The sequence below is a fragment of the Mauremys reevesii genome, linkage group 6 (assembly GCF_016161935.1).
Source record: "Mauremys reevesii isolate NIE-2019 linkage group 6, ASM1616193v1, whole genome shotgun sequence".
Lineage (NCBI taxonomy): Eukaryota > Metazoa > Chordata > Testudines > Geoemydidae > Mauremys > Mauremys reevesii.
The window spans coordinates 114,512,257-114,622,100 of NC_052628.1; the positions used below are offsets into that span (position 1 = coordinate 114,512,257).

At 46.9% G+C, this 109,844-nt stretch overlaps 1 long non-coding RNA gene across 1 annotated transcript; it reads left to right on the forward strand.

The window, feature by feature from the left end:
- Positions 1 to 45,325: 45,325 nt before the first annotated feature.
- LOC120407924 lies at positions 45,326 to 85,283 on the forward strand. The gene is made up of 3 exons (XR_005600332.1): positions 45,326 to 45,401; positions 46,889 to 47,150; positions 85,045 to 85,283. It is a non-coding gene; the product is annotated as an uncharacterized LOC120407924 (long non-coding RNA).
- The last annotated feature ends 24,561 nt before the right edge of the window (positions 85,284 to 109,844 follow it).

Genomic DNA, 109,844 nt, shown 5'->3' on the forward strand with positions numbered 1-109,844 from the left:
TGAGCTCCCTTCCAACCCTGGTATTCTATAATTCTTTGGGTGGTGAGCTGGATAAATCAATAGTCTGGGAAGAATACTTTATATTCTTCCTAAAAATACATAGCACACAGTCAAGTCTTCTGAAATGGTTATTGTAAACATTTCTAAGGTGCGTACTGATCACAGCTGTTATCCCTCTGAATGGAGCTTTGACAGAACAGCAAGCATGTATCCGTGTCTGTATGTACTGCAATCCTGTCATCACTCAAAGTTCAGCAGTAATAGGCCTGCTCAGTAATTGGGATAGAAAGGTGGGTGACTTCTGGAACATTCCTCTGTCAGTAGCTCATTGCTTCTGGGGGGGGGGACGAGACATTTTCTGCCCAGGCTGCTACTACAGAGATGCCCATTGCCTTTCTGCAAGAGTGTGTGCTGGAACGGACTCTACCTCTGGCATTAACATTTCATGGAAGAGCTTGGCTTAGGGAGCCAGCTCAATGGCAGTATAATCCTTCCTATGAAGTTCCTACCTCCAACACTGCCAAAGTAGCACACCGTGTTCACTCAAAACATTCCTATGGGGAACAGCCATTAAGCAAGAGGGAAAGTGTCTTCTAAAGCTCCTGGGCTAGTTTGGCATTTGCTCATCTCTTCTGTCAGAGATAAAACACGTGGCGTCAGAAATGGTGTGGCACTCTGGATCTAAAGCTTCCTAAAAGGCACATGCATAGGCATGAAAGGCAGCAACCTGGAGTGTGGTTCACCTCCATCACCCGTCCCTTCCCATTCTCTGCCCTGCTCTTTTCACAAAGTGGAGCACAAAATACCTGACTGGGAGGGATAGCCTAGCCCTACTGAGAGGCATCGGCATTGACTTTGCAGCTCTCTGGACCAGTGGAGATCCAGCACAGTGCATCCTTTAAAGGTGAACGGACCAGTTTTCAGACTCCAACATCAGTACGTGTCAGTAAGAGCTCAAATCAGTGCCCACGTACCCATTGCAGGTACCAAACTGCTGGTTTAGGGACCCTGAGTTAGGCTCTCCAAGTTTAAAAAAATTGGTCTGTAAGCACGGGATCGCTGGAGGGTGCTAACCCCATTGCTCTTTAGAACCCCTTAATGGGCAAGTCAGAGAAATCCATTTCTTCCTTGTGGCTGGAGAGCAAGTTTTGTGATGACACTCCACAGGGCATGGGGCCAATGATCCTGAAGTATGAAGCCTTCTCTATACCAGTGTTCTGATCATTGTTACCAGTGGTGGAGCTGAACAGTAGGAAATATGAGGGAAAAACCTGGCACAGAAAAAGCCAAAGAGAAGCAATTGGGATGAGGATTTTTAATCTCCTCCCTTACTGGTTTGCTTTGCATGCATGAGTTGCTATCCTTTATGACTTGTTCATAACCCTAGGCAGACAGGGTGCCCCGGACTGTACCTGCAGCTGCCTAGCCCCTGTCACATCTCCTGGCACTGGCCATGCAAGCAAACTCCTCTGGGAGGCAGTCAGAAACATTTCCCATGGATGAAAGCTGCATAAATATGCTGATGACCCATCTGTGATGTCTACACCATACCCTGGGACACAGGTCCATACTCTATCTTCATGGCAATGGATCACAGCAAATAAAGAATAGAAGCAGCATTATCCTTCTGCATGGGACTTTTCATTTCTCTGACTAGAATGCAGCTGTATTTTAATGTGCTTGTACTGGATTTACTTGTGAGGAGGGCTGTGCCCCAAGTATCCCAGTGTCAGAACTGTAATGATGTATTTACGTGCAATACGAGATTCAGTGACCAGATGTCTCTTTGTCATGCACAGAGATCCATGTGTGGTGTGTCTGGTAAATAACAGAGACAAAGCTGGAACTCAAGCTGAGTGGAAGCCTATTTGTTTGTGGCAGTTTTCTTTAATAAACGTCTATCTTTTAAGATGGCACTGATTCCACATATAATCAGAACCACTATCAAGGGAAGCATATGGCTTCAGGGGAAAGGTAAAGAGGCTCTTTGCCTACTCAGGCTTTATTCACTTCATTAGGGAATCTTTGGGCTAGTGCCACATATGTCATTATCATGTTCTCTGCACCAGGATAATTAACAACGAAGTCAGGCTGCTACTAAGTAAACTGACCACCACAGAGACACCCACTACTTGTGAAAGTTTCCAGGTCTCCCTTATCTTGACTCCTTGCCTCATGTGTTATAATGTTACTACCAGTGCCCAAACATGGCACAACCAGGAACTGTATCACGATACCATCTAATCTGCTATTATTGTTTTAAACTTGCTCAACGTTTCTCCTCTTGGCACCACTTTTAAGTGGAATTTGTACTGTCTGGAGCTTTGTGTTAACCACTGTTAACCAATAACAAAATATTCAGCCTGCCCGATGGGACCTTGAGTATCAGAGGTATCCAAATATCCAGTGTAACACAGCAGTGCAGTGATAGACAAAGCTTTATTTTCTTGCCATAGTTGACTGACCTGAGTCAGTGTTACAGAGATTAATGCCCCATCACATGGCAGAGGTCAGTAACCACTCACCCCAGTAATTAGTGTTATTTCTAGAACTTCTCCTCTTCCTTGGTCATGACGGAGAATATCAACTCTGGATGAGTTACTAAAGCAGACACTGTCTGTATCCCATTTGCAGTCTCCCAATATAGACTCACTCCCCACTTGTCTGAATTCTTCTGTGATTGGCTGGAATATTGACAGATTGGTGGCTGCTTTAGCACTCCTGACAAATTTTGGGGGGTGGAATTAACTTATCTCAGCACTTCATCAATGAAACACCTTGCCACAGCAGCCGCTGAAGCGGGAGATTGCAGCAGCCTAATAAGCCTCTACTGATTATGGTGTATGCTTGAGCGACTCATGAATTCCATATGTAGGCACGGACAAGGCAGACAAAGCAGGTTTACTAATCTCTGCATGTTAGAACCTGATCTCCAATTCTACTGCCACTCTATCCTTTTAAGATGCTAAACCATGATGACTACAGTCAGTGCTGAAACTGTGCAGACCTGATGAAAGCCAGTTGCTCCAGTATATTTAGGCAATTAAGAGCCCAGTTTCAACACACGGGAGAGCTGATGTAATTAGCCTTAACTGGTTCTACCCTCAGAAAGGCCTATGCAGATCCCACCAAAATCAATGGCAGCCGTGCATGAATTCTTGAGTGAAGAACCTCTGAAAGTGAAGGCTTGTGGGTCACATATTGTGCATAAACTCTTAATGACAACACAGTTTTATTTGATGATGCTCACAGTGTGTTAGGCACCACACGCACGATGCACAGAGGATAGGGCCCTCCCTCAAGGAGTTTACAGTCACAGGGCCTGTCATGGGCTGGGTGGCCCTTTGAGGCAAGCTGGACTCAGCCTTGCCTCTGACTAAGCAGCTAGCCCTCAGCCTCAGTGATCAGCTGGCAACATGTAGGCTAATTAGTGACCTCCACTGGGTGTAACAGGGCTTAATTAGAAACTGTCTCCAGCTGTGGTGGTGAAGCAGGGAGCACTGAAATAGAGCTGGGGAACTTAACAGAGAAAGACAGACCCTGGAAGGAGTAGGAAGGGGAGTGCTTTCTGCCACAGGCCCTAGGCAGGCAGAGACTCTCCGGGAGCAGCAATTTCTGGGGGGATGGGAGGCAGCAAGGGAAGCCTTCTGGAGAAGAAGCAAGATGCAACAAGCTCTGCAGGGGCCAGGGGAATGGGCCAAGGAATAGGAGGGCTTTGGTGGAGCCTGAGAAGAGCAGAAGGATTATTAGTTTGGGTATTTGATTTTGGACTTTTGGACAGTTACCCCAGAGGGGGGTTGAACTGCGTGTGACTTGTCTGGAGAGCTAAGCTGCAGAAGATTTGGAATCAGGGGTAGATGGCCAGCAGGAGGCCATGGATCTGAGGATACTAGCCACATCATGTACGGTGTTCCAAGGGTGAGTGGGCCCCATCACAGGGCTGATCCAACTCCCATTGAATCCTTCCATTGGCTTAATGGGAATTGGATCAGGCCCTAAGTATGAACTGGAGATGAAGTATGGACATATAACTAACCTCAGGAGTGGAGGGGCAATGGAGGACATGAGGTTACTAATGGAATTATTCCTTGTCGATAATATTTAACAGGGCTTGGTGGAGGATCAATTAGGTACTGTTTGTACCGTGCATTTAAAGGTGAAAGGGGCTAGGCATTGCTAAGGAGCAGTGCTCGCTGCCCTGACCCAGAATTATAAGTTTCTGGATTACTCTAACTTTAGAGCATCAAAAACTCTCTCTACTCGAACTGTACTGGGGCTGGGGAAAGGTTTGGAAACTCAAATCCCGACCGCTTCTGCAAAAAGGGATTCAATTCTACTTAAAAAATAGCTTCTCTCCCTTTCATTCTTATGCACCAAATTCAGTTCACTGAAATGTTTCCATCCTGCCCAGCTTTATGCTATTGTAATGGGCATTTTCCTTTTTACAGGTAAGTGAGTACATTGGCCTTTTAATTAACTACAGTGTGTCTTGGTAGTGATGGGCATGATTAGATTCTTCCCTGCTGCTGCATACAGTTCTATACAAACCTCGCTCTGTGTAAAGTGAAGTCCATGTGTTGTGTGTGGAGAACCCAAATAGCAACACAACAAACCCATGTTATCTGACTCTCCATTAATAAACATATTAGCCCTGCCTCAGAATCAGTCGTGTTTCTCCTATCACGGACCAAAGGTCAGCACCATTACCATGGTGTCTCAGAGAAACACAAGTGGTTCATCCTTTCCCACATGATTCAGCAACAAGGCGATCACCTGTATAAAAGGTGTCAAAGTCCATCATGACATTTGACAATATATGATCTCGGAAGTTTTAATCCTAGCCAGCATCCTGCAAGATGTCTCTGCTTCTATTATACAAGTCCCCCTCCAGTTCATCCCAGGCCAGTTCACATAAATACTCCCACATTGACACGAATTGTAAGCTCTAAATTCTGTGTTTATGCCAATGTAAATCCTCATGTTTATTAGAGTGCAGAGTCCGATGTCTGCAGTTATGGTTCATAGTAAAGGCCCGGAAGGGGGTATGGAGGTCAGTTTGTGGTTTATCAGTTGTGGGTTTGCAGTGGATGAGAAGGGGGATACGTTGCAGAGAGAATTTAATCTCTTACACACAGTAAGTCAATCCTGAAGTCTGGGCTTTGTTTTTAGTTAGGCAATCCTCTCCCCTCTTTGATTTTGGGCCTATGGTTATTATAAGGTGTTTTAATGACTTTTCTCTTTGTAGGTTTCAGGCCAGACCATTGGCCCTTCTCTGTCCTCTTTGCACAGCTCTGGAGGAAAAAATGGGTAGGGGTCTAATTAAATTATGGAGAAATCACACAATCTTTGTGGATGTTACACATCAGTGAAATTTGCTATTTATGCTGTGACCAACCCATGAAAAATGTGTGATTTCTCCAGCTAGGGGCTCAGACCCAAAAAGGGATTGCAAGCCTATTGGGGGGCGGGGGTCACGGGATAGCCACCCTTACTTCTGTGCTGCCTGAAGCTGAGTGGTGGAAGAGCAGCTCTGAAGGCAGCACTGCTGCAGCACAGAAATAAGGCTGGTAATACCATGTCATCATCTGCTCCTGGTCTTCTGAGCATAGTATGCATTCCAGGGCAGGCTGTGTCTATGGCTGAAGAGCACTGAACTCCAGCAATCTTGGGCCAGTGGAATGGCCCTATGGGGGTTGCCACTGTTAGCACAAGATAGAGCAACCATGAGGCTGCTCTGACTTGTTAGCATCCCAATGGTGCCTGAGATAGAGGACCAGAAAGGTGGTGGAAAGCCACCTACGTGCCTCACTCTCCCCAGCCAGGTGGGCTGAGCACAGCTGAACCTGCTCAGAGACATCATACTAGAGCCAGTTACAGATCTGTAGCCACTGTGCAGACATAAGGCCTCTGACCAGGCCTTGCCATGATGCATCTTGTCAAACAAGGAGATGATAGCATCTGGCAAAGTATGTAAAGAACACTGACACTTTCTGCTAAACCAAGGAATTACAGGAGCGACTCTCACCATGACTGTCTCTCAAGCCCATTCTGTCCGTCTCTTTTGCTCTGGCTGAAGTTTCTCCTCTTCACTGGGGCTGTCTGTACCCCTCTCTCACAATGCCTGCCTCCACTCTGGTGATCTTTGTCTCTGTCTCTGGAAAATCTGCCTGGAACAGCTTCTTGTGTGTCATCGTCATGTATTCCCCAGCAGACAAAAGAGCTGGACACGTCAGCAGCTGCAGGATGGGCATGACCTGAAGACCATACGTGCCATGAGAGCCTGGAACTCCCTTGGCGGTGCTTCTTTGAGACAACAGGTGCCCAGGACAATGCTGGGCCACAGGAAAGACTAGTATTGTTGAGCGATCTCAAGTTATGAAACAAGCACGTAGACAGGCCCAGAGCATCGTTTCAGAGGTGTGTAATAAATATACAAGCTGGAGCAGGTTCAAGTAAACCGTGATGTTGCATCACTGTGTATAAACATTTATCTTTAAGGAGCAAACACTCCGTGCTCGTTCCCTTAGTAATGTATGAATTTAATTACAGATGGGTGAACTCAGTGTGTGTGTTGGGGAGGGGGGGTAGCTGTCTTTGCTGGAACTTGGGGGTTGCAGTCTCCAAACTGGCAGGGGGGCTAATGTACATTTGCTTCTCATTTTGTCTAACCCCCAAACTTCAGGGGGTTCATGCACTCCAAGGCTTAAAGAGACCACTCTGATCATCTAATCTGACTGCCTCGTTAGCACAGGCCATAGAACTTCCCCAAAAGAATAGTGAGCAGATTTTTTTTTCTTAAAAAAAATCCAGTGGTGATTTAAAACCTGGCAGTGATGGAAAATCTACCACAACCCTTGGTTCTGCTTTGGGCAGTTAGCAAAGCTGATCAAAGGTGGGTTTGTTTGGCAAAGGCAAACCTTAGATAGCTCAGTTCTGGGTCTTCATTTCAGTTGAATCCTCCAGTTTCCTCCTTGCCCTTGGTTAATTTCCAGGAGAGAGGACTGGAATGCTGTAGGCTTCTTGCATGGGGCACAAGTGGGTTGGCCTCGTTGCATCTGTGATATAGGGGACAGTACACACTATGGCTACATGCAGCTTCCCTCCGCCTCTTATCTCTGTGTTGTCTTCCATGCCGTTGCCAAGGCCTGCAATACAATACTGTCCCCTCCCTGATGTGCCTGACGTCTGCCCTTCTCTTCATTCAAATGCCTCTTGAAAGCTGCTTTATCTGTGAGGTCCACAAGCGCTAGCTGGCCATGCCAGTAAAACGTGGCCACATGTAACAAAGAGTTAGCTCTCAGACCCTGACACTGCAATCGGCTGTGTGTGCAGAGACCCTTATTCCCACACAGAGTCCACTGAAATCCATGGGTCTCCACATGAGCACAGGGATTCACTAGTAGGTTTGGAGCCTACATTAGAATCATCCATTTAGTCTCCCAGTGTGTTCTTGCGTCGTTCATTTATTTAAAATGTAGGCTGTTCAGGGCAGAGACCATGGGTGCAATCCTATCTCCACTGAAGTCGATGCGAGTTTTGACATTTACTTAAAAGGGTGCAGGATTTCACCCCAAACTTTATGTATTAGATGGGGCCAAGCACAGTCACAGAACTTAATAAATAAATCGTAGGTATCATCATGATTTATAATAACACATAACAGACTCCAGAATTCTCTTTTGAGAACACTAGTGACTTTCTTTCATCTACCCTTGACTATGACACAGCAACCTGAAACACAAAAGAGAGACAATGGAGACCTTGTAAAAGTCCCACATAGCTTGACTTTATTGAAAAGGCAGCAAAAAATAAACAAGCGGGCTGCTGTGCACATAGGAGAGGCTTGTAGGATAGAGGAACTGAGCTCCGTGTACGAATCCTAAAGCTTCTGAACTGCCCATTTGTTTCAGTGTGCCATTTTTAATCTGATCCTTCTGTTAGTCACTTAGGGAATTTCCTACACATGGCAAAAATGTGTGTGTGTGTTTGTTCCTATGTGAGCAGCCTTTTAGATTCTGAACTCTTTCACCCCTCTGGCCTTTCCAAAGCGAGCAGAATTGACTTGTTTCCTCTGTTTGGTCACAGTCAGTTGTTTCTAAAACCAGCACAAATGCAGAGCTTGGTCTGAGACCCAGCCGCAGTGTTAGATCTAGATGGGGTTTAGATTGAGGAAAGCTGGCTGAATGATTCACTTCCCAAATCTCCACAAATATTACTTGTGTTTATATTTTCAAATAGTTTTGTCATTATTAAATCAGATCTTCTTTAAAAATAGACTTATACCAGATGAAATAAAATGTTAGATATCAAAATAATTACAGTGAAATATATCCAGGAGAACCATTAGGTCATTGTCCTATGGTTTGGTGCCTGCTCTGGGTTAGGTATCAGATACCCTTGAGTGATATTTCAAAAGCCAACGTTTGGCTGCTTTATCCAGCACGTGGATATTAGGGTGATGGTTGCTCTGGAAAGATGGATGGACAAATGTAAGGGCATTTTAAACTTACTTTTTAAAGTAACCTATTAAAATGACTTGTTAGTTGTTCTGAAAAGTTCAGTGCTCAGTTTCCATATCGCTTATTTTGTTCTCATGGATCGCCAGTTCCTTTCTGGTTACTTTTGTTTTGTGCATCTCTACCAGGTACTATAGCTACTGGGATACTGCACTTAGGAGAGCAGTGTTAGGTCATCAGTGAATCCAAAGAAGTGGACGATACCTCTTCTGATAATGGGAGCTGGCTGATGTAGCTCATCACATGATGTGGCAAATTCCAGTTTTCTCTCCCAGTACTGGGAGGCTGTGTTGATGGTGAGAGTGACCATCTCATCCCCTTATGATCTTTAGTCCTGTGTGGGGAGTGCCCCACAGGGTATCTGGTACCTGACCTAATCTGTGTGCTGTGTCTTGTGCCCATTCACTATGTGCCACCCTGTGAATGAGTGAGACACTGTGTGTAAGTGAGAGCATGAGAATCAAGGACAGAGAGTGTCTGTGCATGCAGAATGGAAACATGGAGAATCCCGGGGGCAGCACATGTTGCAACATTTCATAGGCAATGGTTTTTGTAATTGAAAAATGGCCTTTTGGGTGGCAGGGAGGGGGAAAGAATGGAAAATTCAATAACCATTTCACTAATGTTTTCAACAAAATGTATTTAAAAATAGAAAAAGATTGTGAATTCTTAAAAAAAATATTAAAAGTGGGTCCTTGTGAAATACTTAAAAAAAACCCTTCCACATTTAAAAAAAATTCGAAAATTGTTTTACATTTTTCGAATAATTCTCCTCTCGTGTAAATAACTTAAAGACAGCAAGTGTGTGTGTGTGGGGGGGGCGACTTCTCGGTGGGTGCAAATCAGTGTAACTCTATTGATTTCAGTGGAGCTGCACTGATTGACACCAGCTGAGGATCTGACCCAGAAACCTGAACGTGCGTGCACGTGAGGACATGCAGGCAGGAGGACGTGGGGGAAATCATGCCAGAAGTAATGACAGTGCTGCTTTTCTACTGGATCAGTGACTTGTGGCTTTTGATCATGCGGAGGCTGTGGAGTTATGTTACGATGAGGGAATCAAATGTGGGAAATGACGCTCCATGTGGATGGACAGATCATCTTTCATGAGGTGGTGTAATTTTATGCTTCTGAGTTATGAAGAAGGGGGAAGAGCAGTGTACCATAATGGGCTTTCTGCCACTGCCAGGATTTACAATCAGCTCCTTGTTTCATGGCAGGATTCCTGCAGCCTTCCCTGACTTAGCATACTCAGCTACACTTTAAATGACTTAGGAAAGGACCAGATGGCTGACAACGACCCATCACTTTCTCCTCTTGCAAAGAGAGCGGATCTCAGCAGAGTTTTTCTGTGCTATTCTCTATCTGAGCTGGGCTGAGACAAAGGGCACAATTATGGAACAGCAGAGAGCATTCTGGGAAAGGTCTGTCACAGAAGGTGTTCTTCTCTGATTCCTCAGCACTGCAGAGGGGCCACAGGGATGGGGCATCTTTGGGATGGAGTGTTCCAAAAGAACAGGACCATTTCTAGGGGGAGACACTCCACCCCTGCATCCCACTGAGATAAACCACCCTCTTCCCCACCCCCAAACAAATCAGCACAGTTTATCATAAAAGAGATGTGAAAATGGAGCTGCCCTCAAGAGCACTCAGAAATGAGCAGCCACATAGACAACCAGAACTGCACACAGCATCCGTGCGTACCCTCCATGAACAACCCTTTTATGTGAAAACCAGCCAGCCCCTGTCAGTACTAGTGCCTAAGCCCTTGACATGAGTTTCACACTGTGGTGATGGAGCTCTGGCCCTCTAAATCCCTAGTTGTAGTGGCTGGCACAGGGTGTTAACAACCTCTTTGCTCACTGGTATCACAGGAGCTTCTGCTGGGGCATCTGTTCTGTGAAGTCCTAATCTTTCAATTCATTGGTAAAAATCTTTCTTATGCCACCCAACGCTGTAGTTTACTCTTTCTCGGGGCACCAGATTGGCTGCTCCTTTGTTGAGAAGCGTCAGAGGAGCATGGAGATTTGGAATCCAAGTTATATTTATACAAAATGACAAATATTATGAAATGAAAATATTTGCCATTAAAACACACATGGGGGATTATTTAAGTCACTCTGGCGTGGTATGTAAATAATGCCCACAGAAGCTCAAGTAAATTAACTTGGTTCCCATGCATGGGGAACTCAAGAGAAAGCTGGGCTTTTGCCCAGAGCCAGATGTCTCCAGAGTGGCACTACAAAATAATAATAGTCTCACACACTTTATGTCCATAGCCTGGGCCCGTCATATTTTTGACATTACGTGGGGCTGCCTCAAACTGGAACTCATGTGGCCCAAGTAATGACTGATGGGCAATTCTTAGGGGAGGAGACTGGGTCATGTTACTACATGTATTTGTAATACGCTCACACAATGAGGCCCCAGTCCTGACAGGGGCCCTTTCTCGCTTCCACCTAACAAATAAACCAATATGTGATTATTATTCATTGATGATGACAGAGGTGTGGTGGTGAGTTGAGTCTCATTTACATATCAGTTAATTAATTGCACCTCTCACACAAATCAGAATGGATACTGACACACAAGCAGTGCCTGCTGCATGCAATACCCCGTGCACGTTTCTGGCCATTATCAGCCAAAATGCTTTCGGTCAGCCCAGCAACAACATTGCAGCAGAGGAGGTTGCAATTCAGGGCATGTCTACACAGCAAAGCTGTGCATTGGCTAGCGCAGGAAACAATAGCAGTGAAGACAGTACAGCATGGAGACAGGCTTCAGCGTGGGCTAGCGAGCAGAGTACACACCAGGGTCCATGCTGCGCTGTCTCAGTTCAAACTGGCTTGGGTGGGCTAACCCAGGCACAGCTTTTGCTATGTGGATATCTGCTCTGCTTCTTGATCTTAATGTACTGTTCCCTTTCTCCCCAAGCCTGCTGGGGCCAGGAGTGCCATGGAGGCAGTTTTCTCGGGCTCTGTGGGCAGAAAGGCGCACCCAAGGTGAGAGATTATGGCCGGCTGTCTCTTTCGGAAGGAGGAGTGTGCCAGCACATACGTTTTTTATTTTGTACTGCCCATCGTCCTGATAATGACGAAGGTTTCAGTTGTCAGCATTAGCACACCTGGCAGCCTTTGAGGTACGCTTTTCAGGGACTGTCTTTTAATCTGTGCTGGTACAGTTCCTAGAACATCTGGGCCCCAGTCTAGGTTGGGAACATCTTGGTACTACTGTAATATGAATACTTAATCTTTCAGACATGTTCCGAGACCTCTGCATGTCAAAATTCCCATAGACAAATTTTGGGAAACATCCATGTAACCAAGGAGAACTAAAGAAGTGATCAGTAACAGACTACATGAGCGGCACCCCAGCTTTCTTCCATTTCCTTGTGTGGTTAGTTGTACATACACTAATGGGCCTGATCCTGCTCTGTCAAGTCGTTCCATTGCTTGCTGTGGGAACATGAGCTGGCCATAATACTTTGCTCTGATATAACGCTTTTCATCTGAATATTTCACAGTACCTCTGTGACGCGCAAATTTTATTACCCACTTTTTAGAAAAGGGGAAACTGAAACAGAGAGGCAGCGTTAATCAATGAGAGCAGAGCAAACGGGCAGCAGACCTGAGAAAAGAATCCCAAACTCTTGACTTCAAGTCTAGTGCTCTAACCACTAATACAGCGTTCTTTCTGTATTTCACGTTATTGTAATAACTCCTCACACTGCTCCAGCACCTGTCACCCAAGTCATCAGGGAAAGGGACCGACGGTTATTCAGAGCTAATGCTTGCACAGTCTGCTCTGAATTCATCCGCAGAGGAATTTCTTATGTAATTGTAGAATGGCTGTCATGCCTCTGTGTAGAGCTAGTATTTGTCTTTCAAGATCAGTGTTAGTTTATCCTTGGTAGAACGTACCATTCTCTTTGTCTCATTTGGCTAGGTACTAAACTTGCAAGTGCTCATAATGTTGTGTTTCACTGCTCAGATTAATAACTAGGGAGCTGTGGAAACAGGCCCAAAAGAAAGCTAAATGTTGATAGAGGGAGGGAAAGACCAACAATCTTTGTAATGCTGTCAGGGGTCATTTTCCTTGCAATTCTTTCAGCAGTGAGTCAGCTGATTTGAATGTTTCTTACTCTATTCAGCCAATCATGTATCACGGGATAGAGATTCATCATGAGGACAAATCTGATCTGCATCACTCTGGCCAGGCCAATGACGCTAAATATTTAGACATATGTCTCCACATTCACACTAGATTAGAAAACAAATCCTGTTGCCATTAGTACACAGACTTACGATTTTCTTCCTGACAGAGATTTCTTAGTACTTTATGGGCCTCTTTTCCAGTCATGGGCATGATGGTACTTTCCTGTTAATAAAGTGGACTGGGCTGAAAAAACTCAGAGGCTTATTAATAGCAAAGAGGCTGAGGAGTTTATTAGCTCATGAAATGCTTAATACCAAGTTACCAGGAAGGACTTAACTTGATTTTACTAATCTATTTTAGTTTTTATTCCAAGGCTCTTGTTCCTGAGCTAAGGCCCTTCAGCTATTATTATGCTGAGATTTACAAATCATAAGTAAAAGGGGAAAAAACAGAAGAGGGAGGGTGAAAAGGAAAATGTTTTAAAACCCCTTTCGTCCCTTTTCCCCCACATCATCTTACTTTCTCTGCCTTCTCGTTTTCCTTCTACCTTCCCTATTTGCTTCTTTTCCTACCTTTTGCCATCCCGCCCACGTACACTCATCTTCTCTCCCAGAATAACTACAAGATATTTGTCATGATGTTGTGTTTCAAAATGGAATCAGGAGGGAGGGGACTTGCATTTTCCCAGGACAGTTACCCTAGGCTGGCCTCCAGGGAGTGATGAGAGGAAGCAGGGACATAAATCATTAGGGTTTTTTTAATTCTTTTTAGTGATTTCACAACCCCATTTTCTTTGCTTTTTGATCTTCTGGGTTTTTTTCCTTCCCTTTCATGTTCATTTGGGAGATTTTCTGCTTCCCCTGAAGAGCGTGAGAAGTGGAGGTTTTCAGAGGGCTGGAAAGCCCGAGGTATAGGAGTCAATCAGAGCAATGTGAGATGATGGTAGCTAGCCAGAATAGAGAGATCTGCACTGTTTAAAACTGGCAAAGAATCCTGTGGCACCTTATAGACTAACAGAAGTTTTGCAGCATGAGCTTTCGTGGGTGAATACCCACTTCTTCGGATGCAAGCAGTCACTGTTTAAAACGTGGTTATTGGGAAATAACTGTACAGTGATTGTGCCTTTCCCTGTTATCTGATTGGCTAACAAAGCTGTCAGTCATTTAGAGTACAGGGATCTGTAAACTATACAGTTACTTAGTAATAGCTGGAGTGCAACTAAGTAAATCAGTCCCCAAGAGAGGCTATATAAGGGGGGGAACCCAGTGACTGGGCAGTGTCCCTGCTCTCTGAGTGCCTAGAACAGAACACACATTTGCTGACAATCAAAGCATGCTTCAAGGCTTTAGGAGGTTATTTGAGAGGCTTTGAAGGTCTCTCTTTTCTGGGTGGGTTGAGTCCATCCTTGTTTGACACTCCGGTCATAGAATCATAGATTAGAGTTGGAAGAGACCTCAGGAGGTCATCTAGTCCCACCCCCTGCTCAAAGCAGGACTAACCCCAACTAAATCATCCCAGCCAGGGCTTTGTCAAGCCTGACCTTAAAAACCTCTAAGGAAGGAGATTCCACCACCTCCTTAGGGAACCCATTCCAGTGCTTCACCACCCTCCTAGTGAAATAGTGTTTCCTAATATCCAACCTAGACCTCCCGCATTGCAACTTGAGACCATTGTTCCTTGTTCTGTCATCGGCCACCACTGAGAATGGTCGAGCCCTATTCTCTTTGGAACCCCCCCCCCTTCAAGTAGTTGAAAGCTGCTATCAAATCCTCCCTCACTCTTCTCTTCTGAAGACTAAACAAGCCCAGTTCCCTCAGACTCTCCTCGTAAGTCATGAGCTCCAGCCCCCTAATCAATTTCATTGCCCTCTGCTGGACTCCCTCCAGTTTGTCCACATCCTTTCTGTAGTGGGGGGCCAAAAACTGGACGCATTACTCCAGGTGTGGCCTCACCAGTGCCGAATAGAGGGGAATAATCACTTCCCTTGATCTGATGGCAATGCTCCTACTAATGCAGCACAATATGCCATTAGCCTTCTTGGCAACAAGGGCACACTGCTAACTCATATCCAGCTTCTCATCCACTGTAACCCCTAGGTCCTTTTCTGCTGAACTGCTGCTTAGCCAGTCCTTCCCCAGCCTGTAGCAGTACATGGGATTCTTCCGACCTAAGTGCAGGACTCTGCACTTGTCCTTGTTGAACCTCATCATATTTCTTTTGGCCCAATCCTCCAATTAGTCTCAGTCACTCTGGACCCTATCCCTACCCTCCAGAATAACTACCTCTACCCCCAGCTTAGTGTCATCTGTGAACTTGCTGAGGGTGCAATCCATCCCATCATCCAGATCATTAATAAAGATGTTGAACAAAACCAGCTTCAGGACTGACCCTGGGGCACTCGCTGCCAACTAGATATCAAGCCATTGATCACTACCCATTGAGCCCAACGATCTAGCCAGATTTCTATCCACCGTATAGTCCTTTCTTTAACTTGCTGGCAAGAATACTGTGGGAGACCATATCAAAAGCTTTGCTAAAGTCAAGGTATATCATGTCGATTGCTTTCCCCATATCCGCAGAGCTAGTTATTTCATCATAAAAGGCAATCAGGTTGGTCAGGCATGACTTGCCCTTTGTGAATCCATGTTGACTGTTCCTGATCACCTTCCTCTCCTCCAAGTGCTTCAAAATGGTTTCCTTGAGGACCTGCTCCATGATTTTTCCAGGGACTGAGGTGAGGCTGACCGGTCTGTAGTTTCCCAGATTCTCCTTCTTCCCTTTTTTAAAGATGGGCACTATATTTGCCTTTTTCCAATTGTCTGGGACCTCCCCTAATTGCCACGAGTTTTCAAAGATAATGGCCAATGGCTCTGCAATCATATCAGCCAACTCTCTCAACACCCTCGGATGCATTAGATCCGGATGCATGGACTTGTGCATGTCCAGCTTTTCTAAATAGTCCTTAACCTGTTCTTTCACCACTGAGGGCTGCTCACCTCCTCCTGGTACTGTGCTCCCCGGTGCAGCAGTCTCGGAGCTGACCTTGTCTGTGAAGCATTGAGTACTTCAGCTTTTTCCACATCATTTGTCACTTGTTGCCTCCCCAATTCAGTAAGGGTCCCACACTTTCCCTTACCACCTTCTTGTTGCTAACATACCTGTAGAAACCCTTCTTGTTACCCTTCACATTCCTTGCTAGCTGCAACTCCAGTTGTGCTTTGGCTTTCCTGATTATACCCCTGCATGCCCGAGCAATATTTTTATACTTCTCCCTAGTCATCTGTCCAAGTTTCCACTTCTCGTAAACTTCATTTTTGTGTTTAAGCTCATTGTTAAGTCAAGCTGGTCGCCTGCCATACTTTCTGCACATCAGGATGGTTTGTTCCTGCACCCTCAATAAGGCTTCTTTAAAATACAGCCAGCTCTCCTGGACTCCTCTCCCCCACCCCACCCCATTAGCCTCCCAGGGGATCCTGCCCATCAGCTACCTGAGGGAGTCAAAATCTGCTTTTCTGAAGTCCAGAGTCCGTATTCTTCTGCTCTCGTTTCTTCCTTTTGTCAGTATCCTAAACTCGACCATCTCATCGTCACTGCTGCCCAGGCAGGGGCGGCCCTAGACATTTTGCCGCCCCAAGCACGGTGGCATGCTGCGGGGGGCGCTCTGCCGGTCGCCAGTCCCGTGGCTCCGGTGGACCTCCCGCAGGCGTGCCTGCGGAGGGTCCGCTGGTCCAGCGGATTCGGTGGACCTCCCACCGAAGCCGCGGGACCAGTGGACCCTCCGCAGGCACGCCTGTGGGAGGTCCACCGGAGCTGTGGGACCAGTGGACCCTCCGCAGGCATGCCACCGAAGGCAGCCTGCCTGCCACCCTCCCAGCGACCGGCAGAGTGCCCCCCCGCGGCATGCCGCCCCAAGCACGCGCTTGGCGTGCTAGGGCCTGGAGCCGCCCCTGTGCCCAGGTTGACACCCACTTCTACTTCCCCTACCAATTCTTCCCTGTTTGTGAGCAGCAGATCAAGAGGACCACAGCCCCTGGTTGGTTCCTCCAGCACTTGCACCAGGAAGTTTTCCCCAACACTCTCCAAAAACTTCCTGGATTGTCTGTGCACCACTGTATTGCTCTCCCAGCAGATGTCAGGGCGACTGGAGCTCCCATGAGAATCAGGGCCTGTGATCTGGAAACTTCTGTTAGTTGTCTGAAGAAAGCCTTGTCCACCTCATCCTCCTGGTCTGGTGGTCTATAGAAGATGGCCACCATGACATCACCCTTGTTGCTCTCTCCTCTAAACTTTGGTCCATGCTTGAGTTGCTTAGTGTATATTTTACCATTCTGCATGCACCGAGGAAGGTTTTCTGATGGGCCCGGGGAACATGACAGGCCAGGTGGCAGAAGATGGGTTTCAAAGAGACCAACCCTTATTTTGCTGCAGGTGGAAGGCCTGGCTCAGGGAAGCAGCTGCCAGAGCTGCACGCAGCAGGGAAGTCTCCTGCCTGACCAGCCCAGTTACCTCCATGGAGCTCATCACCTTCGTTAACACCCAGCACCCTGCACCAATTCAGTCAACCAGTGTTGATGAGGGTACTCTCATGTCTGGTTGCAATGCTATTGTGTGACAGGAAAACTCCTTAAGGGTTGAAGTGGCTACCTTCTTTGAGACCTGCTCCTGCTCCCACCAAAGCCATAAAGAGACTTGCCATTGATTTCTGTCGGAGCAGAGGAGCATTTTATTTCTGCGAGCATAGGTGCCAACTCCGTGGGTGCTCTGGAGCTGGAGCACCCATGTGGAAAAATTGGTGGGTGCTCTGCACCGACTGGCAGCCAATCTCTTTTCCCCACCCCCCCCCGCCCCAGTTTGCCTTCACCTCCTCCGCTCAGCATGCCGCTTCCCCACTTCTCCTCCCAGCACTTGCCACCACAAAACAGCTGTTTTGCGGCATAACAAGCTCTGGGAGGGAGTGGGAGGAGTGGGAACGCAGCACGCTCAGGGGAGGAGGCGAGGCCAGGGCAGGCATTTGGGGAAGGGGTCCAATAGGGGCAGGGAGGGGGCGGGGACTTTGGGGAAGGGGTTGGAATGGGGGCCGGGCAGGGGCAAAGTCGGGGCTGGGGGGTTGAGCACCCACCGGCACCAGGAGAAGTTGGCGCCTATGACTGCGAGGTGCTCATCTAAAGGTGTAAGGAAGCCTGTGCGTGGTGAGGCCCATGCCATGACGGGCCACAGCCTCAGCTAGTGATAAAACAACTCCAGCTGAGGATATGGCCCATAGCTTTTAATTTTCAGGGGGGACATTATTTCATTTGGAGGTGACACCTGCACATTCGCTGTTGAAAACCCGGGTAAGGAAATGACGCAGCTGGGGAGGGGACCAAAGGCCAGAAGGAATGAAGAGAAGAGAGGATCTGACTGGGAAGGATGAGTGGCAGTGGAAAAGGACTAAAATGGAGACTGGTTGGAAGGGGAATAAGGGGTGATGAAGTAGAAATCGAGGGGAGAGAGAAAGAGAGGGAGGCGAAAGAGGAGGGAGATAGGCAATGGAGACATTAGGACACAAAGCAAAAGAGGGGAGAAAGAAAACAGTGACTGCATGTTGTGGTTTCACATTCCAAAGCCTTCAGCCATCCCTGTGCACACACGGCCTGTCCTGCTCAGAACAAGCGCGATTGCCAGCAGCCACTGCTCTTCCAAACAGCACATCTCGAAGGGGCATTCATCCCAAAAGAATGGGCTGATTGATTAACAAATGCAATCAGGAGTCACTTAACAGGACTGTTTGGGGAATGCAAATGATAGCGCAATTAGCAGCGCGCTGAATATGTGAGGAGCTGGGTTGAGTAATGTGAGGAGCTGGGTTGAGTAAACATGATGCGGACACTTCCATGGTTACCCAGCTGGCTGGAGCTGCTTTCAGCAGAGATGGGGCTGTAGGTTGTGACAACAGAAGCTAATACAATAAAGACTCCCTCTCTCTGATGCTCTCTTGATTGTATACTGTTGTAGCTAAGGCCGTCAGCATGCAGGCACAGGGCAAACAGGGAAATAGTGCCACCCAGGGGCGGCTCTAGGCACCAGCGCGCCAAGCAGGCGCTTGGGGCGGCCGTTTCCCGGGGGGGCGGCATTTGGCTCTGGTGGAGCTCCTGCCGGCATGCCTGCGGCAGGTCCACCGGAGCCCGGGACGAGCGGACCTGCCGCAGTCATGCCTGCGGCAGGTCCACCGGAGCCCGGGACGAGCGGACCTGCCGCAGGCATGACTGCGGCGGGTCCCGTCTTCCCGCGGCTCCGGTTGAGCTCCCGCAGGCATGACTGCGGCAGGTCCGCTCGTCCCGGGCTCCGGTGGACCTGCCGCAGGCATGCCGGCAGGAGCTCCACCGGAGCCGCGGGAAGAGGGGACCCGCCGCGGGACCCGGGAAGGGCGGCGCAGCGCTCCGCGCTGCTTGGGGCAGCCCGATTTCTAGAGCCGCCCCTGGTGCCACCGGATTGTTTTCCAAATGGGGTGAGATCCTCTGCAATCCACCCTCACCCTCCAGTGACTCAACACTCCAGCCATTCTACAGCCCTGTCCTGCGGTTGAGTGCTGCCGATGTGGCAAAGTTAATGGCAATTATAAGGAAAATGTCATGTCCTAGGGAGTACTCGCAGGGGCCTTTAACCAGCTACAGTCCTACACACCGTGGCATTATCCAGAGGTGAGGGCTTCAAACGGGACTCCAGGCCTCAGTTTCCTTATGAGGATAATACTCTTCTTTGTGAAGCACTTTGAGATCTATGGGGAATGTGCTATAGCATCGTTATCTCTTTAAGGTTAAATTTTTGACTTGAAATCCAACTGAGTAAGAACCACAGGCAGGGGAGGTCGGTGATATCTGAAAATGAGTAAGCGGCGCTGACATATCAAGTTATGTGCAAAGCCGGCTTACAGCAGTGCATAGAGGTCAATATGGTAGTGGTTTCAAATCAATGTAGGCAAGGGAACTCTGCCTACTCATCCCCAATGACTGCAGGCTCAGAGCCTATGAGTATAGATCTACCCTGCATCTGGGAACGAGCCTTCCACAGACTTGTGCTTGCGGGGCTTGCTCTAGCATGCTGCCAACAGTATTTTAATTCAGAGCCCAAGCTCCCGCCGGAGCTGCAACATCTACACAGCTATTTGTAGCACGCTAGCACAAGCCCCACCAGCACAGGCCAGTGGACTCAGGCTAGGAAGCTTGCTCCCAGAGGAAAGTCTCTTGCAAGTGAAACATGGATTAAAGCCACAGCAATAACCAATCAGAAACAATACCCCTAAAAGCACTTCACTTTATCTTTACTCTATTTGCTCAGCTGAGGCAGTGAGTCAGATCCTCCGGCTAGTGCTCTGTGATAAGTGTTCCCTCTTTATGGAAGGTCTCAGGAGAGATTAGTGATGTCCTCAGTTTGTTTACATTGTAAACAAAACTCAGTAGGGATCTCAGTGAAAAAGTAGCTACTGCGACATCCTTAAAGGAACATATGAGTCTAATAAGAAAGGTAATGTGGACCCAAGCAATGTACATAAAGGGCCAGATTCTTAGTCAGTGTAAACAGACTTAGCTCCAGTGGAGTCAATGGGCTTGTGACACTGCACCCCATCTTTGTAATAGTAATCTTATTATAATAATTATGATGCATTTTGTACAAGATAAGTCATGTGAGGCGTCATTGGAAAAGTTATGATTTGCTGAATATGATTACCCTATTTGTATGCTGGAAAACACCCACAGCCAACCGTTCACGTACAACAATGAAGAAGCCAGATGGCGCTGATGGCCCATCAGCAAAGACAACAGACTGCGTAATAGCTTAAGCTTCCTGTGGGCATTTTGGCCAGCATGTAAGCAATGGCTGCTCTAACACTGCAAGGGCATGTGACCAGACCACGTCTCTGGACTCCATCTTGGGATGTCAGTATTTTTCTACAAAACACTCTGGGAACCGAGTTTTGAAACAAATGGGTCCCACCATATGCTAAAGCTATATAAGGGTGGGGGGAGTGACATCATCTGGTGTTCTTCACTTCCCACACAAGAAGACTCATGGAAACACCTGAGGAACAAAGACTGAATTGGGGGAAGTGGTGGACCCAGGCTAAAGGGATTTCTAGGCTGTGTATGAAAGACCTGGGGGTTCCAAGCTGAAAAGCAAGTGCAGCTTGTCCCTTAAGAATCTGCAGCCTGCTTGTATCATCAGCCAGGGTGAGAATGTGCTAATTCGTATCCTATCTATCTAGTATCTTAGACTTAGTTGGTGTTTTGGTTTATTTACTAGGTAATCTGCTTTCATCTGTTTGCTATCACTTATAATCACTTAAAAACTATCTTTTGTAGTTGTTAAACTCATTTTTGCTTTATCTAAACCAATGAGTTGGAGTGAAGTGTGTGGGAAATCGTAGCTCCAGGGGCAAAGGCTGTTGCATATTCCTCTCCACATTGTGTGTGTGTGTGTTGGGGAGGGGGGAAACTCTATGAGCTTACGCTGTACAGGTCCCTGTGCAGCACAAGACAGTATAATTTTGGGTTTATTCTCCAGAGGGGGGTGCATGCCTGAGGAGCTGAGAGTTACCTTGGCGTTAACCATTCCACTCTTGGTTCGTGCAATGTCTAGTCAGAGAGCCTGCATGTAACTGCAGCTGGGTGTGTCCCTGCCTGTGTGAATGCTGGCAGAACTGTAGCACCAGGAGCAGGTCTGCAGCTTGTCACAGCAGCACAGTGCGAAAGGGAGCCCAGGCTGGTACCCCAGTTCCAGTTGGCACCGGGGAGGAACCCGTCACAGGACTTACACTGATTTACACCAACTGATGAGCTGGGGTGAAATACTGGGTCCATTGAAGTTAATTGAAAACACTCATTGACTTCACTGGGGCTATGATTTCACCGCTTTAAAATATTTCATAAGCATATATATTACATGTTAAATTATTTTATTACAGACAAATATGATTGGTAGCATTCCCTCTGAATGATTGAGCTACTGGTGTCTGATATTGACAGTGAACAGTGGTTAATGGTTATATTTATTTATTGTTAATTCTGTTTATTTGTTTAACCCGTTTTAATCACTGGGAGTTTAGCTCCTGAATTCAGTGAAAGCTGGGCTCATGTATCCAGTACGGACAGAAGTGGGCCAAATTCTGCTTTCAGTTACACTTGTGTAAATCCAGAATGACTCCATTTGGCCCTGATTCACACCTCATGTAATCAGGTTGCATGTGTGGGAAATATTTTGTATCAGATACATTTAGGTGAAGATACCTTTAAAGTTTGTTGATTCTCTGTAGCTGTTGAGGATAATTTATTTTCACTGAAGCTTTAACTCTTTACAGCTGCTGGCTGTAATGGATGGCCCTGGAGAAGGCAATCCTCAGTTTAGACTCAAAACTAGTGCATCGTGGGTAGCAACAGCCCAAGCTTCTCCAAAGCACCCACACCAATCTGAGAGAGAAAGTGGGTGAGATAATATCTTTTATTGGACTGGTGCAAAAGAGAAGCGTTCAAGCTACACAGAGCTGCTTCTTGAGGTCAGTGAAGACCAGGCACTTCAGCTTTACCATGAGATAAACTTGTCAATGTCAGTCCCATTTGGGAGGCACAGAGCTGTTTACCTTGTCTTCACTGTGTATTTACCTCAGGGTTGCTCATGCACATTAGTTATGCTGAAGAAAATATGTCACTATTTTTAGCAGTGAAGACAAGACTGATGAGGAACAAACTGTAGAGGAGAGAAGGTAGTTTTGGTCACCTTTCAGCAAGGTATTTAAGTATGTGCTCAACTTTAAGCCTGTGAGTTGCCCCACTGAAGTCAACAGGACTACTCAAGGGCTTAAAGTCACCATATCCTTAAGTACCTCACCTCAGTCCCTGGAAAAATCATGGAGCAGGTCCTCAAGGAATCAATTCTGAAGCACTTAGAGGAGAGGAAAGTGATCAGGAACAGTCAGCATGGATTCACCAAGGGCAAGTCACGCCTGACTAACCTAATTGCCTTCTATGAGGAGATAACTGGGTCTGTGGATGAGGGGAAAGCAGTGGATGTGTTATTCCTTGACGTTAGCAAAGCTTTTGATACAGTCTCCCACAGTATTCTTGCCAACAAGTTAAAGAAGTATGGGCTGGATGAAATAAGGTGGATAGAAAGCTGGCTAGATCATCAGGCTCAATGGGTAGTGATCAATGGCTCCATGTCTAGTTGGCAGCCGGTATCAAGCGGAGTGCCCCAAGAGTTGGTCCTGGGGCCGGTTTTGTTCAATATGTTCATTAATGATCTGGAGGATGGTGTGGACTGCACTCTCAGCAAGTTTGTAGATGACACTAAACTGGGAGGAGTGGTAGATACACTGGAGGGTAGGGATAGGATACAGAGTGACCTAGACAAATTAGAGGATTGGGCCAAAAGAAACCTGATGAGGTTCAGCAAGGACAAGTGCAGAGTCCTGCACTTAGGACGGAAGAATCCCATTCACTGTTACAGACTAGGGACCGAATGGCTAGGCAGCAGTTCTGCAGAAAAGGACCTAGGGTTTACAGTGGACGAGAAGCTGGATATGAGTCAACAGTGTGCCCTTGTTGCCAAGAAGGCTAATGACATTTTGGGCTGTATAAGTAGGGGCATTGCCAGCAGATCGAGGGACGTGATCATTCCCCTCTATTCGACATTGGTGAGGCCTCATCTGGAGTACTGTGTCCAGTTTTGGGCCCCACACTACAAGAAGGATGTGGAAAAATTGGAAAGGGTCCAGCGGAGAGCAACAAAAATGATTAGGGGCTGGAGCACATGACTTATGAGATGAGGCTGAGGGAACTGGGCTTGTTTAGTCTGCAGAAGAGAAGAATGAGGGGGGATTTGATAGCTGCTTTCAACTACCTGAAAGGGGGTTCCAAAGAGGATGGATCTAGACTGTTCTCAGTGGTACCTGATGACAGAACAAGGAGTAATGGTCTCAAGTTGCAGTGAGGGAGGTTTAAGTTGGATATTAGGAAAAACTTTTTCACTCAGAGTGGTGAAGCACTGGAATGGGTTACCTAGGGAGGTGGTGGAATCTCCTTCCTTAGAGGTTTTTAAGGTCAGGCTTGACAAAGCCCTGGCTGGGATGATTTAGTTGGGAACTGGTCCTGCTTTGAGCAGGGGGTTGGACTAGATGACCTGCTGAGGTCTCTTCCAACCCTGATATTCTATGATTTTATGATTCTACCTTGATGAATTGGGGCCTTAGTTTCCATGGTGCATTCAACCCTTGGCTTCTTTGCTGGGACTGAGGCAACCAATAGGAATGTACATATTGGTAACATCCTAAACACTAACAGGCCCATGCTACAGTTTCTGAGCACCGCCCTGCCCCTTTGCCCTCTCCCCTCCTGTGCCCCAATTACTTGCTCGCTTGGCTGTTTTTTGCACGCGCTATGTTACTTATTTCACAGACAGATTTGAAGGCTCACACTTTCAGCATTGCTGGCACAACGGGGAAGTCCGTGCTGAACGCTCTGTTTTCTGCCACCCCAATCCAGTTCCCTTGCAGGGGATCTCAGGGGAGGAGTTCTCGCCTAGTGGGCAAAGTTTACACTTGTATCTGTGCTTGAATCTAATTACCGTTCTGGGTGGTGATGGTGGGTGTAAGATATACAAAGGAGCTACCTCCAACTGAGACAAAGTACAGCTGCTGTTTGCTCAGTTGCTAAGGTTGCCACCTAGATTCAGCTGAAAAGCTTCTGCTTGTGCACCTCCAGGGTTTTGGGTTGACTCTCATGAATGGTAACCTGGAGGGGACACACAATGAGCCAAATTCACCACAAATATAACTAGGTGCAGCTCCACTGGCTTCAGTAGAGCTGTACTTAATTATGACAGTGGTGAATTGAATACAATGAGTGTTATATGCCAGCGCTGGGCACCCCACTAATAGATTGTCAGTTTTACCAGCTGGGAGACTCCATAGTCTGAACAGTTAGAAGATATGATTGCAATCAGATGTTATAGTTACAGTTAAGTTTTGTTGGCTTATAATGCTGCAAGGGTTTTTAAAAAATGTCTGTATATTTCAACATTTTTAATTGGAATTCCATCAATGCACCATTAACTTAGTGACCCCACTGAAATTTCAGCCCTTGAACTGGTGAAAAATAGATCTAAAATATCTACAAATGGCCTGGAAAAATCTCTGCCTTTTTTTGAGTGGGACTGCAGATGGTTTATGCTGGAAAATAGCAGCTAAGTAAGGAGAATGCGGACTGTTTCTGTAAATCCCACAGGACAGTGCTGCAAAAAAAGGAAGTTGCTGTCTTGCCATTAGATGACTCTAGAGGAAAAAGAATGGCTCAGAGGATTGGTAATGGGCTATTGAGTCTTTCTTCTCTGGATCAGTGCTTCAAATCCAGCCTAGATCAGTTGTCAGTGAAGATTGCTTCTCTCATGGCCTTTCAGGTGCCTCTGTGAAATTAGTTTGACAGTGTAAGTGTGGTTCCTAGAGTCTGGGTCACAGGAGTCTATACCCTCCGGGTCGGTGATTTCAGCAGCGAGGCCAGGGACAGGGATACTGGAATACAGTTGGCCTGCTAAGATAGGACGCTCAAGCACTGTACTGTGCCACCTGCCTGCATGTATACAGCTTATGGATCAGCCCTCATAGAAAACCATCCTGGAGAGCCAAAGGAAACTTCCAAGGGCCAGTGTCTCACCCACAGAAGCAACTCCAAACATAAATGTACAGATCTAATTGGACATATACACAGCAAGGGCATTTTGTCATCAGCTGCCCACCAGTGCACCTCTGGCCCTGGCAGAATACCGTATCTCAGGGGTCGGCAACCTTTCAGAAGTGCTGTGCCGAGTCTTCATTTATTCACTCTATTTTAAGGTTTCGTGCGCCAGTAATACATTTTAACCTTTTTAGAAGGTCTCTTTCTAGAAGTCTATAATATATAACTAAACTATTGTTGTATGGAAAGTTAATAGGGTTTCAAAATGTTTAAGAAGCTTCATTTAAAATTAAATTAAAATGCAGAGCCCCCCGGACCGGTGGCCAGGACCTGGGCAGTGTGAGTGCCACTGAAAATCAGCTTGTGTGCTGCCTTCGGCACCTGTGCCGTAGGTTGCCTACCCCTGCTGTATCTGGTCAATAGAGAAGGTGAACACATGCAAAAATCTGACATTTAATACACTAGGCGATGAGGAATCAGCGAGCTTTGGGAAGTCTGCACTTTCTTCCAGAGATGCCAGCCATTCACTGTGTTCAAGATTCATATTTCATACTCAACTTCCAGTACGACTTGCGACAGCCTGAAGGACTTGGAGTGCAGACAGCTCTGGCAATCAGCCCAGAGTATCCATCTGCTCCTATAACTTACAGTGTGGAGTGAGAGAAAGGGTGGCAGACTACAGCATTCGAAGTTGCTCTAATAGCTGTCGATGATTGCTGCCTGTAAAGCATTCCACAGTCCATCCCATGACTGCCAAGTGCAGGCCAGGACTCCTGGAGACCGTGTGCTATGACACTAGTTACCAAAGGCTGTGTTAACCCGTCTGGAAGTCAGAGAGCCTGCAAGAATTCCTGGAACCGTCTGAGCCCAGCCAGCTAAATAAAGATCACTGCATGGATTTGCTACAGACCCCTGTCTCATCTTTGCCTTACAAGAGCGCTACTCCACCTACCCAAAGAAATCTAGATGCTGGCACACTGTAAAGTCCAAAAAGCACCAAAGATATGTGAGCTGATCCATCCAGAGCATGAACCAGATGGTTGACATCAGAGGGGCTGAAAGGCAATCAGGCACATTTGAAAGGACCATGACACACAGAGATCATTATTGTGTCTGTCTTTTCCTGCCATTCTCTAGGCTTTTCTCCCCAGGGTAATTAAGCCTTGTCAAAAAGGAGTACTTGTGGCACCTTAGAGACTAACACATTTATTAGAGCATAAGCTTTTGTGGGCTACAGCCCACTTCATCCGATGCATGTAGTGGAAAATACAGTAGGAAGAGCTATTAAGGTGAGCTATTATCAACAGGAGAGAAAAAGAACTGTTTGTCAATTGCTGGAAATGAGTCATTTTCATTACCACTACAAACAGTTCTTTTTCTCTCCTGCTGATAATAGCTCACCTTAACTGATCACTCTCCTTATAGTGTGTATGGCAACACCCACTGTTTCATGTTCTCTGTGTGTGTAATCTTCCTGCTGTATTTTCCATAGCATGCATCCGATGAAGTGGGCTGTAGCCCACGAAAGCTTATGCTCAAATAAATTTGTTAGTCTCTAAGGTGCCACAAGTACTCCTGTTCTTTTTGCGGAAACAGACTAACACAGCTTCTACTCTGAAACCTAAGTCTTGTCAGTATAAAATGAACAGGACTTGTGGTTGCTGGGTAGGGCTGTTCATTTGGGTTCTGAGGGAATCCAAATGAAGCTGAATCTCTCGGCATTTAGTTAACCCAAACATCCCAATATTTATCACTGTGTTTTTGCATGGAAAAACTTTTCTTTTTGTCAACATCAGGACTTCTATAAAAAGTGAGTTTCTAGCCTTCATGGCTGTGTAGAAAAACTTGAAAATATGATTCGAGTCTATCCTAAAGGCTCAAAAACCAGCAGGCAAATAAAAACCAAAGTATTATGATTATATAAAATCTCATGATTTTGGGGACGGGGGATTTTTGAATGTTTGAAGTTGGCAGTACTGGGTGCCTGTATACCTGGTAAGTTTATTGTTTTTTAAGTATATTTGGGCCTTTCTCAGCACAGAGCCTTTCTCAGTACGAAAGTGGGAAGCAGATCAGAGGGTGAGCCCAGGACTGTCCGCTGAGGGAGAACCAGCCATTGGGAGGCTGAGATCATCAGGCCTAAGCTGCAGGTTGGGGGGCAGCCTCTGACAGGATCCTGTCACTAGTAGAACAACCAGTCAGCAAGAAGTCACAGCCATCCAGCCCTAAGTGTGAGGAGAGATCCATCTACAAAGGGAACTTGGACACTAGAGCCGCTAGCCCAGTGGGAGACGAGGACCTGGCAGCCAGGAAAACCCCATCAGCAGGAGATGTAGCAGGAAGGGAACCACATGCCAGGGCATTTGGGGTCAAGCCAGCAAAGGGAGATCAAAGACACAATTCGTAGTGGGGATCCATAGCTTGGCCACACCGGAACAAATTGACCGGACTGGTCTAACCAGGAACCAAATTGGGAATGGGCAGCCCGGTGGAAACCAGGTCAGTGGGGCATATTCAGGACCAGACATGGACAGGTTAGGATTTTGCCTCCATGATGGGAAACATCCATATGCCTCCTCTGTAAGAAAATAAAGTATTTTATATTTGCACCATTAATATATCGGTAAGCTGCAGAGAGGTGGCATGGTTTGGGGCAGCGGTGTCTGTCAGCCTGGTGAGTATGCTGAGTCTTTGGGCTAAACGGAGTGGACAAGTTTTTCAAATTGTTTCTATATCATGTATTATACCTAATGTTCAAATGATGTTTATATTAATATGCTGATACCATACAGTATATTTGACATTTCATACTGTAGATCACTTTTTTATACATTTAACAGCATTATAAATGCTGGAGGCAAAGCATGATTTGAAGGTGGATGCTGATAGCTCACAACTCCACATGTAATAACCTCATGCCCCCCCTGAGGAGTTCTGACCCGCAGTTTAAGAACCCCTGCCCTAGGGCAATTTTTAGTCTGGCTGTTTTTCTTCCAGTGTTTTGCGAGGTTGCTTTGGTTCTTATGCATATTAGGTGTTAATGCTTCCTTTACTTGTTATGCAGTTGAGCGCATACACATATAAGATGGCAAAAGAATATGGGAATTAAAGGATAATGAGCCTACATAAAAAGACACATTCTGAGAAACAGTCTCCCTTAAACATCAGGCAAGTTTTGAGTAACTCTTTCTACATGATAGCATGTATGGACTGTAAATGGTAAATACGGGCCTGCTTCTGCATTCCTTACTCAAGTGGTCCTGTACCTGTAATCAGATCTACACTGGCAGACTCTTGCACCAGAACAGAGCCGATTTGGCTTCAGTGGAACTAAATGCAAGCACAAGGGTCCACCTGTGCAGATCTGACTAAAAGGCTGGGGCCTGAGTAATCTCAGGAACATAAGAATTGCCATTCTGGATGAGTGGTCAGTGGTGAGCTGGAGCCGGTTCCCACAGGTTCTCAAGAACCGGTTGCTAAAATTAGACCTCCGTGGAGAACCGGTTGTTAAAGGGCCAGGAGGTGGGCAAAGAACTCTGGTCCGCGGGCCGGACTATCCTGTTGCTCCCAGGATTCCCAGCTAGGGAGGCTGAGGCTCCCCTGGCCCTTCCCCTGTTTCCCCCCAGCTGCAGCATGGCCAGCCGCCGGCATCAGCTGGCAGCTCAGCTGAGCTCTGGAGTCGTCCTGCTGCCGCTTTTTGAGAGGCCCGGCAAGGTGTGTGTGTGGGGTCCTGCTGCAAGCTCCAGGGCTGGCCAGAGGGGAGGGGAGGGGGCAAGTGGGGCAATTGGCCCGGGCCCTGCAGGGGCCCCTGGCCCAACGAGGATGTCTCCCCCGGGCCCTCCCCCGCTACCCGCACCCCGAAGAGCCGCAGCATGGCCAGCAGCTGGGCAGCTCAGCTGAGCTCTGGGCTGCCAGCAAGGTAACGGGGCTGCAAGCTCCAGGGCCTCGGGGGGGGGGGCAAGTGGGGCAATTTGCCCCAGGCCCCTGGCCCCACGAGGATGTCTCCCCCCAGCCCCCCCCTGCAGAGCAGCAGCATGGCCAGCAGCTGGGCAGCTCAGCTGAGCTCTTGAGTCGTCCTGCTGCTTTGAGCTGCTGGCAAGGTAAGGGGGGAGGGGGCTGCAAGCTCTAGGGCTGCTGGGGGGGGGCAAGTGGGGCAATTTGCCCTAGGCCTTGCAGGGGCCCCCTGCCCCACGGGTATGTCTCCCTCAACCCCGGCCTCTCCCCCGCTTCCCCCCCCTTAAATCAGAACTTTTTATAGGGAAGCGGTTGTTAAGATTTTGGCAGCTCATCACTGTGAGTGGTCTAGCTAGTCCAGTACTTACACACATCAGCTGGAGCTTGGCTTATGTCATGAAAATTGATCTCTTCCAAAATTCTAGGGTTTTTTGTTTGTTTTTATTGTTATTTTAATCCTGATTACTACTGTACCTCTGGATGTTCTCTCTATGCATAGATATGTCCAATTGTCTTCCTTTTTTTGCCTTTTTTTTTAACTCCTGCTAAGCTCCTGGTCTCAGTAGTATATTGTGGCAATGAGTTCCACAATCTAATTGTGTATTGTGTAAAAAACTGTTGAACTAACTGCTACGGAAAGATTGCTAGTTTGATATGTGTTAGAAGTAATTTCACAGGTGAAGCCCCAATGTAACTTTCTGAAGGATGTTTCTTAAAATGTATCTTTTTATGTAGGTTGACTATGATTTGTGTAATCCCCATACTCTTTTTCTGTCTCATATTTATTGGCTCTCAACTGCAAAACAAGTACAGGAAACATCAACACCTAATATGCATAAGAACCGAAGCAATCAAGCCAGATGAAACATTGCCCAAGGGTAAGGAGCTAACACTTCAAAAAAGAACTAAATATAAATATATTTTATATTCAAATCAATGTACATGTATCCAGATGAGTTTATATATGCCAAGCTAATATTTTGCTCAATGCACTTTTGTAGTTAAACTCCTTAAGTTATACTGATGCTGCATCTGAGGGCATGTTGACGGTACCCTGGAATACGCACTACAGGGGTGTGAATACAGCACAGTACTTTGGTGTATGCTGCTAATGTGTTGACCCTGCAGGTCTTAGTTTGCAATAACACTCACCCCTGTTGTCCGGAGCAGTTTAGACATGCCCTGAGAAGTTTTATCTTTATATATATATATATATATATATATATACACACACACACGCACAAAAAATCAGCAAACATTCTATAGGGATGGAGGATGGATAGCTTTATTTCCTAGGTGTTTGCTTTGATTAGGGCTAACTAATGTGATTAGCTTTGTTGGTAAGGTCCTGGACTAGAATCTAGAAGACTTGAATTCAGGTCCACCAAGACTTCAACTGTGGCCTTGAGTAAGTAATTTAATGCCTGTGTCTCACTTCCTGTTCTGTACAGTGGGGGTGATAATTATGTTTGTTGTCTATTTAGATGGTTAGTTCTTTGGGACAGGATTTATGTTACTATGTTTTTCCTACAGGGCCTAGCATAATGGACCTTGATTTCAACTAGAGCTTCTATGTGCTGCTACATTGCTGCCAAGAGTAACAACAGTGGTACAAACATCTGAGCCCAGTCTACTCTCCGACCTCCACCTTTGTAGCCATCAGTGGAGTGGCACCGATAAAGCATTACAACTCGGATTGCACATCAGTTTTAGGTATCTATATCTATAGATAGATAGATATGCAGGCTATATTTAAATTCCTTTTGTTTTATTGTTGCTTCATCAGTGAAGTTCCTTTTGTCCTTCTAACACACACATTGAAAACAGTAAGCATCGGGGAAAAATCACACTCACATCAGGAATTAAAGAAAGTCAATTTCTGGAATCATCAAAATGATTCTTTAATACAATTAGAAAACTGGTTCCTGTGGGGAAAAAAAGCCCAGTACAATGCACAGTTAAATTGCATTGAACTGCAGATGCTGTAAGAGTGACAATTCACACAGCAGAGTATGCTTAATGTGCTAATGCATAAATACTCATCTTTGTGATAGTGAAAGCACAGCACTCACTAAGCTGGTGGATGTATGCAAATATGCACATAGATGTGCTTACAAGCTTTGTCGCACTTTTCTTCATAATGTTTTGCAATGGATATTATTTATTGTTGGTACTAAGGTAGCACCTAGAAGTCCCAGTTGTGCACCAGGACCCCTTCGTGCTAGGTGCTGTACAGATGTAAGTAGAGTAGGAATGAGCTCTCCCCTGACATCTAATGATTAGCTGTGCAAGAGGACTTCAGGAGCTGATCTCATTTGCATGGACACACCCACCCTACCTAGGTGCTCAGCATGATGGGATTGCTTGCCCACATGATCACTTTTGGCTGGTGTTGGATCCCCAGTCTCCTTGTAATTGGGGCAGGAGTAACAAAGGGTTGTAACAAGGGCTGTCAAGTGACTTAAAAAATTACTCATGATTAGTTGCGCAATTAAAAAAATTAATTGCAAATAATTGCACAATTAATCGCACAATAGAATACCATTCATTTAAATATTTTTGGATGTTTTTCTACATTTTCAAATATATCTATTTCAATTACAACACCAAATATGAAGTGTACAGTGCTCACTTTATATTTATTTTTATTACAAATATTTGCACTATAATAAACAAAAGAAATAGTATTTTTCAATTCACCTAATACAAGTACTGTAGTGCAATTTCTTTATCATAAAAGTTGAACTTACAAATGTAGAATTATGTACAAAAAAAAGCCTGCATTCAAAAATAAAACAATGTAAAACTTTAGAGCTTACAAATCCACTCAGTCCTACTTCTTGTTCAGCCAATTGCTCAGAAAAACAAGTTTGTTTACATTTGCAGGAGATAATGCTGCCCACTTCTTGTTTACAAGGTCACCTGAAAGTGAGAACAGGCATTTGCATGGCAGTGTGGTAGATGGTGTTGCAAGATATTTGCATGCCAGATGCGCTAAAGATTCATATGTCCCTTGATGCTTCAACCATCATTCCAGAAGACATGCGTCCATGCTGATGACGAGTTCTGCTCAATAATGATCCAAAGCAGTGTGGACCAACGCATGTTCATTTTCATCATCTGAGTCAGATGCCATAAACAGAAGGTTGATTTCCTTTTTTGGTGGTTCGGGTTCTGTAGTTTCCACATCAGTGTTGCTCTTTAAGCCTCCTGAAAGCATGCTCCACACCTCGTCCCTCTCAGATTTTGGAAGGCACTTCAGATTCTTAAATCTTGGGTTGAATGCTATAGCTATCTTTAGAAATTTCACATTGGTATCTTCTTTGCATTTTGTCAAATTTGCATTGAAAGTGTTCTTAAAATGAACATGTGCTGGGTCATCATCCGAGACTGCTATAACATGAAATATATGGCAGAATGCAGGTAAAACAGAGCAGGAGACATACAATTCTCCCCCAAGGAGTTCAGTCACAAACTTAATTAACATATTATTTTTTAATGAGTGTCATAAGCATGGAAGCATGTCCTCTGGAACGATGGCCGAAGATGAAGAGGCATATGAATCTTTAGTGCATTTGGCATGTAAATATCTTGCAACGCCAGCTACAACAGTTCCATGTGAATGCCTGTTCTCACTTTCAGGTGACATTGTAATGAAAAAGTGGGCAGCATTATCTCTTGTAAATGTAAACAAACTTGTTTCTCTTAATGATTGTCTAAATAAAAAGTAGGACTGAGTGGACTTGTAGGCTTTAAAGTTTTACATTGTTTTGTATTTGAGTGCAGTTATGTAACAAAAAACCTACATGTGTAAGTTGCACTTTCATGATAAAGAGATTGCACTACAGTACTTGTATGAGGTGAATTGAAAAATACTATTTTTTATCATTTTTACAGTGCAAATATTTGTAATAAAAATAATATAAAATGAGCACTGTACTCTTTGTATTCTGTGTTGTAGTTGAAATCAATATATTTGAAAATGCAGAAAAAAATCCAAATATATTTAATAAACTTCAATTGGTATTGTAGTGTTTAACAGTGTAATTAATCACAATTAATTTTTTTAATCACAATTAATTTTTGAGTTAATCACGTGAGTTAACTGCAATTAATCGACAGCCCTAGTTGTTACCCTGGTTGTGTGAATTGAGGGCAGCAGAACTGTACCTGGCATACCCTGATGGAGGGACTCACCCTCAATTAAACAGCACTCGCTAGGCAGGGTACATGGTTTCCAAAGCCAAGTGAGTTGAGAGAGGATGGGGACAAGTATTTGTGCCTGGTGGTGTGGGCCCTGCGTAAGGGTCCTAGACATCATTTGGTCCTTCCTCTCTCTACTGTGTAATAAAAAGACCTAATTGAGATTCAACTGAGAGTCTTGTTACATGCTGCAGAGCTGAAATCACTGCTTCATAGGTCTAAGTATTAGACCTGCTTTGGGACAGTGTCTCTGATGCAAGAAACTGCCCAGTGTGCACCAGCAGTGAGGCTCCCCCACTAACAGCTGAAATCACTGAGCTGTGTTAAATGTTGGGCCCTGAAGATCTCTTGGCGAACGGCAAGCAGGGCAGCTTGTGGAGAGCCGTGGTGAGCGGCCAGCAGGGTGGCTGGCAGAGAGGCGCAGCCAGCAGGGCAGCTGGTGGAGAGGTGAGGTGAGCGGCCAGCAGGGTGGCTGGCAGAGAGGCGCAGCCAGCAGGGCAGCTTGTGGAGAGGAGAGGTGAGCGGCCAGCAGGGTGGCTGGCAGAGAGGCGCAGCCAGCAGGGCAGCTTGTGGAGAGGCGATGTGAGCGGCCAGCAGGGTGGCTGGCAGAGAGGCGCAGCCAGCAGGGCAGCTTGTGGAGAGGCGAGGTGAGCGGCCAGCAGGGTGGCTGGCAGAGAGGTGCAGCCAGCAGGGCGACTGGTGGAGAGGGCCAGAGTAGAGCCCCGCAGAGAGGTGTGACGATTGGCCAGCAGGGCGGCTGGCAGTGAGGGGTGGCGAGTGAGTACCCGAGCAGCAGAGCATGCAAGGTGCCTCCTTACCGATCCACCCTGACCCAGGGTGGGAGGTGAACTCTGTAGATGAACCTCTGAACTCTGGGGCTGCACTGACCAAGGACAGCAACTGTGAGTGGGGTGCAGAGAAGGGACAGGCACGTTAAAGGGACTCTTTTGGGTTGCTGGATTTAAGAACCTTAGGAGAACAGGACACTGCCCAATTTACTTGGGAGTGGGTCTTTTGCTCATGGTTTCTGTTTATTAACCCTAGTTGTGGTGGTTTCCCAAATTAATGCCGCATTATTTCCCTCCTTTTATTAAATTTTTTTTTGCTACACTGAGACTCTGTCCTTGCGAGAGGGGAAGTATTGCCTCTTAAAGGTGCCCAGGGGGTGGTGTGTAATTGTCCCAGGTCACCGGGTGGGGGCTCGCGCCAGTTTTGTGTTGTATCGTTGAAAAGGAACCCCTAGATATTGTCGAAGAAAAACTCAGTTCTCGCTTTTTGTTTGGGTGCAGCAAAATCAAATACTTTATTATTTCTCCAGTAATTACAATGGAGGGAGAGAGTGCCATAGGACACAGGGTCGCCCCAGTCCTGAACAGGTCTCTCAACTGGTAAACAATTACATCAAGCCTTTATACCTTTGTTACAGACAATTTCTAGCAATCATGGAGACAGTAAAAAGCAACAAATACATTTTGTTTATACATAGCAGAAAGGCTTATCTTATTGTCTCACTCCTAAGAAAAGCAAGCCTGCATTTTGGTTAGTGATTGAAAGGTCGTAATAACTTTGTACACAGTTCCTGTCCTGTCACCTCGCACTATCTTTGGTCCTACAAGTCTCACGTCATTAGGGTTACAGTATGGCCTGACTCTTGCTAACTGACTGACACGCATTAAAATCCGCTTCAAATCCTTATTGAAGCTTTCCCTGCTTCCACAATATTGAACACAGCCCTTGTTGCTGCCATCTCTGATTGGCAGATGGATTACACAAACATAGAACAAAAAACAGTCCCTGCCCTAAAAAACTTACAATCTAGACATTGCTCACTCTAATGGCATTTTTATACCAATAACTGTGTTCCTTAATTTGCTCTTGGCAATGTCAACCATACCTGTGTCCACATGGACAAGTAAAAAATACATGCAACGTATGTTGCTATGTAACTGCTATGCTTTTTTCTGTGTGTGCTGCATCTTTACATTTCCAAGAACCTGCTGTTTGTAGAAGACAGCTGCCATTTTGGGAGTCAGAGTGTATGCATCATGTTAAAGAGGAGAGGTACACTGTGCTCCCTCATGAAGATTTTATTGTTTCTTTTTTGGTTGTTTTTCCTTAATCTAAAATAAAAGTCAAGCAGACTGACAAGGTATGGTTGCTTGTTATACCTGGAATAACATAACAATAAGTTACATGGTTCTTCTCCAATGTTTTATCTTTTATTTGGTACTCTTTAATTGTTTTTTCATTAGATTGTTTAATTTCCATTAGTTATTAGTTAGTTATGGTGAACACTGTAAAGTTGCTGGAAATAAGTTCTATCAGGCCACTTACAGGTGGAAAAAAGTCAGCTCTTGAGCTGAACTGCAACAAAATTTCCAAGCATGGTTAAAAATCCACAGTGTGTTTTTCAAAGAATCATTGCTCTCTTTGGTCTGACCTTTCTGCCTTTGTAATACAGCTAGAAAGGTTGATCAGTCTATATTTCCATTACAGTGGTGTGAATTAGAAATGGTGGTGGTTATGCTCCTGATTCAGAGGGGCGGCTGAGTCTCACATTATCTGACCATCTGTGGTTTTGATCTGCAGTCAGCCAGGCTCACAGATGCTAAAACGAGGCGTGCTGCGGGTGCTGCCGCATCCCCTGACTTGAAGTGGTTTCCATTATATACAGGGTTTACGGTTTGGTTCAATGGCTCTCAGCAACCCACTATAAAAATTGTTTCAGCACCTGTGGTCAGGCTGGCCTTGTGTGTCACGGCTTAACTCCGAGTGACCTGTGCTAGTCCTCGTTTGCAGCTGTTCAGACAATGTGTTGTACAGGTTGTTATTTATTCTTCAGGTCATGAGAGGGTAGGTGAGACAAGAAAACCTGACTGATCTGAGCGTGAGCTCTGCAGTAGGAAATTCTGAGGCCATTTTGGAAAATGTTCATGCTACATAGAAATCCTTACACTTTACTGCTTGTCTGTTGTATTTCTGATCATATGAGAGATTCAGAAACAAATTGTAAGGTGTATAAAAGGCTAACTGAGGTCAGTTGGGACATGCTCTGCTCTGTGTCACTGGAAAAGATTCTCGCTGTCCTTGAATCTTGTAATTCCTTCTGCCCTATGGAACCGGTGTGTCTTTTTTACCAGGAGCTCATAGTTATTCATTGGAATTCACCTGCAGGGCAGAGAATTCCTTGCAGCACAGGTGGAATTTTAAAGGTCCAGGACTGGAATATATATTCCTAAAAGTGAGAAGGTAAGAGTAATTTGCATATGTAACACTCATCTTCAGGCTGGGGGTAAGAGACACAACACAGCAGTGCCACCCAAAAGCATGATCCCAGTGTGATCAAATCCTGCTGGTACAAGGCCAGTAGCAGTGGTTAATATGCGACAGGTCGCACTGTACTGCAGCTCCAAAAAGGAGAAGTGAGCTCACATTGCACCACATATAATGGGGAGCTGAAGGCCTAACAAGCCTCCCCTGATGTATGGTATGAGAGCAGGGACCATGCCCCTAGCACTCTCAAGTTCTAGGTGGGAGTCCTGCTCTGCTGATAGGTGGTTCCCTAAGGGAGGGAAGTGGATTTCTGTTTCCTCTTCTCTCCAGCATGCCTGCACAACAGAGGGCATTTGGATGTCAGGAAGTCCTGCTGAAAGATATGAGGATTGAGAATTAGATTTGAAGGTGACATTTCTGAGTGATTCGGAAATCTGGCCGACCACTAACAGGGCAAGTGTAAGCCATGGCATGGGCATGGGAAGGAGGTTGGGTAAGAGAGTTTGTTTGTGCATCGTGCCTACAGGTATTGCAAGGTCCCTGGCACCAGTTGTGATTCGCTGTGCAGAACTGCTGAAGGAATATTACAAAACTCCATTTGAGCAGAGGTGGCAGGGGCCATTCCAGGAGCTCCCGTGCACTAGACAAGCTCTCTCCTGCTATCTGTCAAACAGCTTGCAGCTCCCATTTCAAGGCAGAAGAACCAATTATAAACTTTGAGAAAACACAGTTAATCTGTGCGTGAGGATGGGAAAAGACACCATTCATGCCAAATCTTGTTAAGGTGACGCTCTTGGGTTCTCAAATTCTCTTTTCAGTTAAAATCTGGAATATCTCCATTGATTTCAGTATTGTTCAGACACTTCAGGAATATTAACATCCCAACAACAACAACAACAAAACCCTTGTATACTGAAGTGAATTTTTAAAAAAAATAGTCAAAATAGTTCAGTTAATATTAAAAACTTTTTTTAAAAGCCAACCCTAAATATGGCCCTGTTTAAGTTAAAAATAACTAGATGACAGTGTCCCTTGAATTTAAACAACTATTCTGTAGTCTCCTTTTCTAATCAATTTTAAAAAGATGTAATAATGAGGACAGTGAGACCACTGTATTAGTTATAAGATTAGAGTAGTCGTCAGCTTTATAGAATCATAGAAATTTAGGACTGGAAGGGTGTGACGGGTTGGATCACAGAACCCCCCTTTGGGACTGTCACCTGATGTGCTGAGACTACCTCTGAGCCTGTTATCCCTGCCAGCTTGGGACTTCAGTGCCTTTCCTGGTTATGCCAGACACGCTTGCCTGCTACAAACACAGACCCAGGTCTGAACCACATCCCCCAAAAGCTGCAGGCTTAACTGAAAACAGCTTAAGAAATGCTCCTGTCTCCAACACCCAGATGCCCAGTTCCTAATGGGGTCCAAACCCCAAATAAATCCGCTTTACCCTCTATAAAGCTTATACGGGGTAAACTCATAAATTGTTTGCCCTCTATAACACTAATAGAGCGATATGCACAGCTGTTTGCCCTCTCCCCCCACACCCCAGGTATTAATACACACTCTGGGTTAATTAATAAGTAAAAAGTGATTTTATTAATACAAAGTAATAACAGAATTACCAAGCAAAATAAAATAAAACACACAAGTCTAAGCCTAATACAGTAAGAAAACTGAATACAGATAAAATCTCACCCTCCGAGATGTTTCAATAAGCTTCTTTCACAGACTGGACGCCTTCCTAGTCTGGGCAGCATCCTTTCCCCTGGTACAGCCCTTGTTCCAGCTCAGGTGCTAGCTAGGGGATTTCTCATGACTGCAGCCCCCTTTGTTCTGTTCCACCCCATGATATATCTTTTGTACAAGATGGGAATATTTTGTCCCTCTCTGGGTTCCTACCCCTCCTTCTAAATGGAAAAGCACCAGGTTAAAGATGGATTCCAGTTCAGGTGACATGATCACATGTCACTGTAAGACTTCATTACCCACTTGCCAGCACACATGTATACAGGAAGACTTACAAGTAAACAGAGCCATCTACAGTCAATTGTCCTGGATAATGGAAGCCATCAAGATTCCTAACCACCATTAATGGCCCAGACGTTGCATAATTACAATAGGCCCTCAGAATTATATTTCATATTTCTAGTTTCAGATACAAGAATGATACATACATACATATAGGATGACCACACTCAGTAGATTATAAACTTTGTAATGGTATCTTACAAGAGACCTTTTACATGAAGCTCTTCCAGTTACATTATATTCACACTCATTAGCATATTTTCATAAAATCATATAGAGTGCAATGTCACAAACTATTCCATAGTCTCCTTTTCTAATAAATTTTAAAAAGGTCGTAATAATGAGGACAGTGAGACCACTGTATTAGTTATAAGATTAGAGTAGTTGTCAGCTTTATAGAATTATAGAAATTTAGGACCGGAAGGGATCTTAAGAGAGCATCTAGATCAGTGCTCTGTTCAGGGCAAGTGCGTGCCTGGGGCGGCAAGCAGGGGGTGGCCTGCCAGTCACTGTGAGGGTGGCAGGCAGGCAGCTTTCGGCGGCGTGCCTGTGGAAGGTCCGTCGGTCCTGCAGCTTCGGCGGCAATTCAGCAGTGGGGACACTGGCATGGCATGGCATCGGCAGACCTCCCGCAGGAACAGCACCAAATCCTCATGACCAGCGGACCACCTGCAGGCACGCCGCCAAATCCACGTGACCTGCAGACCGCTAGCAGGTGGGCCGCCGAAAGTCGCCTGCCTGCCATGCTTGGGGTGGCAAAAAACATAGAGCCGCCCCTGGCTCTGTTGCGGCATTCTGGTCCACTCTATCATTCTCTGGCTCCACTCCAGTCTGCTCCACATAGCCTCTGACTCCAGGCTCTCAGCCCTTTCTTATCTGTCTTGGCACCTCCTTCCCCATCAGTCAGACAGTCACATTGTTTGCCTCTCACTGTGCTTGCCTGGAATCTCTAAATTAGGGGAGATATTCAGAGAGATGGAAGGCTCAAAAAGGGTAAATCGAGTCTTGCTCAGAGTAATGTATTCCATAACTGCATTACCCCTTCAAAATACACACTGTCATGTGAGTCTGAAAATACATCACCGATGTCTGCAACAGGGGATCATCAGAGAAAGTGCACTGTTTGATCTAGCAGAAAGATACACTGGGGCAAGTGTGAGAGTACATTTGACTGCAAGCGGTGCCAGGGGACTTGATTCTGATGTCACTTACTTCAGTTTTACACACCTGTCACTCCCGTGGCTTCAATGGAGGCAGTCTTGATTTACAGTACTACAACAGAGATCAGAAGCAGGCTTTCGCACCACAGCTGATTGAAGTCTGGTTTTAGAATGGAAAATTCTGGCCATGTGGGCTAAAAACAATGCCCTGCAGTATTCTTGTTGTTCTCAGCACTCCTAGCCAAGGGACATGTTCTTTTTCAAACTTGGGGGTGAGGAGAAGCAATAGTTTTTCACTATAGGTCAACAACTGTTTGTTTAATCATCCCTTAAAAAAAATCCTCATGGAGTGTAATGATTGGAGGGACGCCTCTGTCTGATATCACCAAGGAGGCCAATACATTTCTGCAGCTCTGCTCCGAGCCTCCCAGGGTAACAGGCCTTAGAATGAAGCAATTTGTTCAACTGGCTATAGGACCCCTTATTTTAGTATGGTGCCCTTGGGGATTAACAATGTGAGAATATGCCCCCTCCGCTGTCTTCCCTGGTAATGTTATTGGCACTGTAACACAGTAGCCCAAAGATTCTTCACAGTTGGGCCTCTGAGGCTAGGCTCACACCTCCTTCCTCATAAATCTCCATCCTTCTTGTCACATTGACGTATTATAAGGAGGGCTTCAGAAATTCATTCCCAGAATGCTCCGGGGGCTCACTGATAAGAAAAGAAAATTGTTTATTTGCTCTTGCAGTGGCAGGCAGCCAGAGTCTAAGAGCACCAAGAGGAGACAGGGAAATCCTGCTACCACAAACTAGGAGGACTGGTGCCAAGCAGAACAGTGTTTCAACTGTGCAGGGCCCGTGAGAGACCCTCAGATGAGTTAGTGAGAAAGCCTATTATGTGATTTTAGGTCAAAGTCAGGGAAAGCCCAGCCAGCCTCTTTCAGCAATGAGAAACATTCCCCTTAAGTTGATGGATGGAGTGAGCCATGTGTCTCTCAGCTTCCTGTGCATTATGCAGTTGTGCTAGTAATATGAGCTTATGAGTAACTTGAGGCCTGGGAGTGTCCTAGGATGGAGTTTCTCAGGCTCCAATGGGAGAGTCAGCTTGCGTGGCTCTAACAGCTTGACTATGCAGGTGCGATATATTCCATAGAAGCTTACTGATGCTGTAGATATCATGGGTGTGATAGGAAAGCATAGACAGCAAGACCAGAGGGTTAAAACAGGAGGAGAAAAATACAGCACACAATTACCCTGCAAAAAGAAATAGACAGAGAAATGAGAGGAGGAAGGGCTGTAAGATTTTCTTTCAGGTTAGTAGAGCAGGCTGAGAATTTTCTGACCACAAATGGTTTATCAGAAAATGGAGTTTTTGCAAAATCAAAAGTTTTCTGTGTGAAAATTTCAGTTTTGCAAATAAATAAATAAATAAATCCATTTTCTTTGGGAAAATCTAATTGAAATATTTGGTTTCAGGTGGGGCCCACCTGAACAGAAACACATTTGTTTGTAGAACCACATCCAAATATTTCATTTCAGCTCAGTTCAGAGTTAATCTGTGCCTTCCTGAGCTGCCCTGGTGCTTAATGGGAGTTGCTTTTAGGTGCCTCATGTCTCCATTCTTCCTTCTGGGATGGGCTTCATGACAGGACTACTTCTCCCAGGATACATAAGGGCCTCCCTTCTGGTTGTGCCACTGTGGTGCATCATGGGAGTCCCATGACCAGGATGTATCGTGGCCCGCTGGATAGCCTGGCCCAGAGAGACAAATGGGGGCATGAGAAATTGGAACTACAACTTGTATGAGGCACTGTGAGAGGTCAGATGGACACCGTTCAATGTTGAACTAACTCAAAACTAAACAGTTTGATTTGGTTCAACAAACCCAAATAAACCATCTCAGTTAGAAATTTCTGAAATGTTCCATTTTGATAGAAAATGTCAAGACACATACGTTTCAATGCTTCTGAATCAAAAAGTTCTGGGAACATTGCATTCTGTGAGTTATTTTGATATTTTGACATTTTGTCCCGAATAAGGATAAAAATGGACATTGAAATACCAGAATTTTCTGCAAAACAGAAACTCTAGTTACTAGATTCTGGAACCAGCTCTCCTGATTCATGACCCTGGGACAGACCCTGTGAGGTTCTGAGAATCCCCATTCCCAATGAGCACAGGCCATTTTAGGTGGGAGGAGGGTCCTTTCACAGTCCCCACCCTATGCACTGAAATATAAACCTGTCACAATATGGTCTTAATAGTATAGTTAACCCACAGGCCAATTAAGCAACGGCAGCAGCAGTGCAAGCCTCCACCACCCCTCCAGTGTGCCTCACCAGGACATAGAGGGCCCACCCCTGATGCCTGCTTGGCATCGCCACTGTTTGCAAAGGTGCCAGCTGGGGTGGTGGCATTTAGTAGTGAGTGGTATGAGCATACCGAACAAATGCAAATCTGCTTGGTCTAAAGGACTAACAGACAAAACCAAACCCCACAGTGCTGGAACCACACGGGTGAGATTATTGAGGGAAAGATTATTGAGGGTAGTGCATTTTAAGGAGTGATTTGAAGGAGGGCACTTAATGGACAAGGAGTAGGCGGCTCTGCTAGCCATAAGCAGCAAGTGCAAACCTGAGCATGGGAAAAGAGAAAACAGCAGCTTGTCCATCAGGACCTGAACTGAGGCCATCAAATGTTAACAGATTTTAGTCCTGATTTCCTTGGGTGGGCTTCAGATTGATGAGTCCTTCCCGTCAGTCAACCTGTCCCCTAAGAGATTTAGGAATAGTATTACAGTAGCAGCTAGAGATCTCAGTCAGAGATCCCCTGTACAAACATGTTGTTCTCTAGCTTGGTTAACACACCAGGGATTGAACCAGGGCTTCTAGAGCTACAAGCACAACCTGCTACAGACTGGGCCAAGCTTTTGCAGGTGAGGGCCCTAACTACTCATATCGGCCCTGGCTGGGACACAGCATGCACTCTGTAAGGCACTAGCCAATGGGTTAAACAAGCCCATCAAGTGAGAAGAACAACCCCTGCCTCAGAGTCTCAGTAACGACAGCAGATTTTGTGTCAGAAATACAGCTCAGTGATTTCAGCGTCCAGTAGACTGAAAAAGGGGAAACCACCCAAAGAAAAAATTAGCCAATACTTGCAACATTCATTCAGAAAAACCTGAGCTGTGTGCTGTTCCTATCATCACTGTGGGTCCAGCATCAGATGCTGCTGCCCAGCATGTGTTAAGTGTGCTTCACAAATAAAGTAATGGCTCTTGATCTATTTCTGGATTAGTGGGAATTTTTCATTCCTTGCCTGAGAGAAGCTGAAAGATGACTTTATTCACCTTTCTATATTGTAGAATACAATCAAAGAGGCCTGCCAGTCAACCTCCATTAAAGCACAGCAGCCAATGTGGGGCAGCTTTCGGAGGTGGCTGCAGTTTTTGTGGCTTTTTGGGAAAACCAGACGTACTGATTAAAAATAAAGGCTGACATATAGGGACATGCAATCCCCCAAATGTCCTATCTTATGATCAGCTGCTCCTCCCTTTTAGTGCAAGGAGGAGAATTGTACAGGTCTAAGATTATGGACTGAATTAGAAAGAGATCTTCCCTGCCCTTGTCTTCATATTGACCCTGATTCTGCAAGATGCTCTACACAGACAGACCCCTACACTTTTCCTGGGCCCCATTTAAGTCAATAAACCTTGTTTCTGGGACACAGAGGTGTGCCTGCATGGAGCAACTTTAAGTATCAGGGCTACAAATGTTTGTCATTACATTTGTGGCAAACCTTAATTTTTTTAGTGGGCAAATCTTATAACTAATATTAGAGAAACCAATCTCTGCCATGGAAATGTGTGATTCATGGAGCAATTTTACTTTGTTTTGAGCATCATAGCACCTAGCACATGAGATAGAAATGCCAAGCTCTGTCCTCTTGGCCTTAGTGCCACCAGCATGATGCTGCTTCTGCCATCCTCCCACATGCCAAAATGAATCAGTGCTTCATGAAGCTAATGTTCCTACATCAATCACTGGGAGGAGGCACTGCTGCTGCTGCCTCAGGACCTGAAAGGCCAGCAGCAAGCATGCAAGCATGCAAATCAAAACTGGGTCAAGGAGAAGCAAGTAGGAACAAGAAATGGGAACAGAAGAAGGAGAATGGGGAGGAAGTGAGATTGGGGAAGACAAAGGATGAAGCAATAATTTTCAAATCCCTAGCATGTGTAAACACCAGTAGACAATATCCAAGCTGTTGTTATATAGCTTCAGTCTTGAGTTCCATCCCCGGATCTTCATAGCAGTCAAAAACTCCCATTGCATCAGACAGTAGGGCAGAGAGACTGAGCCTCTCCTCGTCCTGCGGAGGTTTTGACCACATAATAGCACTTGTGATTATGGGGGAGGGGAGGGAAGAGGTTAAGAAAAAAGGCTAAAAATCACATTTTTTGAAAAAATAAATGTTCTTGGGTTACAACCTCCCGTTGTGTTGCTGAAATGGACAAAAGTTTGAAAATTGACAGTGTTTTTCACCACTGGAAAAGGGTTGCCAGGGTAAGACTTGTTCTTTGGCCAAGGTTTTCAAAACTGGGGGCCTAAAGTGAGGCAGCGATGTCCATAGTTTAGCACCTAATTAAAAGTGCCCAGATTTTCAAAAGTGTTGAGCACCCGGCAGCTCCCACTGACTTCAATGGGAACTGTGAATGTTCAGTAATTTTTATTAAAATCAGGCCACTTTTAGTTGTTGTTATTTATTTGTACTGTAGTGCCACCTCGGAGCCCCAGTCATGGGCCAGGACCCTGTTGTACTAGGCGTTGTACAAACACACCCCAAAAAGACATTCCCTGTGCTAACTGTAGGCATAGGGTGACCATAAGTCCCGTTTTGGCCAGGACAGACCCTTTTTTAAGCCCTGTCCCTGCCGTCCTGACTTTTTTGGAAAAAACTGGCATTGGTCCCGTTTGCTTTTGCCGACTTGATCATTTAAAAAAAGTGGGGTTCAGAGAGAAATGTGCAGGGGGCATAGGGGCGTCGAGAGAGCCCCACACAGTGTTCTATTTTCTGTTTGGCAAACATGGTCACCTTATATAGGTACCCAGTTTTGAAAATCCTGGCCAGCTCACTGCAGTCATTCCTTTGCAGGAAAAGAGTTAAATTCAAACAAGCAAACACAATTGTGTAGGGGGGTGGCAGGACTTGCCTTGTGGGCTAGGGAGTCTGGGCTGAGCCAGCCTGATTGCGGAATGAGCTTCATCTGAGGGGACTCAGGCACGTTCCCCATAAAGAGCAGAAGGTGGCTACAGAAAAGGGAATAAGCAGCTGGCTTAAATGGTGATTAAGCCCAGCTGGGGAAAGGACCGGAGCGTGTGGAAAGCTCTCCAGGCAGGGAGGAGGCCTGAGTAAGCAGGGAAGAGACAGGGTGGTCCAGAGAAGTACTTAAGAGGCTGGGTGGGATGTGGCACAGGGAAAACTACAGCCCAGGTAAAGAAGCAGACCCGGCTGTTCAGTTCAGGGCCCTGGGCTAGCACCTAGCGTTGAGGGTGGGAGTGGTTTCCCACACCACCCCCAAGGAAGGAGGCCTATAAGCTGGTTGCTAGGGTTACTGAGCCCAGGAGGGGGGCTGCAGGCTAAGCCCTGAAGATAGGCTGAGGAAGAGCCCCAGAGAGGGTTGCCAACTTTCTACTCGCACAAACTGAACACCCTTGCCCTGCCCCTGCCCTGCCCCTTCTCCCAGGCTCCACACCTGCTCACTCCATCCCTCTGTCACTCGGTCTCCCCACCCTCGCTCGCTCATTTTCACCAGACTGGGGCAGGGGGTGCGGGGTGGAAAGGGAGTGAGGGCTCTGGGGTGGGGCCAGAAATGAGGAGTTCAGGGTGAGGGAGGGGGCTCAGGGCTGAGTTGGTGGGTTGGGATGTGAGAGGGGGTGATGGCTCTGGATGCGGGTGCAGGCTCTGGGGTGGGTCAGGGATGAATGGTTTGAGGTGCAGGAGGCGGCTCTGGACTGGGACTGAGGTGTTTAGAGTGCAGGAGGGGGCTCTGGGGTGGGGGTGAGGGCTCTGGCTGGGGGTGTGGGCTCTGGGGTGGGGATGAGGGGTTTGGGGTGTAGGAGGTGCTCTGGGCTGGGACCAAGGGGTTCAGAGGGCAGGAGGGGTGTGTGTGGGGGAGTGAGGGCTCTGGCTGGGGGTGCAGGCTCTAGAGTGGGGCTGGGGATGAGGAGTTTGGGGTGCAGGAAGGTGCTCCAGGCTGGGGATGAGGGGTTTGGAGGGCAGCAGGCGGGTGAGGAGGGGGTCAGGGTGCAGCTTCTGGGCAGCACTTACCTTAGGTGGCTCCTGGAAGCAGCGGCATGTCCCCCCTCCGGCTCCTACATGGAGGCACGGCCAAGCGGCTCTGCCCTGTCTGCAGGCACCACCCCCACAGCTCCCATTGGCCACATTGGGGTGGCACTTGGGGGGGGGGCAGTGTGCTGGCTGCCCCTACATGTCCCGGAGGGGGGACATGCTGCTGCTTACAGAAGCTGCACAGCATGGAGGCTAGAAGGGAGCCAGTCAGCCCCTCTGTGTGGCACTGCCACCCACTGAACAGTCAATGGCTTAGTCAGCGGTGCTGCCCGGAGCTGCCAGGATCCCTTTTCGACCTGGTGTTCCGGTCCAAAACCGGTCCAAAACCGGACACCTGGTCACCCTACCCCCAGAGAGAGCAGAAGGATATTGTTTGTGTTAAAGACACTTTTCTGAGGTTTCTAGTTTGGACAGTTGTGACCCCAGAAGGAGAGGCCTTGCCAGAAGGCTGAGTCACTGGAAGAGAAACCACCATGGTGCTGTGTTAGCATGACCAGGTGTCTGCTTTTGGATACTGACCAGGCTGTTGAATGTCTCGTTCATGCAGCGCCACAGCGGGCCTGGCAGGCTCCCTGCTAGCCACTGCACTGCAGACCATGTGGTTCCCGGGTCGGAAAAAGGAGCAGGAGCAGCTCCAGTGACTAGCACTGCTCGAGCTCTCAGCAGGTGGTTGTTGATGGGTTGCTGGTGCACGCTTCTCCCACTGTTGCCTGGCCCTTTTCTCCTCGTGTGGCTGGGCTCAAGATGCGGCATGTGCCCTTCAGCGATCCACAGTCTGTTGCCCCATCACTGGCACCCAGGAGTTGGAGGTATGTGTATCCCCGTCGCTGAGTGCTGGGAAATGGGTCTGCGCCCCCATCCATCCATCCATCCCTCCCCATCCTACCCCCTTGTACCCATTCCCCTCACTGAATCCCTCCCCATCCCACCCCCACTCCTCACTGCATCACTTCCCATCCCATCCTGCCCCCCACACCTACCCATCTGAGCCCTGTACCCCTTACAGCGCTCTCCCACCTGCCCTCCCCACCTCCCAGAGCCTCCACCCCCATGTCCCCACACCCCTGCACCCTATTCCCCTCCATACACTGCTGCACTCTCATTATGTCCCTATACACCCTCTACATCCTCATGCACCTGTAGCCTCCTGCATCCCCATCATCTCACGCCGCCCTCCTTAACCCCTCCTCTCTCCTTCACTGCCTCCTCTCACCCCTACCCTGCTCTCATCTTTGGCCTCTTTCCCTCCCCATCCTCTCTCCGCCACCCCACCCCACCCCTAGCCCCCATCTTTTCCTCTCCAGCCCACCCTCCTCCCTTCCTATCTGTGTGATTTAGGCAGCCCCTGGAAAAGTGTATGAAAAGGTGTCTCTGTGTAGGCAAGTGTGTGCATGCATTGTATGTGTGTAAGAGACTGTCTCTTTGTGTAGGAAGGTGTTTGTATTGCCGCATGTGTGTGTACCTGTGTTAACAAAATTTGCAGCCTAACTCTTTGACTTTCATTCCTTTTGCTGGCTTGTGCACACAAAAAATGACTAGTAATTGCAGAAGAGCCAATGTATGATACATTTTGTCCCACCTTTGTCTAGCTACATTATAAACTCTTTGTTGCAGACTCTCTCTTTTTATGTGTATTATCCAGCACCTATCACCCTGGAGCCCTGATTGGCTTGATCTTAGTTGGGGTCTCTATTTAATATTACAATTGTTGTTTAGTGCCTAATGTGGAAGTACATGTGTTAGTGCATGCTAGAGGTGTACACATGAATACACGTGTGTATCTGCAGGTAGGTGTGGGAGTCAGTTTCTACAGATTTAATTATATAGGTATCTGGACAAGTGTGGTTGTGCTCTGTGGATTTGTATTTGGGCTTCAGGAATGGGCCTTTAATGTGTGATAATGCAGCTGTGATAATGTGTGGTCCTAATTCCACACACAAAATTACACGAACTTTAGTGGAAAAAAAGCATGGAGTTGGTTACAAAAAATGAGAAGAGGGGAAGGAAAGAATCATGAAAACCACTGTGAAATTTCATTTTTTTTAATTACCCTCTTTGACTATTTTGTTGCCAGCTCTAGTGTCCTGTAACAAATAAAACCTGAACTTAACATAATACATCTGTCAAAACAATAAATATGCCTGTTTGGGCCTTGCAGTGAAAATGAGCATGTGAGTGAGGGTGGGGGAGAGCAAGCGACGGAGGGAGTGAGCGGGGGCAGGGCCTTGGGAAGGAGTGGGGCAGATGCGGGGCCTCAGGGAATGGGTGGGGCAGTGGGCGGGGTGTTCGGTTTTCTGGAATTAGAAAGTTCGTAAGCTGCGTCGACCTTCAGCAGGGAGGCACTAGAGAAGTGAGAGAGCTGCTACACCATGTCTGGCCGTGAGGGGGCTGCTTAGCAGGGGAGAGGACTAGTTCATACATTGCAATGAAAGGAAATGTTAAAACCAAAACAGAAGCAAAAAATGTTCAAAGAAACATGTTTAATTGTGGCTTTTGTAACATTCTCTTGGGCCTCATCTATGTGCCCGTATCCCTTTGCGTGCAATTGGTAACTTACCTTTCTGAGTCTGGTGAAGGAAAAAACAACCCAAGAGACAGTTTTCAGAGGGGTATCCGTGTTAGTCTGTAACAGTAAAAACAATGAGGAGTCCTTGTGGCGCCCTGAAGACTAACGAATTTATTCGGACATAAGCTTTCATGGGATGTAACCCACTTCATCAGATGCACGGAGTGGAAAATACAATAAGCAGGTATAATATACAGCTCATGAAAAGATGGGAGTTGCCTTACCAAGTGGGGGGTGGGGTCAGTGCTAACAAGGCCAATTCAGTTAGGGTGGATGTGGCCCATTCCAACAGTTGACAATATGGTGTGAGTATCAACAAAGGGAAAATTATTTTTTGTAGTGATCCAGCCAGTCTTTATTCAGGCCTAATTTGATGGTGTCAAGTTTGCAAATTAATTCCAGTTCTGCAGTCTCTCATTGAAGTCTGTTTTTGAAGTGTTTTTTTTTGTTGAAGATTGGCCACTTTTAAGTCTGTTATCGATAGGGTGACTAGACAGCAAATGTGAAAAACCAGGACGGGGGTGTGGGGTAATAGGAGCCTATATAAGAAAAAGACCCAAAAATAGGGACTGTCCCTACAAAATCAGGACATCTGATCAACCTAGTTATTGAGTGTCCAGGGAAATTGAAGTGCTGGTTCCTACTGGTTTTTGAATGTTACAATTCTTGATGTGTGATTTTTGTCCATTTATTCTTTTGTGTAGAGACAGTCTGATCTGATCAATATACATGGCAGAGGGGCATTACTGGCACATGATGGCATATATCACATTGGCAGATGTGCAGGTGAACGAGCCCCTGATGGTGTGGCTGAGCCCAAGAGACAGGTTGCTATCTTAGCCACACTGGGCTCTGTTCCTAGCTCTTCCACTGATCTGTTGTGTGGTCATAGGCAAACCACTTTATCTGCATGTGCACCTGTTTCCCTCTCACACTTCAGATAGCAAGCTTTCTAAGGACGGCATCATCTTTCTCTGTGCTTGCACAGTGTGTAATGTATTGGGCCATCTGGGTGTTACTGTGATGCAAATAACACTGAACAATCAGTATGTCAGACACATTTGCATTTAACAGCATTAATAGCTTCTGTGAGATCTCTGGGTGACAACAGCCTTCTTCTGGAAAGGTAAATGATTGCCCTTTGCCATACAACATGCATCAGCCAGGAGACTGGCAATGTGATCTCAGTCTAACGTATAGTATGGATATTAACTACAAACCCTCCGATGTTGTAGGCTGCGCCACATGTTGATAGATACGCTAGTAAGAGCCCATGCAACAGAGTCTAAAAACAGCACCAAAAAGTCAGGACCCTTTATCTAATCAATATCTTGGCATGTGGAGCAGTTGACTGCTGGAGCTTGAACCTGGATCTATACACTCCTAGTGAGTTGCTGATAAACTTCCTGCTCAATTCCCTACTCCTTGTTTGCTAGCAGGAGCCGTCAGAAAGCCACAGGTGATCCTAAAACAGGAACTACCTTGTCCTATGGTTACTCTAAAAAACAAAATACAACCACTGTGCCAGCTTCCAAATAAGCTGCCAACACTTGTGGAAATAGCTGCTGGCAACTTCAGATAGACCCTGGCACAGGTCTTGTTAGTCCTTCGCCAATGTGTTGTGTAAGTGAAGGTCTAGTCAGTCCAGAGACAGATTATACTGTACCTTGTGAAACAAAATCCACTGGTAAGCCATTCTGAACTTGTTAAATATGCTCTTAGCTGGGTGGTAGAATCAGGAATAGTGGTTAGGTCATTTAGCACTGAGATAAAAGGCAAATACCTGCAGAAGCTGCTTACTTTATACATATAATTTTGTGGGGGAAGGGGAACAGTATTGAGAGAGGAAGAAGAATCCCTTGTTAAAATGTCACCATTATATTAAAGAGAAGTTGGGATGGCTTTCCTGTCTCTGAAAGGATGATGCATTCCTTTCCCTGGTTACAGCTAACTCATCCCAGAAGTAACATCTCTGGTGGGGACTTGCAAAATCTCTGAAAAGCAAATCTTTTGCCTTTGGAATGCATTGGACTCCCTTATGGAACAGTTTTGGGGCCTGATTCCCATTAGGATTAAAAATATTTTTTTCAGAAATGCCCAAGTGATTTAGGAGACTAAGTCCAGATGGGGGAAAAATTACCTTAAGGTCTTTTTCCATCACTATTGCAGTGCAAAGGGACCTTTTGAGAACCGGGCCTCTGGTATTTATCGCAAGCTAACAGGGAGAAATTTTTGTGGGAACTTCTCTGAAGGTTCAAAAGGCTGGTTAGTACAGCAGTAAGTCAGTGGTTTTACTTTGAAGATGCATTTTCCTTTTATTAATAGCCATTTAATAAAGCAATGAGGAAGGCACAGGGAATTTTGTGGATGAATTTTTGACAAGCAGAGGAGGTCAATGACACAAGGCTAAGCTGAAGGCCATTAACTTCAATCAGTAGTTCCCCAGGCATGGGCTGACCTCTGTCCACTGTTGAGATGGTGATTGCTTTCATTGCTCTATTTTTCATTAACAGACTTCGGTGGGAGTTGAGGAAGCTCAATGTCTCCCAGGAGCTGGCATGTAGTATCTTGCAGGGATAGACCAGGGAACAGAAGATCTTTAAGATTAGTTCCTTTGATGGAAGCTTTGAAAATGCCAGAGGTTTTTAGATGGTGGCCTTGTCAGATATAGGGAAGTGAACAACTGCTTTGTATGCATCAGCAAAATGTGTTTCTGTCCCCTTGACTCACTATTTTAAGGAATTTTATTTCTTTACCTGGGTGCTTCCTTTTTACTTTCTGCAGTGGAGACTTAAAACCCAAAGTCCATCCTAGTCTGACTTTGGATGTATCTCAAAATATAGGGAAATCTTGCAGTGGGGGGCTGTGAGGGGAAGAGCTGATTAGTATCTGAAAGCTTGGATTCAACATGAACTCTGTGACTGAATGCACTGATATTACAAAGGATTAATTACAGCCAATATGTGAGAATTAGTGCATGGTACTAAAACACTCTTCAGGTAACATTGCTGATGCCAGGTGAGCCTCATACGTGGATAGTTACTAAAATGGAGGAACCAACCTAACAAGGACAGAACACCTTGCTTAGCATCTTGCATGCAAATGTATTAAATCCCCTCTGTTAGCATACTCACCCATGGAAATTCTTCCATTCATTTGCAAGCAAAAGTAGAAAGCTACACATATTAGACATGACTCTTCAATGCCCCAGCCTGTGTGAGGCTGGTTATACAGCATGTATATGAATAGGAACACATTTATACACGTGTAAAGTGTCACCACAGCAGAATAGGAGTGTGTTACACCCACTTTTCCTGGGGAGGGGGGCAGAGCAGAAACAGGACTATTATCTTAAAAGCTTATTTATCTCTGTGTCTGGTAGTCAGGAGACCCAGGTTCTATTCCTGACTTGGTCAATGGCCTGCTGGCTGACCTTGGGCACAGCACTTCACCGCCCTGTACCTGTAAAATGGGGTTATTACTGATCTGATTTGTAAAGCACTTTGAGATCTAGGGATGATGATGATAGATTTGGTACAATTAAAATATGAAAAGCTCCTACTCCATTGATCTCTACAACTAAAGCAATGCCTCGTGTGGCAGCTTAGGGTTTTTAGGGAGAGAAGCTATGGTGAGAGACACACACACTCACTGCTAACTTTAAGCACCAAAAGAAAAGTCTAGGTGTTTGCATGAAATCTACTTTATTCATTCTTTGATTCCACCAGGCTTTTCACAACAATAAGAGCTGCACAGCACCCTGTTCAGACTGTCTGGGAAGCTCAGCCCTTGAAGACCCAAGCCATCTGCTGCCAATACCACAATCCATGACACTAAGAATGGGTCCTTTAACTCTGATAAAGCCAAAGGGACAACAGTCCAATATCAGTCTGTGCACTGATACTTGCAATTTGCAAAGTTCAAACACAAGAAGAATGGCAACCTGATACCTTTGTTAGGAATCCTGCCTGGCTACCAGCTTATAAATCAAGCAGAGCTGGGCAAACAGTGCATGTACTTATGAGGGGGGAAAAGACAGGTATGAAGACACAGACTCATAATAAATATATAGCCATTTTTTCTACCTCTTACTCAGAAAATGCATCTTTTGCCTGGAAGCCATCAATAAGTTTTTTTACAGAATTAGCAACATAGTTGCCGATTAACTGCTATGTTTGCGGGGCAGAAGGACACAGCCTAAAGCAGTGATTCTTAACCAGGCGTACACAGACCCCTGGGGATACGCAGAGGTCTTCCACCGGGTACATCAACTCATCTAGATATTTGCCTAGTTTTACAACAGGCTACGTAAAAAAGCACTAGCGAGTCAGTACAAACCAAAATTTCATACAGACAATGACTTTTCTGCTCTATATACTATACACTGAAATGTAAGTACAATATTTATGCTTTTATTTTATAATGGAGGAATTTTTCAGTAACGTGCTGTGACACTTTTGTATTTTTATGTCTGATTTTTGTAAGCGAGTAGTTTTAAGTGAGGTGAGGCTTGGGATCTGCAAGACAAGTCAGACTCCTGGAAGGGGTACAATAGCCTGGAAAGGTTGAGAGCCACTGGCCTGAAGGATAGGAAACCCTGTAAAGTTTCCATAATGGAGTTTCCTCTACTGCAGTCCCAAGGGAGAGGCTATTATGCACTGTGGGCCTCATCTCACAAGTTGCTGAGAGCTGCTGAGCATCCCCATCTCTCACTGAATTCAGTGAGAGTAGAGGGCATCCAGCAGCTTCTCAGCTGTGCCTCCATCACATAGCAAATGGATTCTGTGCCCTGGTAACTCCTCAGAGAAGAGCAGATAACTATCAAACCATGATAGGGGCTCTCTGGTACCTTGCATAATGCAAATGGGGATAGATGAGGATACATGCCAAAACAAAAAGGGAAGGGTCAGGAAAAGTGTGGGGGAACATTGTTTTAGATTCAGCTTTGAGGATGACTACAGAAAAAAGGATGCTCCAGAAGCTAAGATGCTAGTTTGGGACTTAGAAGAACCATGTTAAATTCTGTGCTCTACCATGTGTTTTCCGGTGTGAATTTAGGCAAGTCATTTAATCTGTGCTTCAGTTTCCCTATCTGTAAAATGGGGATAGAAGTACTTCTCTACCGCACTGAGGTGTTGAAGATAAATGTATTAAAGATCATGAGGTACTCAAATACTATGGGAATGAATAAGTACCATAGACAATATGGAGGCAGAAGCCTGAAAACCAAGAGTCTTCTCCCCTCCCCCCCCCGCAGCCTATTTGCATCTCAGTTCTAAAGCCTGGTGAGCAACTAAGAAATGTAGGCTTCATTGCGACCTTCAGTTTTAGCATCATGCTTAATGAATTCTTGATGGCCCAATCACTTTCTCTTAGTGACCAGATTTACACCCCCCGCCCCCACCCAAGGTCTGCAAGTCCTGATTTTTTTTTTCATACTTGGTAATAGGTGCCTATATAAGAAAAATCCCCAAATATGGGCACATCTGGTCACCCTACTCTGTCTGCATCTCATTATTTTTCCTTGTCCTGCAGAGAAACCTGCTTGGGGGCTCATTCACCATAAGCTGCATTGTGAGTGATGTGACCAGGGTCCCAGTGGGAAGCCAGTTGGGGTCACTCAGTTAGGGTGAACTGCAAAGAATGAGGCAGACAATCCCCATGAAGCTGGTGGATATTCCAATACTTAGATTCACCAAGCCAGCATAAAACAGCTTCTCTATTACCTTACTAGTTACTCAGATGTCCAAACAACACAGTTCGCTTAAAGTGATCCAGCCTCAGGCCTGCATCCAGGTACCCACATTAAATATGATGAAAATTTCTGTAACTCTTATTTCATCATATAAAAGAACAGGTTCTGCCAATCTCAAAGGATCGGACACATTACCTCCCAGGTTAATGACTGTTTCAGATCTTACCGAAATACAAGCTACAGTCAATTCTTATTAACTAAACTAAAATTTATTAAAAAACAAAAGAGAGAGAGAGTATGGTTAAAAGATCAGTATACATACAGACATGACTTCAATCCATTGAGGTTCAGATTCACAGCAGAGATGGTGAGCTTTGTAGTTGCAAAGAGTGCCTTTAGAATTCAGTTAATAGGTCATAGTCCAATGTCCAGATCTCATATTCAAGGCAAACCCTCATAACTGGGACCTCAGTCTTGCAACTCAAACTTCCCTTGATGAAGGGTATGTCTACACTACAAAATTAGGGTGATTTTATAAAAGTTGATTTTTAAAAATTGATTTTATACAGTCGATTGCATATGTCCACACTAAACGCATTAAGTCGGCGGAGTGTGTCCTCACTTCCATGGCTAGCATTGACTTACAGAGTGGTGCACTGTGGATAGCTATCCCACAGTTCCTGCAGTCCCCGCCGCCCATTGGAATTCTGGGTTAAGCTCCCAATTCCTGATGAGACAAAAATATTCATGGGTGGTTTTGGGTCCATGTTGTCAGTCGCCCCTCCCTCCGTGAAAGCAACGGCAGACAATCGTTTTGTGCCTTTTTTCTGGGTTACCCGTGCAGGTGCCATACCATGGCAAGCATGTAGTTTAACTATAGGCTGAGCAAGTGCAGAATGTAACCAATAAACATTTCCTCTTCGATGGTGGTGGTAATACATTGCACTTTACCATATACAGCACCTTTCATCTAATGATCTCCTTGCACTTCATACTGGGGTAGGTATTTAAAACTCTATTTTACAGGTGGGTAAACTGACTCACAAGGACGCTGAACAGTGTGCTCAAGGTCAATAAAATCTTCACAAGATTTTTACGCTGTTAGAACAATCTTCTGGGAGGGGGAAGGGAAAGGGAGCTGATGAAATTGGCGGCTGGGGCACAATGGGCTGCTGGCCAGTATGTGATGCAGTGATCTGCATTAACTCGAGAAGCCAAGGTCTATATTCCCTGACTTGCTGTCCAAACAAAGATAAAGGATTTTTAAAACTTTAAATTATGGCCAACAGCTAGAGCAGGGGGTGGGGATGAGGTGGGGGAAGCGTGTAGAAAAAGAGGAGGATGAAGGAGGACAACATGGTAAACATTTTAACTGACTCCAGGGTAACTTATAACTACTTTTATTTGATTTCTGTTTGGTATCTAAGGGGCACATGTTTAATAACTCAGCTGCTCCTAGAGCAGCTTGTGCATGGACAATTGTGAGCTGAGCTCCAGCAGATGGAAATCCAGCATGATTTCTCAGTGCATGATTTCTCTTGAGGTTTGCTGTTGCTAGGGAACTCCCTTTAAACTAGTCTGTTCACTTGCAGACCTGTTATAATGGGCACAGGATGTCTCTGGGTTGTGGAGAGTGATGGACTAGTTTATTTACTTATGCATAAACTTGTTGTGATCTAAAAGGCCCCCAAAGCTATTATCACATAGGAAAACGTAGGCGAACAGCTGCTGTTTTTGACAAGTACTACAATGTAGTGGTGTTGAATACTCCCCTTCGTGTGTAGCTTGTTCAGTGAAATAGGAAATACAAAGGTCTCTTTCCTCTCTGAGCCCTCAAAATGTCAGTCTGGTATTTAAATCAAAGATCAATTGACTCTTCTGCCAGCTAAGTTAAAGCAGGAGGCCCATGAGGCAGGATGGCAGGTTTTAGTCCTGCCTCTGCAATGCAATTAATTCACTGTGAGCATTAGTATGGTCCTCTGTAAAATGGATACAATAACCCTTATATACCTAGAAAGGATACTGGTGAGAATTAGGGTACGTCTACACTACGGGACTATTCCGAATTTGCATAAACCAGTTTTGTAAAACAGATTTTATAAAATCGAGTGCGCGCGGCCACACTAAGCACATTAATTCGGTGGTGTGCGTCCGCGGTCCGAGGCTAGCGTCGATTTCTGGAGCATTGCACTGTGGGTAGCTATTCCCTAGCTATCCCATAGTTCCCGCAGCCTCCCCCGCCCCTTGCAATTTCCGGGTTGAGATCCCAGTGCCTGATGGGGCAAAAATCATTGTCGCGGGTGGTTCTGGGTAAATGTCGTCAGTCACTCCTTCCTCCGGGAAAGCAACGGCAGACAAGCATTTTGCGGCTTTTTTCCCTGGATTGCCCTGGCAGATGCCATAGCATGGCAATCATGGAGCCTGTTTTGCCTTTTGTGACTGTCACCGTATGTGTGCTAGATGCCGCTGACAGAGGCGATTCAGCAGCGCTACACAGCAGCATGCTTTTGCTTTTGCATGACAGCAGAGATGGTTACCAACCATACTGTACCATCTACCAATCCATAAATTGGTAAAAAGATGAGCATGGCTACCAGTCCTTTTGCACTGCGCCATCTGTTGCTGTCATAAGTGCCCCTGGTTGCTCTTAGCCAGGGGCGCAAAAGCCAAAATTGGGAATGACTCCCTGAGTCAATCCCTCCTTTATGGTATCAAAAAACAGAATCAGTCCTGCCTAGAATATGGGCAAGTGTACTAGAGAACCACTGTATCATAGAACCAGAGAGCACAGCTGCTCTGTGTCAGATCCTGCAGGAATGATGAGCTGTATGCTATTCACAGGGGGTGCTCCTGCAACAACCCCACCTGTTGATTCCGTTCTTCCCACAGCCTTCCTGGGCTACCATAGCAGTGTCCCCCCACTTGTGTGATGAAGTAATAAAGAATGCAGGAATAAGACACAGTGACTTGTTAGTGATAAATGAGTGGAAGGCAGCCTCCAGCTGCTATGATAGTCCAGACAGGACATTAAGGAGTGTGGAGGAGAGGAGCCCAGCATCCCTCTGCTAGTCCAGGGGCAATTGAATCTTTTCTTTACACATGAAGGGTGGGGGCTGATGAAGCTCAGCCCCCTGTTGCTATGATGAAGACGGTTATCAACCATACTGCACCATCTACCATGAAAAATTAGGTACACATGGCATTGGGGGACCTGACAGATGCTAGTCTGCATGGTTACCAGTCCTTTTGCACTGCACCACGTGCCAAAAAGCTCATGATGATGAGGACGGATACCAGTCATATTGCACCATCAGCCACCCATAGCGGGGGAGGTGGGAGCAAGGATGTTGGTGTTGACTGCTGCAGCATTGCGTCTATCTGCAGCATTCAGTAAAGATAGGGTGACATGTTAAATAGTCACGAGAGGATTTTTTCCCTTTTACTTCTGGGGTGGGTGGGGAGGTGTACATTGCCGAGCTATGCCCTGAACCACCATGGACAGTGTTTGTTTGACCCTAGAGGCACTTGGAGCTCAGCCAAGAATGCAAATGCTTTTCGGAGACTGCAGGAACTGTGGGATAGCTTGAGTCCTCCAGTCCATGAGCGTCCATTTGATTCTTTGGCTTTCCGTTACGCTTGTCACGCTGCAGTGCGCTGAGTCCCTGCTATGGCATCTGTCTGGAGAATTTTTAAAAATGATTCTGAATTTCGTCTTCTATAACGGAGCGCTGATAGAACGGATTTGCCTGCCCTTACTGCGATCACATCCGCATGGTCCATGCGGGAGCTCTTTTTTTATTTTGATTTCGGACTGCATCACCACCCGTGCTGATCGGAGCTCCACGCTGGGCAAACAGGAAATATTCAAAAGTTCACGGGGCTTTTCCTGTCTACCTGACCACTGCATCCGAGTTCAGATTGCGGTCCAGAGCGGTCAGTGGTGCACTGTGGGATAGCTCCCGGAGGCCAATACCATCGATTTGTGGCCACACTAACCCTAATCCAATATGGCAATTCCGATACTAGCGCTACTCCTCTCGTTAGGGAGGAGTACAGAAACCGGTTTAAAGAGCCCTTTATATCGATATAAAGGGCCTCTTGGTGTGGACGGGTGCAGCGTTAAATCAGTTTTATGCTCCTAAAACCGGTTTAAACGCATAGTGTAGACCAGGCCTTTGTGCTTGGGAGGGAGAATGCTTTCTAAAATACTCTATATAAATGCAAGGTATTGATATTAGAAAGTTCCTAAAATTTAAATTCTGCCTTTTTATTATGGAGTCAAAGGCTGATTCTGGTTTTAAAAGGGTATCAAGAGTGGGATAAAACCTAGTCCTATTAGATCTGCTTTTGATTCTGACCTGGCTGGCGTTAAGATGCAATCCTGCTTGTATTGAAATCAGAAGCAAAATTCCCATTAGTTTCAATAGGAGCAGACTTTTCAGAGTAGAGCTGAGTCCAGCTTTGCTGGATCAGACCCTGAGCCACTAACTGTTTAATGAGAGCTAGCTCAGGCCTTTCAAAACCAAAAGCATCCTTATTTTAAAGTGAGGGTTTCCTGCTTTTCCTTATTTCCAATTTCAAGGGAATTCTTCCTTATGAGCCAGCACTGCTGGTTGGGCTCATTGCTAGAACTGTGAGTGGACCATGTATGCACATACAACCCCTCCATGCCACAACTCCAACTCACTCAGAGCAATGAGAAGAATCAAATTTCCAACTGACTTTGCAAAAAGCAAAATGTCTTGTTGCTTTACTAAACTCAAAAGGCAGATAAGTTCATGGTGCAATTTTCTGTTCTCTGACTGGCTCCAGAAAGAAACCCAGCAGTGATTATGAAATGATGACATGACAAATCTGATAAATATATAGAATAACTGGAAATAAAACATTTAGCCGTAGAACAAGAGATGCTATCCCAGTGCCAACACAACAATGAATAGTTGCTTTTGATGGGCTGTATAGGATATTGCCTTCAGAAAGCATGATCAGCACAGAATGAGGAACATGATAGCTGTCAGACTCCCATTTACCATAGGTGCTGAACATTTTAAGTGGTGAGCTTGAGGATCTGTTCTGACCTCAGCCATAGATGGCCTTTCAGCACCCCACACTAGGGACTTCCTAGTGGTCACAAGTTCATCAGAGCTTCAGCTCAGAACAAGCATCCAATCTCATGGGGGTCTCAGTAGACCAATCCACCCCTAAGGATTGAGGCCCTCTGTAGACCAGGGAGGGTCCTGTCTGTTTACTGGATCAGGAAGAAGGCCCTGAGTCTGCATAAGTCCCAGGCTTTTATCCAAATGTATTGCCTTTGTTGGTCTCTGGAGAATTCAGTTTGAACTAGTATATACACCTCTCCCCAGGGAGGTGGCTTCAAAGGCTGATAACAGAGAAAGTTCATTAGCATCCTCCCTCCCTACCTAGAGAAGGTGCCTACAAAACCACAACATATACAACTGCATTTTTAATACAATGTACCCCAAAGGTGTTAACATTAATTTAGTAAGGTTAAGGTTAAGCTTAACTCATTAAAGCTATCTTAATTTGTTTGTTCAGTTTATGATCGGTCTGTCACAATGGTCACATTCATCATTATCCTGCTGACAATAAGAACAGGAGTACTTGTGGCACCTTAGAGATTAACAAATTTATTTGAGCATAAGCTTTTGTGGGCTACAACCCACTTCATTGGATGCATGCAGTGGAAAATACAGTAGGAAGATATATAGATATATCTATATACATACACAGAGAGAGAGAGAACATGAAACAATGGGTGTTACCATACACACACTAACGAGAGTGATCAGTTAAGGTGAGCTATTACCAGCAGGCGAGAGTGCTCATTAGAGTGTGTATGGTAACACTCATTGTTTCATGTTCTCTCTGTGTATATATTTATCTTCCTACTGTATTTTCCACTGCATGCATCCGATGAAGTGGGCTGTAGCCCACGAAAGCTTATGCTCAAATAAATTTGTTAGTCTCTAAGGTGCCACAAGTACTCCTCATTCGTCAGAGACTGAACCTAGGATTTTCAGCTCCAAAACCCTCTCCCATGTGACCTAATGGCATAACACCATTCCATATTTGTAAGCAGGCTGTTATCCCGACCTCAGCTATTAGAGATTGATGTGATCCTATGCAATAAATTAGTGTCTAGACTTAGTTGAAAGACTGAGGGAAGGAGGGGACTACTAAGATATTAAACTATGAAAATTTTGGTGGCATTTGTAACAAAACAATTTCAAAATGTAATGCTTGAAAAATGGAGAAAATATTGACAAAGATTTAATCAAATGTTTTGTTTTTGCAATTTGGATTTTAAAAGAAACTTCAACCAGGATGCATGCAATTACTTGTGCGTGCACTTCGGACTCCAGCCTGGGAGGTGATCAGCATCTTCACCCAGGAGTCCAGGGTAAACAGTTTACTCACTTCTCATTGGGAGATTATAGAGTTTAGGTTAGTTTACCTACTAGTACCCCACCCCCACTGCTTCCAACTCTAACTGAAGTCAATACGCATTGGTGGTGCTCAGATTGCGTTGAACTTAAAGACCCACATTTTTATAAATTTGACCTTAAATGTCTTCCTCCTCCCCCTTTAAACTCATGACAACTAAGGTATCAAAAGCTAAGAGGTAGGGAATAAAATGGGAGACAGTAACTAGAAACAACAGGACGTCTGGCCTAGCAGAGGTCTGTGAAAGGCTATAGCATCTCTGCAGGTTGCTATAGACTACCCAACCTGGAGTGAAAGAGCAGAAGAAAGAGGAGCGAGGATAATTGAGGCCAAACATTGGGGGATGGGAGGAAGAGAAATTTTATCTAACTGAACAATAGCAGGGGAAACTCTCTAAAGGGAAGGGAAATGGTGACGGGTGGAGATGACAGATAAAGCAAATGATAAAGAGGATGTGTGAGACCTCCCTGCGATTCTGTTTTCCAGTAAATGTCAATGTGTGAAGGAGAATTGCAGCCCGGTTTGCTAGCTGGACAGATGCTAGAGGAGCATGGCTGTATTAGTGCCAAGGCACACATATGAAAATAGTTTCTGATGAGGCGTAAAGTGTGTTGCTTTTAGGAAGCTTGGTCACCATCCCTTGGGGAAATGCAGCACAGTGGGAAAATGTTTGATATGTCTTCAGATACATACTTATTACAATCCACATTCACTTCCTAATCTGCATCAGTGTGGCCTAGTCGAAATTCAGTCTTATAGACTCTGGTTTTAAATGATTCACTGCGGTGTAGCATGCCAGCAAAATGCACCTGTGCTGTTGCCCAGCATATCTGGTGTGTGCTTTCTGAAGTCCAGTGTTTCCATGCTTAACTCTGCATGGAAGCAGTCATGACCCCCTTCAGTGATACAGTTAATGACTGGTTAGGATTAATAATAGCTTCTTTTCATACTGCAGTGTCCCTGTCAGTGTTTGCATTAAGGGAATGTCTTGTTTTCTTTAAGAATCCTTGCAGAACCCTGCAAATAACACATGGGACCAAATTCATCGCTGGTGGCAGTAATGCTACTGAGAGTTTAGAGTTGAATTTGGCCCAATGTTCCATAGTCCACTGTTTCCTTTTGCATAGGAGATATACCAAGGTGTATGGTATCATGAAGAAAACAAGAGAAGATAACCAAAATAAAAAAACCCAATCCTCCTAATGAGTGACTTTTTACAAGAAAATAAGTAGGAAAGTTGCATTTGGGAATGGCTGGCTTATTTACAAGTATTTTTCTTTCACATTGGGGAAAGAAGAGTTTTGGGGGGGTCTTTTTATAACCATGGGTGGCAAGTTTGTAAAAATTTTGGTGGTGCCCAGAACCTGCCCCCCAACTCCGCCCCCCCAAACTCCACCCCCACCTGCCTAAGGCTCTGGGAGGGGGCTCGGCGGGGGAGGTCTGGGGTACAGATCCTGGGCTGGGGATTAGGGTGCAGGAGAGGTGCAGGGTGCAGGCTTTGGGATGGAGTTTGGGTGCTGGGTGCAGGCTCTGGGCTTGGGCAGGGGGTGGGTCTGCGGGAGGGGGTGAAGGGTGCAGGCTTTGGGACGGAGTTTGGGGCTGGGAAGGGGTGTGTGGGGAGGGGGTGCACCTTCTGGGGAGGGAGTTTGGGGATAGGAGGGAGTGCAGGGTGAGGGCTGTGGGGCTGAGGATGAGGGATTCATGATGCAGGATGGGGCTCAGGGCTAGGGAAGAGGGTTGGGCTGTGGGGTGAGGGCTGTGGGGCTGGGGCGGAGGGGTTCATGATGCGGGGGGGGCTCAGGGCTGGGGCTGAGGATTAGGGTGCAGGGGGATGAGGGCTATGGCTGGGGATGAGGGTTTGGGGCGTTGGAGAGGCTCAGGGTAAGGGCAGCCTGCCTTGCCATTAGGGTATGGCAGGCACTAGGACCCTGCGGCAGCAGACAGCAGTTCTGCTGGGAGCCCTGCCGCAGCACAGAGCAGGCAGGGGAGAGGCACTGCGCTGCCTTCTGTCAGGCAGGGATGCAACGCGGCGCAGCGGGGGTGGAGGGGTGGCAGGCAGGGGCTTGGACCTGCTCCAGGTGGGGTCGCGGCGGGGCAGGGGGGGGAGACCTGCGGGGGCCGGGGCCCGATCCAGGCAGGGCTGGGGGAGAGACCCAGCTCCAGCTATTGCTGGAGCAGGGCACCCGGCCCTGAATATTCCTAGAGCCCGGGCACCGCACACAGATATAACCTGCCGCCTATGTTTATAACGTGGGTTTCCATACAGTGGCATAAAAGTGACTGCTGAGGGCTTTTTTAGAGGACTGTGACGGACATGTTTTCTCTTCTAGGATGTTTCTTACACCCAGCCTCTGCCTTGAGGCTAACATGCAGGCTTAGTTCCAGCAAGAGAAATATACCAGGGAAAATCTTTGTTTCCACTGACATACATTTTTTTCAATCCTATGCTTCTCACCCCTGACTTCCCTCAGACCGGGGCCCAGTCCAAACTGGTATCCTAAATGTTAGCTATAATCACCATGTAGACGCCATGACAGAGTTGTAGACCAAGACCCTTGTACTCTGAAGTGAATTGGACCTAAATTCTGTGACACAACCCCCTGGTTTTGACAACAATCTGCTGATTAGTTCTGTGGCAAACTGGGAATCATGTGGCAGATTCAGGTATGCTAGACAAAGATATGAGTAATGCAAACCGTACCATGTCCCTCATGTACTTTCATACCAAACTGAATTTATATTAATTGCCACAGATTTTTGCATTGCCAATACGAAACTGCATCCTGGAAGCTGTCATGGGAGAAACTGGAGGTTGACAGACCTTGGTAGTGGAAAGCTGGGGAATCTGGTACCCTGGGAAGGTACAGAAGGTCAACTGGAATTTTGGAACTCAAGGTTTAGTGCTGGGGAGAGGCTGTTTGTGGGCAAAGATGGAGGTGACTTGAAATGTCTTGGGAAGCTTAAATTCCTAATTCCACTCTTTAGTATCCCCTGAGACCTGCCAGCCTTCCGACTGCTCTAGCGCAATATGCCACCGTCTCCAATAGCAGTTCATACACACACACATTCAATGAATGTTTGTGTTAATTGTTTCACAGCTGATAACTTTAACAATGCTGACATTTTAAGCTATTAATAGGTACCATAAACCTTAATAGGTTTGAGTTGACATGTCATTGAGATGACTGAGGCAGTTCACGCTTTTCAGGGTTGTAGGTGAATGAGATTAGGTCACTAGACTGGGATTTTGGGTTCAACTTTCAGTTCTGCTGTAAATTCCCTGGGATTTGAGACTAGTCACTTAAAATGTATGGCCTTGTGTAAATAAGGTTGACTTAGACTGTAAGCTCTTCAGGGTAGGGATGGTCTCACTCTGTATATACACGGCCCCTATCACAATGGGCCCTGTTCTCAATTGGGGTGTCTACATACTACTATAATACAAGCAAATGCTAGAATAATTTCAGTGACGGTTTAGTGGATTCTCAAGAACTTTACTAATCTGCAGAATTTTGTAAAAAGGAGGCCCTAGTAACAAATATGCATCTCTTCATGATCTCATCTCTGCTGTGGTGGTAGTCATGTGATGAACGGCAACACTTGTGAGGGAGGTCGTATGGTGCCATACATAGGATAAGCTACTGGAATGCCAATGACACGGGTTGTGTTCCCAGTTCTGCTGTTCAGTAGATGTGGGAGCTTGGACAAATGCTTTATCCTCCGTTTCCCTATCTGAATGATATTCACCCACTCTTGTAAAGACTTCTGAGATCTACAGAAGCGAAAAGTATCGCTCTAATCTTTGTATCAAAACAGACTGCTTTCAGCGCAACCTTTCCCTTGGCCCTCCCTGGACTACCATAGAACTTGTAAAGGAAAAGGTGAAGGCATATTCATTTGTGCATATTTATTTTCTGCAGAGCCCTTTGTTTGTTGAGCTGTGGTTTTGAAGAATCAGCAAAGTTTCCCTTTCTCCTGTGTGTAGCAGGAAGAGTCTCCTCGCTATTTGATCTCTAAAGCCCCTAGCAGTAGGGCACTTGGAGACAGAATTGTGACTCCTATGGGTGGGATGTGCCACCCTAGGGTTAGGGCTTCTATGGGTAGGGCTCGCTACCCTATGGTTTGAGATCCTATGGTACCAGAAATGGAGCTATGGTTAGGGTTTCTATAGGTAGGGTTTCCTGCCCAGGTTTAGGGTTCCTATGACTAGGGCACTTGGAGCTAGGGTTAGGGTTCCCACAGGTAGCGCTTTCTGCCCTAGGGTTAGGGTTTCTATGGGTAGGACACCTGGAACTAGGGTTGGGGTTGGGTCTCCTATGGGTGGGGCTACCTGCCCTAGGGTTGGGGTTCCATGGGGGTTCCTCAAGGAATCAATTCTGAACCACTTAGAGGGGAAAGTGATCAGGAACAGTCAGCATGGATTCACCAAGGGCAAGTCATGCCTGACTAACCTAATTGCCTTTGTAACAGGTGGGTCCAGGGCTCAACCCTCTGAGGGGAGGAGGGGAGCCACACCGGCCCGAGTAAGCAGTACAGGAGCTCAGGCCTCTGGCAGCAGGCTGAGCAGGAAACAGTACAGGGGCTCAGGCCTCTGGTAGCAGGCTGAGCAGGAAACAGTACAGCGGCTCAGGCCTCTGGTAGCAGGCTGAGCAGGAAACAGTATAGGAGCTCAGGCTGAGCAGTCTGGTGATGGGGATAACTGCCACCCGTGAGTGGGGTGGCAGGGGGGACACAGGCCCACTCACTCCACTGTGTCCCGGCCCGGGGCCCTAGGCAGCGGTCGTTACCGCTGATGGTCAGTGGGGATCCTGACCACAACACACTGACATGGGCTCTATCTGCTCAGCGGCCTGACTGAGGTCGGCTGCCCCCGGGCCACTTCCAATATCCCCCTCTGGTCCTACCTGGTCCACGGCATCTGGTCCCGGGAAGTCCCACTGCATGGGTTCCTCAACTCCCGGACTGGGGGGTAGGTCTGGTAGGTCCTCAGGGAAGTCCGGCCAACTCTGCTCCGGGGGTTCCTCAGGGTAGCAGCACGGGGGTGGGGAGGTTCCTAGCAGCTCCTCGTCATAGGTGGTGCGGGGAAGCTCCGGCAGGTCTTCCCAGTAGCGGATCAGGGGTATCTCCGGCCAGTCCGGGCAAGGGCTCTGGGCTCCAGTGGCTCCCCCGTCAGGAGCTCCCTCAGGCAGGTCTGCTCCCCGTGGTGGCTGGGGCCTGACTGAGCTGGATGGGCTGGCTTTTATCCTTCCGGGTCGCCGCCTGACCCTTTGAGGGGCGGGCTTACCACTCTGTAACCCTGCCTCTTCCTGTGGCCGGGGCTCAACCCTCTCCGGGGAGGAGGGGAGCCACACTGGCCCGCTACATTCCCCCCCCACCCAAGCCTGGTTCCCATACCTTGGGGCCAGGTCCTTCCATTTCTCCAAGGCGGGACAGGAAGTCGGCATTTGCATGGTCCTTGCCTGCCCGATGCCGGATGTTAAAGGCATAGGGTTGTAGGGCTAGGTACCACCGCATGATACGGGGGTTGTTACCCTTCATTCGCATTAACCATTGGAGGGCTGCATGGTCCGTGATGAGGGTAAACGGGGCACCTAGGAGAAAGAATCGGAGGGCATCACAGGCCCACTTTACCGCTAGGGCTTCTTTCTCGATTACTGCGTAGTTTCGCTTGCGGGGGAATAGTTTCCGGCTGAGGTATATTACTGGATGGTCCCCCCCTCTGCTTCTGACGCGTCTGTCTGTAGGATAAACGGCTTGTCGAAGTCCTGGCTGTACAAGACTGGTTCCTGGCACAGGCGGTCCTTAAGGGTCTGGAAGGCCACCTTGCACTCAGCCGTCCAGCGCACTTGTCGGGGGCTATTTTTAGTGAGGAGCTCAGTTAGGGGTGTGGCAATTGATGCGCATTGCGGAATAAACCGCCGATAATACCCGGCGAGGCCCAGGAACTGCCGCACTTGGCGTTTCGTCGTGGGCGTGGGACAGTCTGCAAGGGCTTGTACCTTGCCCACCAGGGGTCTTATTCGTCCTCCCCCCACAGTGTAGCCAAGATAGGTGGTCTCCTGCCAGGCGATCCTACATTTCTTAGGGTTGGCGGTCAACCCTGCCTCTCGCAAGGTTCGTAGGACCGCGGCGACCTGGTTGAGATGATCTTCCCAGTGGCGACTGTAAATTACCACGTCATCCAGGTAGGCGGCCGCATACTCCTGGTGTGGCCGCAAGAGGTGGTCCATCAGCCACTGGAAGGTCGCGGGGGCACCATGGAGGCCAAATGGCATCCGATTGAATTGATAAAGCCCTGAGGGGGTAACAAAGGCAGTTTTCTCTTTAGACGCTTCGTCGAGTGGGATCTGCCAATATCCTTTGCTCAGGTCCAGGGTGGTAATAAATTGGGCTTCCCCCAGGCGGCCCAGGAGTTCGTCCACCCTGGGCATCGGATAGGCGTCAAAACGCGAGATGGCGTTTACCTGACGGAAGTCTATACAAAATTGGCGGGTGCCGTCCGGTTTGGGGACCAGAACCACCGGACTGCGCCATTCACTGCGGGAAGGCTCGATGACCCCCACGGCTAACATGGCTCGGACCTCTTCTTCTACCTCCTGACGCATCCGGTAGGGCAAAGGCCGGGTGGTTTCTCTGATCGTCTTCCCTGGCTCGGTCATAATCGTGTGGCAGGCCAGGGTCGTATACCCTGGGACTGCCGTGAAGGTTTTTTGGAAAGCCTGCAGGAGACACTTAGTCTGCTTACGCTGCTCCGCCGTGAGCGAGGTGCCTGCCGGGGGTTCCTCCAAACCCCCCGTCTCGGTCGCGTCCGGGCCCAGTTCGGGCTCAGGCGGGCAAGGATCAATCAGTAGGCCCTCTCGGTCACACCATGGCTTTAGCAGGTTGACGTGGTAGACCTGGAGTTTCTTCCGTCGGTCGGGTTGGCGGATTTCGTAGGTCACGGGTCCCACTTGTCGCGCCACCTCATAGGGCCCCTGCCAGCGGGCCAATAGCTTGGACTCGCTGGATGGGAGAAGCAGCAGGACCCGGTCCCCGGGAGCAAACCTCCAGGCCTGTGCCTCTCAGTTGTAGTTCCGTCCCTGCTTCGCCTGAGCTGCCTGCAAATTCTCCCGGGCTAGTGTCCCGGCTTGAGTTAAGTACTCCCGTAATTGGAGAACGTACTGGAGGAGGCCCTGGTTTGGAGAGGCCGACTCCTCCCACGTTTCCCGCATCAGATCCAGAAGTCCGCGGGGTCTTCGTCCGTACAACAGTTCAAAGAGGGAGAACTTGGTCGATGCTTGGGGAACCTCCCGGATGGCCAGCAACAGGGGCGGTAGGAACTGGTCCCAGTGTCGCAGTTCCCCGGGGGGGAATTTTTTTAGCAAGTCCTTAAGGGTGCGGTTAAACCGTTCTACCAACCCGTCGGTCTGCGGGTGGTATACGGTCGTGTGAAGTTGTTTCACCCCCAGGAGTTTGCAGACCTGTTGGAGCAGCCGGGACGTGAAATTAGTGCCCTGATCCGTTAGGATCTCCCTAGGCAATCCTACTCGGGCAAAAATCTTTATCAGTTCCCCCGCAATCATCCGGGCAGTGAAGCTCCGCAGGGGGAACAGCCTCGGGGAAGTGGGAGGCGTAGTCCACGAGGACTAGGACATATTGGAACCTGGCCGCGCTTCGGGGAAGCGGGCCTATCAGGTCCATGGTGACCCATTCAAAGGGGGTCTCGACCACTGGCATAGGGACTAAGGGCGCCTTGGGTACCCGAGGCGGGGCGGCCAGTTGACACTCGGGGCAGGAGGTACAATATTGCTTCACCTCTTGGTGGATACCGGGCCAGAAAAACCGCGCCAGGATTCGGGCGAGGGTCTTTTCTTGCCCGAGATGCCCGGCGGCGGGCACATCATGGGCCAACTGCATCACGGCCCTTCGATGACAACGGGGTACCAGCAATTGCGTCAAGGGTTCCCGGGTGCGCGGGTCTCGGTCGATGCGGTAGAGCCGATCCTGACGCAGCTCAAAATGGGGCCACTGCGTGGCCCGGAGAGGATCCACTACGGAGCCGTCGACGGCCGCCAGTTGCTCGTAGGCCCGGCTAAGCGTCGGGTCCGAACGCTGGTCGTGGCAAAAGTCAGTGTCGAAGCGAGGTTTCGTGGGAGTTGGCCCCGGCGACCCCTTATCATCTTGGTCTCCTCCTTCGCTCTCCTCACCAGCCTGCTCCACCTCCGGCGGAGGTCCCCGGGGTTCGGCAGCCAACCCCGGCGTTGACCGGACGATCTCTTCGAAGGTGGGCCAATCTCGTCCCAGAATCACGGGATAGGCCAGGCCGGGCGCCAGGCCGACTACCACCCGCCGGGCAAGGCCCCCCACCGTTAGCCGGGCCCAGGCACTCGGGTAGGGTCGGACATCTCCATGGATGCACTGTAATTGTATTGGCTGCAGACGGGGGTCGGCTGGGGGTCCCAAAATCTGGCGAACCAGGGTCTGGCCGCACCCAGAGTCAATCAGGGCCCGTGTGGCTTGGTCCTCCACCATCACTGGGATTGTGAGCTTGGGTGCCTCTGGCCGTCGGGCCCGGCCGTCCCCTGCATAGACCTGCCCGAAACTGCAGTCCATTTCGGGACAGTCGCGTTGTCTATGTCCCGCCTTCCCACACCTAAAGCAGGGACCGAGCTCAGGTCGCCCACTCCGAGGGAGGCCTGTCCGGGTACTTGGGGGGAGGGGGGCTTCGACGGCCCTTTGGAGCTCCCTGGTTGGAGGCCGGGGTGGTCAGCCGGGAAGCCGCCTCCGAGCCCGAAGTCTGGGATCCCGGTCGAGAGTCTGGCCCATGGCCTGAGCCCCGTGGGCTGGGCCGGTCCGACGTCTTCCTCTCCTCACGGGCCCATTCGGGCCCGGCAATAGGTGGCCAGAAGGTGGGCCCTATAGAGGCTTCAGCGGCCAGGAAGCCCTCCATCAGCGCGACGGCATCAGCCAAGGTCGTCGGCCGGTGGCGGAGTACCCAGGCCCTCCCCTTGGCCGGTAGGATATGCACAAATAGTTCTAAGACCACCTGCTCAGCGACCTCCTCCGCTGTCCTGACCTCTGGCTGCAGCCACCGGCGGCAGGCTTCTTTTAAGGTCTGGGCCACCATCCGGGGACGGGCGCCCGCAGGGTAGGTGTACCGCCGGAACCTCTGTCTAAACGTCTCGGGGCTGACGTCCAAAGCGTCCAGGACTGCCACTTTTACTTGGTCATATTCCCTGGCCTCTTCGGTCGCCAGCCCACGGTAGGCTGCTTGGGCCGCCCCGGTCAAATAGGGGGCCAACAGAGTGGCCCATTAGTCTCTCGCCCACCCTGCGACGAGGGCCACCCGTTCAAACGTGACCAAGAAGGCCTCGGGGTCATCATCTGGGCCCATCTTGGTCAGGCGCAGGGGGGCCGCCGACCGTGGGCCCCCCCCAGCACCCTCCCCCGCTGGCCAGTCGGCGGGGCGGGGTACAGGCCCCAGGAGGTGCTGTAGCTGGTTCCCCAGCTGCTGGACTAACTGCTGTTGCTGCTCCAGCTGAGCGGCCTGCTGCTGCTGCCGGAGCTGAGCTGCGTCTCGCAGCTGCTGCTGTTCCAGCTGGGCGGCATGCTGCTGTTGCTGCTGTAGGAGCTGAGCTGCCTGTTGCCGCTCCTGGCTTTCCACCAGCAGCTGGAACAGCCGGTCCATATCCATTTTCCTGGCTGAGAGGGGGCGTACTGCCACCCTCTTACCGGCCCCTTCTCACAGGGGCAAGGGATCAAGTCCCTGGTCAGGTGCCACTTGTAACAGGGGCGTCCGGGGCTCAACCCTCTGAGGGGAGGAGGGGAGCCACACCGGCCCGAGTAAGCAGTACAGGAGCTCAGGCCTCTGGTAGCAGGCTGAGCAGAAAACAGTACAGGGGCTCAGGCCTCTGGCAGCAGGCTGAGGAGGAAACAGTACAGGGGCTCAGGCCTCTTGCAGCAGGCTGAGCAGCAAACAGTACAGGAGCTCAGGCCTCTGGCAGCAGGCTGAGCAGTAAACAGTACAGGAGCTCAAGCCTCTTGTAGCAGGCTGAGCAGGAAACAGTACAGGAGCTCAGGCCTCTTGTAGCAGGCTGAGCAGGAAACAGTACAGGAGCTCAGGCCTCTTGTAGCAGGCTGAGCAGGAAACAGTACAGGAGCTCAGGCCTCTTGTAGCAGGCTGAGCAGGAAACAGTACAGGAGCTCAGGCCTCTTGCCGCAGGCTGAGCAGTCTGATGAGAGGGATAACTGCCACCCGTGAGTGGGGTGGCAGCGGGGACACAGGCCCACCCACTCCACTGTGTCCCGGCCCGGGGCCCTAGGCAGCGGTCGTTACCGCTGACGGTCAGTGGGGATCCTGACCGCAACACACTGACATGGGCTCTATCTGGTCAGCGGCCTGACTGAGGTCGGCTGCCCCCGGGCCACTTCCAATATCCCCCTCTGGTCCTACCTGGTCCACAGCGTCTGGTCCCGGGAAGTCCCACTGCATGGGTTCCTCAACCCCCGGACTGGGGGGTAGGTCTGGTAGGTCCTCGGGGAAGTCCGGCCAACTCTGCTCCGGGGGTTCCTCAGGGTAGCAGCACGGGGGTGGGGAGGTTCCTAGCGGCTCCTCGTCATAGGTGGTGCGGGGAAGCTCCGGCAGGTCTTCCCAGTAGCGGATCAGGGGTATCTCCGGCCAGTCCGGGCAAGGGCTCTGGGCTCCAGCGGCTCCCCCGTCAGGAGCTCCCTCAGGCAGGTCTGCTCCCCGTGGTGGCTGGGGCCTGACTGAGCTGGATGGGCTGGCTTTTATCCTTCCGGGTCGCCGCCTGACCCTTTGAGGGGCGGGCTTACCACTCTGTAACCCCGCCTCTTCCTGTGGCCAGGGCTCAACCCTCTCCGGGGAGGAGGGGAGCCACACTGGCCCGCTACAGCCTTCTATGATGAGATAACCGGCTCTGTGGATGAGGGGAAAGCAGTGGATGTGCTATTTATGGACTTTAGCAAAGCTTTTGATACAGTCTCCCACAGTATTCTTGCCAGCAAGTTAAAGAAGTCTGGGCTGGATGAATGGACAGTAAGGTGGATAGAAGACTAGCTAGATGGTCGGGCTCAACGGGTAGTGATCAATGGTTCCATGTCTAGTTGGCAGCCGGTATCAAGTGGAGTGCCCCAAGGGTCGGTTCTGGGGCTGGTTTTGTTCAATATCTTCATTAACGATCTGGAGGATGGTGCAAGCAGTGGACTGGATGAGGATGGTGTGGACTGCACCCTTAGCAAGTTTGCAGATGACACTAAACTGGGAGGAGTGGTTGATACGCTGGAGGGTAGGGATAGGATACAGAGGGACCTAGACAAATTAGAGGATTGGGCCAAAAGAAATATGATGAGGTTCAGCAAGGACAAGTGCAGAGTCCTGCACTTAGGACGGAAGAATCCCATGCACTGCTATAGACTAGGGACCGAATGGCTGGGCAGCAGTTCTGCAGAAAGGGACCTAGGGGTTACAGTGGATGAAAAGCTGAATATGAGTCAACAGTGTGCCCTTGTTGCCAAGAAGGCTAATGGCATTTTGGGTTGTATAAGTAGGGGCATTTCTAGGGTTGTGATCATTCCCCTCTATTCAGCACTGGTGAGGCCTCATTTGGAGTACTGTGTCCAGTTTTGGGCCCCACACTACAAGAAGGATGTGGATAAATTGGAGAGAGTCCAGCGGAGGGCAACAAAAATGATTAGGGGGCTGGAGCACATGACTTACGAGGAGAGGCTGAGGGAACTGAGATTGTTTAGCCTGCAGAAGAGAAGATTGAGGGGGGATTTGATAGCTGCTTTCAGCTACCTGAAAGGGGGTTCCAAAGAGGATGGATCTAGACTGTTCTCAGTGGTAGAAGATGACAGAACAAGGAGTAATGGTCTCAAGTTGCAGAGGGGGAGGTTTAGGTTGGACATTAGGAAAAACTATTTCCCTAGGAGGGCGGTGAAGCACTGGAATGGGTTACCTAGGGAGGTGGTGGAATCTCCTTCCTTAGAGGTTTTTAAGGCCCAGCTTGACAAAGCCCTGGCTGGGATGATTTAGTTGGGTTTGGTCCTGCTTTGAGCAGGGGGTTGGACTAGATGACCTCCTGAGGTCCCTTCGAACCCTGAGATTCTATGATTCTATGATTCCTCTGGGTAGGGAACTTGGAACGTTTTCTTGGATGTGCGCAGATTTCTGTTGAGCTCTATACTGCAAGCTCAGAGCCAGCTGTCTCCCACTCATGCCTGAAGGGATGCAATGCAATGCAAGGATATAATGAAGTCCCTGAGGTTAATCCAAAATTGGTACCTTTGGATTTGGGCTTTTAGTAGTTGGAGGCAAATTCAAACAGACAGCTAAACAAATCCTGCTGTGATTCCTTATGTTGGGAAAGCTTGGGGAGAACCCCCTGATTGAGGATTCTTGCCCAATTCCACTTTGGACATTTACGTGTGGAGTGTTTAACATTCCCACTTCAGTTTCATCTGATAAGGGATTCTTTACCCTTATTGTCCTGAATGGTTGGGCAACACAACTGTGCACTGTCAAATGCCAGTTTGGGATTTCACCACAGGGGTGGTTGAAGCTCAGGGACAACAGAAGTAATGCCTCTATAGAACTCCCTCACAGTCCATGCCTCGTGTAACCTGCAGCATCAGGGAAACATACCAAATAAAGGCCACTCCCCTGCTCCCAGAAAGCACTGTACTGGTATGCCCTGTTGGGGCAATACCATGAGGCCACCAAGACAACGTGTGGCACTGGGAATCTGGCTGTCATGACATGCTTGCCCACAAATGAACTAGTATGTATAGTACAGGGCACAAGGTAGGTATTGTATGCTACACGACCAGCAGCCAGGGGGCCATGTGTGCAATGGGGATGTGGCTGATGTATGACAACTTATTACCCATCCATTCCCATGCCTGCAGGTTAATGATCTGAGCAGGCTGGGCCAAATTCCCTGCCAGTGCAAATGGACATAGCTGCAACTTCATTTACACCAGGAAAGAACTTGGCTCTTTGTCTCTGTTCCATGTGTGCTCTTTCTGTCCCACTGCCTATTCCTTGTCTAGTCAGACTCCTGCTCCAGCGGATGGGGCATCAGACTGCAAGTCAGGAGAGTCGGGTTGTTTTCCCAGGTTTGCTGTTGACTTGCTATGTTACCTTGGTCTTATAGGGAGAAATTTTCAAGAAGTGGCCTCTGTCTTTGGGTGCCCAAGCTTAGCCACCTACAGTAGAACGTAACTTTCAGAGATGTTGAGCAATTTCAGATCCTGTGGACTTCAGTCAGCAAGGTTTTGCACATAAAGGGCACAAAGCAAGGGACAGGTAAGAGAACCTGACCCCCAATCCTCTACTCTGATCTCTAGAGTACACTGATGGGACATCGCCCTAGGAAAATAGCACAACTGCACACCAAGACATTCATTGTTCCAATGTCCTATTTGCTCTATTCAAGGGTCTGGCATGGAATTCTCAAAGGGTCCTCTTAAAAACTGGAAATACCATTGGGCACTTGCTACCAGCGTTGATCAAATATCTACACCCCTGCCCCCCATAGCTTCTGTTATTACATTTATTTGTCCAGGAATCCCACAGCTTAAAAAGCTTGCCCATGGATGTGCAGGGGGTTATGCTAAGGGACAGGGAGCTGGTATAGGAAGTGTGCTGCGTTGCGCGAACAGACTGTTGGGAGGTCATCTCAGAGCTATGACTTAGCTTTTGAAGATCTGCTTCTGGGCTCTGCACAGAGGAGGGCAGGGGCAGGGAAACCATAAAACTATGGCTTTGTCCTCTAAGAGCTATGTTGCTGCCAAAGGTGGCTGTTGAGACAGATTGTCATCATTGGATGTGATTCAAATGTCTTTATATGGAGAGAGATTTAGACAGAGAATGGCAACTGTTCAGCAAGATTTGATCTTCACTGAAGATACACATCACAGGTTCTTTCTCTGCCTCCTGCCCTGGATTGCTTGGCTATTCCCATGATTTTAATTTTAAATGTGCTGTTACATGCTCCTCTCATTAAGTGTGTGCTGTTGGCATTCTCCAGCAGCGCAGCAGACGGTAGAAAACATGAAGGAACTGGCTCTAAATGAGGAAGCTACACCAGTTAGCTTGTCAACTAACTTGGAAACTTGACAAACTGGAAGTGTAGGGAGCTAAACTGGCACAAATGCTGAGGACTTGCGTTGTGTCTTCCCAGACAATGTCTAATTCAGTCACTCCCAAACTGGTTTACTGAGCACTTGCTGGTGCTCTGCTGAGAGCCAGTTGGCTGCATGGTGTTGGCGCCTCCTTGCTTCAGAGGGAAGAAGATCCCGGAGGCCTGTAATAGTATCTTGCAACAAGATAGACTTGATGATGCTTTTGGTAGGTGAAGGGATGTTAATCTTGTTGTCCTGGTCAAATTCCAGCTCAGATATTTACATTCTACCTCCTCAAACGACCCCTGCATTTTACTGGATACAAGAATCGCTAGCTCTTTAAAATCATTGCAAATCAAAACTTACAACAGCTACAACAAGCCCTTTGCTAAAGAGGGAGGGCGGGAGTAGCTTTGTGTTCAGTCTCAATTTAGGCTAGTTTAGATAAAAGCAGTTGTAATAAGTAGCTTCAGAATGAGCTGTGCAAACACCAACCTATTTCTAAGTTACATGGCATGGAAAAATACTTGAACTGAAATAAATTCTTTTTTTCTCTCTTCTGCTTTTCCAAGTTTACGTGGCCTGTTCCTGTATCCAAGCCAGCATGTAAGCACAAGATAAGATTGGCTCTTTATTTCCCATACAGCTCTGCCAACTAAGAAAATTCTTCTATGCTCTTAAAACTAAATAAGACCCTTTTGGAATCCATGATGCAAATCAACATGTGATCAGCACAGCAATGATCTTATCAGGCTGCCATTGTACTTAGCACCAGCTCCAGCAAAGATGGGCAGCTGGGATTTATTTTTAACTTAAAAATAATCATGAGCAAAGGAAGTGTTTTGGGAGGAATTAGTCATGGTTACAAAGATAATCTTTGTTAATGAAGCCCCAAGCAGGCTTGTGTCCAAAAGAGACAAATAATGAGGTGCAGAAATGTTTATAAGCCCTTGGAGATTCATTCACAAGGATCCTATAAGTCCAAGAGCTGAGGGATAAAAGGCTGCAGGATTTAAAGAGCAATATTTACAGAGGGAAAGAACTTTAAAACACCAGACTGAAAATAAATACATGGGTTAGCACTTCCTCTTTTAATCCTTTCTGAGATAGGGAGAGCAGATGTCCCAATTTTATAGAGACAGTCCAAATATTTCCTTTGTCTTCTGTAGGTGCCTACTACCCCTCATCCCTGTGCTGATTTTTCTCACCCTATCCTGAGAGCGAGGAAGAGCTAGTGGTTAAGGCACTGACCTGAGATTCAGAAGATCCGGGTGACTTGCAGTATGACCTCGGCTAGGTCATTTTAGGGTGTGATCCAAAGCCCAGAGGTTTGAATGGGCTTTGGATTAATCCCTGATTGAGCAAATCCCTTAAGCATGCAAGTAGTAATAATATCACCTAGCTGTTACATAGCACATTTCATCAATGGCTCTCAAAGCAGGTAAATAGGAAGTGACTTGCCCAAGGTCACCCTTGGAGGAATCAGCAGGTGAACCAGAACTAGAACCCAAGCCCCCTGAGTCCCAGTCCAGTGTCCTAGCCATTAGGCTACACTTCTCTGTGCCTCAGTTCCCTCTCTGTAAAATGAGGATATTTGTCTGTCCACTCTGGGTATGTCTACACTACCTGCTGGATCGGCGGGTAGCGATCTCGTCGACTCCGGAACTCCACCAGGGCGAGCGGCGGTAGCAGAGTCGATGGGGGGAGCCGCGGCCGTTGATCCCGCGCCATGAGAACGGGAGGTAAGTCGATGTAAGATATGTCGACTTCAGCTACGCTATTCCCATAGCTAAAGTTGCGTATCTTACATCGACTCCCCCGCCCTAGTGTAGACCAGGCCTCTGAAATCTATTTAGACTGTAGACTCTTTTGGGCTGGGGCTGTTGGTTACTGTGTATTTATACAGTGCCTAGCCCAGTGGGGCCCTGATTTTGGTTAGTCTCTCTAGGTCAGGATTTCTCAACCTGTGGGTTGTGACCCAAAATTGGGTCACAAGATTGTGTTAAAGGTTCATGGGGCGGGGGGACAGGGACAGTTTCTGTCCCCCAGAGGTGTGGGTAGGAGACCCTGGAGGAGGGTTGCAGAGCCCACCCTGAAACAGCAGACGGTTCAGGATGTTGCGACCTGGTGCATGGGGTCACAATACTGCTCAAGTTTGGCCCAGCTGCTGCTCTATTATGGTGGGGGGCCAGCCAGGCCAAATCTGAGGAATTGGATCTGTGACTCCATGTTCCACACTGCCGTGCTGCTCACATCAGTCTGGCCCAGCTAGTCCAAACCTGAAAAGCATTGCTATGCTGGAGTAGTAACATTGTTGGAGGGGTGCAGAACTGAGCCCAGTGTGTCCCACGCCCCCAGGTCAGGACCCATCACTATGGTACACAAGTATATGTATTTAATACACATTAATGTAATAGTATATTATATATTGGGGGAAGGAAATATTCAGTCTTTTTTTTTTTTCTTCTTCACTAAAGCTATTTACTGGGTCTCAACAGCCATCAAGGTTTACAAATGGATCCTGAGAGAACCACTATTCTAGGTGCTACGGTAATACAAATAAACTATTAATCATTATGTATCCAGAATGTCTGTGTTCAGAGAGGAGATTTCTCCCTTATACACCGTCCCCCTCCTAAATGAGCCACAGGTAAAGTAATCTCTGTGATCACAGTTGCCTCCCATACAACTGTGGGAGCTGCAGTGGAAGATTATGGAGCAAGAAAAAGACAGGTTATGATGACAGATAAATATTAATTCCACATACAAAGATCTTCAATAGTAGCAAGGGGCATATTGTGCAAGCCAGCTGCTTATGATGCTGGGCCTTTTGGCCTAGTGGAGGGAAGATCACTTTTTAGGTAATGGAGCTAGTAGTGTGGGTGCATTAAAGCAGGGGTCCCCAATGTGGTACCCACAGGCGCCATGGCACCCACCGGGGCATCGAAGTGCGCCCGCATACTGGCCAGCGTACGAGCATCCGCTGAAATGCCACCGACAAGCAGCAGCATCCAGAGGTGCCGCCGCCGAAATGCCACCGATTTTCGGAGGCGATGCCTCTGGATGACGCTGCTTGTCGGCGGTATTTCAGCGACGACGCCTATTGACGTTGCTACTTGTCGGCAGCATTTCGGCGGATGCTCGTCCGCCACCACAGTCCTTCATGGCTCGTCGGCTGGCACCCGCCAGACAAAAAAGGTTGGGGACCACTGCATTAAAGCGTACAAGGAAACGTTCAGAAAATAAAGTCAGATACAGGTTTGAACGAGGAACAGAAGCATGGAAAACTGAAGGCAGAACTCTTCTGCTCCTCGAGTTGTGCACAAAGGTGAGGATTCATTCCTCTGCAGAAGCCTGACACAAGCACCACTTAAGTCCCATTCAGGCTTTCAGACTCAGGCCTTAATGATGGCAGTGTGTGTGCGTCTTTGGCCCCTTCCATCCAAAGACAGCTCAAAGTGGTGTTAGTCTAGCTAAACATTTTGAACTGGATCTTTAGCTCCCTAAATGCTTTTCACTGAACATTAGAAACAGAACATTCCCCTGTTTAACCATCATGTAGGCCCGATGAATGTGAGTAGCCAGAAGGTTAATGCTATTAAAAAATAAAAAATTATCTATGGTATGCTTGGTTAATGATGGCAGATTAAATGTCTTATAAAGCATGTTCTAGCCAGTGTGCCATAGTAATGATGCTACTTAAGATCCTGGTGCTCCACTCCATTATACCAGTTTCACCTTAGCACAGCTGCACAGATTTAACTGGCATCACACCAAGGAAGAACCAATGTAATGAAGTTGAGTGGCCTATGGCCTGTGAGACTCAGGTCTCATTTTGGTTGTAGAGTTTAGTGTGTGGGTGTTGGGTGGCGTCAGGGGCCTGTGCTAGTGAGGAGGCCAGACTAGATGGTTTGGTGGTTCTGGCCCTGTGATTCTATGAAGTGGAAAATCCATCCCTGGCTCTTTAGAATTTAAGGGCTCAATTCTACAAGGTGTTAAACAATCGCTCTATTGACGTCAATGAGATTGAAGGCTGTTCTGCATTTGGAAAGAGGCGTTCAGCTCCCTCTGGGATCAGTCCCCTTTGTGTTACATGCAGGGCTATGGATTGCTTAGTGTTGTGGTGCCATTAGTCTTTCAGCGCAGCTGCCAGAGCTTCTATCTTTGTTAGGCTGCACAACTTAGGGCAAGTTTACGCTACCACTTACTTCGGTATAACTTGTCACTCAATGGTGTGAATAAGCTACCCCCCATTCTGAGCAATGTAAATTACACCAACCTAAGCGCTGATGTGGACAGACCTATGTTGGGTGGGAGAGTTGCTATTCCACTCACGGAGGTGGATTTATTATGCCAACAGGAGAGCTCTCTCCTGTTAGCATAGAGCATCTTCACCAGATGCGCTGCAGCCGCGCCGTTGCACGGATATAGGGCTTCTAGCATAGACTAACCCTTAATGTGAGTTGGGTAGTCCCTAGGGGACAATCACTACCTCCTAAGGCACCCTCATTGCTAGAGGGTCTCTGGTTGGAACAGGCAAGGTGGCAGAAATGAAAATGAGATTCACAGACACGGCTTTAAGCGTAATAAGGGACACAGATGCAAGTAGTGTACAAAAATACTGACAAATTATTTGGACAAACCCAACCTAATAATGCTCCAGAACAGTGTGTAAAATACTGGCCATGGGGTGGGTGCTTCATCCGCCCAATAACCCGTGCAATCACTAAGGCTTCTGAGGGCAAACAAGTATTTTCATTGTCTGGCAGAGTAGTGAACCCATCACCCATCTTGAGCCTGAGCAACCAGTCCAGTGATTATAGTCGTCGTGATACTATCTCAATCTATGACAATTTGCACCGGGTGAGGAACTGGTCTCTTATGTCAAGTATATGGGCATGTCTGCACTGCCCTGCAGTTCAGATTAAGGGGGCATGAATAACAGTGCACACCAAAATGTCTTTGAAGAGAGGACCACAGTAATTTGAAACTTGGGACCTTTAAGTTCACAGCTGCAATGTCCTCATGGGGTAGTTACAGCACAGGAAATGGGTGCACAGTACTATTCACATACCCATAGTCCGAATTGCAGGGCAGTGTAGACATACCCTATCTTTGTTGTGCATTAAGAGTCCAAGGTTATGTGAAACAATGGTTCTCAACCAGAGGTATGTGTAACTCTGGAGGTATGCAAAGGTCTTCTGGGGGTACATCATATTTGCTTAGTTTTACATTAGGCTACATAAAAAGCACTAGTGAAGTCATACAAATGAACGTTTCATACAGACTATGACTTGTTTATACTGCTATAAATACTATACACTGAAAGGTAAGTACAATATTTATATTCTGACTGATTTTGTAATTATATTGTAAAAATGAAAGTAAGCAGTTTTTCAGTAGGGTGCTCTTTTGTGTTTTTTGCCTGATTTTTTTTTTTTTGGTAAGCAAGTCATTTATGTGAAACGTGGGGGTACTCAAGACAAATCAGACTCCTGAAAGGGGTACAGTAGCCTGGAAAGGTTGAGAGGGACTGATGTAAAACGTAAGGAAATGCATGGATCTCTGTACATCTCATTGAAGAAGTGGAAGTCATGAGCTCATGGGAGGCACATGAACCTCCTCCCCGCCTCAGGGAGCCTAGCCCCCTGCCCGGCCCCTTCTGCCTCAGGCTCTGCTCTCCTGCTCTTGCTGGGTGGGGCCAGAGGAGCCCCCCACAGTGTCCAGAGGAGCCCAAGCCCCAGCCACCCGAGTAGCTCTGAGCCCAGCCCCCCGGTGTGGGGAGCATTAGCAGAGGTCTGGGGAGGCTTAGCCTCCCCCAGCCTCAATTACACGCTGCCCATGCTTAAGTTACTGAATGTTACCTTACAACGTGTGCACATGTAGCCTTCTCCATGCTTCTGGTCTATGCATAGGCTACTAACAGAACAGCCAGGCCTGCATTCCTTACTCAAGCAAAAGTCCTACCACAGTCAGAAGCCAGAGGGATGACCGCAGGAGTGGGCCCAGATTTTGTTATCTAAATTACAAAGGACTTTAGGAGTCCATTCCAGAAGGAACAGCATTGAGCAAATAAGCCAGGCACAGGAGACGGACATGTAAAGTGTTGCAAGTAAAATATTTTCAAACCTTAGCAGCAGAGCAGTCAGGAGAGACTGGTGAACAATGGAGCCTTTGAGGGTACCGACAGACACAAGGAAAATTCCCCAAACTGCTGACAGCCCAACAAGCAACATGAGTAACTTGTCACTTGTTTCTGAACAAGCTATCGCTCAATTGAAATGACAGTGGTTTTTTTCCCCTCATCCATTGCAGAAACTAATTCACTGCACCCGAACAATTACTTAATTGAAGTGTGTGTGCGCTTGTGTGCGTGCGCTGGCCTGGCAACTCGGAAGGCTGAAGTCTTCGATTTATCCACAGCACTGGGCATGGCAGCTACCCTACGTTGCCCTGCCCTTGTGCCTCCTTCCTGACCTGGAATGATCATTGAAAGGAATGTGAGACTTGCTCATTCTCCATGCCCAGTCAGTCGTTGACTGCTCCAGTGGCTCTCCCGACACTGGTGCTAATGAGTGCCAATTTCATTTGTGGGTCTTTTTAATGGGGACAGGTGTTCAATAGGAACTGAATCCAAAACAACAAATTCATTTTAAAAACCACTAAACTGTTTCATTCTCTACCACTCTGGACTGGCTTCAAACCAGTGGCCAGGAGGTGAAAGGCTCTGGATCCCAGGAGTCATTCAGTTCTCCTTTTCCAAACGTTTACATAAGTCTTTCATCTCCAGGTGTGACCCAGTTAACCTATGAGAGGCAGGCAGTGGGGGAGGGGTATACTTTACCACTGATAATGACGATCTCTGATAGATGCAGAGTTTATAGATATGAACCATTGTTACAAGCTGGCATACAATTTTCCTCTGGATTCTCAGCTGGCTATTTCCACATCTACCTTTTAAAATTATTTTTCTGAAATGTTTAGTGACTCATGTGGGAGATCACTTGGGATCCCCAGGCTCAGGAAGCCAGCTTGCTAGGAGATGTGATTTTTATTTCAGAAATGTCAGTTTGCTGCTGATAGTTTACAGACTATCGAGAAAATATGAGGGGGTTCCTGACATTCCACAACATTTTGGGGGCCAGATCCTCAGCTGGCATAAATCAGTATACTTCTATTGTCTTCAATGGAGCTACACCTCTTTACACTGCAGAACCATCTGGCCCTCTGTACATATGTAACAGTTAGTAATAGCACCTCACAGTTCAGTATAGCTTCTTTTGTAAAAAACCAAAACAAGGTTCAATGGCTCTACTGCTACTGTTAAATACTCCAGATGAGTGTTAAAGGTGACCTGTAATGGAAGAATAACTTGGTTTGTTCCCTTTTTTACTCTATTGTTTATAAAGAATGCTTGACAGGTTGGTTTGCTTAGGTGGTTTTTTTCTATTGGTTTTTTACCTTATGAATATTAAGACAGGCCATCCCTGTTTTTGCTAGAGGACTCCCCAGAGGGCCAAGGAACTGGAGTGGAAAATTTTTCAGCCCTTAACTGAAGGGAAGGGGTGTCAAAACTTTAACAAAGAGATCTTTCCTAGAAACTGCTTGTCAGATGTTTGTATTAAATAATGTTAAAAGTGGGGGGGGGAGAACCCTCAGTGAACTAAAAGCCCAAAGAGTTTTAAATAGCCTGGCCTTCTTCCACAAATAAGAAGAAAGGGACGAACCAAGTTTTCTCCCCTTTACAAGTCACCTTTAAAAGTGGCCTCTGTGGTTTTGTAATTTTTTTTAAATCACACTTTTTATATCAAGATGGGGTGTGGGGTCTACTGTTGAGGTCACGTAACTATATCAAGGTAAAAACTACTCGGGCCTTGTCTCCACTAGGATTTTGTATTGTGATAGCTAGTATTGTGAGTATTTGCAAGTCAGCTTTTTGGAGTAATAGTCAATATTATAACCTATGTAGCAAAGAGATGAGTGGTTTTTTTCGAAGTTTTGAAAGGCAAGAGCGAGCATCCCAGCAAAGAGTTAATCCCACTGCAGAGCCTCCGATCTAAAAAAACACCATGAACATTACTGTGGGGGGAATTCTATGCCAAAAATAAAAAAATTCTGCGCACAATATTTTAAAATTCTACATATTTTTATTTGTCAAAATAACATATGATCATTCCAGTTTCAGTTATGTTGGTAATTTATTTCAAAATATCTGTCAGCAAGTATGTCTGTAACAATACAGACAACAACAAAAAATTCAGGAAACATGTTTTGACAAATAGATTCCTTACTAGGCATATTAATATAGAACTTTAAGTAATTCATCTGAACTACAATACAGAAACCTATTTCCTGCACCCCTAAGAAGCTATGCAAAGGCTAGGGTGAATCAGAGGTGACATAGGAGCTGAGGGGTGAACATGGAGGGTTGTTTGGGTGTGGGTTGGAGCAGTATGGAACAGGTTAGGGGTTTTTTGTTTTGTTTGTTTCTTGAGGGGGAGGGATTGTTAGGGAGTTGGAAGCCTCCCCCATGCAGATCTTGACTGACCCCTAGCCTCTCCCATTCAGTCAGGCACATCTGCCCCTGCCCCCAAGTGTCCCTGCACCTCCACTCCAATTCAGCCCCTGGTTCAATGCTGTCATCCCATTAGCTCCTGTGCCCCCCCGCCCCCATATCCCATGTCTCCTCACTGGGCCCCACAGACAGGGCACTGTGAGGAAGGCAGCCTCTGCCCACCCCTCTCTGAGGCTGGCTGCTTCAGCCCTGAGCCAGCTGCCCTCTGTTCTGGTGCCACAGCAGCCCCTAGTGGGTGAAAGGTGCAACTGCAGCGCCTCGCCAGCAAAATCTATTCTCTGCGGAGACCACAAAAAAAAAAATCTGCAGGTGGAATTCATGTCCCAAGGAGTAGATTGTGTAAGACAATGCACAGAGCTTTTTGCAGATCAGTGGATGCCTTGGAACTTGAGGGGGAGGGAACAGACCAGGGAGCCTTGAATTTAAGCAGGAGAGTTCCTTTTGTGTTCCACACTGACCCTAGAGATTTCCAAATACCAGTCCAACATTGATGTTCAGCCATGACCCAGGTGCCTGGATCTTGATTTTTCAGGCCCATCTAACCTGTGCTCAGAACATGAGTTGGGAGGGGGACAAAGGTAGCTGTGTTTACGTATGATTTATTTGCTTGCTTGTTTGTATTCGGTAGTGCCTGCCATCTCTGCAGCCAACGGATTCTAGGGCTACCTGGAGGCTACTTTGATCTCTGACATAGGCTGCTCTAAATTATCAGTTCTCCTCTGGTGCCAATGGGCTGCTCCAGCAATGAGAATAGCTGAAGCATGTTTCCTCTCTCTAGCCAGGGCATCAGTAGTTTACAGTTTTCAGTAAAGCATTAATTTAACAGTGTTGCTCTGCTTTAAAGCAATAATGAACTCTGCTATTTCAAGCCCCCTTACTATTTTTAAAAGTTAAAGGAATTTTCTCCTGAGGGACTTGATGTGCCTTAAGATTTCCAGTAAATCTCTAAATAGCAAAACATTCTTAGACCAGCTAAATAGATGTACAGAGACTGTCAGTTGGGGGCGGGGGAGAAATCTACACCAACTAGACTCCAAACCAGACAAACAGTCCACAGCTAAAAGTCAGGGGAAATGAGTTAAGTTCAAGCGTCTAGCAGACTTGGTTCTAACCTCTGGTACATTGTACCTTGGGAATAACCCCACTGAAAGAAATGGAGTCACCCCAGTGTAACCCAGAATCAGGCCCACGCTATCTACAACAACAGGATATGCTGAGGGAAGCAGAGTTCTCAGGTCATTACATTTTAGCACACTGGAATTTCTTTCTGCATATCAGGAACTAAGAACGTCTGCCTTCAGTGGTCCACAGCAGGAAAGAAGAAGAAGAACAGAAAAGTTCAGCTCAGAAATCAACAATACAAAATCCCGAAGAGCATAGAAAACAACAGAGGCAAGAAAACAAAACCACCCATCCAAGTTGAATTATCCTTGACCTAGGGAAATAGCTTTATCTCAGTGATGAACTCCTATGCTGCTGCCTAACGCATGTTAGAAATATTGTTATAAATACTCAGTGATGCCTTCCAAAGCTTATGGTTACTGGTTACGTTTTTTACATGCACAATGAGTGACTATATATTTCCAGTGAGAAGGGAAATATATAGATTTTAGATTAAGTGAAGCAATTATCAGGAAAGACTCCAAGCGCAGTCTCCTGGAGAGAATACGCAGTGTGTGCCTCTGTAACTGGCTGCATCTGAACTGCCCCCAAAACGGCAGCTGCCTGCAGCAGATTCCTGGAAATGCAAGGGGGCAGTACACGGAGAACAAAACAGTTACATAGCTTCATATGCCATAATACTTGTGTTAAGTGCCAACAGGGTGTTGAGTGCTGTAAATAAATAAGAATAAGAGACAATCCTTACGCCAAGCTGTTTACAGTCTAAGAAACACTGAGGTCAATGGCACTATGCCAATTTACATCAGCTGAGGACTGGGGCCATGAGACTGATTCTCCTCTCACAACCATGTAAATCAGAAGTCATTTCACTGCAGTCCATGGAGCTACACCAGTGTAAAACTGATGTAACAGGAGAGAATCCAGCCCATAGTATAGTGTGTATAAATCTGCATTCTCACCATGATCATATTTTACACCCACTGTGCACAGATATAAATAACTACACAAGATCCAGGACAATGTACAACCAGGCCAAGCTCCTCCTGTTCTGTTGCAAAGTTCCTGCTGCCTCTACAATTAGTTACAGACACAGTCAGGGTTATCCATGACTGCTGTGCAACATGGACATGGATATTTGCCTTCACATCCTGTTGAGCTAGGCCAGTATGTCAGGGGGTAAAATAAAAGTCCAACAGAGAGGCTGAGAAACCGTTGTGTCCCATAATGGGATCCTGGAAGGTAAGCCTTATGAAAAAATCCTATAGAATGTATTAGAACATTCTGGCAGTGTTGTTATAGCCATGTTGATCCTAGGGTAGTAGAGAGACAAGGTGGGTGAGATGTATATTTTATTGGTCCAAATTTTATTGGTGAAAGGGACATGCTTTTGAGCTACGCAGAGCTGAAGAAGAGCTCCACGTAGCTCAAAGCGTGTCCATTTCACCCACAAAAGTTGGTCCAATAAATATTACCTCCCCCAGTCTCTCAGAAAATAATATGCATTCTGCAGGACTTTAGAACCCTGTTCTGTAGGCTTGAGGCACTCTTCACATAAAGCATTAGATGCCTGCTGTAGAATTCTATGCAATGATTTAAAAAATATCTGTCAAATTGATTACTCTAACCCTTCAGTTTAGTAGAGAATTTCTATAGAAAACTATTACACATTGTTGCTTTCATTCCTAGTAAATTCTACAGGACTTCTTCAGAATGAGGCGGATGCTCGGACGTTAGCACTCTCTGTCAGCAACACACAGTCCAGTTCCTTTGCTTTTTTACGGGCAGGTCTGTCAAGATTCTTGACTATGGTTTTATTTTGTCATTGTAAAGTTCAGGTTCAGCGCCAAACCTCCCCGAGTGCAGATCCAGGGTTTGGGCACAGCCCCGTACAGCCACGTTGGATAGCTGCAAAGTTAGGATCCAGATCAAAATTTCACTTTCCCCTAAGTTCAGGAGTGTCAGACACAGAGTGTACATGCTGCAGCAATCACTGCTAAATTGTTAGAGCTTTGCTATTTGTTTGCAATTAGGAAACCTTTGTAGCATCACTCGGGTAGCCCAGGATGTCCAGCCTGCCTTTTGTTCTGGATTCACTGGCTTTTGGCTTCCTCAGGTTTTCATGGTAGGAAGCAGAGGCTCCAGGTCCTAGTCTGGAAGGAGGTTGTCAGGATTGGCTTTCAATATATCAGACATCACTCAAAACGTCTTTAAAAGATCTGTTGTTTTCCAGTAATCTGAACAGCCTGGCGATCAACCTGCCAGCATCTTAGGCCTTTTCTGTTGTGAGCACTAGCGGCCACCTCACCAATGACTTGCTGCAGGATTGTTGTTTTTTGTTTGTTTGTTTTTTAAATCACTACAAAACCAAACACACTCTCTTATAAGAGTTTATTGAGAGAAGGAAACAGTGGTAGAGACACCAGGATGTTCTGGCAGCTGTAGCAGTAGATTCTATCTGACACCAGCACAGTTGACTCAGCCATTCATTGTTCCCAGGTAGGTGAGCTGAATTCCATGCAGTTTATTGGGTGTGTGTGGGCGGGGGGTGTTTCATAGGAAGCCTTAAAAGTGAAGACTCTCTGTTCCTCATCCAAGATCCCCAGGCACTTTACCTGAGAGCAGGATAATGTCCTTGCCCAAACCTTTGCTCTTCCCCAGCATGCAAATTAATTCTGGTCTCCTGCTAGCCAAGCTGCCTGCTCTCTTAGGCCAGATCTAGACTAGGAGCACTTTGCCGGCATAGCTACACCACTGTATACCCAGTGTAGTTACAGCTGTACCAGCACAGCTGATCTTTTAAAGGCATCGCTTGTTCCGTCCTCCTCCCCATGTGAAACAAGCCCTACCAGTAAACACAGTTTTGCTAGTACAGCTGCATGTACATGAGGGACTATTTCTGGCCCAGCTGTGTCAGTCAGAGATCGCACCCCTGACTCTCATAGGTATGCCAGCAAACTGTACTGTACTGTAGGCGTGGCCTTACCTCTCCCCACTCCCATCGAGCCAGTTCCTTTCTGCCAACACCCGTCACACCACTCACTTTGCACAGCCTGCTCTGCAAGGGGTGCAGTGGGTGGTTTCAGCCAAGATAAAGCCGTATCGTCACACCCCAGAGCAGTCAGCAGAGCAGTCACGCCTTCCCCACATCCTGCTATGCTCACAGGTCTGGCCTGCATTATAAAGGTACGTCAAGCAAACTACATTACTAGGGCCTGTGAAAAATGTCATGCCCTGAGTGATGTAGTTAAGCTGACCTATGCCCCGGTGTAGACACCACTTGGTCCATGGAAGAATTCTTCCATCAATCTAGCTACCTGTCCTGGAGAAGTGGATGTACCACAGTGACAGAAGAACCCTTCCTCTGGCTGTAGTTTGTGTCTATGCTACAGCAGCACACCGTGTTTCTAGTGTAGACGTACCCGCAACCCCCACAAGCACTAGCTCACAAGCCCCCTGCTGTCCTGGAGCACTCATGCTCAAACGCAGGTATCAGTATGTGCCATGGCGCCCTGATGCTGGCTTTCTATCAGGTTGCTAGCAATAAGATTAGGCCCCATTGTGGAGTTCAGCTGTGATGCCCAGCCACACTAAAAGTCACTGGGATTTAGGCACCTAATGCCCTTAGGCCCCACTGAAAATCCAAGCCTCAGCCTGGCCCTAGAAACATGGCACTTAGAATCCTACTGGGTGTGATTCTGATCTCACACCACTTTTGTATCTACTTAAATCCATTGGGTTTGACTCCCAACAACACAGAGCTCTGCTCTATAAACCTGTGTGCGTGCGTCCCACCCCGGCCCCAAAGGAAAAAATGACTCTGCAGACTATGAATAGGCTGTTTAGAAAAAGTGACACATGGAGAGATTTTACTTTAAGGGTGGAGGCACTGAAGCCCCTCGAAACACTAACAGGCTCCAAGGAGGGCTGTTTAGATTAGATCTCCTTTGGTCATAGCGTCATAGCAAAGTGCTAGCCATGACTCATAACCCATCATGTACGCAGTCAGTGAGTTCAAAAAGATGTCAAGGTACTTCCCACCTTGTGTTTATCTAGCTTACCGGTTATTTTACAACCACATCCTTGGTCACACAGGCCCTGGGAATGTTAGCACATACCAAAGGCCTGCTCGAACTTGACCATGTCTCAGTAAGATATGTTTAATTATATTTAAATTAACCATTTGGTGGCAGTAGCCTGGAAAACCCTCCACTACTCTCTACTGTGTTCTCCCTACATTAGGGTAGCAGGAAAGCCTGAACCCTGGTCCTCCAGGGCAAGCTCAATCATTCAGCTTATTTTTAGAGGACTTGCTAAATGCAGCTGGATTTCTGCGTATTAATGGACACAGATGGTGACATCAGTTAATAAATCTACTAAGGTTGCCACTCCAGGCATCTGGTTTTCATCCAGAATGCCTGGTCGAAAACGGACCCTGGTGGCTCTGGTCAGCACCACTTACTGGGCCGTTAAAAGTCCAGTCAGCAACGCAGCAGGGCTAAGGCAGACTCCCTGCCTGGCTCCGTCTGGCTTCCAGGAAGCGGCGACATGTCCCTCCAGCTCCAAGGTGCAGGGGTAGCCAGAGCGGCTCAGTGCACTCCCCCCTCCCCGAATGCTGGCTCCACAGCTCCCATTGGCCTGTGGACATCAGCAGCAGGCAGACCCCTCTGCCTAGGAGCCAGAGAGAGATGTCGCCGCTTCCTGGGAGCCACCTGAGGTAAGCAGCACCCGGCTGGAGATCGCACCCCTCACCCTTTCCCGCACCCCAACCCTCTGCCCTAGCCCTGAGTCCCCTCACATACCCAAATTCCCTTCTGGAGCCCATACCCCAAAACCATCCTGCACCCCAACTGCCTGCCCCAGCTCAGAACTCCCTCCCACACCCAAACTTCCTTCCCAGACCCACCACTCTCTGGGAGGGAGTTAGGGTGTGGAGGGGATGTGGGGTGCAGGGTCTGGGCTGGGGCAGAGGGTTGGGGTGCAGGAGGGAGTCAGGGGGTCGGCACCTACCTCGGACAGCTCCCGAAAGTGACCAGCAAACCCTTCTGGCAGTGGCTCCTAGGTGAGAGGCCCAGGAGGTCTCCACTGCCCGCAGGAACCTCCCCCACAGCTCCCATTGGCTGCAGTTCCCCGTAGAGCAGGGGCCGTAATGGTGTTCCAGCTGCTTCCAGGAGTGGCGTGGTGTGAAGGCGGTCAGGATGCCCTGCCTTAGCTCCATTGCCCCTTCACAATTGCCTCTTTTTTCCCCTCCCAACATCGGCAGGCCTGTGCATAATAAACTGAAACATGGTTAAATCTGAAGCCCTGGCACTTGGTAACACCCAGGCTATGTCTACACTGCAATTAAAAACCCACAGCTGGCCTGTGCCAGCTGACTCAGGCTTCTGGGTGTCAGGCCTAGGGGCTGTTTAATTGTGGTGTAGATGCTTGGGCTTGGGTCAGAGCTTGAGGTCTAGGACCTTGTCAGGTGAGATGGTCCCAGAGCTCAGACTGCAGCCTGACTGCAATTAAATTAAATTAAATTAAACAGCCCCTTAGCCTAAGCCCAAATCAGCTAGCATGGGCCAACCCCAGGTATCTAAATGCAATTATAGCCATATCTTAAGTGGTGTATTATTGACGCATCATCTGCCTTTGCCTCTGTGAGAAACTACAGTACTAGGCCACTTCTCATAAGGCATTTCTGAGAATTATGTGAAAATGACATGGGAAAAGATGGTCTTGTAGCTATGGGACTGGATGAGGTTTCAGCACTCACTCTCTGGGTCAGCCACACATTTCCTGTGCGAATTCTTTAGAACCTAATTTTCAGTGGTGCCAACCACCCACAGCTCAAACTGAAATCAACAGGAGCTGCAGTACTTGGCACGCCTGCAACCTTCTCTGGTTTACAAAATGCATACAGCAGTGGTTCTCAACCCGTGGCCCAATCAGCACACAGCTGCAGCCCATGTGACATCCTCAGGGCCATACAGGTAGTACTGGATGCAGCCCACAATGGTAAAGAGGTTGAGAACCACTGGCATACACCCGGCTGATGCTGCTTTAGGGGCATGTTGGGTCAACATGTCCCGACCCAGGCACCATTCCTGATAGCAACCGGCAGATTTCTCAATGCTCCGTTTAGTCTGAGATGTTTAGAGTCTATTGCAATTTGTATCAATCGGTTACTTATTATCTCCGATGCTGGTTATTTGCAGCCAGTGAGCTATCAGTCTCTTTGCACTGTCATTAAACTTCCAGCAGAGTGGTAATAATAATGATGATGATGATAACAGTCCCGATGACACATTAACCACGCTTCAAACATTACTTAGTCCTCTTGCCTTCCCTGAGAGGGGGAAACTGAGGCAGTGATCTTAGTGACTTGCCCTAAAGCACACAGGCGTGAGGGACAAAGTGAGATGGGCAGATAGAAGGATGGTAAAGCTTTATGCATGTTGTTACTGTGCTGATCTGTGATGACCCAGGCCAGCCTCCAAGTCCTGATGTGATTCTCATTAATATTGGCACACCTGTCTGCTACCGTCAGCTGCAGGAGCAACAGCGACCAGGTGCTGTAGGTCCCTACCACTGCTCCCCTTCTTTTTATAATCCAGTTTAAAGCTATCTTTGAGGGCCTTACCAGACCACCAGCAACCTCTCTCCATTTTGGTAGCAATAATGCCTTATAAATAAGGCACAAGGGTTTTTTATAATATTACACAGAACATAAGACAGGAATCCTGCTGGGGCCAAATGCTCATCTGCTGCACTGGAATAAATCCGAGCAACTGCCCTGCCATCAATATGGTGTAAGTGAGAACAGAACTGGGCCCAGGGAGGTTACCTTTGTTCCCTAGAGAGCCACAGAAATGCAGCCTTTTTCCCTGGGCTGCCAGACTAAGGCCTGGTCTACACTTAAAACGTAGGTCAGCATAACTACATTGGTTGGGGGGTGAAAATGCCACACTCCTGAACATCAGAGCTATGCTGACATAACCCCCAGTGCAGATGCAGCCGGGTGGAAGGAAGAATGCTACCATTGCTCTGGGAGGTGGTGTTCCTGTGGTGATGGAAAACCCCCCTTTCAGCACTGTAGTGTGCGTCTGGAAGATGGGGTTACTGTGACACACGTAGCCATGTTGTTGTATCACCTGAAGTGTAGACGTGACTTCAGACAAAAGTGAGAATTGAGAAACCTTTAGAAAATAGAAGAGAAAAAAACAAAGTGACTAGGTCATAAGAGTGGCCATACTGGGTCAGACCAAAGGTCCATCTAGCCCAGTATCCTGTCTTCTGACAGTGGCCAATGCCAGGTGTCCCACAGGGAATAAACAGAACAGACAATCATCAAGAGATTGATGTGGCCCATTCCCAGCTTCTGGCAAAACACCAGAACACAGGTGCCACTGAGCCATATCCTTTCTTGGTTACTTCCTGGCTGAACTCCCTTCAACAGCTCAGGCCTGGTCTATGTTAGGAAATTAGTTATTATACCAACCTGTGTCGCTGAGGGGTATGAAAAATCCACATCACATAGCAACCCAGTTAATCCACCCTAACCCCAGGTGCAGACAGCCTAGGTTGATAGGAGAATTCTCTCATCAGGAGGTGGATAACCTATGCCAATGGGAGAATCGCTCCTGTTGGTGCAGGTAGCATCTCTACTGAAGCACTAAAGCAACGTCTCTGCAGCGTTTTAGGTATAGACAAGCCCTCAGTTTTACCCACTGTCCTTCTGGAATGCGGCCCCTCAACAACCCAAACAGGCCGCCCAGAGAACCTTCCCCTGGGTTTGTCATGGCCATAGCATATGCCATTCCCCAAGGCATTATTGTTCTGCGCCTCGCAAAGCCAAACCCTTCATATTGATCCAGAATAACAAAACTCAATGGAGCCACTCATTAGGGCCAATGGGGCAAATTTAATACGGCCTGTGGTAAGCCATGCAAATCCTAGGGAAGTCCCTGAGCCAAATCCTGCTCTGATTTACACTGGTGTAAATCCAAAACAACCCTGTTGAATTCATTGGAGCAACTCTAAATTTACACTGGGTATAACTCAGTGCAGAGTTAGGCCAGTCGGGTATAAAAGGCAAAGTAGTGTAACGTGCAGGGCCTGCGCTTCCACTAGGCAATCCTAGGCGGTCGCCTAGGGTGGCAGGATTTGCGGGGCGGCATTTTGCTGCCCTCGGTGGAAATTCGGCGGTGGGGGGGGGTCCCTTCCGCTCCGGAAATTCGGTGGCGGGGGGTCCTTCTGCTCCAGGTCTTTGGCAGAAATTTGGCATTGGGGAAGATCCTTCCGCTCCAGGTCTTCGGCGGAAATTCGGCGGTGGGTCCTTCACTCGCTCCAGGACCCCCCGCCGAAGTGCCCCAAAGACGCGGAGCGGAAGGACCCCCCCCGGCCAAATGCTCAGAGGAGGAGCGCTGCTGCCTAGGGCGGCAAAAACCCTGGTGCCGCTTCTGGTAACGTGTACTAACAAAACTTTAGGGGCTGCTCCTGCTCCAACAGCAGTGTGAAGCTGGAGTCACTCAGGTGAAGGCAATGGATCTAGTTCTGACCTCACACCAGTTTTACACTTAACTCCTCTGACTTCAATAGACTGACTTCTGAGTTACACCAGTTTGAGCAAAATTAAAATCAGGCCATTGGAATTAGGTGGACATTCAAAACAAGTGTAACTCATACAGCAGTTGCCGCTGCCTGGCAGCTTGTCACTTTACCCCTGTGCAAAATAGGTAGAATGCAGTGCAGCTCAGAATGGTCACAGGTACACCCACTTGGCATTCAGTGTGCAGAGGTGTAACCTCTACACAAGATCCCATGCAGAGGCGAATCAGGCCTCAAAGGAGGCAGAGGTGCAGAAAAAAAAGAAGAAGAGGGTATAAAAGAAAATAGTTCTCCCTCTAGTTTAACTTGCACCACCACCATTCCCAACATCCTGCACCAAATTCAGAGCTGGTATTGCTAGATTGTAAAGCAGGAAGGGACCTTTCTGATCATCTGGTCTGACCTGCTCTATAACACAGGCCATAGCACTGCGCTGAGTTAATTCCAGAGAATATCGTTTAGAAAAACATACACTCTTGACTTAAACATTTCCAGAGATGGAAGATCCACCACACTCCTTGGTAGCTAATTGCCCTCACTGTTAAAATTGTGTGCCTTAGTTCCAGTCCGAATTTGTCTAGCTTCAAATTCCAGCTACTGGATTGTGTTAGACCTTTCTCTGCTAGATTGACGAGCCCTGTAGTATAATTTTTTTTGTTCCCCATGTAGGAACGGTTACTTTCTAACAGTACTTACAGACTAAATAGATTGAGTCTGTTTGGCACATTCTGTCATGCTCTAATCAGTCTCGTGACTCTTCTCTAAACCCTCTCCCATAAGATGCATCCTTCTTGAAATTGTGGAAATCAGAACTGGACACAGTATTCTAGCAGCAGTTGCACCAGTGCCAAATATAATGGGACTATGCATTGGCTTCAATAGGAGCTGTTCCTGCCTCAGGTTCAGTTTTGGTCCCTACAAACTGATGTAAATTTCATTTATTTTGCACAGTCACTGAATGCCACATGAGTCCAAATTACAGCTGCCTTCTCCTGCTTCCTGACCAACTCACCCCCCATCCCATTTATATCACAGCTGTGTTGGCCCAGACACTGGGCTCTTTCTCCGACAAATCTCTTCTGGTTTAGCAGCTATATTTTCATCTTGGCCAATGAGGACTGTAGCTTTCTGGCATAGTCCATTTGTGTTTGAGTGTTTTTAACCAAGTTTCATAGATGCCAAAGCCAGGAAGGCCCACTGTGATCACCATAGAACTTCCCCAGCATGATTCCATGAGCAGATCTTTTAGAAATTCTTGATTTAAAAATTGTCAGCGGTAGACAATCTACCCTGCCCCTTGGTGAATTTTTCCAATGATTAATTCCACTTAGCATTAAAATTTATGCCTTAGTTATTTCCATTTTGAATTTGTCTAGCTTCAACTTTCTCTGCTAGATCGAAGAGCCCACTGTTAAATATTTGTTCCCCATGTGGATATTTATAGACTGTAATCAAGTCTTCTTCTCTTTGTTAGACTCAAGGAGCTCAGTATATTTAGCTGATCATTAAAGGCAGGTTTTCTAATCCATTAATCATACTCAGGGCTCTTCTCTGAACTCTCTCCAACTTATCAACATCATCTTGAATTGTAGACACCGGAGCTGACACAGTATTCCAGCAGCGGTTGCACCAGTGCCAAATATAGAGGTAAAATAACCTTTCTACTGCCACTCTTAATTGTTTTTTATGCATCCCAGGATCACATTAGCTTATCTGTTCCCCCCCCCCCACAAATACAGAACATTTATTGAACACGTCTGTCGTTTCTGTATTATTGTTGAAATGTCTACCCTTTCAAAACAGTTTCTGGATTAGTTGGTACCAAATTCTAATGATGACCTGTCATTTTGAATTCTGGTCTCATGCCCGGTTTTACCCCCATGTAACTCAGTTGACAGCAGTGGAGTCGTTCCAGGTTCACCCCCGCTGTGAGATTAGAATCAGGCTCTATGCTCTCTCTTTCTGTCTGGGATCTACATTGCACTGAGCAACTCACAGACATCAATGTATTTATCCCCACAATCGCCCTGTGAGGCAGGGTGGTGCATATTACCTCCAGTTTAGAGACAGGGAGTTTAGGCACAGCTTAAGGTCAAGATTTTCAGAACTAACCAATGATTTTAGATGGCTCTGTTTTTGGCTGCCCACCTGGAAACATCGTAAAGTGGCCTCATTTTTAAGAAGTGCTAAGCACCCTCCCACTGAAAATCCTGTGTTTTTAATGATGTTTTGAGCCGGGCACCCAAAAATTGGTTTGAAATACCCAGACCTCTGGAAAGCATACGCTGACTCAGCCCTTTATCCTCCTGGGGTGCTGTGTGTACACTGAATTCTGTGCAGTGTCAGAGTCAGAGGCTTTCTACCGGGCACCATGTGGGAATATAACTCGCCGCCTATGCTTCTGAGGTCTCTTCCAACCCTTGTTATACCAACAACGTTGGTTTACTACTTATTTCTATTACTACTTATTCCTTACACACACACACACACACACACACATTCACACAATCATTCATTCAGGTTCTGTATAGATGTTATAGTTACCAGCCTAGATGTTGCTCATGCCAAGTTACTGGCCAGGTATCTTGATCATAAGGATGGAGCCGAGTCTGTGTCAGATGCATCTGATGCTCCTGGAGGCTGGCAGCAGAACCATAGACTCAAAGTCCTCAGTCTTTAGAGTCCAGTTTTATAGGAATTTATTCCTATGTCAGTTCATGAGAGTTGCTTCATTTTGCTGTTGCTAAATCAATCAGCAGGTGGCTGGCTCCATGTTGTCAGATGCTTTGTTTTTCCTTCCTTTGAGGTGTGGTGGGTGGATTCCAGTTTGCCCTCCGGGGGTCATCTGGTTGATCCCACTTGACACCTTCTTCAGCAGACACTGAATTCTTCAGGCTGGTGACTCCCTAACCATTCATTCACATACATTCTCTATCTTAATCACATCTATTTCACTGTCTCTTTACTTTTTGGGGTGTTACCAATTTATGTGAGACTCCCTGTCTTTTAACAAGCAAAGATAAAGTGAGATGAAAACTGACAGAGGGTGGGGGTCTCTATCTATACACTATAACAGCTACTGTTTTGGCTTACTTAGAGTTAATTAATGTTTAGCAAGGTTATACCAAGTATCTCTTTGAGCAGGCTTCACACAGACACAGCTGGTGGCTTGCAGGTTAGAGGCTAAATGCTGGGAATTACAAATTTACTTTTAACATAAATCTTAAGTTATAAAGTATTAATTAACAATAAATCAATAAATCATTTCTCATATAAACCATGTTTAATATAAACCTTCTTTAATATCCCTACATAATCCCCCTTTTGACACTACGATATACATATACTCGTTAGTGTCACTTTCTATGTAACCTGTTTAAAAAAAGGTACTGTGAGGCAACATGGGTTTGTGATTTCAATCTAGTGTACAGTCTTTTTATCCAGAAACACATGGTTAACATTTCAATAATACAAATACAATTTAATACTAAGACAACTATCAAGGGATGTAGCATTACTGACAGGATGCCAGTAGTGGTTGGGGACCATCCAGAGAATATATTATACCAATGATAAGTTGTTATTTGTTTTGTAAAAACAGTACTGATATTGCATTTACATTTATTTACTGGGGGGGCTGCTAACCCTTTGCCTCTTGATCTATGATCATTACAGTAGTTGTTGTTATGGTAGGGCACAGGTGATCTATTGTAAACAAACCAAACAATTATAACCAGGTGAATATAACTAAAACCATTACAATAATTGGGTACATTTGATGCTGCAATAGCCATCAAACAATAAAAGTTACTGAGGTTAGGACCTTTTTAAGCACACACAACAAATAAGATTGTGTTGGAGGACCACAGTTATGCAAGGTTAAGCTGATTTGGACTTAAACTAACATTTATTTGCTAAAATGTTGCAGAATTCCCTATTTTTAACAGTTGTACTTAAGAGGTTTTTGGGGACCTGAAAGATGGGGCCCTGCAATTATGGGCCAAGGTCTTACAGGTTATGGGGGCCCAAGAACTACCCTTTAGGACTGGGGGAAGTAGAACCAGAGTGCATAGAGAAAAGTGTGGAATTAACAATACAAGCAAATGTAACTAACAAAACAAATGTATTAATAAAACCTAACAAAAAATAAACCTGATGCACTGGGGACCAAAGTTTTTTTGGACACAAGTGGTGATTGATAAGTTGGATGGACATGGGGGAAGTAGAGAGAGGAAAAGACATTTGCTCTGTCTAGTGTAGTATTTTTTTTTTTTTGTTTTGGACCCAATGCCAGCACAGGACACCACTAGAGACAGACACAGAACATGCAACAGAGAACATGCAACACAGAACACTGAACACAGACTTTGTCGCGACACTATAACCATGGTATTTTATAACTCTTCAGCTGGTACCAGCTCTCCTGATGTTTTGGTTTTAGAGCCTGAAAGATAAAAGCTTAAAAATAAATTAGCACAGTGCTTCCACATGGCAGACCCTGCTTAGTCTCTGCCACTGTGTGTTTGGTACTTGGTGCTGCACAAATGCTAATTAAGTGGTGCAAAAAAAAATTTTTTTTTTTACTTTAAAGTTCCCAGCCACTTTGCCATGGCCTGGAGGTTTGAGGCAGAAGCAGGCACTGTTGTTACTGTGCAATGGCATTCTGGCCCTGGGAGGAGGAATCTACCCAAATATTCCCCTTCCCACTCTCCAGAGGGGTCCCAAAAACCTGCCCCTTCTGGGGTCTTAAATGTTTTTTTTTTTCTGATGTTACTGCTGCTGTAAGATGTGAGAGTGCTGTTTTAACTCTCTGTACCCAACCTTAAGGGCAGCTAACTGGGTTTGGGTACTACATACATTTTTATTTCTCTGCTTTTGCAGCAGAGGCTTTAAATCTTGATGCAGTTTTTTGTTTTTACATTTTCCCAACAGTTGTGAACAACAACCAACAACCAACAAAAAAAACCAAACTGATAAATATTAAGCACTATAACCCTTAATTCCTAAAAGAGCAGCTTACAATGGTTGTTTATTTTCTTCCCATGTTTTTCGGGGGTCCCAAGCCTCTTTTTCCCAATGTGCCATTACTTTCCAATTTTCTACCCCTTTTTCCAATTGGGATAGTTTTTCTTTTAGAGATATTTTCTCCTCTTTACAGGCTGCTAGGTGGAGGTAGCTGTCATTACAAGCCTTCCACAGCAGCCAGATCCCTGCAGCATCTCTTTTTACTGCATTTAGGGGTTTGCATATGAGGATATATTGGGCCAATCTATCCTCTAGGTCCAAAATGGTGCAGATATCTGCAAGGGCTTGTTCAGTCCAAGGACTGTGCCCATATCTTTGGAGGATTTGCTGAAAAGGCGTTCTCTCTTTAATAGGTGAGGTAGAAGCTATTTTTGACTTTATTTCTTCCTCTGGGACTGTTTTCCCTTGCCTTTTTTTAAACATTTTAAATTTTGTTCAGCGAGCAGCACTGTCTGGTCCCTGGGACCCTCTTGTTGCTCCTGATATATATATATAACAAGTTTCCTACTACCCACACGGGGGCCAGCAGGTTTTTGTTAACAATTTTACTTTTCCTACTACCCACACGGGGGCCAGCAGTTTTGGTTAACCAGGAATAGAACTGTGCTCTGTAGAGCCAGTTGTGTGCACACAGATTGGTTTACAATAAGTGAGGCAAAAATACCAATAATCCCCCTTTCGCTATTCTCCACCAAAATGTTATACCAATATAATAAAAACCAGCAGGATCTTATTAAGAGGGATAAGGCAAAGATGCCACATTTATTGTAAATACCATAACAAAACAAAAGACAGCAAAAGACAAAAGCAATCAACGTTGTTTTACTACTTATTTCTATTACTACTTATTCCTTACACACACACACACACACACTCTCTCTCTCTCTCTCTTATTCATTCAGGTTCTGTATAGATGTTATAGTTACCAGCCTAGATGTTGCTCATGCCAAGTTACTGGCCAGGTATCTTGGTCATGAGGATGGAGCCGAGTCTGTGTCAGATGCATCTGATGCTCCTGGAGGCTGGCAGCAGAACCATAGACTCAAAGTCCTCAGTCTTTAGAGTCCAGTTTTATAGGAATTTATTCCTATGTCAGTTCATGAGAGTTGCTTCATTTTGCTGTTGCTAAATCAATCAGCAGGTGGCTGGCTCCATGTTGTCAGATGCTTTGTTTTTCCTTCCTTTGAGGTGTGGTGGGTGGATTCCAGTTTGCCCTCCGGGGGTCATCTGGTTGATCCCACTTGACACCTTCTTCAGCCGACACTGAATTCTTCAGGCTGGTACCTCCCTAACCATTCATTCACATACATTCTCTATCTTAATCACATCTATTTCACTGTCTCTTTACTTTTTGGGGTGTTACCAATTTATGTGAGACTCCCTGTCTTTTAACAAGCAAAGATAAAGTGAGATGAAAACTGACAGAGGGTGGGGGTCTCTATCTATACACTATAACAGCTACTGTTTTGGCTTACTTAGAGTTAATTAATGTTTAGCAAGTTTTATACCAAGTATCTCTTTGAGCAGGCTTCACACAGACACAGCTGGTGGCTTGCAGGTTAGAGGCTAAATGCTGGGAATTACAAATTTACTTTTAACATAAATCTTAAGTTATAAAGTATTAATTAACAATAAATCAATAAATCATTTATCATATAAACCATGTTTAATATAAACCTTCTTTAATATCCCTACACCCTGATATTCTATGATTCTGTGAATGAGAGGAGATGACCTGAAATTTGAATTGAATTGAAAATTGAATTTCTCTTGGGAGAAACAATGTTGCAGCCCTTCTCCCTCATGGCTCCCTTCACCCCCGTCCCCTTTAACCAGCTTTTCCCCACTGCAACTCCTCCTCCCCACTCTGGACCTGAGTCTCTTGATGCATTTTTTACCCTTACTTCAAAGAAACACTGCAAAATGCATATTCAGGAAAAGTTTTGGCAAACCCCTTCTGGGAACTGCTGCCAACGATGGTTCTGTGTCTTGGGTTAGGGTTGGATCTCTTCAGCTGGATTGCTTCTCAATTCACCAAAGATTGCACACACTGTCGGAGACAGCAACAGGCCTCTTCAGTCACACTGATCATATCTAAGGGGTTTTCCTGGCACTGTTGCCTTCAATTGAATCTGACACCCGGGCTTTACCATCCTTTTTAAAGCCCACTCATGTGATTCCTTCAGATAATAGGGAGTCTTTGTTCCTCTCTGTGGCGGATGAATGTCACGCAATCCTGACCACCCCTGGAGGGGATGGTTTCATGATGAAAGCGCTGGTCAGAAGAGAATGGGAACCATTACACTGAATGATGCCTCAAGATAAGGCCAGTTCCACTTGCACCAGAATATAATGCCTCATACTGACATCACTCCCCTCCACAGGAAAAACAACCCTGGGCCCAAGGCTGAAAGGAAATCATTTTTAAAAAAGCTCCTTCTCTTGGACAACAGCATCTCCCCCAGGCCAGGACATGCTTGGGTGTGATCTTTGAAGTGACAGCGTTGTGGGAGTCCCACTGGAGGAAGCTGAATGCCAGGGGGGAGGAAGCATGTTTGAGGGCACTGGAGTGAGTGAACAGCATGCTGAGTGGTTCTGTCTAAGGTACTGAGACACCCCACCCACATTCCTGTAGCGTCTGAGCATCTCAATCTCAAATGTATTTAGTTGCACAGCACCTTCTGAGGGCAGGTCTACACTAAGGGCGGGGGGTCGAACTAGGGTACGCAAATTCAGCTACGTGAATAGCGTAGCTGAATTCGAAGTACCCTAGTTCGAACTACTCACCCGTCCAGACGCCATGGAATCGAAGTCCGCAGCTCCAAGGTCGACTCCGCCACCGCCGTTTGCAGTGGTGAAGTACCGGAGTCGACCGGAGCGCGCGGTCTAGATTAGACGCGATAGTTCGAACTCCGAGAAGTCGAACTCACCGCGTCGACCCGGCAGGTAAGTGTAGACTAGCCCTGAGACTAAGTACCATTATCCCCATTTCACAGTAATATAACCGAGGGGCTGAGAGACTTGTCCCAGGTCTCACAAGATGCCCCTTTTCTGAAATAGTCAAACATCTCCGAAAATAGATCGGACACAACTTTTCTAATGAGCAGCGGCAACTGGTGGTGTGGGATTCTATTTTGGGTGGATATCGCGCTTCTTGACAGACAGACAACTAAGGTCTGTGTCCCCTGGTCTCTCCAGATGAGCTTTCGCAGGCGCAGCCCACTCAGAACAACCTCAGGGACCAAAAGAGCTTTCTTTGCTACAACAGGATGCAGTGTGGTTACAAGTGTTTTAATTCACTATCTTTTCTGTGGGGGCTTCTTGAGTTCCCCATGATGCCTCTGTGGCACTCAGGAACAAACAGCATAACATCTATTTATCGACTGCCCTATTATCTCAATGGTGGATAGGCATGCTTGACGGCTGCGGATCATAGAATATCAGGGTTGGAAGGGACCTCAGGAGGTCATCTAGTCCAACCCCCTGCTCAAAGCAGGACCAATCATCAGGTTTTTTGCCCCAGTTCCCCAAATGGCCCCCTCAAGGACTAAGCTCACAACCCTGGGTTTAGCAGGCCAATGCTCAAACCACTGCACTATCCCTCCCCGCAATGCTGCTGCTGTGATGGAGTGGTGACATCACTTACCTAACAGCTAATTCATCATTTGTGCGTCAGAATCCACACACCAAACGACACAAAAGGTCTGTGCCCTAGTTCCTTGATCCACCTTCCCCCAGAGTGGGCTTGAAGGGGAAGTGAGCCAGGCACCTGCTTAGGAAGGTGCCCTGCGAAAAGTTCGCCCTGATTCAGCGGCTGTACTGAGCTAATATTTATTGATATTACAGCATCATCCAAAGGCTCAGTGGCGACTTGGGACCACTGTGCTATGCAAACACAGTGAGAGACACTCCCTGCCCCATATAATCCCATTTGCTTGTGCTCCTAAATTGTTCAGGCACTTTTGAAAACCCCACAGGAAAGAGTCAGTTCAGACAAAGGAAACAGGCACAGAGAGGTGAATTGAGTTGCCCAAGGACACACAGCAGGCCAATGGCAGAGCTGGGAATACACCTCTACCTCAATATAACGCTGTCCTTGGGAGCCAAAAAATCTTACCGTGTTAGCAGTGACACCGTGTTATATTGAACTTGCTTTGATCCACCGGAGTGCACAGCCCCGCCCCCTCAGAGCACTGCTTTACCGCGTTATATCCAAATTCGTGTTCTATCGGGTGGCGTTATATCAAGGTAGTGGTGTACTTGTCCACTGCACAGCACTGCAGTTGTGGGTTATAAACTAGAGGCATTAAAAAAACAACTTTCTGTTAAATTGAACAATAAATATAATGGAAACATTTCCAATGGTTGTAGGTTTGCATCAGCTTTTCTTTTTTTTTTTTAAACAGAACATTAATTTAGGCCTAAATGTGACTTGACAGGCTGTCTAATTGCTTCTCTTTGGAGTGTGTTAAATAACATTTATAGTTCCTAAGAACAGGGAGGATTTTTTAATATGCTCTGTTCAATTGATACTCTTTGGGTCCAATTTTCAAAAATCCTGGCCTGAGATAGTCATATTTGCCACATGTGCATTCATGAGCCCAGACCTGGTGGAAAATGGTATTTCTGTGGGCAAATAACCAGCTGTGTGTGCAAACATGTTTTGTATGTACAATTGTCCCCACACATCTTGTAGGCAAAAATGAGATCCTAATTTTTGAAAATATGGCTTTTTGGTCTGTTCCTGATTTTCTCTTCTAAGCTCTTTTCCCTGCTAATTTTTGTTTTTAAGGTCAGTGGGGTAAACTCTTGTCAGTCACTGTGAAGTTACACTACCCTTCAATATCAGCATGACTTTCCAAACTTCTATAACATAAAAGCCTAGCAAATGGGTCACAGTATGAATTGGCAGTCGGAGAAATCATCCACTGCAATGAATTACAGTTGACAGACATTGCACCACTTGAAAAGTGACACACAAAACAAGCGTGAGGGCTTTTATTTCTTAAGGAATCCCTTCAGGAACTTTGATGAGACAACCCTAAGGGGGGCAGATGAAAGAATATTAAAGAACTTTCCCCAGCAGGAAAGATGTATAATCATGGGATGGAAAGACATTCAATTGGCTCACTTCGAAATAACTTGAAAAAACAGCAGAGCGCAGACCTGGTCAGGTTAGTATTTCACATCAGCTGTATTGGGGAATGTTTGTGGCTGGCTCAAGAGCATCCCTCTTGTGCCTCAGGGCTCCAATCATTATCTTTTGGGGGCCACAATGCTGCGATTTGCCTACCCCCTCCGGGCTGTTAGGTTGCAGACTCCTGCAACTCATTCAGAATGGAGAGAGGTAAATAAGGGTGTTGCCCAGGGATCTGTACTGGGACCTGTGCTGTTCAGCATATTCATAAATAATCTGGAGAAAGGGGGAAAGAGACAGGTGGCAAAGTTTTCAGATTATATAAAATTACTCAAGATAGTCAAGTGCAAAGCAGACCTAAGAGGGATCTCACAAAACTGGGTGACTGGGCAACAAAATGGCAGATGAAAGTCAATATTGATAAATGCAAAGTAATGCACACTGGAAAACATAATCCCAACAAAATCTGAGGGTCTCAGGCCATGGCTACACTTGCAAATTTGCAGCGCTGCAGCAGGGTGTGAAAACACACCCTCTCCAGCGCTGCAAATTGCGGCGCTGCAAAGCGCCAGTGTGGTCAAAGCCCCAGCGCTGGGAGCGCAGCTCCCAGCGCTGTACGTTATTCCCCACAGGGAGGTGGAGTACGGACAGCGCTGGGAGACTGGCGCTTTGACTACACTTAGCGCTTCAAAGCGCTGCCGCGGCAGTGCTTTGAACTGCAAGTGTAGCCTCAGCCTAAGTTAGCTGTTATAAATCAAGAAAGATCTTGGAGTCACTGTGGATAGTTCCCCGAAAACACCCATTGAATATGCACCGTCGGTCAAAAAAGCTAACAATGTTAGGAACCGTTAGGAAAGGGACAGAGGCCCTAGCCTCTGACTGCCAGGTGCTGGGAATGGGACAGGGGATGAATCACTTGATAATTGCCCTGTTCTGTTCCTTTCCTTTGAAGCATCTGGCATTGGCCACTGTCAGAAGAGAGGCTACTGGACTATTGTTCTGACTCAATATGGCCATTCTTCTGTTTAGCATCAGTCCTGTTCTACCAGGGGCAATGACAGGTTTAACCAGTGACCTGCCAACCCCCATCAAGCAAAGTATTCTTTATTCAGAACAAAAGCATTTCAGATAAAACATATCTTAAAACAATAAACAGCTTATACCAGAGGTGGGCAAACTACGGCCTGCAGGCCACATCTGGCCCGCATGAGCGTCCTGCCTGGCCCCTGAGCTCCCAGCCAAGGAAGCTAGCCCCAGCCACTCCCCCGCTGTCCTCCCTAACCCGCAGCCTCACCTCGCTGCACTGCCAGCGCTCTGGTCCACTGCTCCTGCCGGGCAGCATGGCTGGTTGCAGCGAATCTGCAAGCTCCTGCTGCTCTGAGCAGCATGGTAAGGGGGAGGGAGGATGGATAAGGGGCAAGAGAGGGTCTTCTCCAAGCCTGCGGTTTCCACCTTGGCCCATATGTGGCCCTAGTCTCTGTTTGCCAGAAGCTGGGAATGACTCTCCCTGTGCAGGAGCTCAGGGGCCGGGCAGGACGGTCCCGCAGGCTGGATGTGGCCCGCGGGTCATAGTTTGCCCACCTCTGAGTTAAAGCAACAAGAGACAATTAATATGACACTCAGAAGGAGACAGTAATGGTCTAATAATCAGTTCTTAAACCAGAGAACTGGGAGTTAAATGATTGGCATTCTACTCTCAGCTCTTTCACATTGAGTATGTTGACACTGCAGCTGGGAGCTTCCCAGCCCAGCTAGACAGACGCAAGCTAGCGAGACTCGAGCTAGCATGCTAAAAATAGCTCTGTGGATGTTGAGTCTCTGCCCAAGCCGCAGCATCCCCATGGCTATTTTTAGCATGCTAAGGTGAGCCTCGCAAGTCCAAGTCTGTCTGTCTACCTAGGGTGGCCCAGTGTAGACATACCCTCTGTGACCTCTGGCAAGTCCCTTCACCTCCTTATGCCTCAGTTTCACCACCTGTTAAATCACGATAGCAACACTTACTCCCCTTTAGTAAAGTGTTTAGAGATCCGCAGCTGAAGGGCACAACGTGAGTGTCAAGTATTTGACCTGGTCTACATTGGCGGGGAGGGGAGAATCGATCTAAGATACGCAACTTCAGCGACGAGAATAGCGTAGCTGAAGTCGACGTATCTTAGATCAACTTAGATTGACTTATTTCACATCCTCGCGGCACGAGATCGACAGCCACCGCTCCCGTCGACTCCGCTTCCACCTCTCGCCCTGGTAGAGTTCCGGAGTCAACGGGGAATGCATTCGGGGATCGATGTATCATGTCTACCTGCTGATCTGGCGGGTAGTGTAGACCTGCCCTTAGCATTGACATGGTGTGGATGAGCCAGAGGACACTGGGAGAGATTGGCATATGTCTGGAATGTTGATGCGTTCCATAGAACATGGTCATTCTGATTGCGAAATGACAAGAAGAGACAAAGTTCATAATCACAATAAGACTCTGTGTGAGATAACTAATCCCAGTTAATCATCCATGGAAACATTACAAAAGGAGGTTTTGTAGCATATGGTGGAGAAAGAACATCTGATACTGACATAGTTTTTGCTAACTACAGGGGAAAACAGTTAATGTAGAATAAGTGAATGAGTAGAAGAAACCTGACAGTGCTGACTGAAGGATCATCTTTACTTTCTTTGCTTTTTGTGGGTGTAGTTTCATCTTTAATAGCTGGGGATTCTGTCGGGTCTAATCTGGTCCAAAATGTAGGAGTTGTACAATCAGTCATTACTGTTTGTAAAAAACGTCTGCCCTATGGAGTTGTTTCGACAAGTTCATTTTTAAAATAAATACCAATTGAAACATTCAAGACACAAACAAATCTGTAATCCAAACGTTGCAGCACTCTGCTAGTGCAGGAGATCCCAGAGATGAAACTGATCTCTGACTGAAGAAGAAATGTTGAAAATGGCTAATTTCATTGTCCAGGCTGAATCAAGTGCAAAATATAAACACACATAAATAGCAAGCAAGCAAACAACCCCCCCTTAGATTGTTATAATTATTTTGGTTTCTAATAGCCTAAGGCATTTGGTATGTGTAAGGGACATGGTGGGAAAAGAGCTTTAACTTTAAGCGCATGGAGTCGTTCCACTGAATTCAGTGCGAGTATTAACATACTTCAAGTTAAGTGTGTCCATAAGCGTTTGCTGAATCAGAGCCACTGGCTCTCGGTGTTTCCAAAACTTGCAGTTTAACCGCTAGTCTCGTGGTCTTTGATGTACTTTTAAGCCCCAGCTCCAGGAGACAGGATAATTGAAAATCTCAGCTTTCATTTTTTAAAAAAGTAGTACGTTTCTAGCCCTCGGGCTTGCAGAAAAAGTTTTGAAAATGTGACACTTAAAAACAACAACAACCCCAATTTCCTTTAATCTCATGGGTTTTAAGCTAATCTTGTGATGTTTTGGGACCTGTCTTGTGATTTTTAAACAACTGGGGTTGGTAATACGCTATTCTTTCCTGGAATTGTATGGGAAAGTGCCTGTGCTTTACACTGCAGGTCCCTCATCTGCTGGAGACAGCAGCAGCATTGTATATAATGCCTCCTCCTCACCAAAGCGACTTCCAGAGCCTTCTTGCAGATCAAGGGCCACCTGGTTTGTTCTCTGGCTAGGTCATTAGGACAGTCTGGCTGGCTGTTCAGTCTATGTCTGTCACTGGCTTTTGGCGACCACATGATTGCTGGATTTTTTGCAGGTAAAAGTACATTAGAATCTTTGTCCTAATAATACATCCATACCAAAAAGCCAGTGAAACCAAACCAGTGCTGACGCAGGCAATTGCTGGGTTGGGCTACAAATAGGCTTGTTTCTAATCTTGTCCTGCCACTTAATATGGAGCAGCTGACAAAGATGACAGGAATTGAAAATGACAATCCAGTGCTCTTTGGCCTTCCTCAGCTCCTGTGTGTCATTGCAGTATAATAGAGTTGGCATAACTATAGTTCTGTAGATCTGCAGCTTTGTGATAACCTTCATAACATCTCCACGGAGGCCACCGAAGGGCCCAGACCATGGCAGGGCTGTTGCTATACAAGGATCCACAGCTTCTTAACATTGTCCAGCACTCTCTATGATGCTTCCCAGGGTTTTGTCAGTTGCCCCCTGGTTAATATTGAGCTGGGTGTAATCTAGAGTTGAATGCCTGGACAGGACCAAAAAAAAAAAAAAAATGTCCTCTCCACTTTCTGGCCAGAGAGGACATGGTAACAAGATTGAGGAAAACATTGTTAAACAAAACATGTTGGCCAAAAGTGCTCCCTTATCTATGCTAGAGAAATTTAGCAAGATTTTCCCACCACTGCTAACACCGGTTTAGTTTCACCATTGGCAACATTGTGAGCTCTAATAGATGGGCTAATGGTATTTTAACCTGCATTTCCCTTGGGGCTGCTCCGAGTAGGGTTAGTGGACTTAGTGCTTATAAAGCCAGCAGAGTGCAGGCACCAAGGCTTCCAGTGTTACCACCACCACTGGTAGCAACGTTGGGAAATTTTTGCAAGGCTACAAGCAAGGGCTGCTTTGCAAGCAGTGAGGGGACCCCCCAAAGCTGAACAAACTGGCCATAAAGTCCCAGGAAAACACTTTTCTTTGTTTTCCAAGCCTCTGGAAAGAAAGACCCTAACTGTTCTGGCTGCTCAGCACCATTTCACCGGTTGCTATGGTTCATATGGTGGTTGTCGCTTTCTCTCGCCAGCAAAGAGAAACAGCCTCATACTAAATGAACTTGCTGTGGGGCTCTGAAGGAGAGGATTTTTTTTTCTTCTGCCTAGCTTCTTTTCTTTGCCTTAAATGATGACTCCTATGGTAGTGTTAGTGACCCAACCAAGCCACGCAGTGAAAGCAAACCCCCAACTACAGAAATGCTTGCAACCGCCACTAGAAAAACCAAGCACGTCTCTGTTTGCTGATGGTGCATTACCCAGGCTCCTCTCCCAAATACAATTCATTACAAACTGTGAGACTCAGCCTACACCCACCTTTACCTCCAGCCCACAGCAGTGTGCTGCACTCTGGCTTGTCCCAGGTGCTGATCCTTAGATTAAAGCCTTATTGGAAAAGCTTATCTCCAGATCCAATGGTGGGTGAAGTGCTGCCTGCCAAAATGGCTTAAACTGGATAAATGGACTGAAAAGATCATCATCCCACAGGAGGGGGTTTATGGGCGACAGGTAAACTGACAAGAAAGCGCCATCGAGAAATGCCAGGATTAAGTAAAAAGTAACTTCCATTTGTCAGCTAGACTTACAAAAGATACATCCTTATCTCCAAGGTCACAGGGGCAAATGTATACACAGATCCCAAGCATGCTGGGGGGAAGGAAGATAAAGACTCAGTGCCAGGCTGTGGGAAGTGTCTCGTCTTTCTGCCTCCTGACTTTCTTTTTTCAATATAAAAGCTGCCTAGAACTGAAGTTTTAATGATGACAGGAGATTCCTAGGTTTGAGAGAGAGAGTACACATGTATTTGCATACCCATGTCCTCGTGCAGCTGTGCATGTAAATATATGGCTCTTCTGCCACTCAGTGAGTCTTATTTTAAATTCCAAAGGAGGACCAGAGTAGGGGCTGCCAAAGACCTTATATGCCTCTCTGACTGGGAGACCTTCTGAATATGAAATGTACCAAAGTGCATGGGTTCAGGGCCGGTGCAAGGATGTTTCACACCCTAGACGAAACTGCCACCTTGTGCCCTCCCCCCCACCGCGTCCCTGCCCTGAGGCATCCCCCCTCTGCCCTGAGGTGCCCCCCCCATGGCAGCTCCCCCCTCCACCCTGGAGGCGCCCCTCTTGCGGCAGCTTCCCACCCTCCGCCCTGAGGCACCCCTGCTCCGCGCACGAGCACCCCGTGGCTGCTTCACTTCTCCCGCCTCCCAGGCTTGTGGCACCTAAGCTGATTGGCGCCGCAAGCCTGGGAGGCGAAAGAAGTGAAGCGGCCATGGCGTGCTTGAGGAGGAGACAGGGCAGGGGAGAGCTGGAGCGGGGAGTTCCCCTGCGTGCCGTCCTCCTCTTACTTGCTGCAGGCGGCCCTCCCCGCGCTCTCCTGCCCCAGCACCCTCTGCCTAAATGCCGGTGGCGACCGGGGCAGCCGAAGATCCGGCCGCCGCGGTCGCTGCCGAAGAAAATGGCGCCCCCCAAATGCCAGTGCCCTAGGCGACTGCCTAGGTCACCTAAATG